The sequence below is a fragment of the Schistocerca serialis genome, unplaced genomic scaffold (assembly GCF_023864345.2).
Source record: "Schistocerca serialis cubense isolate TAMUIC-IGC-003099 unplaced genomic scaffold, iqSchSeri2.2 HiC_scaffold_1393, whole genome shotgun sequence".
Taxonomy (NCBI): Eukaryota; Metazoa; Arthropoda; class Insecta; order Orthoptera; family Acrididae; genus Schistocerca; species Schistocerca serialis.
In genome coordinates this window covers 16,572,576-16,716,754 of record NW_026047617.1, presented here as the reverse complement: position 1 = coordinate 16,716,754, position 144,179 = coordinate 16,572,576, and positions in this window count along the sequence as shown.

Sequence of the window (144,179 nt, the reverse complement as noted above, 5' to 3'; positions counted from 1 at the left end):
CGGAATGAAATAGAAAAGTCACAATGCCGACTTAAGTACAAGAGGACTGACTGTTCTTACATTCAATGAATTAAGCCCTTCCTGTGAGACCAGTTTTAGATATCGATGCTTCACTTCAGGTTTACTGTTTCCCTTGGACCTTCTTATTGACGATGAAACACAGATATTGCATGGCAACTAAATACAAAAAGCACAATGCCGACTTAAGTACAAGAAGACTGACTCTTCTTACTGTCTATGTTTTGAACCTTTACTGTGAGACCAGTTTTAGATTCCGACATTTCACTTCAGGTTTACTGTATCCCTTGGACCTTCTTATTGACGATAAAACACAGAAATTGCATCGGAATTAAATAGAAAAGGTACAATGCCGACTTAAAAATAAGAAGACTGACTCTTCTTACTGTCTATGTTTTGAACCTTTCCTGTGAGAGCAGGTTTAGATTCCCGTGCTTCACTTCAGGTTTACTGTATCCCTTAGACCTTTTTATTGACGATGAAACACAGAAATTGCATCGGAATCAAATACAAAAGGCACAATGCCGACTTAAGTACAAGAAGACTGACTCTTCTTACTGTCTATGCTTTGAACCTTTCCTGTGAGAGCAGTTTTAGTTTCCCATGCTTCACTTCAGGTTTACTGTATCCCTTGTACCTTCTTATTGACGATGAAACACAGAAATTGCATCGGAATTAAATACAAATGGCAAAATGCCGACTTAAGTACAAGAAGACTGCTTCTTCTTACTGTCTAGGTTTTGAACCTTTCCTGAGAGATCAGTTTTCGATTCCGATACTTCACTTCAGGTTTACTGTATCCCATGGACCTTCTTATTGACGATGACACACAGAAATTGCATCGGAATTAAATACAAATGGCAAAATGCCAACTTAAGTACAAGAAGACTGACTCTTCTTACTGTCTAGGTTATAAACCTTTCCTGAGAGATCAGTTTCAGATTCCGATACTTCACTTCAGGTTTACTGTATCCTTGGACCTTCTTATTGACGATGAAACACAGAAATTGCATCGGAATTAAATACAAAAGGCACAATGCCGACTTAAGTACAAGAGGACTGACTGTTCTTACATTCTATTATTTGAGCCTTTCCTGGGAGACCAGTTTTAGATATCGATGCATCACTTCAGGTTCACTGTATCCCTTGGACCTTTTTATTGACGATGAAACACAGAAATTGCATCGGAATTAAATACAAAAGGCACAATGCCGACTTAAGTACAAGAAGACTGACTCTTCTTACTGTCTATGTTTTGAACCTTTCCTGTGAGAGCAGTTTTAGATTCCCGTGCTTCACTTCAGGTTTACTGTATTCCTTGGACCTTCTTATTGACGATGAAACACAGAAATTGCATCGGAATTAAATACAAAAGTCACAATGACGACTAAAGTACAAGATGACTGTCTCTTCTTACTGTCTATGATTAGAAACTTTCCTGTGAGACCAGTTTTACATTCCGATGCTTCACTTCAGGTTTACTGTATCCCTTGGCCCGTCTTACTGACGATGAGACACAGAAATTGCATCGGAAATAAATACAAAAGGCACAATGCCAACTTAAGTACAAGAGGACTGACTCTTCTTACATTCAATGAATTGAGCCTTTCCTGTGAGACCAGTTTTAGATATTGATGCTTCACTTCAGGTTTACTGTATCCCTTGGACCTTCTTATTGACGATGAAACACAGAAATTGCATGGCAACTAAATACAAAAGGCACAATGCCGACTTAAGTACAAGAAGACTGACTCTTCTTACTGTCTATGTTCTGAACCTTTCCTGTGAGAGCAGTTTTAGATTCTTATGCTTCACTTCAGGTTTACTGTTTCCCTTGGACCTTCTTAATGACGATGAAACACAGAAATTGCATCGGAATTAAATAGAAAAGGCACGATGCCGACTTAAGTACAAGAGGACTGACTCTTCTTACATTCAATGAATTGAGCCTTTCCTGTGAGACCAGTTTTAGATACTGATGCTTCACTTCAGGTTTACTGTATCCCTTGGACCTTTTAATTGACGATGAAACACAGAAATTGCATCGGAATTAAATACAAAAGGCACAATGCCGACTTAAGTACAAGAAGATTAACTCTTCTTACTGTCTATGTTTTGAACCTTTCCTGTGAGAGCAGTTTTAGATTCCCATGCTTCACTTCAGGTGTACTGTATCCTTTGGACCTTCTTATTGACGATAAAACACAGAAACTGCATCGGAATTAAATACAAAAAGCACAATGCCGACTTAAGTACAAGAAGAGTGACTCTTCTTACTGTCTATGTTTTGAACCTTTCCTGTGAGAGCAGTTTTAGATTCCCATGCTTCACTTCAGGTGTACTGTATCCCTTGGACCTTCTTATTGACGATGAAACACAGAAATTGCATCGGAATTATATACAAAAGGCACAATGCCGACTTAAGTACAAGAGGACTGACTGTTCTACATTCTATTATTTGAGCCTTTCCTGTGAGACCAGTTTTAGATATCGATGCATCACTTCAGGTTTACTGTATTCCTTGGACCTTTTTATTGACGATGAAACACAGAAATTGCATCGGAATTAAATACAAAAGGCACAATGCCGACTTAAGTACAAGAAGACTGACTCTTCTTACTGTCTATGTTTTGAACCTTTCCTGTGAGAGCAGTTTTAGATTCCCGTGCTTCACTTCAGGTTTACTGTATCACTTGGACCTTTTTATTGACGATGAAACACAGAAATTGCGTCGGAATTAAATACAAAAGGCACATTGCCGACTTAAGTACAAGAAGGCTGACTCTTCTTACTCTCTATGTTTTGAACCTTTCCTGTGAGAGCAGTTTTAGATTCCCATGCTTCACTTCAGGTGTACTGTATCCTTTGGACCTTCTTATTGACGATAAAACACAGAAACTGCATCGGAATTAAGTACAAAAAGCACAATGCCGACTTAAGTACAAGAAGAGTGACTCTTCTTACTGTCTATGTTTTGAACCTTTCGTGTGAGACCAGTTTTAGATTCCGATGCTTCACTTCAGGTTTACTGTATCCCTTGCACTTTCTTATTGACGATGAAACACAGAAATTGCATCGGAATTAAATACTAAAGGCACAATGCCGACTTAAGTACAAGAAGACTGACTCTTATTACTGCCTAGGTTTTGAACCTTTCCTAAGAGATCAGTTTTAGATTCCGACACTTCACATCAGGTTTACTATATCTGTTGGACCTTCTTATTGACGATGAAACACAGAAATTGCATCGGAATTAAATACAAAAAGCATAATGCCGACTTATGTACAAGAGGACTGACTGTTCTAACATTATATTATTTGAGCCTTTCCTGTGAGACCAGTTTTAGATATCGATGCATCACTTTAGGTTTACTGTATCCCTTGGACCTTCTTATTGACGATGAAACACAGAAATTGCATCGGAATTAAATACAAAAGTCACAATGCCGACTAAAGTACAAGAAGACTGTCTCTTCTTACTGTCTATGATTAGAAACTTTCCTGTGAGACCAGTTTTAGATTCCGATGCTTCACTTCAGGTTTACTGTATCCCTTGGGCCGTCTTACTGTTGATGAGACACAGAAATTGCATCGGAATTAAATACAAAAGGCACAATGCCAACTTAAGTACAAGAGGAATGTCGCTCCTTACTGTCTATGTTTTGAACCTTTCCTTTGAGAGCAGTTTTAGATTCCGATGCTTCACTTCAGGTTTACTGTATCCGTTGGACCTTCATATTGACGATGATACACAGAAATTGCATCGCAATGAAATACAAAAGGCACATTGCCGACTTAAGTACAAGCAGACTGACTCTTCTCACTGTCTATGTTTCGAACCTTTCCTGTGAGACCAGTTATAGATTTTGATATTTCACTTCAGGTTTACTGTATCCCTTGGACCTTCTTAATGACGATGAAACACAGAAATTGCATCGAAATTAAACACAAAATGCACAATGCCGACCTAAGTACAAGAAGAGTGACTCTTCTTACTGCCTATGCTTTGAACCTTTCGTGTGAGACCAGGTTTAGATTCCGATGCTTCACTTCAGGTTCACTGTATCCCTTGGACCTTCTTATTGACGATGAAACACAGAAATTGCATCGGAATTTAATAGAAAAGACACGATGCCGACTTAAGTACAAGAAGACTGACTCTTCTTACTCTCTATGTTCTGAACCTTTGCTGTGAGAGCAGTTTTAGATTCCTATGCTTCACTTCAGGTTTACTGTTTCCCTTGGACCTTCTTAAAGACGATGAAACACAGAAATTGCATCGGAATTAAATAGAAAAGGCACGATGCCGACTTAAGTACAAGAGGACTGACTCTTCTTACATTCAATGAATTAAGCCCTTCCTGTGAGACCAGTTTTAGATATAGATGCTTCACTTCAGGTTTACTTCTTCCCTTGGACCTTCTTATTGACGATGAAACACAGAAATTGCATGGCAACTAAATACAAAAGGCACAATGCCGACGTAAGTACAAGAAGACTGACTCTTCTTACTGTCTATGTTTTGAACCTTTCCTGTGAGAGCAGTTTTAGATTCCCATGCTTCACTTCAGGTTTTCTGTATCCCTTGGACCTTCTTATTGACGATGAAACACAGAAATTGCATCGGAATTAAATACAAATGGCAAAATGCCGACTTAAGTACAAGAAGACTGACTCTTCTTACTGTCTAGGTTTTGAACCTTTCCTGAGAGATCAGTTGCAGATTCCGATACTTCACTTCAGGTTTACTGTATCCCTTGGACCTTCTTATTGACGATGAAACACAGAAATTGCATCGGAATTAAATACAAATGGCAAAATGCTGACTTAAGTACAAGAATACTGACTCTTCCTACTGTCTACGTTTTCAACCTTTCCTGAGAGATCAGTTTTAGATTCCGATACTTCACTTCAGGTTTACTGTATCCCTTGGACCTTCTTATTGACGATGACACACAGAAATTGCATCGGAATTATATACAAAAGGCACAATGCCGACTTAAGTACAAGAGGACTGACTGTTCCTACATTCAATTATTTGAGCCTTTCCTGTGAGACCAGTTTCAGATATCGATGCATCACTTCAGGTTTACTGTATCCCTTGGACCTTTTTATTGACGATGAAACACAGAAATTGCGTCGGAACTAAATACAAAAGGCACAATGCCGACTTAAGTACAAGAAGACTGACTCTTCTTACTGTCTATGTTTTGAACCTTTCCTGTGAGAGCAGTTTTAGATTCCTGTGCTTCACTTCAGGTTTACTGTATCCCTTGGACATTTTTATTGACGATGAAACACAGAAATTGCGTCGTAATTAAATACAAAAGGCACAATGCCGACTTAAGTACAAGAAGACTGACTCTTCTTACTGTCTATGTTTTGTACCTTTCCTGTGACAGCAGTTTTAGATTCCCGTGCTTCACTTTAAGTTTAATGTATACCTTGGACCTTTTTATTGACGATGAAACACAGAAATTGCATCGGAATTAAATACAAAAGGCACAATGCCGACTTAAGTACAAGAAGACTGACTCTTCTTACTGTCTATGTTTTGAACCTTTCCTGTGAGAGCAGTTTTAGATTCCCATGCTTCACTTCAGGTTTACTGTATCCCTTGAACCTTTTTATTGACGATGAAACACAGAAATTGCATCGGACTTAAATACAAATGGCAAAATGCCGACTTAAGTGCAAGAAGACTGACTCTTCTTACTGTCTAGGTTTTGAACCTTTCCTGAGAGATCAGTTTTAGATTCCGATACTTCACTTTAGGTTTACTGTATCCCTTGGACCTTCTTATTGACGATGAAACACAGAAATTGCATCGGAATTAAATACAAATGGCAAAATGCCGACTTAAGTACAAGAATACTGACTCTTCTTCCTGTCGAAGTTTTCAACCTTTCCTGAGAGATCAGTTTTAGATTCCGATACTTCACTTCAGGTTTACTGTATCCCTTGGACCTTCTTATTGACGATGAAACACAAAAATTGCATCGGAATTATATACAAAAGGAACAATGCCGACTTAAGTACAAGAGGACTGACTGTTCTTACATTCTATTATTTGAGCCTTTCCTGTGAGACCAGTTTTAGATATCGATGCATCACTTCAGGTTTACTGTATTCCTTGGACCTTTTTATTGACGATGAAACACAGAAATTGCATCGGAATTAAATACAAAAGGCACAATGCCGACTTAAGTACAAGAAGACTGACTCTTCTTACTGTCTATGTTTTGAACCTTTCCTGTGAGAGCAGTTTTAGATTCCCGTGCTTCACTTCAGGTTTACTGTATCACTTGGACCTTTTTATTGACGATGAAACACAGAAATTGCATCGCAATGAAATACAAAAGGCACATTGCCGACTTAAGTACAAGCAGACTGACTCTTCTCACTGTCTATGTTTCGAACCTTTCCTGTGAGACCAGTTATAGATTTTGATATTTCACTTCAGGTTTACTGTATCCCTTGGACCTTCTTAATGACGATGAAACACAGAAATTGCATCGAAATTAAACACAAAATGCACAATGCCGACCTAAGTACAAGAAGAGTGACTCTTCTTACTGCCTATGCTTTGAACCTTTCGTGTGAGACCAGGTTTAGATTCCGATGCTTCACTTCAGGTTCACTGTATCCCTTGGACCTTCTTATTGACGATGAAACACAGAAATTGCATCGGAATTTAATAGAAAAGACACGATGCCGACTTAAGTACAAGAAGACTGACTCTTCTTACTCTCTATGTTCTGAACCTTTGCTGTGAGAGCAGTTTTAGATTCCTATGCTTCACTTCAGGTTTACTGTTTCCCTTGGACCTTCTTAATGACGATGAAACACAGAAATTGCATCGGAATTAAATAGAAAAGGCACGATGCCGACTTAAGTACAAGAGGACTGACTCTTCTTACATTCAATGAATTAAGCCCTTCCTGTGAGACCAGTTTTAGATATAGATGCTTCACTTCAGGTTTACTTCTTCCCTTGGACCTTCTTATTGACGATGAAACACAGAAATTGCATGGCAACTAAATACAAAAGGCACAATGCCGACGTAAGTACAAGAAGACTGACTCTTCTTACTGTCTATGTTTTGAACCTTTCCTGTGAGAGCAGTTTTAGATTCCCATGCTTCACTTCAGGTTTTCTGTATCCCTTGGACCTTCTTATTGACGATGAAACACAGAAATTGCATCGGAATTAAATACAAATGGCAAAATGCCGACTTAAGTACAAGAAGACTGACTCTTCTTACTGTCTAGGTTTTGAACCTTTCCTGAGAGATCAGTTGCAGATTCCGATACTTCACTTCAGGTTTACTGTATCCCTTGGACCTTCTTATTGACGATGAAACACAGAAATTGCATCGGAATTAAATACAAATGGCAAAATGCTGACTTAAGTACAAGAATACTGACTCTTCCTACTGTCTACGTTTTCAACCTTTCCTGAGAGATCAGTTTTAGATTCCGATACTTCACTTCAGGTTTACTGTATCCCTTGGACCTTCTTATTGACGATGAAACACAGAAATTGCATCGGAATTATATACAAAAGGCACAATGCCGACTTAAGTACAAGAGGACTGACTGTTCCTACATTCAATTATTTGAGCCTTTCCTGTGAGACAAGTTTCAGATATCGATGCATCACTTCAGGTTTACTGTATCCCTTGGACCTTTTTATTGACGATGAAACACAGAAATTGCGTCGGAACTAAATACAAAAGAAACAATGCCGACTTAAGTACAAGAAGACTGACTCTTCTTACTGTCTATGTTTTGAACCTTTCCTGTGAGAGCAGTTTTAGATTCCTGTGCTTCACTTCAGGTTTACTGTATCCCTTGGACATTTTTATTGACGATGAAACACAGAAATTGCGTCGTAATTAAATACAAAAGGCACAATGCCGACTTAAGTACAAGAAGACTGACTCTTCTTACTGTCTATGTTTTGTACCTTTCCTGTGACAGCAGTTTTAGATTCCCGTGCTTCACTTTAAGTTTAATGTATACCTTGGACCTTTTTATTGACGATGAAACACAGAAATTGCATCGGAATTAAATACAAAAGGCACAATGCCGACTTAAGTACTAGAAGACTGACTCTTCTTACTGTCTATGTTTTGAACCTTTCCTGTGAGAGCAGTTTTAGATTCCCATGCTTCACTTCAGGTTTACTGTATCCCTTGAACCTTTTTATTGACGATGAAACACAGAAATTGCATCGGACTTAAATACAAATGGCAAAATGCCGACTTAAGTGCAAGAAGACTGACTCTTCTTACTGTCTAGGTTTTGAACCTTTCCTGAGAGATCAGTTTTAGATTCCGATACTTCACTTTAGGTTTACTGTATCCCTTGGACCTTTTTATTGACGATGAAACACAGAAATTGCGTCGGAACTAAATACAAAAGGCACAATGCCGACTTAAGTACAAGAAGACTGACTCTTCTTACTGTCTATGTTTTGAACCTTTCCTGTGAGAGCAGTTTTAGATTCCTGTGCTTCACTTCAGGTTTACTGTATCCCTTGGACATTTTTATTGACGATGAAACACAGAAATTGCGTCGTAATTAAATACAAAAGGCACAATGCCGACTTAAGTACAAGAAGACTGACTCTTCTTACTGTCTATGTTTTGTACCTTTCCTGTGACAGCAGTTTTAGATTCCCGTGCTTCACTTTAAGTTTAATGTATACCTTGGACCTTTTTATTGACGATGAAACACAGAAATTGCATCGGAATTAAATACAAAAGGCACAATGCCGACTTAAGTACTAGAAGACTGACTCTTCTTACTGTCTATGTTTTGAACCTTTCCTGTGAGAGCAGTTTTAGATTCCCATGCTTCACTTCAGGTTTACTGTATCCCTTGAACCTTTTTATTGACGATGAAACACAGAAATTGCATCGGACTTAAATACAAATGGCAAAATGCCGACTTAAGTGCAAGAAGACTGACTCTTCTTACTGTCTAGGTTTTGAACCTTTCCTGAGAGATCAGTTTTAGATTCCGATACTTCACTTTAGGTTTACTGTATCCCTTGGACCTTCTTATTGACGATGAAACACAGAAATTGCATCGGAATTAAATACAAATGGCAAAATGCCGACTTAAGTACAAGAATACTGACTCTTCTTCCTGTCGAAGTTTTCAACCTTTCCTGAGAGATCAGTTTTAGATTCCGATACTTCACTTCAGGTTTACTGTATCCCTTGGACCTTCTTATTGACGATGAAACACAAAAATTGCATCGGAATTATATACAAAAGGAACAATGCCGACTTAAGTACAAGAGGACTGACTGTTCTTACATTCTATTATTTGAGCCTTTCCTGTGAGACCAGTTTTAGATATCGATGCATCACTTCAGGTTTACTGTATTCCTTGGACCTTTTTATTGACGATGAAACACAGAAATTGCATCGGAATTAAATACAAAAGGCACAATGCCGACTTAAGTACAAGAAGACTGACTCTTCTTACTGTCTATGTTTTGAACCTTTCCTGTGAGAGCAGTTTTAGATTCCCGTGCTTCACTTCAGGTTTACTGTATCACTTGGACCTTTTTATTGACGATGAAACACAGAAATTGCATCGCAATGAAATACAAAAGGCACATTGCCGACTTAAGTACAAGCAGACTGACTCTTCTTACTCTCTATGTTTTGAACCTTTCCTGTGAGAGCAGTTTTAGATTCCCATGCTTCACTTCAGGTGTACTGTATCCTTTGGACCTTCTTATTGACGATAAAACACAGAAATTGCATCTTAATTAAATACAAAAAGCACAATGCCGACTTAAGTACAAGAAGAGTGACTCTTCTTACTGTCTATGTTTTGAACCTTTCGTGTGAGACCAGTTTTAGATTCCGATGCTTCACTTCAGGTTTACTGTATCCCTTGCACTTTCTTATTGACGATGAAACAAAGAAATTGCATCGGAATTAAATACAAAAGGCACAATGCCGACTTAAGTACAAGAAGACTGACTCTTATTACTGTCTAGGTTTTGAACCTTTCCTAAGGGATCAGTTTTAGATTCCGACACTTCACTTCAGGTTTACTGTATCCGTTGGACCTTCTTATTGACGATGAAACACAGAAATTGCATCGGAATTAAATACAAAAGGCACAATGCCGACTTATGTACAAGAGGACTGACTGTTCTAACATTATATTATTTGAGCCTTTCCTGTGAGACCAGTTTTAGATATCGATGCATCACTTTAGGTTTACTGTATCCCTTGGACCTTCTTATTGACGATGAAACACAGAAATTGCATCGGAATTAAATACAAAATTCACAATGCCGACTAAAGTACAAGAAGACTGTCTCTTCTTACTGTCTATGATTAGAAACTTTCCTGTGAGACCAGTTTTAGATTCCGATGCTTCACTTCAGGTTTACTGTATCCCTTGGGCCGTCTTACTGTTGATGAGACACAGAAATTGCATCGGAATTAAATACAAAAGGCACAATGCCAACTTAAGTACAAGAGGAATGTCGCTCCTTACTGTCTACGTTTTGAACCTTTCCTTTGAGAGCAGTTTTCGATTCCGATGCTTCACTTCAGGTTTTCTGTATCCCTTGGACCTTCATATTGACGATGAAACACAGAAATTGCATCGCAATGAAATACAAAAGGCACATTGCCGACTTAAGTACAAGCAGACTGACTCTTCTCACTGTCTATGTTTTGAAGCTTTCCTGTGAGACCAGTTTTACATTCCGATGCTTCACTTCAGGTTTACTGTATCGCTTGGACCTTCTTATTGACGATGACACACAGAAATTGCATCGGAATTAAATATAAAAGCACAATGCCGGCTTAGATACAAGAAGACTGATTCTGCTTACTCTCTATGATTTGAGCCTTTCCTGTGAGACCAGTTTCAGAATCCGATGCTTCACTTCAGGTTTACTGTATTCCTTGGACCTTCTTATTGACGATGAAACACAGAAATTGCATCGGAATTGTATACAATAGGCACAATGCCGACTTAAGTACAAGAAGACTGAATTTTCTTACTGTCTACGTTTTGAACCTTTCCTGTGAGAGCAGTTTTAGATTCCGATGCTTCACTTCAGGTTTACTGTATCCCTTGGACCTTCTTATTGACTATGAAACACAGAAATTGCATCGCAATTAATTACAATAGGCACAATGCCGACCTAAGTACAGGAAGACTGACTCTTCTTACTATCTATTTTTGAACCTTTCCTGTGAGACCACTTTTAGATTCCGATGCTTTACTCCAGGTTTACTTTATCAGTTGCACCTTCTTATTGACGATGAAACGCAGAAATTGCATCGGAATTTAAAACAAAAGGCACAATGCCGAATTAAGTACAAGAAGACTGACTCTTCTTACTGTCTATGATTTGAACCTTTCCTGTGAGAGCAGTTTTTGATTCCGATGCTTCACTTCAGGTTTACTGTATCCCTTGGACCTCATTATTGACGATGAAACACAGAAATTTCATCGGAATTAAATACAAAGGCACAATGCCGACTTACGTACAAGAGGACTGACTGTTCTTACATTCTATGAATTGAGCCTTTCCTGTGAGACCAGTTTTAGATTTCGATGCTTTAGTTCAGGTTTACTGTATCCCTTGGACCTTCTTATTGACGATGAAACACAGAAATTGCATGGGAATTAAATACAAAAGGCACAATACTGACTTAAGTACATGAAGACTGACTCTTCTTACTGTCTATGTTTTCAACCTTTCCTGTGGGACCAGTTTTAGATATCGATGCTTCACTTCAGGTTTACAGTATCCATTGGACCTTCTTATTGACGATGAAAAACAGATATTGCATCGTAATTACATACAAAAGGCACAATGCCGACTTAAGTACAAGAAGACTGACTCTTCTTACTGTCTATGTTTTGATCCTTTCCTGTGAGACCAGTTTTAGATATCGATGCATCACTTCAGGTTTACTGTATCCCTTGGACCTTTTTATTGACGATGAAACACAGAAATTGCATCGGAATTAAATACAAAAGTCAAAATGCCGACTAAAGTACAAGAAGACGCAGAGTGCTCCGAGACGGCGTGGGAGAAAAAGCTCTCAGCAGAAATCAGCGGCCGGCTCTTTCCGCGGTCGGTCGAGGACAGGGGTGTAAATCGCGCGAGCGGAGCGGCCACAAAAACGGCGCCCATTTGTTCCGACACCCGGCGGTCGGCAGGGAGATTAGGGGGTGTTACGGCGACGAGGCGGCAACCGGCCATTTCCTCTCTGTCTAGCACTTTTTCCATCCGTTCCCTCAAACTGCCATTTCAAAACTAACATTTCCACTGCCACATAAGGGCCGAAATACTGTTAATATCACAGGTAAACAAAAACCGCTAACGGCGCGGGGGTGTAGCGCGGACGGTGGGAAACCAGAAACAAAAATCCTCAACTGTTGAAGGAGACTGGTTAGATGCTTTTTTTTTTTTAACACGTAACTAGTATTGCACACTTATGGAACTACACTACTGGCCATTAAAATTGCTAAACAAAGAAGAAATGCAGATGATAAACGGATATTCATTGGACACATATATTATACTAGAGCTGACATGTGATTACATTTTCACGCAATTTGGGTGCATAGATCCTGAGAAATCAGTACCCAGAACAACTACCTCTGGCCGTAATAACGGCCTTGATACGCCTGGGCATTGAGTCAAACAGAGCTTGGATGGCGTGTACAGGTACAGCTGCCCATGCAGCTTCAACACGTTACCACAGTTCTTCAAGAGTAGTGACTGGCGTATTGTGACGAGCCAGTTGCTCGGCCACCATTGACCAGACGTTTTCAGTTGGTGAGAGATCTGGAGAATGTGCTGGCCAGGGCAGCAGTCGAACATTTTCTGTATCCAGAAAGGCCCTTACAGGACCTGCAACATGCGGTCGTGCATTATCCTGCTGAAATGTAGGGTTTCGCAGGGATCGAATGAAGGGTAGAGCCACGGGTCGTAACACATCTGAAATGTAACGTCCACTGTTCAAAGTGCCGTCAGTGCGAACAAGAGGTGACCGAGACGTCTAATCCATACCATCACGCGTGTATGGCATGACGAATACACGCTTCCAATGTGCGTTCACCGTGATGTCACCAAACACGCATGCGACCATCATGATGCTGTAAACAGAAACTGGATTCATCCGAAAAAATGACGTTTTGCCATTCGTGCACCCAGGTTCGTCGTTGAGTAAACCATCGCAGGAGCGGCGCTCCTGTCTGTGATGCAGCGTCAAGGGTAACCGCAGCCATGGTCTCCGAGCTGATAGTCCATGCTGCTGCAAACGTCGAACTTTTCGTCAGATGGTTGTCGTCTTGCAAACGTCCCCATCTGTCGACTCAGGGATCGAGACGTGGCTGCACGATCCGTTACAGCCATGCGGATAAGATGCCTGTCATCTCGACTGCTAGTGATACGAGGCCGTTGGGATCCAGCACGGCGTTCCGTATTACGCTCCTGAACCCACCGAATCCATATTCTGCTAACAGTCATTGGAACTCGACCAACGCGAACAGCAATGTCGCGACACGATAAACCGCAATCGCGATAGGCTACAATCCGACCTTTATCGATGTCGGAAACGTGACGGTACGCATTTCTTCTCCTTACGCGAGGCATCACAACAACGTTTCTCCAGGCAACGCCGGTCAGCTGCTGTTTGCGTATAAGAAATCGGTTGGAAACTTTCCTCATGTCAGCACGTTGTACGTGTCGCCACCGGCTCCAACCTTGTGTGAATGCTTAGCTTTTTTAAGCTAATCATTTGAACATCACAGTATCTTCTTCCTGTCGGTTAAATTTCCCGTCTGTAGCATGTCATCTTCGTGATGTAGCAATTTTAATACCCAGTAGTGTATTTGAAAAAATACGTAAATTACTTACAAACTACGGCGTGCAACACTTTCTTCACCATGTAAACGTCACTACAGACATTCGAATTTAGATTATGACACGTTCGATATGCCTGCCATCACTGACGATGGTGTGGCGCAGACGAATAGCGAAATTCTGCATGACCCGCTGAAGTGTCGGGACACGGATGCTCTCTATGACCTCCTGAATGGCGGTTTTCATGTCAGCAATGGTTTTGCGGTTACTGCTGTACACCTTGTCTTTAATACAATCCCACAAAAAGGAGTCACATGTGTTCTGGGTGCGCCACATCTTGTGGAAATCAGCGTCACTTCGGATAACGGGGATGAAATCATCTGCCAAAACCTTCACGTACCGTTTGGTAGTTACCGTGCCATCGAGGAATATCTGACCGGTTATACCGTGACTGGAGGCTGCACACCACACAGTCATCCGTTGACGGTGAAGAGACTTCTCGATGGCGAAATGCGGATTCTCAGTCCCCCAAATGCGCCAGTTTTCCTTATTGACGAACCCATCAAAATGAAAGAGGACTTCGTCGCTAAACTAAACCATAGGAATTCGCACCATGCCCCGCGGCCATCCGTGTAGCTTTAATGTCCCAATGCTATCCATTCACACGTTGTGACGATTTTATTTCATGCAGTTCAATAATTGTCACCCTGTACAATAAAGCAAAAAGAAATCCACATTCTGCTGCAATACCTCTTATCCATGTCAATAAAAATGAAATGCCATTCCCTGATAAGGCATCAGCTGACAGCGGCATGCCCGACTTCGCTAATTAAAAAAATGTTCGGAATACTCTGTATAAGCTCATTTGGCGAAATAAAAATTCAGAAAAGTTGCCTGGAAAATTGGGAAATTCCGAAAAAACTTGAAAGTGCTGTCTCCAACGAGAGTTTTTAAAAACTCACGGTTCTAACGATGGGTATGCGTAATTTTTTTTTTTTTTTGTTTCCTTCATTATCATCCTGGAATATTTTTCCCGGAAAAAAATTGAGCAATTACAAGAGGAAATCGGAAAATTCAGACAACTTGCTAAATTCATAATCTTTCATGCACTCTCGACCGTAACTGACGATAGCAAAGATAAATTTCGTTGATTCTTTTCCTGTCCTTATGGTCTCGGCATGGACTCGCATTCGGGTGGACGACGGTTCAAACCCGCGTCCGGGCATCCTGGTTTAGATTTTCCGTGATTTCCCTAAATCGCTTCGGGCAAATGCCGGGACGGTTCCTTTGAAAGGGCGCGGCCGCCGTCCTTCCCCGTCCTTCCCTAATACGATGGGACCGATGACCTCGCTGTCTGGTCCCCTCCCCCAAATTAACCAACCAGTCATGGAAAATGACTCATGTCGAAAAATCTGAAAGACCTGGACAAAAATCTGGAAATATGCGTCCTAACCTAAAATAAAATTACTTTTGTGTTTCTTCGCCATCAGTCCAACAGATAAGTTACATTGGTGTTTTCGTTTTCATTTTGCTGTTCTGGTTGTTATAGGTTTATTTATCTATTGTCATTTTTTACTTGTAATTCACTGTTGCTATTGGAGTTTACAATTTGTCATTTTGTCCTTTGGAAATAGTGAGTGAAGCAGTGGACGTTAAAAAATAAAGTGCCAAGTGGAGAAATCGAAACATTTCCGACATATTCTACTGTTTGAGTTTAATAGACAGTGCGCAAACGGCGTAGGCTCTGAGCACTATGGGACTTAACTTCTGAGGTCATCAGTCTCCTAGAACTTAGAACTACTTAAACCTAACTAACCTAAGGACATCACACACATTCATGCCCGAGGCAGGATTCGAACCTGCGACCGTATCGGTCGCGCGGTTCCAGACTGTAGTGCCTAGAACCGCTCGGCCACTTCGGCCGGCGACAGCACACAGTCAGATTGTGAATAAAGCCAGTCGGTTACATGTCACGAAAAACTGATTCGGTTATTAACTTCCAGTTGAATTGTAATTGTGGTCCCCGCGCGGCTCGCATTCGCAATGACAACAGACATATTACAAGGGGAGTCATTGAGTGTGTGCGACAGTAACCCTGAAAAATCCATCCTTCTCGCATGGCTAATTGTATGTAGCCCGTTCCTGTACCGGAATATCATCAGCTTTGTTTGTTCACGCGCCACACAACAAGCCAAAAAAAGTTCTGTATCGTGAAGCACTGCAATGAACGAAACGATGTCACAGCAAATCATTCAAAACAAAGCAGTTTCTTGATTTGATTGTTTTCTCGAAAATCAATCTTACAATCGAGATGTAAATAAAACACCTTGAGATTCATTGTGATTTCGAATTTAACGGAAGAAAATATGTTACTTGGTTGACATGCAGTTGTGACTTACTTGAACTGAGACCTTGAAGATTCAAAATCTTAATACATTCCACGCACATCACACATTTCCACCTCTTCAGCGTTGTAATGCGGTAAGAATTCATCTCGCGTGTAAAATTTCTCGTTGGCGCACATCCGAACGCACTCGACCTGAAATTGAGTCCCCACGGCCAAAATCGTTAACATGCAATGCCCACTCAAAAATTCGTTTTTTTCCTCGTTTCGACTTTGTTTACACATTTCCAGTAGCTTTCCACAAATTAACAATAGGCTCACAAACAAATTTATTGACATTTGCAAAGGACAAAATCTGCGCCCGGGTTCCCGGGTTCGATTCCCGGCGGGGTCAGGGATTTTCTCTGCCTCGTGATGACTGGGTGCTGTGTGCTGTCCTTAGGTTAGTTAGGTTTAAGTAGTTCTGAGTTCTAGGGGACTGATGAGCATAGCTGTTGAGTCCCATAGTGCTCAGAGCCATTTGAACCATTTTTTGAACAAAATCTGCGGTGTCAGCTAGTTGGGAATAAATACCGCTGTTACCGATTTGTTTTCGACGGCTGTCCACATTTCAAATTACGTTATCCTCTACGCACGATGTTCGGTGACTGTGGCCAACGCTTCTCGGGGTGTTCGTGTCCTACAGCAGAAAACGGTGTAAAGAAAATGATTATTTTTTCTGTCAGATAAGCTACAGTGTGTACGTTGATGTTAACACAAGAAATTCGCACGGGTCAGCGAACACAATACATTACGCGTTGTCGGACGGGTTTTCCGGTGCCTTCAGATTTTATTTTATTGCCACTGAAGGCTATAGCAATACTTTCCCGGGCATATAGCTTAGGCAGCATCACGTGCATGGTTTTTAAATGAAATGAGGTTCTTCAAAATGCTGCCATCAATGTTTTATTTCTGTTCAAGGATGCACTGCAGACAACTACCTTTACAAAAGATATCATAACAGAAAGCTACATTAGATATTAACAGATTCCTGCTTCTTTTTCCAGAAATGTTTTTCTTGCTATTGCGAGGCTGCGTTTGACATCCCCTGCACCTACCGTCAGTTATTTCGTTGCCCAAATAGAAACAATTCGTGATCTGATTTAACTCTACTACATTTCATTATCCTAGGTTTACTATTGTTGACGTTCATCTTGTAATCCCTCTTCAAAACACTATCCATTCTGTTCAACTGCTCTTCCAAGTCCTTTCTTCTCCTTGGCACAATTACATTATCTCTTCGGTAAAGGTCTAAAGCTTCTATTTCTTCTCACGGAATTTCAATTCGCTGTCTGAATTTGACCTAACTTTCCTTTACTACATTTTTCGAGTGTATCATTCGCTGTCTACACTTGACGTAACTTTCCTTTATTACCCTTTTGGTGGTGGTGTGTTGGGGCTTATGGGCGCTCAACATCGAGGTCATCAGCGCCCTGACACACATTAAAAGGAACGAATGTGGACAGACCTAAGAAAACTAAAGCACACACTCAAAGAAAGCAGGAAAAGAAGGAAAATGCTACATAAGAAAGTAAAACCTAAGGAAAGGGGAAACATAGCAACAAGAATGTCACAGGAAATTGTTATTGGCTGGCGCTTACATAAAATATGGGTGAGCTTGTCACACAGTGAGCAAATTAAAATCCTCTCCCTAAAATCTTTGTAGAAACATTTGACAGGGCACAGAACTTTAAAACTTTAACCGCATTCGTCCGAGTGTTGCCTAAAAGAGACGGCAGGTCCGCTGGAAAGTCAGCCGCGACCCGCTGGTCAGAAAATAAAACGCAATCCAATAAAACGTGGCGCACAGTGACCTGGACGCCGCAAGCACCACACATTGGAGGGTCCTCTCGCCGGAGCAGGAAGCCATGCGTCATAGGGCTGTGGCCTATTCGAAGCCGCGTGAGGAGAACCTCGTCCCGTCGATGGGGCTGAAAGGAAGTACACCACACACGCGTTGTGGGCTCGACTATACGGAGCTTATTGTCAGTCACTTCCAGCCACTCACCCTCCCACCGACGCATGACCCGTGAGCTCACCAGCGAGGTGAGTGCGTGCAGGGGGATAGCACACTGAGATACTTGTGGGGCGAGACACGCCTCCTCGGCTGCGAGATCTGCCCTTTCATTCCCAGCAATGCCGACATGCCCCGGAACCCAGCAGAAAGCAGCAACCTTCCCCAGTCGCTGTAGTCGGAGGAGGGCATCCTGGATGGTCTGGACACTTTTGTCTGCCGGATACAAACGTTGCAATGAGTGAAGGGCACTGAGTGAATCGGAACAGACAAGAAATTTAGGAGAGGAAGACTGCCTCATGTGCTCCAGTGCCCGCAAGATCGCAAACAATTCTGCAGTAAAAGTCTGAGGCAGTCGGACCTTGAGGACACGACATGGAAAAACAACTGAGCAACCAACAGAATCCCCTTGTTTCGACCCACCCGTAAAAACAGTCACATAGTCATGGCGCTCAGATAAAATGGCAGAAAATGCTGCATTAAAAACGGTGTATCACGAGCGGGAACTTAACAATTTTCACAAGAAGAATTATCGTCGCCGTCTGAAGAGTACGCCTTGCCGCTTCAATCATTTTCCTCTGTTTCTGGTTGTCTTCTTCACTGCTTGATGATTTTGTACTTAGTTACTTCCATTACATCGTCGACTATTTTCTTTCTTGGTCTCTCCTTCATTTTCTTTCCAATAATTTCTCCTTCCAATATGTGTGCTGGAAACATATTTTGTATAAATTAATGTTCAAAAAGTTTTGTTTTTATCTTTTTCATTGCTACTACGAAGTTTCTTCTTTCGTTGATCCATTTCAGAACACCATCATCGGATTTATCTTTCAGTCCGTCCGTTCCCTCCTGAGCCAATTTTCCGTCGCTTCTCGGCGCTTTATTTCCGCGGCCAGTTAGCACAGCGCGCCTCTGTAAAACTGCTCTTTCTTCCTTTCTATGGTGAACGACTTGTTCTTTTTCATCACTGAAAGCACATTTACGCGTTCTTCCCAGATTTGCATGCTGCATCTGTTGTCTTCTGTAATTACAGAGACAACGTGAAGGAATTTATCTGCTTTCCCCATTTAATTTATTTCCATTAGGGTATCGTATGTCTTCTTGTTGCTCACCATTATAATTTGGTTTTAGACTGTTAATTTTAAATTAAATCTTTTTTCATAACTGAAAAAATGTAGAAAGCATATTTTGCGCAAGTTTATTATAATTACCTATTAAGGCAATATTATTTGTGAATCGTAGGCTGTGAATGGAAATTCTATTCAGTCGTTTTCCCTCTGAAGATCCTCGTAGAATGTGAGCACCCTTTTCTTACGTCTTTTCTAATTTTGTGTCTGCATTGTTCCGCATAAGTATCAGATCTCACATTCTGATTTGTATTTGTGATTAACCCTCGCAATACAAAGGGGGGGAGGAGGCGTGGTATTTTACGCACATCTTTTGAAAAATGCTAATCTAGTCACTTCATATTTTAAAATTTTGAAAAAATGTATGTCGTTTTTAATTAACTCTTCTTCCCAATTAGATAAACATTCAAAATTTTTCAGTTAAACTTAACCCAAAAATTTAAGTCTCTGTAGCGGATGGCACATTTCACAATGCATGTCATATTCAAAATTTTCAGGTTCAGGAACCTACTTACAATGTAGTATACCTTTCAAAAGTATGTTGTGAGTACAAGTCAACAACAATCAACGAGATTTACATTTTTTTCATTTTTATTGGGTGGGCAGTGGGCATTACTGAAAGTGCCTCTTTCAAAAGTATGTTGTGAGTAGAAATCAACAACAATTAATGAACTTTAGGTTTTTTTCATTTTTATAGGGTGAGCAGTAAGCGTTATTCAAAGTGCGTTGGTACTGCTCACTGGTTACTAGAAGTATTTTAATTTTCTGGACCCTAGTAACACATCAATCCCTTCTTAAAAAGTGTTGTCAGTATAAGTCAACAATATCGGTAACGAATTTTAAAATTTTTTTTTATGGTGGGCATAAAATACCCTCCATTGGTAACGCACATTATGGAAAATGCGTTGGTAGCGCTAGAGTTAATATCGTCTGTCTTTCCAGTTCACATTTAAGCCTTCCAACATCTTGAAGAGTTTTCTCCAACTAACACCGTCAGCCGCATTTCCTAGATCAGTACGGGCTACTAAGAATCCACATTTACTTCTCACCTCTTCCCTAGCAATCCCCCGAGCGCAGTCATTCTTCCTTTGGCCACATTTCTTGGCCTAAAACCTAAAGTGGTCTTCAACAAGAGGAACAGCGAAGAGAAAATTTTAGAGAATGTGTGTCTGGGATCTCAGAGATTGATAATTTGTCTTGATGGGGCTATACCAATTTTTCTCTTGTGGAACTAAATTCGGAGGACGCTTTCAGAGCCCATAGTGAGAACATAATCAGGCAGAAATCGTTTACTGCTTAAATTTCTGTGGTCATTTTCCTTACAAAAGTTTCCTTTCAAAGTGGTACAAATGGCTCTGAGCGCTCATCAGTCGCCTAGAACTTAGAACTACTTAAACCTAACTAACCTAAGGACATCACACACATCCATGCCCGAGGCAGGATTCGAAACTGCGACCGTAGCGGTCGCGCGCTTCGAGGCTGTAGCGCCTAGAACCGCGCGGCCACCCCGGCCGGCAGTTTCCTGTCCAAGGTACGTATAGAGGCATTCCTTCACACCTCATCTGTAGGAAAACTTGTCACCAGTGTTGATGATTACCAACAAAGAAGCTACGGAGTTAGAATTGCGGCAGGAAAACCAAGTTTTAATACATTTCCACATGTTATTTTTATTTATTTAGTGATAAAAATTATCAATAAATTCGGAACACTGTTACACAAATAAAAACCATTTGCATCAGAGTGTTAACGACAGACATGTCACTATTTAGGTTCGACTTTTCGAGTGGACTTTTGGAAATACTGCTGTTTCTTAATGATATCTTTTACAAGATTCCGCAAATGTTTTAAATTTTTGAGACAAACTAAATGCAAAAATTCAGACCTTTGTAGTAAATGTGACTTTTGACAATGAACAATGCATCAAATATTTTCAGATTTGGGGTCCTACTTAGACGTCAACAGTATGTTGTCAACAACTACTAACAAATTCTGTTTTTGTTTTACTTCTTTTGGGGTAGGCATAAAGTACTCCTTCTCTTCCCCTAATCAACTGGGTAAGAGATGTTACTGAATACGTTCTACATCTACAGCTACATCTACATCCATTCTCCGCAATCCACCATACGGTGCGTGGCGGAGTGTACCTCGTACGACAACTAGCATCTTCTCTCCCTGTTCCACTCCCAAACAGAACGACGGAAAAATGACTGCCTATATGCCTGTGTACGGGCCATAATCTCTCTTATCTTATCTTTGTGGTCTTTCCGCGAAATACAAGTTGGTGGCAGTAAAATTGTACTGCAGTCAGCCTCAAATATTGGTTCACTAAATTTCCTCAGTAGCGATTCACGAAAAGAACGCCTCGTTTCCTCCAGAGATTCCCACCCGAGTTGCTGAAGCATTTTCGCAACACTCGCGTGGTGATCAAACTTACCAGTAACAAATGTAGCAGCGCGCCTCTGAATTGCTTCTATGTCCTCCCTCAATCCGAGCTGATAGGGATCCCAAACGCTCGAGCAGTACTCAAGAATAGGTCGTATTAGTGTTTTATAAGCGGTCTCCTTTACAGATGAACCACATCTTCCCAAACTTCTACCAATGAACCGAAGACGACTATCCGCCTTCCCCACAACTGTCATTACACGCTTGTCCCACTTCATATCGCTCTGCAATGTTACGCCCAAATATTTAATCGACGTGACTGTGTCAAGCGCTACACTACTAATGGAGTAATCAAACATTACGGGTTTCTTGTTCGTATTCATCTGCATTGATTTACATTTATCTAAATTTAGAGTTAGCTGCCATTCTTTACACCAATCACAAACCCTGTCCAAGTCATCTTGTATCCTCCTATACGTTGGTACAGTGAGTATTAATGTTTGAAATGTTCAAAAAAAGCAGTGGTAGACTGTAAAGGCTGAAGAATTGTATAGAATTATATAAAACTTTGAAGGAAGGACAAACCTGGGAGAGGCGCAAGAACAACCTGACGACAGCGCCCGAGACTGCTGAGCTTTTGGCTCGGGTTCGATCCTTACTACCGCCTCTCTGCTGTTCGGTGTTAAGTAAGGAAACCAAACGAAGATCTGGTGCGGCGACGGCGCCTGTGGCGCGTGCAGCAGTCTTACTGGCTAACTTCAGAGCCAGTTAACTCTGATACGGCGAAACGTATAGGGTTTTTTGTCTAAGAATTACTTCTCAGCACAACCTTCTGTGCAATACACTTACAAGCTTTTCACTCTGTTTCTGACCATGCCGTATTTCACCTTTATTTAGAACGTACTCGCAAAATTAGTCAGAGGCGACTCATAGACAGAGCTGTACTAATATACGGCCAAAGTGTAGGCACGGTTAAGATATACCAGAGCTGAAAGCGCAGGACATCTTGAAGCCACGCTAATTAAAACGGACAACGTTTGAAGAAAAGAGTACCACTTGCATGAATATCAAGAGCTCAGGTGGAAACCCAGTTCTCAGCAAAAAAGGGAAAGCAGAAAGGTGGAAGGAGTATATAGAGGGTCTATCAAGGGCCATGTACTTGAGGACAATATTATGGAAATGGAAGAGGACGTACATGAGGATGAAATGGGAGACTTGATACTGCGTGAAGAATTTGACAGAGCACTGAAAGACCTGAGTCGAAACAAGGCCCCGGGAGGAGACAACATTCCATTACAACTACTGACAGCCTTGGGAGAGCCAGTCCTGACAAAACTCTACCATCTGGTAAGCAAGATGTACGAGACAGGCGAAATATCCTTAGACTTCAAGAAGAATATAATAATTCCAATCCCAAAGAAAGCAGGTGTTGACAGACGTGAAAATTACCGAACAATCAGTTTAATAAGTCGCGGTTGCAAAATACTAACGCGAATTCTTTACAGACGAATGGAAAAACAAGTAGAAGCCGACCTCGCGGAAGATCAGTTTGGATTCCGTAGAAATATTCGAACACGTGAGGCAATACTGACCCTACGACTTATCTTAGAAGCTAGATTAAGGAAAGGCAAACCTACGTTCCTAGCATTTGTAGACTTAGAGAAAGCTTTTGACAATGTTGACTGGAATACTCTCTTTCAAATTCTGAAGGTGGCAGAGGTAAAATACAGGGAGCGAAAAGCTATTTACAATTTGTACAGAAACCATATGGCAGTTATAAGAGTCGAGGGACATGAAAGGGAAGCAGTGGTTGGGAAGGGAGTGAGACAGGGTTGTAGCCTCTCCCCGATATTATTCAATCTCTATATTGAGCAAGCAGTGAAGGAAACAAAAGAAAAATTCGCAGTAGGTATTAAAAAACATGGAGAAGAAATAAAAACTTTGAGGTTCACCGATGACATTGTAATTATGTCAGAGACATCAAAGGGCTTGGAAGAGCAGTTGAACGGAATGGATAGAGTCTTGAAAGGAGGATATAAGATGAACATCAACAAAAGCAAAACGAGGATAATGGAATGTAGTCGAATTAAATCGGGTGATGCTGAGGGAATTAGATTTGGAAATGAGACATTTAAAGTAGTAAAGGAGTTTTCCTATCTGGGGAGCAAAATAACTGATGATGGTCGAAGTAGAGAGGATATAAAATGTAGACTGGCAATGGCAAGGAAAGCATTTTTGAAGAAGAGAAATCTGTTAACATCGAATATAGGTTTAAGTGTCAGGAAGTCGTTTCTGAAAGTATTTGTATGGAGTGTAGCCATGTATATAAGTGAAACATGAACGATAAATAGTTTGGACAAGAAGAGAATAGAAGCTTTCGAAATGTGGTGCTACAGAAGAATGCTGAAGATTAGATGGGTAGATCACATAAGTAATGAGGAGGTATTGAATAGGATTGGGGAGAAGTTTGTGGCACAACTTGACTAGAAGAAGGGATCGGTTGGTAGGACATGTTCTGAGGCATCAAGGGATCACCAATTTAGTATTGGAGGGCAGCGTGGAGGGTAAAAATCGTAGAGGGAGACCAAGAGATGAGTACACTAAGCAGATTCAGAAGGATGTAGGCTGCAGTAGGTACTGGGAGAAGAAGAAGCTTGCACAGGATAGAGTAGCATGGAGGGCTGCATCAAACCAGTCTGAGGACTGAAGACCACAACAACAACAACAACAACAACAACAACGTTATGACGGAAGAATAAGACTATAACGTAAGTGATGGAATGTGGTAAAGAAGAAAGAGCCCAAGTCCGAATTCACGTAGGTATAGAGCTAGTTTGTTCTCCTCCTTTTATAGGAAGTAACATCTGCAGGTATTTTCAGCCATAATGGCTGTGTTTGTGCACCGTGACTGTGTAGGATAATTATTTATTTCAAGTTTCTGCTACCAGTCACTTTTTATTTTCTGCTTAATCTAACATAATGCAACGCGTTTCTAACATGTTCTGTTCATTTTCATGCGTTTATACATACATACATAGATACTAGATTAATCTAGAACTTTTTCCATTTTCTTTTACTGTAGCTGCTGGTGTGGCATTTAGGGGGAAGGACGGGGGCAGTGTATGGCTAGAAATCGAAGTCAGTGATGTCTTCTGCTGGTTTTCTTCCTTATGGTTGATTATGTGGATCACAGCAATATCATCATCTTGCTGCTTCACTTGCATCACTGGTGTAATGCTGGAGCTGTTGATTGACACTACACTATTGCACATTATATTTGTCACTGATTGCCAACGTAATTCACTGCACGAATTGCTTCGATTGATCTCTTTGTAATCAGTTCCCCAATCCATTTATTTGCTTTTCTTTTCTCCCAGCAATTTGCAGCACGCTTTTCTCCATTTGTCGATGAGACAGCCAAAAAATTTTGGATTGATTTTGTAGTGTTGGCAGAAGACCCAACACTGTGTTTCTAGAGGAGGCCGAAATGCACGCGTTTAATTACACGCTGACTGGCGTGAGGTCTGGAACAGGACAATATCTTGAGAACTGCAAATAAAGTACGTAGATGATGTAATACTTAACTTTAATCCACAATTGTAGAACATCTCTCTTGATGACACATGCTTCACATAATAAATATCAATTGAATACGGCGTCTTGCTAGGTCGTAGCAAATGTAGCTGAAGGCTATGTTAACTATCGTCTCGGCAAATGAGAGCGTATTTGTCAGTGTAGCGTCGCTAGCAAAGTCGGCTGTACAACTGGGGCGAGTGCTAGTAAGTCTCTCTAGACCTGCCGTGTGGTAGCGCTCGGTCTGCTATCACTGACAGTGGCGACACGCGGGTCCGACGTATACTAATGGACCGCGGCCGATTTAAAGGCTGCCACCTAGCAAGTGTGGTGTCTGGCGGTGACGCCACAGATTTCGTGTCGCGTCTCACTGTCACGAATCAAAACATGGTACCAAGTGTTTGTAAACGTTAGTTTCCTATACATCAAAAAAATTCCTTTGAATCTGTATTTAGTTCAGCAACAGCACTCAGAGTCACCGTTACTCTTTTGTCGTTCCAGTGACAGTAATAACTTGCCACAGTAATAAAGTCTAAAAGTAACTGCATTTTCAAACTTCCAAAACTGACGTGGGCTTCCGTGGATGTTCGAATATTAAGGTATACTGAAATTCGAGCCAAAGACCAATTTCTTTTGCTTTGCAACACACTAGAAATCGATTTTCATTCAACAGAACTGATATTATTTCAGCGAACGTTTTGACGTTAGTAGCTGTTATTCCTGGAACAACTGTTAAGATTACGTGTACAATTCGCCACAACTTAGAAATGTGAAACTAGGCTACCGACCAGAGAACCGAGGAAACAAAAGAAAAAATATGAACAACTTACCGAACTTGGTGCATGGCTGCAGATGTGCAATTACGGACACCAAACCACATACAAAATATTGTTAGAGTAAGCAGATCGAGATAATTCATCTACTGACTACTTTTACGTTTATCTGTGGATGGTAGATGGCTCTGAGCACTATGGGACTTAACTACTGTGGTCATCAGTCCCCTAGAACTTAGAACTACTTAAACCTAACTACCCTAAGAACGTCACACACATCCATGCCCGAGGCAGGATTCGAACCTGCGACCGTAGCAGTCGCACGGTTCCGGACTGCGCGCCTAGAACCGCTAGACCACCGCGGCCGGCTACGTTTATCTGTATACGGACAGAACTCGAGTGCTTGCTGCTTCTCTTCGAAATACACTAAAGCGCCAAAGAAACTGGTATAGGTATGCGTATTCAAATACAGAGATATGTAAACAGGCAGAGTACGGCGCTGCGGTCGGCAAACCCGATAAAAAAAAATGGTTCAAATGGCTCTGAGCACTATGCGACTCAACTTCTGAGGTCATCAGTCGCCTAGGACTTAGAACTAATTAAACCTAACTAACCTAAGGACATCACACACATCCATGCCCGAGGCAGGATTCGAACCTGCGACCGTAGCGGTCACGCGGTTCCAGACTGAAGCGCCTTTAACCGCACGGCCACACCGGCCGGCACCCGATAAAAGACAAGTGTCTGGCGAAGTTCTTAGATGGTTTACTGCTGCTGCACTGGTAGGTTATCGAGATTTAAGTGAGTTTGAAATTGGTGCTATAGACGGCGCACGAGCGATAGGACTTCTCCGAGGTAGCGATGAAGTGGAGATTTTCCCCTTCGACCATTTCACACGAGTGTACCGTGAATATCAGGAATCCGATAAAACATGAAATCTGCGACATCGCTGCGACCGGAAAAAGATCCTGCAAGAACGGGACCGACAACGACTGAAGAGAATCGTTCAACGTGACACAAGGTTTCAATGCTGGGCCATCAACAAGTGTCAGCATCCGAACCATTCAAAGAAACATAATCCATATGGGCTTTCGCAGCAGAACGCCTTCTCGTGTACCCCTGATGACTGTACGACACAAAGCTTTACGCCTCGCCTGGGCCCGTCGACAGCAACACCGGATTGTGGATGACTGGAATCATGTTGGCTGGTCGGACGAGCCTCGTTTCACATCGTGTCGAGCGTTGGGACGCGTACGGGCATGGACACGGTCTGCCGAGTCCATGGACCCTGCACAGTTCAAGATGGTGCAGGCTCTCTAACTTGTAGGTAGTGTGCAGTTGGAGTGATATGGGACCCCTGATACGTCCTGATACGATTCTGACATGTGACACGCACGTAAGCGTCCTGTCTGATCACCTGCATCCATCCCTGTCCACTGTGCGTTCCGACAGACTTCGGCAATTCCAGCAGGACAACGTGACACCCCACACGTCCAGAATTGCTACGCTATGACCCCAGGAACACTCTTCCGAGTTTAAACACTTCTGCTGGCCGCCAAACTCCCCAGACATCAATATTATTTAGTATATCTGGGATGCCTTGCAAAGTGCAGTTCAGAAGAGACCTCCACCCCATCGGACTCTCACGGATTTATGGGCAGCCCTGCAGGATTCGTGGTGTCAGTCCCCTCCAGTACTACTCCAGATATTAGTCGAGTCAATGTCACGTCGTATTGCGGCACTTCTGCGTGCTCGCGGCGGCCCTACACGATATTAGGCAGGTGTACCAGCTTCTTTGGGTCTTCAGCCTATACGGGGTGCAAGCTGCATGGACACTGACATTATCGTACAGACTTTACTTTCGTTCTTAGGTGCTGGACCCTATATGTTATCTGTAGCAGTTTTGTGTATCCGGCCCTATCCGCTATATACAGGTTGAGTCACTAACTGTTGCCACCTAAAATAGATCTGAAAAGTGTGATAGTAGCTGAGAAGTTGGTGGGACAGATGTTGCATGGGGCAACGGAGGCCATAAAATGACGTTGCTAGGTGGGGTGGCGTCAGAGATATGAAGGGCAACTGCTTTTTTTTAGGGGATGCTATAGTTTGGTAATTATTTTCTTAGCGGCTATCGAGACGAATGCAATGACGTGTAACAGTAAGGTCTTTGAAGGTCAACGAAAGTCAAAGGGGCGACGCGAACGTCCATTTACAGAAGGTGTTCGAAATGATTACCATTGGTATCAATGCAATGCTGCAATCTTCTTATCGTGGATTGGTGGTATTCCTTAACACATCGGCAATTATTGAAGCACATGCTCCGACAATTCTCTTTCGCATATCTTCAGGTGTAGTTTGAACGTCTTTATAAACAATATCTTTTACAAATCCCCAGAAGAAAAAATCCAGAGGCATCAAGTCTGGCGAACGAGCCGGCCACGACACATCTCCTCCGCGTCCAATCCAACGATTTGGGAATTGTCTCTCCAACTCATTTGTAGCCGTCAGCGAAAAATGTGGGGACACCCATCGTGTTCATACCACATTCTGTTCCCTCTTCCTAAAGGTATTCAAAAAATGGTTCAAACGGCTCTGAGCACTATGGGACTTAAGTTCTGAGGTCATCAGTCCCCTAGAACTTAGAACTACTTAAACCTAACTAACCTAAGGACATCACACACATCCATGCCCGAGGCAGGATTCGAACCTGCGACCGTCGCGGTCGCGCGGTTGCAGACTGTAGCGCCTAGAACCGCTCGGCCACCAGGGGTGGCTAAAGGTATTCCTTCCAATAACAGCCCTAATGTTTCTTGCAGGAATGTAGTGTACTTCCTACCATTAAGATTTCCTTCGATGAAATAGGGGGATTCCGTCCTTCAGAATGCCACACCATACATTTACCGACCACGGTTTATGGTATGCAATTTGCCGCAGCCAACATGGATTTTCAGCTGCCTAATAACGTATGTTACGCAAATTAACATTTACATGGTTCGTGAATGTAGCCTAGTCAGTAAATAAAATCGAATTAATAAATGTGTCATCCTTCTGAATCTGAAGATGAGCCTATCGGCAGAATTCAAAGCGACGCAAACAATCCCGTACCAGTTAATACAGTTAATACTTGGTGGAGACTGATACGGTAAAGATGATATTTATGGCGATGCAGAACAGTACGCCGCCTCATTCCATTGCGATTTGACGCGAACTAACGCAAGGATCTCGAACCACATTGGCAAGAGTACCAATTTCCGTTTCCTCGTTAGTAACTTTCTTTTGTCGGATATGTTTCCGATGCATTACAGATACAGTTGTTCTCAATCTATCATACACATATTTAAATATCGACGTGTAGAGTGAATACGTTGAGGATATCTTTCAGCGTATAAGTCTCCAGCTCTCACTTAATGCCGTTGGCATTCTCCGTAAATGAGAAGCATATCGACTTGTTCTTAGAAGGAATACATCATTCCCATTCGCTTGATTCGACGATACTAGACTTACCGTTCCTATTAGTGTTGTCTTACGAAACCGTCGAATGGTGTTTACATGTCAATGGCACGTTAGATGGATAAGCCGTATTCGACGAATATTTACTATTTACACGATACACGCGTGTCAGAGCGTGTGCTTCGATAAGTGCCGAAGTGGTAAGGAATACCACTCAATGCATGAGAAGAAGATCGCAGCACTGCACTGATACCAATGGTCATCACTTCGAACACCTTCTGTAAATGGACGTTCATGCCACCTTTGTGACCTTCGTTGACCTTCAAAGACCTTACTGTTACACATCATTGGATTCGTCTCGATAGCCGCTATCAGACAATAAGTAGCAAGCTATAGCATCCCATTAAAAAAAAAAAAAAACAACGTAGTTGACCTTCATATCTCTGACGCGACCTCGCCTAGCAACAAAGAACGAACGTCATATTATGGCCCCCGTTGTCCCATGCAAAATTTCTCGCACAAACTTTTCAGCTACTGTCATACTTTCGGATTTATTCTTGGTGGCAACAGTTAGTGACTCACCCTGTATATATAAATGATGACAGCTTTTTATGACGTATGGGGATCCACGACTACAGAAGAGCAATGTGAGGACGAAAGTTTAGAATACTGAAAAGCGATAACCGCTATATTGTGCTAGTAAGAACTTACTCCTCCTACCTTACTTTGTTCCGGCCACCTGGTTTACTTGCACGAGGACTGTGAGCGGTTGACATACCTGGAACGAAAAAAGAAAATTAACATTTAAGACGAGAGCACTCCTGATTCTCTCTCTCTCTCTCTCGTGGATTGCTGGCAATCTGCTTCCTTAGGTTAACAATTTCAGTTTTAAAAGTTTGCTTGGCCCTATTGTATTTTTCCTTGAAAACCTGCATAGCAGTACCTTTATAAAGCTGGTTTAGATGATGTACTTGCTGCCTGAGCCTAATCAGATTTGGTGGGAGTTTTAGTCTAGGATTACTTCCATTCTGACAGTGTTTAACTACCTTCTGGATTTCTCTGGCTGGACAACTATATTCATAATGATGCAGTAGGGTTGAGTAGAATTCATTCCATTTCTCATCCGATCCTTTTACCTGATACACAGAATCCCATTTCTCATTCGCTGGTTTGTCTTTAAGAGCATCAATATTTGACGTATTCAGCATTCGTTTCTGAAGCATAATTTTTGTTATTTTAGGCACAACTGAATTTATGTATTCTGTCACCTGACAGAAGTGGTCAGAATAAAGAAAATCTAAGTTACTGTAATTTACCTTATCTATAACATCTTTGTTGATTACAGCATAATCTATTCTAGTGGAACTCTATTCTAGTGGAACTCTGGTGTCAGTGAAATGGTACAGTACCGCGCGACATTGAAAATAGGTACAACATACTTCATTATTTTTGTCAGAACAACACATTTTTTTTGTAAAATAACTCAATTTCAATTAATACAGCGAAGCCGGATACCAGTGTGGGAAAGAATGACAATTTATTTATTTAATTGATCACATGTGCACTCCCACAAAGTAAATCCCTACATCCAGTTTGGTGAGATCTGTGAAATGAATGAATGTATGGTCGTCTGCTAACCGCAGATAGTGAATGTGAATATATGATCATCTTTGAGACGATCCTGTGGCCACCTTTGGTGGGACCAAGGAGATGAAATTTACCTGAGCTTTGAGCGCCTGAAATGTGGCTGACCAATACGGTAGCATGGTCTTCCCCCACCTCGAGTTAGGTGCGAGATGACCTGGAGAACGACCATGTTTCAGCACTCTGCCGCTGGATCTTGTGCTGTTAAGACCTGTTTTAGCTGTGCTCCGTAACGACAAAAGAGTGGAGACATGGAATGCATGTGGAATATTTAAGAATAGTTTGAAATAATAATTTCTCTATTTCAGGAACTTTTGTGGGGAGAATTAAATGTCAGGCAGGTAATATTAATGGGATTGTAGTAATCTTCGGAAGTGACCAACGGTCACAATGAAACCAAGTGTAGCAATAAGTTGAAACACTTCCGTGTGCTTAAGTTAAGCTGAATTACTAGCGTGTTTACAATAAGTTGAAATATTTAAGAAATAGCGTGTGTACCATAAGTTGAAATATTTAAGAAATGGCGTGTGTAGGACTTGAAATTAGAGACGAGTACTTCCACGTGGTGAGTACTGTGTGAGTCTCAATCTGTGTATGAGACAAAAGATAAAGAGAAGTACTCGTCCATGGTATCAGTTGAGGACTTGCGTGTGTGATGAATACGTTGTTAATATTACTTCGCGTGATATGATTCCGTGTGACGCTAGATTCAAACTCTGAGAGAGAAGCAAGGTGAGTCGGCCGTCTATCCAGCAACGCCACTTGGCTTGCATTGCACAGGAAGGCGTGCATATATCTCCAGAGTTCATAGTAGGAAAGTAGAATTACGAAGTGGGGCAGTGTCGTGTGAAACTGGGATAAATATTAATTGAAGTGGGAAAGCTGAAAGTGATAGTGTTGTGACTATTTAGTGTTTTATATTTCTTATTGCAGTGTGATGTATGTCATGTAATTTGGGTATGTGTGGTTTGCATGGGAGAGTAGCAAGGTAGTTCCAAAAGATTAGTGGGTTATGCTTGTTCCTTCTGTACTGCTCGGTCTGGAGGATAGTTTCGTGATGATGATTGAGAGAGTCGAAGTGTGAGAAATAATAAAAGACCCACCATCCTATCCAGAAAGTGCACTGTAGCGTTAAAAGTGTTTACGAGACCATAATATAGAGATTCACCATTGTAAAGTCATGCCCACTGGGCGGAATTTCTCATGTTTTATTGTTGTAGGTTATAGAATTTGTGTGTTTAGGTTAGAGAATTTATCGGAATAAATCAGATAGTGAAAAGAAAAAGATTGGTGGACTTTTCCTTCGAATTGTATGTTGTCATGATGTCCCGAATTTATAATGTGTGCGCCACTCATATTCAGTGCGGTGGCCACGTGTTGACAAAAGCCGTTAAATAAAAAAAGAAAGAAAATGTGGTATTGCCAGTGCGTAGTGTACAGTCATAGTTCTGTAAATCACTGATAGTCAGATGCGTGTTTCCGTTGCGTATTAATCATATAGGAGGATAACTTGTAACTTAAGTGTGAGTACGAGAGTTCATGTTACTCGATAAATAAGAATGAGTCCACTCGCTTGGCAGACCACTCATCTTGCAGGCCTGACTGCTTGATGCCACAGTATGAGCAAGGCATGTGGGTGCCTCTCAGCAGACTTCACTATAGTTACAAGATTGTATGAGGTCAGTACATCACTGAGCTTCAAGTTTACTATACTGTTTGAGTTTCCATCCATACTAAAGTCACCTAATACAGTTAGGTCATTAGAACCGGCTTGAGCAACAATACTACTAAGTTTATCCATAAACAGCATTACACCAGAATTTGGTGGCGTACATAATCCAATCACTTTATGCTTTATTAACTTAAGATGACTACTGTGGAGTACAATATCTGTCATTTCAATTGATCCTTCTTTGGTGTGATGTTCAAGAAAGGAAATTTTTTTTGCTTCTATATCATTATTAACATAAACTGCCACACCACCACTTTTAAGGTTTGCCCACAATAACTATTTGCTAGTATGTAGCCTTCTAATCTATAATATATTATTTCACTGCATTTTAGCCCATGTTCCGTTATTACTAGCACATGTGGCAAGTGTTCCTCTATGAATATTTGTAGTATGTCTAGTTTGTTTCTGAGATATTGCACATTTAAGTGCATTAACTTTAAAGGTGTTACCCTTCTTGTTTATTTACCATCTTGCACGAATCAAAATTGTTTGAGTTACACTTCTTACGACATTTTGCATATACTGGTTTTTTAGAACTGTCCTGCAATGACTGATCACTTATTTCACAGCCTGGCTTTTCTTTGCGTGAACGGGACTCAGTCATATCCGAAATACATCCCTGAAAACTATTATTATGGTCCTTTATTCTAAGAAAGTCTCGTGGTTGTAGCCCGGAGCAATTGGAGCTTTCTCCACACTGTCTTTCTCGCACAGTTTGCTTATGTGGGAAACTAGCTTGGCCTTCCATTTCCTGTTTAAGTGGGATCCGTGTTTCATGTGTTCATCACGACACATCTTACTTAAGTATATCAAATGTATATGGCTAAATTTATCACACAGTTTCTTTAGCTCGGAATTGTAGTGTCGAATCTCTTTGATTCTACACGACCACAGTGGTAAATCATGTCGCACTGGCACGTTTGTGATGACAATGTTCGTTTGAAATGGTTTTGGTAATGGGCCTATGTTACGGAAACACCGCAGGGATGTCTAGCTTTCGTTTTTGTATTCGTCGTTGCCGCCGCCTACTTTCACAACGTGAGCGTCTTTGTTCAATTGACTTGTTTCTGTTGTAATATTCTCCACCACTGCATTTAACATTGCACCAGGCTTGATCACGACGAAAACTGAATGCTTTGAACGTATACTTTCGTGAAAACTTTCGGATAGATCTTTTCCGTGACTGTCGGCATACAGAAGGAGCCCTTTGGTGCATCTTAAGGTTGGCATGTTCTTTTTTGGTTCTTTAGAGGGAGTTTTGTGATTACTTTGTGGTTCGTTTATGTCTGTTGTGTCACCACAATCCGCTACCAGTGCTGAGAGTTTGTTTGATAACGGTATCACTGGGGCTGTACTTACATGTAGTAGTGGGATGACCATTAACAACGGCGTTCTCTTGAGTTAGGCGATAATTCCTATCCACTGCTTTATATTTCGTTTCCAGCTCTTGATACTTCCTCAGAAGTTGTTGATATTTTGCATTGATTGACAGTAAATCATCTGTTAACACGCTCATTATTTTTTCTTTTGTCTTTAGCGTGTTCGTGTTATTATTACATAACATGTAAGTCTTTGTTTTCTCATGTCACCATGTATATCTGTGCATTCTTCTATTTCCTTATTACTTCTCAGCCCATAAATTTCTCTGTTAGTAATTTTGGGGCCTAATATTTTCCTAATAATCTTTCTTCCTTTCATTCTTTTGAAATTCTTCAATATCCCTCTTTCTATTTAAAATTAAAGTTTCTGCTCCATAAAGACATTCGGGTTTACCAAGTTTGTTTCTGCGTCGATCCTCGGCAGCGAGCGTAGAAATACTTGTTTTCTAAATAAAACCACCTTTACTGCTGCCACTTAATTTATTTTTCCCAGACAAGTTTCGCCTTTTTCTTGTTCTAAGGCATCGTCAGTGGGGTCTATACAGTGTTGTTATTTCTAGATTATCAAACAGTTCACATCGCGATTTTTTATGTTACAAAGTAATTACTTACGATTTGCCGTCATCTGCGTCGGTAATAAAGTGGTAGTGCGACCTCCAGAGCAGATGAGAGGAAACGCAGATTACAGCAAATCGAAAGTCATTACTTTTTAACATAAAAAATCGTGACGTGAACTGTTTGATAATCTGAAAATAACAAAACTGTATCATTGAAGATCCCAGTAATGATGCCTTGGAACAAGAAAAAGGCGAAACGCGTCTGGGAAAAATAAATTAAGTGGCAGCAGGAAAAGGCGGTTTTATTTACAAAAAATGTACATTCAGGTTTGATTAAAGTGCCGCAATGACTACGTTTACTGAATGTAGAAAGTGACTTTTTATTATAAATATTTTGCGTTAATCTGGACGCATCTATATTTTTTTTTATTTTTATTTTTTTTTTTATTTTTTTTTTTTTTTTTTTTTTTTTTTTTTTTTTTTTTTTTTTTACAGCGATCTTCCTTTGCAGATTTTTCCAGGCCGCTTTCTTGTATGATTTCCCCCAAAGTGTATTTAAACTGAGAAGCCTTTTTTTATTTTTCCATATTTTGTGTTAAAAAACTTTGGTGCTTGTTTGTTGCATTTCATATACTACGCTACCTTCTTTACTATACTCTTTCAGTTCTTTGCGCGTATCGTGGAGGTTTTATCTGGCCATGCTAAATGGTAATGACACGGCATGCGAAAGTTACTTTAAATCTTTGGGTTTTGCATATCAACATTTCACAAGGCGAGTCGGAAAAAAAAGAAAGAAAGAAAATGGTCCAAATGGCTCTGAGCACCATGGGACTTAACATCTTAGGTCATCAGTCCCCTAGAACTTAGAACTACTTAAACCTAACTAACCTAAGGACATGACACACATCCATGCCCGAGGCAGGATTCGAACCTCCGACCGTAGCAGTCCCGCGGTTCCGGACTGCAACGCCTAGAACCGCACGGCCACCGCGGCCGGCCACAGAAAGAAAAAAACGAAAAGAGAGATAGTTATCAAGAGGGATCTGCATGTGTTTGACAAATCCCTTACCTCGAAAATTTCTCTCCTTCAAACCTCCTCTGTGTTACCACAGATGAGGTGTCACTGATCTCGTTTGTACTAAGACTGCAGTGCACGCGATGTGCCTAGTCGCTTCCACCGTCCTGAGTGGAATACATAACTTCTGTAAGTAGGCTGTTTAGGTTTTTTTATTTGTAACGCCACCTCTGTATGAAAATCACTGGCTGTGCTGTGTGCTGTCTGTGGCTGCTTTGCATTGTTGTAATACTCGCCATTGTAGTGTTAGGCAGCTGGCTGTGAACAGCGCGTAGCGTTGCGCAGTTGGAGGTGAGCCGCCAGCAGTGGTGGATGTGGGGAGAGAGATGGCGGAGTTTTGTAATTTGTCATGAACTGCTATATATATTATGACTATTAAGGTAAATACAGTGTTTGTTCTCTATTAATATCTTTCATTTGCTAACTATCCCTATCAGTAGTTAGTGCCTTCCGTAGTTTGAATCTTTTATTTAGCTGGCAGTAGTGGCGCTCGCTGTATTGCAGTAGTTCGAGTAATGAAGATTTTTGTGAGGTAAGTGATTTCTGGAAGGTATGGTTTAATGTTAGTCAGGGCCATTCTTTTGTAGGGATTTTTGAAAGTCAGAATGCGTTCCGCTAAAAATATTCTGTGTCAGGTTAAGCACAGCCCTGTATAATTGTTCAAAGGGGACGTTTCGTATGTCGACCCTTAGCCGAGGATACCTCACTGGAATCTTCTGATTTTTTTCTTGTAGTTTGTGTAATTAGTGTAGATTTTGTTTATTGCTAGCGCGTAATTGCAGAGAGAATCTCCTTTGTAGTTGCAGTCTTTCATTGTTGTACAGTAAAACAGTTGTGGCATGCATGTAGATTTGCACCAAGTATTTCCCTGCTGCGCTTGCAATTAACTAGATATTATTTTCAGTGCTATGTTAATGTGTTCTCTTATTTTTGCTCTTCAAATTGTGTATTTCTGTGTTGTCGTGTGAAATATTGTGACGATAATGGCGTGTGAAAAACGTAATACTAGGCTTCAAAGTAAACTGAGAAATGACAGTGAAGACGAAAGCAGTGTGTTAGCGCCGCAGAGTAATGAATTAACTAATGTTCAAAGTAGTAATTTGGTAATTGTGCAAAGGAAATGGAGCGGGCTGTAAATAATGGTGTAGGCAGTGAAACAATTAGTGAACAGGGAAGCGTTATCGATCGATCGGTCGGCAACAGCTCGCCTCAGGATTCCGAAATGACAGGACACAATCTTGCAAATACTGTAGATTCAGGTTTTGCGTCCTCACCGTTTTCTCAAATAAATCAAGACACATTTTCTGCTTTACAAAATGCGAATATTGCCGGTTCAAATGCGCTGCCGAATAGCACTGAGGAATATGTTTCAGACACCAGTGCACTGTTATTACAGTTAATGCAACAAATGGGACAAAGGCTACAAAAGTTAGACACAACGCTTGAACAAAATCAGAAACAAATGGGACAAAATGTTCAAAAGTTAGACACAATGGAACAAAATCTTCAAAAGTTAGACGCAATGGAACAAAATCTTCAAAAGTTAGACACACTGGAACAAAATCAGAGACAAACACAGCAACAGCTTCAAAAGTTAGACTCATTGGAACAAACTCTTGAACAAACGCTTGAAGATTTAACTACTGAGTTACATAACATTGAATCGAAATGTCAAAAAGTCTGTAATAACGTAAAAACTCAAATTTGTGAGCATTTTCAACCTATTTTTTCGCGGCATGAAAATGCATTACAGAATCACGAAGCAGCCATAAAAGAACTGAAAATTATTGTTCATGAAAATCATGAGACCTTGCAAGCTAAAATTGACTCAGTTGCGTCTACCGATTCGGTTACGGAACTTGCAAAAACTCAGGAAAACTTAAAGGACACAGTAGAAATACACATGGAGAAAATTAGTGCTTTATCAGAGAAAGTAGTTGAACTTTCGGATCAGCTAAATAATTTATCTACGAAGGTAGATGATAATCTGAATGACACAAAACCTGTAGTCTTTAATGACACAGAAGAGTGCGAACAAATTAGGAAATTCAAACAAAATCAGAATCAAATTAATACGCAACACCAAAGAGAAATCCGCGAAGTACAAGATCAGCTGACACAGGTAGTACAAGAATTACGTATTTCAGAGGACACTCGCGCCCCAATACGGGAAGAGGGACATAGAAATACGGAACAGCCACAAAATAATAACACAGCGCATTTCGGAAATTATGAAAGAAATTGGCAAGGTGCACCGAATTTTGAAATGGAACCGCCGAAACGACGTAACAATGACCGATATGCGACTCGCCGACATGATGACTTTGACTATAAGCCGTTCATTACTACACGTAAATTCAAAACATTTAAGAATTCTGGCAACGACATTCATCCACAAGCATGGCTCCATCAATTCTCTCATTGTTTTCCTCCCAACTGGTCTTTAGAACACAGATTAGAATTTATGTGTGGCTATTTAGAGAATGAACCAGCTGTAAGAATGCGATCGGTCATTCACGATTGTCACAGTGAAGGAGAATTTTACCATGCCTTCCTCTCAGCATATTGGTCTCAAGCTACACAAGACCGAGTAAAACATAGCATCATGATGATGAAACACTTTGAACAATCTGAATTTTCCCGTCTTGTGAAATATTTTGAAGACATGTTGCACAAGAATCAGTACCTGTCAAACCCATACAGCCCCTCAGAACTCATCCGCATTTGCTTACTCAAATTGCCTGAACATTTACGACATATTATTTTAGCAGGACGTTGCAAAGACGACATTGAAGCTTTTCAGGGACTGATACAAGAATTAGAAATTGACACAGACAGTCGCGGGATGCGAAAACAGGAAAACAGTCACTACAGGTCACATCCGTCACAATTCTGTGACGACAGAAACAATAACTGGACACGACAGGTCTATTCTTACAACGCAAATCGTGACCAAAATAGACACCACCCGTACGACAACCGTTGGCAGAGTAGTAATAATTACAGGGAAAGATCACCTCTCCGTGGTAATGACTATCACAGAGACAATCAGAGAAACAGACAATATGGGAACCAAAATAATTATTATCAAGGGAGACAGAATAACTTTAGACGCAACGGTCCAGCGCGCAGTTACGATTCAGGGAGAAATTCTCCACCACGTTACGGACAAGGAAGAAACTACGGAACCTACCGACAGGACGACAGACGATATACTCATAACGACAGACCTGAATTGCATCAGAACTGGCGGGATTCAAACAGAGCAGGGCACTTTCGACAACGTGAATTTGTAGAAGCTAGGTCTCCTAATCCCAATAACGAAACGCGCCAACAAAGGGACAGACAATGACTCGCACCGCAGGCAGCCGCTTGCGCCGGCTGGCTCAGAGAAAAATGACATAGACGCTAACCTTAAGAAAAATTCCAGTATTGTTTAACGACGTATACCGCATGATAATTGCGTTGAAGCTGAAACTCTGCGTACTAGGAAGAGTAAAGGTTTACACCACATTTCACATGTAAAACCATTTATTGAGAGATAATCTGCTTTTTAACTTTGTCTTTGCCATAAAACTTTTCACTTCACATTTCTAGTATCCTTTGTCAGACTTAAGAAACTGTTAACATGCAACAATGTTTGAAGTTAAATATCCAGTCAAGAACCAAGAGAACTTCTTTAAACAGAAATTACGAATGCATTGTTATAGTGAACAGACGACGCAATGTTGTTATTTGTACATTCTTGCTCGTTAGTTGCATGATTACGTAACGACTATCAGGCTTACATACTTCGAACATGTACAGGTACTGCTAATGAGATTTTAATGCAACATTTTGGTTTACTTGAAAATACATTATGGATTCAAAGTGCTTTCTGAGAGATACCAGATAACACAGTGGTTAGTTTATGTGACAGCTACACGATTTTATCACGACGCTACTAAAGAGTGACAATTTACAATGTTGTTTTTGCGGTGTATCTGTTTTATATCTGCACAGTTTTCTGTTTTATTCTGGAAAGTAAAACATGTTTTAGTAGTAACTTTTGTGGTATAGCTACAATGAGACAGCCTTTTCCGTAGCACAACAATACATTACAGCACAGTATTTTCTTCATCACGGCAATAAGCGTAATAACTAAGATATCTATATGGAAAGCATTTCACTTTTGTTTATGATGAGGTAAGTACATTGGCTTCTGCAGAACTTAGCTTTCGGAGGACAATAACTACGACACTTCCACAGAGATTATCTGACAGCAAGACGCACATTTAGCGCTACAGGACACGCATTTGAGAGATTTTGTACTTAAGCCATTTATTTTTCAAGATTTTTGAATTACAAAGAAAGTTTTCCGTGATATATTTCATTCCATTGCTGTAATCTGTAACACCTGAGGGTATAATTACATTAATCCTCAGGGGGGTACACGCTTACTTTGTGTATCATGTGTTTGGCAAGCACGAGGAGCCCTAGCTAATATGGTATTTGCTTATACAACTTTACACATCGGTACCATATTTCTCTAACACAGAATTACACAGCTATCTGATCATTTAACTGAGAGATAAACATTTCTTTTTGCTACATCAGTGACACATGTTTACACAATTACACAGTTGGGTAACTTCACACTTATGAAATTGTATTTTGTCTGTACTTTGTGAACTGCTCATATTTTTTCGGAACCATTGTGATACTACGAGAGCTTTGAATGATGTATTTGGTATGAGATCATGATTTTTAAAGTACGTTTGAGGTAGATGACATTATTGAAATGAGCAGAGAATATTTTTTAGGGTTTGAAATTATTGCAGAAAGCTACGACGTATTTGAGATTTGACTGAGGTGTTATGATGTTATTATTACGACGACGATGTGTATTATGTTGTTGAGGAATGTTTATTATGCTACGTATTTCTCATGATGAAATATTGAAGAAGTGTCGATGAATATGTATATGTATAATGAGGTAAGGAATAATGAGTAGTGTTTAGGGACTCTGATTTGTGGAAAAGGTTGTTGGAAACCAAGAATCGTACTTTAAGAGTTATGAAATGTGAGTAAATACGTGAATGTATCACAATGCTGTTTATTTCTATTCTGTTGTAAAGCCTGTACTACAAATGTTATCTGTATTGTTATGTTCTTTAATGATGTATTTTGTACCTTTGTAATTGTATTCTTATGTTATAAAATTGTACTTGACACCAGTTCATTATATTATTAACATGTAAGTTACATTTCACTGCCCACGTTTCTGTTGGTCATAATATATGCACAGTATGTGAGAAGTTGGGACTGTTAGTGTTTGCACGTGTGTTAATAATACAGCAAGGGACTGGATAACAGCATTGCTGGTTCTAAGGACAATTCCAAAAACTTTGTGAGTGCACAAGTGGTGGTTATGGACTTGCTATATTCTCCGCAAGACTCTTCGATGGTGAATGTGCACCTGCACAATCGCAACAGATGGCTGCTGGCCATCTCTACAAGGATTACAGTGGGTCTGCACCTCTGGTGGCCCACCAATACCATTATCTCTACAAGGACTACAGTGGGTCTGCATCTATGATGACCCACCAATGCCATTATTTCTACAGGGACTACAGTGGGTCTGCATCTTTGATGACCCACCAATACCATTATTTCTACAAGGACTGCAGTGGGTCTGCACCTCTGGTGGCCCACCAATACCACAATCTCTACCAGGACTCCAGTGGGTCTGCTCTGTGATGACCTACCTACCAATATTCTTCAAAACTTCGAATGACTCTGCTGTGGGTTTGCTCCATTGTGGCCCATTACCTGTATGCATGTCGAGAGTCAGCACTGTCTTTCCGTTGGAAGGACAACACTACTTCTTCAAGATTGCATGGAAATCCACTACTTGCGTTCCGTGTGCATTTTCTTCTACTGCTCAGACTTTGAGAAAAACACTACTATTTTACCGTGATGAACGATCAGGACTGTCTTTATAGACTGTGAGAAAATTTGAGCTTTTGACCAACATAGTATCAATAAGTGTGTGCATTTGATTTCTTTGTTATTGTAATTATTAAAAAAATTTTCAAATCTGTATTGGCCACTGCCCAATCCAATTTGTAAAATTTTTTGTGGGGAGCATGGGGGCTATGTAAGTAGGCTGTTTAGGTTTTTTTATTGGTAACGCCACCTCTGTATGAAAATCACTGGCTGTGCTGTGTGCAGTCTGTGGCTGCTTTGCATTGTTGTAATACTCGCCATTGTAGTGTTAGGCAGCTGGCTGTGAACAGCGCATAGCGTTGCGCAGTTGGAGGTGAGCCGCCAGCAGTGGTGGATGTGGGGAGAGAGATGGCGGAGTTTTGTAATTTGTCATGAACTGCTATATATATTATGACTATTAAGGTAAATACAGTGTTTGTTCTCTATTAATATCTTTCATTTGCTAACTATCCCTATCAGTAGTTAGTGCCTTCCGTAGTTTGAATCTTTTATTTAGCTGGCAGTAGTGGCGCTCGCTGTATTGCAGTAGCTCGAGTAATGAAGATTTTTGTGAGGTAAGTGATTTCTGGAAGGTATAGTTTAATGTTAGTCAGGGCCATTCTTTTGTAGGGATTTTTGAAAGTCAGATTGCGTTGCGCTAAAAATATTGTGTGTCAGGTTAAGCACAGTCCTGTATAATTGTTCAAAGGGACGTTTCACTTCTAATAATTGTTCACGAACCTGCAGCCTTCTATAGTTACCCCTCTCGCAGAAGAAAGCACGTAGTTCGGGAATCCGTTGATCTTGAGGCTGTAAGAAACTCTTAGCGAGGAACTGATATTGCATGAATAACAAAATTTTTAATCAGTTTGTTTACACGGGATGCGACTTGCTTTGTATTAGCAGAATAGGAGAAGTTGCACAATAGATTTTTAAAAAAAGGTTCAAATGTCTCTGAGCACTATGGGACTTAATTTCTGAGGTCATCAGTCCCCTAGAACGTAGAACAACGTAAACCTAACTAACCTAAGAACATCACACACATGCATGTCCGAGGCAGGATTTGAACCTGCGACCGTAGCGGTCGCGCGGTTCCAGACTGTAGCGCCCAGAACCGCTCGGCCACTTCGGCCGGCAATAGCTTCCACTTTACGATTTACACATAATTTCCATTCTTCAACAAAATAATTGACTGCGTATTTGCGTAATTACTATCAAATCGTTCTCAGTTTCACATCCAAATAATCAGAGATTGCTGATTAAGTTGTTAACGAATACCGACCAAGGAGGACGACGGTTCAATCCCGCGTCCGGCCATCCTGATCTAGGTTTTCCGTGTTTTCCCTAAATCGCTCCAGGCAAATGTCGGGATGGTTCCTTTCAAAGGGCACGGCCGACTTCCTTCCCCGTCCTTCCCTAATTCGAATAGACCGATGACCTCGCTGTGTGGTCTCCTTCCCCCAACCAACTGACCAAGGCAGACAAGAGGTCTTTTCTACGAGACTGTCGGACCAGCTCTGATCTCATAGCCAAATCACTTCGCCCGCTATCCAAGTTAGTGCTTCGACTGACTTTTCGTTCCGTTATTGTTTATTATTCTGCTGGTAATTAACACTTTTGAAGTAACAGAATTATAGCCTGCTTTTGAGAGTTGCTTTTGTATGAAATGCAAGAGAAGTTTATCATTCTGGCCCGCAGCAACCAGAAGGGAAAAGGAACCACAATTTAGGCGGTCTTCCTCACGACACACGTGCCGAATAAACCGTCTGTCGCCGGTACCTCAGAGGACACTACGTCACTTCCCACTTCTGCCCTCTCAACGGCTCTAAGAAGAGCGTCTTGCAGCTGAGTACGACGGCTGTGAAGCCACAAGTACTACGAGCGACTCTCACTCCACACTGCCGCTCGCCACCCATACCGTCCCGCATACGGATGCAGCCAGGTTTCGTCATCTGTAGCGATCCGTGGCGGAAAGACGTCTCCATTGACCTGAGACTGCTCTAACACTTGAGATGAAATGGCGTTGCTTCGAATCTCGTCGTGTGCTGCAAGCATTCCTGGAACCCTTGTTGCGTTGATATCCAAAAACCTATGTCATTCAAAGGACACTGCAAAGCCACAGAAAACAATAAATGAAGATTGGTGCGTCGGAGACGGCTTCGAAATAAAAACAGAAATGATGGCGCTAAGAAATGGAGGAAGAGCACCAGCATCAGCCGATATCTTCGTACGCGAGAGAAAACTGAAAATCGTACCAAGACTTCGAATGCGTAGGGAACCCGACTCAGACAAGTGCGAAATGTTCCACAAAACATGTAACAGAGAAAGCAGTGCGAGCACTAATGGCTGTCCATGAAGTAGAGAACACAGTACATTCTTCAGCTTAGAGGTAGCAATGGCACTATTCAGAGCCAAAACCCCGACAGTACTGACGTATGGCGTGGAAATCGTCGGACCACATCTCACAGTGTAATATCTAACTATACTAGAAAGAGTAAGGGTCACCTATATAAAAAGACGAGACCTTTGTGTACAAAACTTCCCAAAATAACACGATCCAGAGTCGTATACCAGCTGGCGAGGGAATCCTTCCTCATTTGAGACCTACACCTACACTACAGAGATACTGCACAATCCGCTGTACGGCGTTTGGTGGAGGTTACCCTGTACCGCTACTAATCGTTTTCTTTCCTGTTCCACTCGGGAACAGAGCGACGGAAAAACGGCTGTCTATATGTCTCCGTAAGAACTCCATCTTCTCGTATCTTATCTTCGTGCTCCTTACGCGCAATGAACACTGTGTCTTCAAAAGTATCCGGACACCTGGCTGAAAATATCTTACAAGTTCGTGGCGCCTCCATCGGTATGCTGCAATTCAGTATGGTGTTGGCCCACCCTTAGCCTTGATCACAACTTCCACTCTCGCAGGCATGCGTTCAGTCAGGTGCAAGGCCAGGACTCTCTGCATGACAGTCCATTACAGGGATGTTATTGTCGTGTAACCACTCCACCACAGGCCGTGCATTATAAACAGGTGCTCGATCGTGTTGAAAGATGCAATCGCAATCCCCAACTTGTTCTTCAACAGCGGGAAGCGAGAACGTGGTTAAAATATCAGTGTAGCCTTGTGCTGTGATAGTGCCACGCGAAACAACAAGGCCTGCAAGCCCCCTCCATTAAAAACACGACCACACCATAACACCACCGCCTCCGAATTTTACTGTTGGCACTACACACGCTGGCACATGACGTTCACCGGACATTTGACATACCCACACCGTGCCATCTGATCGTCACATGGTCCAATTTTTACAATCCTTACACCAAGCGAGGCGTCGTTTGGCATTTACAGGCGTGATGTGTGGTTTGTGAGCAGCCGCTCGACCGTGAAATCCGTGTTTTCTCACCTTCCGCCTGACTTTCACAGTAGTTGCAGTGGATTCTGATGCATTTTTGCCGCGCTGAGCGGTCTAGGGCGCTGCAGTCATGGACTGTGCGGCTCGTCCCGGGGGAGGTTCGAGTCCTCCCTCTGGCATGGTGTGTGTGTTTGTCCTTAGGATAATTTAGGTTAAGTAGTGTGTAAGCTTAGGGGCTGAGGACCTTAGCAGTTAAGTCCCATAAGATTTGACACAGATTTGAACATTTTTCATGCAGTTTGGATTTCCTGTGTGATGGTCTGAATAGATGTCTGCCTATTACACATTACGACCCTTTTCGACTGACGGCTGACTCTGTCAGTCAACAGACGAGGTCAGCATGTACGCCTCTGTGCTGTACGCGTCCCTTCACGTTTCCATTTCACTATCACATCGGAAACAGTGGTTCAAATGGCTCTGAGCACTATGCGACGTAACTCCTGAGGTCATCAGTCCCGTAGAACTTAGAACTACTTAAACCTAACCAACCTAAGGACATCACACACATCCATGCCCGAGGCAGGATTCGAACCTGCGACCGTAGCGGTCGCGCGGTTCCAAACTGTAGCGCCTAGAACCACTCAGCCACAACGGCCGGCGGAAACAGTGGACCTAGGGATATTTAGGAGTGTGGAAATCTCGCGTACAGGCGTATGACACAAGTGACACCCAGTCACCTGACCACGTTCTCCTGTCTTACCATGTGTAATAACTTCTGACGTGTCTGATATCGAGTACCTGGCAGTAGGTGGCAGCACGATGCACCTAATATTAAAATCGTATGGTTTTGGGCGTGTCCGGATACGTTTGATCACATAGTGTGTGTTGGACGCAGTAGAATGGTTTCGCAGTCAGAATTAAATGCTGGTTCTCTAAATTTTCTCAATAGCATTTTTCGAAAATAACGTCACCTTCGTTGCACGGATTCCCATACGAGTTTCCAAAATATCTGCGTTAACACTTACTTGTTGTTCGAAGCTACCGATGGTAACAAATCTAGCAGCTCGCATCTGAACTGCTTCGACGTCTTCCTTCAATCCCACCTGGTACGGATCCCAGACAGTCACGCAGTACTCAAAAATACGTCGCACCTGCGTTCTATATACGGTCCCCTTTCCATGTGAACTACTCATTCCTTGAGTTCTCCCATTAAACCGAAGTCGCCTTCCCTAGCACAGTTCTCATTCTCGTTCCACTTCATACCGCTCTGCAACGTTATTCTAGATATTCAAACAACTAAACTGTGTCAAGCGGGACACTTGTAAGGCTGCGCTCACACTGCCGGCCGGGCCGGGCCGGGCTGACGCGTACTGGCTCGGCTCGTGCCTAGCCAGCTCAGGCCGACGAGTAGTGCATTCACATTGCGCGCCGCGCCGAGCCGGGACGGCGAAATGGGGGAAAATCCACTACTCCGATTTTCATGTTTTAAAAATTCTTAGCGGTATATAAGACTTCGCCACATCGTTTTATGAACTTATTTTTTCCTTAAAAGCGTTACTTACGTCGTGAAAAAAGAAAAAGTCTACTTTTCGTTTCGCGTGATTTCTTAGTTTCGTAACGCTTCCCAACCGATTTTGAAGAAAGTATGTGGCTAAAGAATCTGATTTTTGAACACGTGGTAGTGCAACATCTTAGCTTCGTACTGAATCATTTATCTTTCCATATTTCTTAACAGTCATTGTGAAATGATGCTATTTGTCAACGTTGTGCACTTGATTTACAAATCTTGTAGTGAAAAAGTTATGTAGCGGGTAGCTTACTGTTAGATCCGTTTTAGACCATACATTGTTGGGAATGAAATGTAGCTAAAAGTACCAAAAAGTTTTTGAAATGATGATGATACTGATATCTGTCTCTGGTCTCAAGTAATGCGAGCTATTCAGTGGCGTCAGTGCCGCGTCCGCAAGCCACGGAGTTCGGGCGGTTACAGCTTGGTTTAGTGTAGTCATATAATGCAGCACAGAAAAAATCTAATTACTAGTGATCAGCGCAGAGCTAGTGCCGGTCCCTCTTATTATTTTAATGGTCTCATTCTCTAGATAAATCCAAATGTATAAGAATTTTTCCCTCGGCTACTGGACAATTCATCTGCTATGCTTTTATAATTGGCCACACGTTGCATCACAAAAGACAAACAATTATTTGTCATCAACATCCGACAATTAGTATGATGTACATTTCGTATTTCGAACTAAAAGATAACTGAAGCGCAATTCTGTAGTCTCGTTGTCTACTTTGACAGAAAAAATAATGGAGAGTTAATGAAACTACTGTAGATCGGCACAGATGTGCGTTTCATTGTTCTTCATTGTTTTTTTTTTTTTTTTCTTCTTTGGCGGGCTGCGCTGCACTGTCAAGGTAATCCCCACTCTTTGGCTAAATGGCTGGCGGGAGGCCAAATAAATAAATTTAAAAAGATCTCCGCCCTTCGACAGCTGACAAGCAAGTCAGTAGAAAACGCAGCTGCAGTCAACAGTTGCTCGCCTTTAGCTAGTCTGTGCTGTCGTGTAGAACAATGTCTTCACTCTTTTATTGGTATTGTTTTGACTCTGCAGTAACTCATCGAGTTTTGAAGTACAGAAGAACTAGGAGGTTATGCATTCATCCTATGAATAGCGACAGACATTTAGGAGAGTTTTTTTCTTTATATGAAGAACTTAAAAACTATCCTGAAAAATTTTATTCAAATTACAGAATGAATCATAATACATTTCAGTATGTGCTGCAGAACATTCAAGACAAAATTTCTAAACAGAACACAAATTTTCGCAGAAGTATAACAGCAGAAGAAAAATTGTGTATAACGATAAGGTAAGATTCGTTAGTAGACACTTTTTGGTTTGCAGTAGAACTTTGTACAGCATTCGCTACCTCCAGTTAATTGTAGTCATGCTTTTGTATTTTAAATTTCACAAACGCTAACCTCTGAGGGGAAGAGAGTTTATGGGACTCCTGAGAATCATTAGGAAGTAATTAGCTTCGTCATTTTGGGTAATGTCTTGCTGTGCCTTCAACGAAGAATCGCAGAAATACTCCTTCAGAATTTTCCAACTTTTTTCTTCTTTTTTCTTCATGATGCAGCGCTTGGCAGTGGTGATGGTTCATCATGTGGTGCCACTGATGACCTCACAGAATTCTTTTCATTACCTTGTAAGATAGACAGATTGATAGGCGAAGAGTTTTGAGATAATGCCCTTTGACTCAGTGGTTTTATCTCCACTGATAAGGAACTGCCACAGCATGACTTTACAATGCATTATCATCTGGTAGGGATACATTTCCGTCCCTCAGTGACACTCATATCTGTCTCCGTTTACAAGTAAATGCGAACTATTCAGTGGCGGCAATGCCGCGATTGCTGGCAAGCTATTGTTGTAAATGCATGTAAATACGGTAGATTAAATAAATGAAATAAAAATAATTTCGCATGTATCATCATAATAAACGTAATTTTTCCTCACTGATTGTGAAATGTGAGGTAACATCTTAAAATAAAAGACGTGTGCAGTCACACTTGTGAAGAAAGCAGGAGGGAGACGTGTGATGTGTGTACTGCAGAAGCTGTAGTGCTGCTCCACAGGCTCGCGCCTGCGGTCGGCTCGCGCCGGCAATATTAAACACTCGGAATGTCGTCGGCTCGGCTCCGGGAGGCTCACGCCGTGTCGGCGCGGCCCGGCCGCCAGTGTGAACACCGCAATTCAGAACCATGTGTTTGATATCGAAGCCATCCGCCAGTCGTTATGTCCCAAGAAGAGGAGAGCAACACAGGATTTACCTGACGGCATTGCCTGCATTCGTCAGAGGAGAAAGGGTGTGTTGAACTTCTTTATTTGTTGTATGGCATCGGGGTATGCGGGATCATAAAAAGAAAATCATAGGGACGGAGCTGCAAGCAGCGTCCGCTTGGTGCACTCCCGAGTCTCAGCGGTCGAGGAGTGCAACAGGCCGCTGATAGCGGTCACGAACATCTTGAGGTGCGCCAACGTCTCGAATGAGGGGATTGGCAGAGATGCGCGACCGTCGGTAAAAACGGCTGGCATTCTGCTGGATGCGGGGCATCACTTCCAGTTCATCAGCTGCATGGTGGAGGTATTGATGCGGAAACTGCGGGTGTACATGGAAGACCCGCCGGAGTATCTTATTCTGTTGCGCCTGAAGACGCTGAATATGCGTGGGAGCCGCATTGCCACAGGCCTCACACGCATAGTCCACAATTGGTCGTATAAATAAGCGGAAGATGAGGAGGCCATTCCGGATGGAGAGGTCAGACCCTTCATTAAGGAACGGGTACAGCGCACCCATCCGCTGGTGGACTTTGGCACGGATGGCGTCGATGTGTGGCTTCCACAGTAGGCGATCGTCCATGATAACGCCCAGGTACCGGACGGTCTTCTGCCAGGGGAGGGCGGTCCCATAGAGTCGAAGTGGCGGGGCCGGCATCGTCGTCTTCCTCGTAAAGACGATGGCCTGCGTCTTCAGGGGGTTGAACCGGATGCGCCAGCGAGCTGCCCAGATCTCGAGGTCGTCGCATGCCTGCTGCAACCGGGAATGCATGGCGGCATGCCACCGGCTCCTGGTGTAGAGCATCGTATCGTCGGCGTAGACGGCTTTCTCCACTCGGGGCGACGTCGGAAGGTCCGAGGTAAATATAGTATAAAGGACGGGGCCCAGGACGGAGCCCTGCGGCACCCCGGCGACGATAGGTCTGGCAGTGGAGAGAGCCGCGTCAACGCGGACAGCGAAAGTACGGTGCTGCAGGTACGACGCAATGAGGCGCACGTACGCTCGGGGAATGCCAAGGTGGTCCATCTCCCAGAGAAGTCCAGCATGCCAAACACTGTCAAAGGCCTTCGTGACATCTAGAAGAACCGCTCCACAGTACTCCCGGTTGTTGAAGGCGCGAGTGATGTATTCCACAACACGTACAATCTGCTGGGTCGTGGAGTGGCCGCTGCGGAATCCAAACTGTTCCGGGGGGAGGATTTCCCGAATATCCAGGATGGTCCGGAGTCGCTGAAGAAGAAGCCGCTCAAACAGCTTGCTGATGTGCGGAAGCAAACTGATAGGCCGGTAGGATTTTGGGTCCTTCCGATCCTTGCCCGGCTTAGGAACAGCAATAACGATGGAGTGCTTCCACGCTGCAGGGTAGGTGCGAGTCTGCAGAACCCAATTGAAGATGGCAGTGAGATGAACCACAGCCAGGAGCGGCAGGTTCTTCAGGACCCGGCCGGTAACGTCGTCAACACCTGGAGCCTTGGACGCCGGGAGAGCCTTGATGCTTGCACGGACTTCGGCCACTGAAATAGGTGGTATGTCGTCACGGTCCTCCTCCCCGTCCCCGTGGAGGATGGTCTGCACTGCTGCGTCAACCTGGTCGACGTGTAGCTGGTCCACATCTTCTTGAAGGGGGGTAAAATTCTCCTGAAAGATGTCCGCAAGGAGATTCGCCTTATCCTCATGTAGATAGGCCGTCCCAGTCGGTGTTGCAAGAGGGGGCATCCGTGTCCTGCGCTTCGTAAAAAAGCGGACCGCATTCCAGTGCATGGGGTCAGGGGTGAACGCCTGCAGTTTCTCAGCCCAGCGTCGATTCTTATGCTGGACAATTGCGGCCTTGATGTCACGGCGCAGGCTGTTGATGTGGCGCTTCAGCTGTGGGTCCCTGGTCACACGCCATTCCTTGCAGAGGCGATTACGTGTGCGGATGTCCTGGAGGATTTCCGCTGGGAGAGCGGAAGATGCGACTGTGCTGGTGCGCGGGCGGGGCGTCGCTCCCACCAGAGCTGCTGTGAGTGTATCAGCAAACTGGGCTGCAGAGGCCTCGTGAACGACGACGCCATCCACCTGTCGCTGCAGGGCTGCAGTAACTCGACGCTGAAAGCACGGCCAGTCCGTGCGGTTGAGATTGAGGCGGCCCGTACTCTGCACCGGGGCGACGTCCAGTTGAAAGAGAACTGGCAGGTGGTCGGAGTTCAGGGCGTGGAGAACGTCAGCAGTCAGGAACTGATTAAGTCCCCGAGTAATAGCGATGTCAAGTACGTCAGGCCTCCCTCTGCTTGGATAACACGTTGGCTCCACGGGACCACAGACATACGCGTTCACCTCTTCAGTGGCCTGCAGTAGAAGGCGCCCATTACGATTGGTGACCAATGAATTCCAGGCGGCATGTTTGCAATTGAGGTCACCTGCGATGAAATATTTGCCTGGAGTCCGTAGAAGGAGACGGGCATCATCGATGAGGAGCTGGCGGCGAGGGCTCCGGTAGACAGCCATAAACGTGACCGGTCCAGTGGCTGTTTCAACCTGGACAGCAGTGACTTCTATAGACCCGATGGCAGGCGGTTGAATTTCACAATGCGGGATGGAGGAGCGGATGAAGATCGCCGTGCCACCCCCCTGCGTCGGTCTGTCGGTCCGAAAGCATCGGTAATTTGCGATGTTGGAGCGGATGCCTGGTTTGAGAAACGTCTCATTCACCAGGCATATGTCCACGTCATGTTCAAACAAGAACTGCCGGAGCTCCTCAAGGTCGTAGGTGAGGTTGGCGGCGTTATAAGCCACGATGCGGAAATCATCCAAGCGGCGGCGTCTAGGCATGCTGGGCTACTGAAATGTCTGCAGTAGGAGCCTGAAGGCTGCGTGAGATCGTCGCCTCCACCGTGGCGGCGATGGTTGCAGGCAGGTTGACGATGGCATTGGTCAACTCGGTCACCATCGTGGTCAGATGCTGCAACAGCTGGAAAACGTCGTGGAGCCCAACAGTAGGCACCGCAGTGGGTGAAGGAGAAGCTGGCTGGCGGTCCTGGCGCGGAAGAGGCGGCGGGACGCTTGGCACCTCGGCAGCTGCAGTAGCCCGTGGGTGGGAGACGCCCTTCAGTGCATCGGCCACTGTGACACCGGGCTGGATCCTTGCGGACCGGCGTTCCATGAGGGAGGGCCACGTACGGTTGTCATTGGCCGGCCGTGTGGGCGGCGGTTGGCGCCGCCGGCGGGTATCAGCACGTCGGGAAGGCGGGACGGGAGGAAGACCCCGATGCCGACGGCTAGCCTCCTTATGCTTCGCGCAGGAACGAAAATTGGCAGGATGACTGCCTCCACACAGGCCACAGACGGGCGGCTCATCCTTGCTTCGTGGACAAAGGCGGCTGTCGTGGCCAGCACCACACTTGACGCACATAGGCGGCATAGTGCAGTGACGGGCCACGTGGTTGAACCCTTGGCACCGGAAGCATTGGACCGGGCCACGGGACTTCCGCAGACGTTCCACGGTGACGGAGAGGTCGTAAATCCTGGTTAGCTGGAATATTTCCCGATGCCGAGGAGTGTCCTGCAGGACAACGACGCGGTGGCCAGTAAGCTGATTGGTCCCGGGAATACGATGGTAATCCACCACCGTCGCGACGAAGCCGAGGTCCTCCAGTTCTTCCTTCAGGTCGTCATGGGTGAGAGACGCCGGAATGTGCTTCAACAGCGCCTTCAGAGTCGGCGGACGGACCGCTGGATAGGTGTACATGGGGATACCCTCTCGCCCAACCATATCCATTACAGTCACATAATCCTCAGTACAGGAGAGGCTGAGTTTGAGGTTATCACCCCCCGTCTGCTTGGCAGTAAATGACTGCTTACAACGTTCCTTTAACCACGTGTGTAGTTGCTTGTAGGAATTCTTAAACTGCAACACAATGGGCGGCACCTTCCGCTGCAGCTGAGGCTGGGACGGTTGCTGCTGCGCCCCCTGCTGTTGCTGTTGCTGCTGGGGCGGTGGAACGCCGTCCGCGCCGTCTTGGATGACGTCGTAGCGGTTAGACGTTGGCACCGCGTCCGTGTCAGGCCGCCGCTGCGGCTGCTTCGAAACCTTCTTCTTTGGTGGCTTCCGGAAACCGTCATCTGCCCCGGTGGCGGCGTCGCCGGTGCGCTTACGACTATGCTGCTGGTGGCCGTCGTCATCTTCGCCTGAAGAATCAGGAGTGCAATCCATACCGAGATCCAAAGTCCTTGCACAGGTCGTCAACAGATCGTTCTCACGGAGGCGTTGCCGGGTCATCATAGGTGGGGGGCCGGATGAGGCCGCCGACGAAGTATTCTCCGCCGGACGGCGATCCGCCACACCCTCAGCCGGAGTAGCGTCCGTAGACATAACGAGCTCTCGCGCGACACGTCCGCTCTCGTCGGAAGACTAACTCCGAATGGCGTGTGATATCGAAGCGGGCGGCGGCCCGGCCAGGCTCGGCTCGGCCCGGCCGGCAGTGTGAACGCAGCCTTATACTGTATCCGAACATTGCAGGTTTGATCCTCATGCATAGGGCTGGTGTTGTCAGGCTGTCAGTGTGGCAGGGGGACGATTATGCGAGGGGTCGATCACTTGCAGGTACAGAAGCGAGGGGGCGGGTTTTTACACAAAAGGGGCAGGGCAGCAGCCAAGATGGCTTACGTTGGCGCGGGGGGGGGGGGGGGGAGGGGGGAGAGGGGAAAGAGGGAGGAGGGGTGGACGACTTGGGTCACCAGCTGTTGCGGTCAGGGCGAGTGGCGGCTGGGCTCTTCCCCCCGCCCTGAACACAACTCAACTGAACCGTGGCCGCTCGTGCGAAATACTGAGGTTTGCGATCTCATCTCTGACCCGGCGCTTTCAGTCACTAAACGCACCCCGTGGCGGACTCGGCGTCTGCCGGTTTGACACAGTGCTGGCGATTAAAACTTGCAACACCTGGTGCAGCGCGTACCGTGATTTTCCGCCTTCCAGCAGCAACGAAATAATAAGCAGAGATTCAAAGAGTAAGCTCAGTCCTATGTGACGCAAAGTCGCAAGTACATCTGCCTCGCTTCTTACGTTTTATTTTGAGACTAGTTCATCCACATCTACTCTGCGCTCATCTTGCGTTGTCTGGCGGAGGGTACTTTGTGCGCCACTGTCGTTTCCCTAGGTTCCTTTCAGAGTATGCTGATACAATAGTTCCACACTTCAGAACCGTATAGAACCGCTCGCTCGACGAAAGATCCGTGTCCAAAGAGTGGAGAGTAGGACAGGTCACACCAATATTCAAGAAATGCAGCACGAGTGATCCACTAACTCACAGGCCCATATCATTAACATCGATATGCAGCATGATTTGGGACATACAGTGAGTTCGGATATTACGGATTACCTGGAACAAAACCGTCTATTGACACACAGTCAACAAGGACGTAGAAAACATCGTTCTGGTGAAACACAACTAGCTCTTTGAAACTTCCTGGCAGATTAAAACTGTGTGCCGGACCGAGACTCGAACTCGGGACCTTTGCCTTTCGCGGGCAAGTGCTCTACCAACTAAGCTACCCAAGCACGACTCACGAGCTGTCCTCACAACTTTAATTCCGCCAGTACCTCGTCTCCTACAGTCCAAACTTCACAAAGCTCTCCTGCTGTGAGGACGGCGCGTGAGTCGTGCTTGGGTAGCTCGGTTGGTAGAGCACTTGCCCGCGAAAGGGAAAGGTCCCGAGTTCGAGCCTCGTTCCGGCACACAGTTTTAATCTGCCAGGAAGTTTCATATCAGCGCACACTCCGCTGCAGAGTGAAAATTTCATTATAACTAGCTCTTTACTGACACGAAGTGTTGAGTGCCGGTGACAAAGGATTTCAGACTGATTCCGTATTTCTAGATTTCCAGAAGGTTTTTGACAGTGTACCACACAAGTGGCTTGTAGTCAAATTGCGTGCTTACGCAATATCGTCTCAGTTATGTGACGGGATTCAGGATTTGCTGTCAGACACGTCACAGTTCGTAGTAATTGACGGAAAGTCATCGACTAAAATAGAAGTGATTTCTGGCGCTCCTCAAGGTAATGTTATAGACCCTTTGCTGTTCGTTATCAATATAAACGATTTGGGAGACAATCTGAGCAGCCGTCTCCCATTGTTTGCAGATGACGCTGTCGTTTATGGACTAATAATGTCATCAGAACATCAAAACAAATTGCAAAATGATATAGAAAAGATATCTGTATGGTGCGCAAATTGGCAGTTGACCCTAAATAACGATAAGTGTGACGTCGTCCACATGAGTGCTGAAAGGAATCCGTTAAACTTCGGTTACGCGATAAATCAGTCAAATCTAAAGGCTGTAAATTCAACTAAAAAACTAGGAATGACAATTACGAACAACTTAAATTGGAAAGAACACATAGGAAATGTTGTGGGGAAGGCTAACCAAAGACTGCGTTTTATTGGCAGGACACTTAGGAAATGTAACAGATCTACTAAGAAGACTCCCTACACTACCCTTGTCCGCCCTCTTTTAGAATACTGCTGCAAGGTATGGGATCCTTACCATATACGATTGACGCAGTACATCGAAAATGTTTTTTATTATCGCGAAATAGGGGACAGACTGTGTCTGAAATGGTACAGGATTTGGGGTGGACATCATTAAAACAAAGGCGTTTTTTGTTGCGGCGGAATATTCTCGCGAAGTTTCAATCGCCAATTTTCTCCTCCGAATGCGAAAATATCTTGCTGACGCCGACCTACATAGGGAGAAACGATCGCCATAATGAAATAAGGGAAATCAGAGCTCGCATGGAAAGAGACACGCGCTATACAAGACTGGAATAACAGAGAATTGCGAAGGTGGTTCTACGAACGCCTTTCCAGGCATTCAAATGCGATTTGCAGAGTATCCGTGTGGATGCAGATGTAGACCTGTTCCAATTAGCGAATGGTTCGCAGGCAGGAGTATTGCGTGTAATCCTTCTTGTGAGCGCCATCTATCTAACTTATTTCTCTCTCTTCACGAGATACCCATAGCAGGTTGCAAAATATTGTCGTTTCCTATGTAATGGGGCGGGAAATTAAAGCGTCACCCATCTACAAGGATCAGCTCAGTTTGCAGGTAAATGTAAGTTTAATTTAGTGTTTTGTTTATGTATTTGAAATATTTTGTTGTGTTTGTAAAATATTTAAAGTTTTGTATTTTTGTTTTGTGTGTTGTAGCCTCTGCCCGATGTTATTCAGTCTGTATATTGAGCAGTAAAGGAAACAAAAGAAAAATTCGGAGTAGGTATTAAAATCCATGGAGAAGAAATAAAAACTTTGAGGTTCGCCGATAACATTGTTATTCTGTCATAGACAGCAAAGGACTTGGAAGAGCAGTTGAACGGAATGGATAGTGTCTTGAAAGGAGGATATAAGATGAACATCAACAAAAGCAAAAGGAGAATAATGGAATGTAATCGAATTAAGTCGGGTGATGCTGAGGGAATCAGATTAGCAAATGAGACACTTAAAGTAGTAAAGGAGTTTTGCTATTTGGGGAGCAAAATAAATGATGATGGTCGAAGTAGAGAGGATATAAAATGTAGACTGGCAATGGCAAGGAAAGCATTTCTGAAAAAGAGAAACTTGTTAATATCTAGTATAGATTTAAGTGTCAGGAAGCCGTTTCTGAAAGTATTTGTACGGAGTGTAGCCATATATGGAAGTGAAATATGGACGATAAATAGTTTAGACAAGAAGAGAATAGAAGCTTTCGAAATGTGATGCTACAGAAGAATACTGAAGATTAGATGGGTAGATCATATAACTAATGAGGAGGTATTGAATAGGATTGGAGAGAATTTTGTGGCACAACTTGACCAGAAGAAGGGATCGGTTGGTAGGACATGTTCTGAGGCATCAAGGGATCACCGAATTAGTATTGGAGGGCAGCGTGGAGGGTAAAAATCGTAGAGGGAGACCAAGAGATGAATACACTAAGCAGATTCAGAAGGATGTAGGCTGCAGTAAGTACTGGGAGATGATAGGATAGAGTAGCATGGAGAGCTGCATGAAACCAGTCTCAGGACTGAAGACGACAACAACAACAACAATGTTCCATGTTTGGAGACAGCAGCGCAACTGGCGGGAACAGCATCTTCACTGCTGGAACCAGAAAGAAAATTATTGGCCACTAAGCGTCATGGGTCAACGGCCAAAGAGCAGCAGAAGATCCTGTGACCGGGTTGTTGCGTCGAACCTCCAACATTCAAATAAATAAAAATTTGTAATTTTCCATTGTAATGACGTCACAGAATGTTTAGTGGGTGTTGTATTTTGTTCAGTTGTGTTTTGTCGAGTCTGATGTTCACATCTGTATGTCGCATATACGGAGACAATAAAACAGTGTGTGCTCTAAAGCTTAAATGCGTGTTCGAGAATTATTTATGAAGAGTTATATAGAGGAAGAATTACTACTGAATTTTTCCAATATATTAATTTTCAGAAGAGTTTGATTTCGATTTTTGAATCTTAAACGTTTTACAGTCTGATTTTTATTACGGGAAAAATAAGACAACTTGCAAGAATATAATTTCCAAGAAGAAACAAACGACATCTAAATTAGAAAAGTTTGCGCAAACCAGTTGGACTGAGTGACGTCATTTTGCACAAGCGACTCAACTAAATGTGTTTTAATTAGAGTTTCGTTCAAGAATCTTTTATAGAGAACTTTAAAAGAATTAAAATATTTTTTTTGCAGTGTTTTGAAAACGACGTAGGTGACGAAGTCTGCACATGGTCATATTTCACACTAAAACTATTGAGTCTAACGCGTCGTTCACTACACCTGGCGCAGAATGGAGGGAAGTCGGGGGCGTCTGAGGTCGGTCTAAAACTGCCGAGCGGTAGGAGCAAAGGCGGAGGAAGGAATTCCCAGGGAAGGCAGGGTGATGGCTGGGGTCAGCGCCAAACAACACTCGCACAGCACAGCTACGGGAGACGCGGATTCTGGGACTCGAGAGGGCGCTTGCAGCAGAGTCCAGGGGTCTGGTGAACACTGTTTATTAGCGAGCAGAGTAACTACCCCACTGAAGGGTACACTAGAAACAGCGGAGGAGGCAGCTGGATGTGCGGCGCGGCACGTTACTTTTTACCGTCCTGCCAGTGTCCAGCAATGTTCATTTGTCTGGTTAAAAGTTGTAGTAGGGAATACTAGACCACTATTGTCCGGTAAACGGGATGTGGCTAGTACTGAAATAAAAGTTTTAACTTGGCAATGTAAATTTTCAGGTGTATTTTTTCGATAAAGATCACAGTTAATGCGGCCAAGTCCGTACTAAGTGTCTACACAATGTAACGCTCCCACGCACGCCACAATCACACACGTAGCCAGTTTAAGGTATTCACACCCGTTACCGAAGTTAATAGAGTTCACCGGATCGTTTAGTTATGAAAATGCTCGCTCGAATGTTGTGCACCCTGTTCTACACGTAATACCTATTCCAGTCTTAGATCGCACAACACGCCACGCGGTTTTAACTTACAGTCAAAAGCAATAATTTTGATATTCCGTCCGAAATTCCACACGTCTTCCACTATACCGTTCAGTTAAATAACCTTTTTACTACTTCGCCAACTCGTAATTAGCATTTTTCCGCGATTTTACAGTACTTTTGTCGGAGCTGCTTTCAATGAAATGTTACTAGTTCGAACCCTCAGCCCCAACTTGCTAGGTCACACCAAAGTCTTTGTTCCCAGCATAGATTGGCGCGACTCTGCAATTTTCTGATTGGCTGAAACACAAACAGCAAATCAGGCTGCCGTATTATCCCGCGCTAACCCGCGATTTACTTCAATGACCAATCATAGTAAAACATTTCTTTCTATGGCAATTGCTAAATAAATAAATTTAGAAAAGTATCAAATATAAAATTACTCCTTCCGAAATTACCGATTAATTTGTGTTCTACTCACGATTTATTAGTACCATAAACTGACTGCACATTTAATTATAGTAAATCCCCTGTATAGTTTTTAACTGGTACTTCGTGAATAAACAAAACAATTTTCATTTACTTCTGTTCTTCTTCACTCATACAACACTCACACTGCTAATTACTACACATATAAAACAACTATAATTATGCAAATACATTAAATATTAGTCAAACATTATTGCTTTGACTACGACTGATAGCACTGTCCGTCAACTGCTGACCTCTGCCGGCTACTAGTACAACTACGTGCAGCTCTGTAACTCAGGTCCATGTCAGCTGGTGACATCTGTCGATGAGTCGTGCCTATAACGATATCGTCCTAACAAGTGACAGGAGCGATGCGAAGGCGCGACGCCTCAGGTGCACGACACGTATCAGTGTATCAGTCCACAGGGCGTGGTCGCTAACAGAAGCAGCGAACACCGGCAGCACGGTAAGCGCAAATTCGAGAGCAGCACTCCGAGTGAGGAAAACAGACACGTCGGAGCTCACCGAGGCTGGCCACGGAGTCGGCGCCCCAGCGGTCTGACTCTCACCACAACTCCACCTCTGAATACAAAAACCGTGTTTTCTTTTTTTTAAAAAAAAAAATAAAAAGAATCGGGGCGGCGCACTATTTCTCCCTTCCTATACTCGACCCAGTAACCCACCGGCACCTAACCAGCTTCGGCCAATCCGGGGAATCATTGTGCACATCCGAGGCTCCTCTGGCCAACCACATCTAGATTCCTCTCCTTCTCCTACTTGTTTGGTGCGGATGCTTCTGGATTTTACCAAGTTTGGAAGCAACGGCGTGAGAGGTGGCATGAGCTCCCTCTCTTATTTCTATCTTACTCTGAGTAGTTCGATTTTCCTCTCTAATTGCATGCAGTGTAAAGTCGCTATTCCTTCACACGCGGACTTCCCACGCAGCGTCTCTCGTCACCCGGGTTGTCCGGTGACAGGCAGGTTATGCCGACGGGTGTGAGGGAGTCGAGTGGATGCTGTCCAGATGCCGACATTGTCATAATAGCGGCGGCGACACGCCCACAGGGGCCTGACGGAGCGGCTGGGGTTAGAGATTCTGTTACTTCGCAGAAACGTAGTGAAAACACATTCTGGCGGGCTACCAGTGAGGCGTGGGGATGTCTTGTGTTCCCAGGCAGTCTTCGCGGGCAAATTCCCGCGTTTTCTCCAAAATCGTAACTGTGATTGGCTTGCTCAGGGCATAGCTCCGTGACGTAGCAAAATCGGCGCAGATATTGGCGCCAAGAATCCACTGGTGGAGTGGTAGTGCTTCGGCAATAGAGTGGAATTTTCCGCCGGTTTTCGTGTTGCTGATTGGAACGTTTAACCACGGCCACTGTCGTGGGGGCGGGAATGTTCTGTGTTCGGTTTGTACGGGTGCTCTTGTGAGAGTCGGCTCTCGCCTTTCGGTCGGTGTAGGTTACAAGACTGAGCTCTCGCTGCTCTGGACAGGCTGCCTTCCGTTGGCTGTCTAATATACTTTTATTTGATTGTAACTGTTTTTATGGAGTTGCTCAAGTTTCGACTTCAACGTAACTTGCCGAGTACAGTTGGCAATTGACCGTTCTGCGTACAAGCGGCCTATGTTGTCTGTCTTGAGCAGTTTTGGCCAAAGTTGACTATCGGAGCTACTGTGTGACTTGCCTTCTCAAAATCAATCACTGTACCGTCAGTGATTGTGTGGCGAGCCCTTTTCGTCTCCCTCAAAGGTGCATTTGTATTGCTAGTAATTCTTTAGTCTGGAACAACCAGACCAGGATAATTTGTTTCGGGCTATACTCGCGACATTATCATCACCACGACGGGACGTCGAAGCAACCAGCCATCGCTTCCGGTACGCCAGATTGTGTCCTTGCAGTTACGAAGACAGTTTGCTAATGTATGCCCGCAGCACCTGAAGTTAAGGGAATTTTGCTTTTCTAACTTTGTTCTGTCTTGGGTGTTCATTGTCTGAGTTCTCACTACTGTTGTTATGTTGTTGTGGTCTTAGTCCTGAGACTGGTTTGATGCAACTCTCCATACTACTCTATCCTGTGCAACCTTCATCATCTCCCAGTACCTACTGCAACCTACATCCTTCTCAATCTGCTTAGTGAATTCATCTCTTGGTCTCCCTCTACGATTTTTACCTTCCACGCTGCAATCCAATACTACATTGGTGATCCCTTGATGGCTCAGAACGTGTCCTACCAACCGATCCCTTCTTCTAGTCAAGTTGTGCTAAACTCTTCTCCCCAATTCTATTCAATACCTCCTCATTAGTTAGTCTACTCATCTAATCTTCAGCATTCTTCTGTAGCAACACATTTCGAAAGCTTCTACTCTCTTCTTGTCCAAACTAGTTATCGTCCATATTTCACTTACATACAAATACTTTCAGAAACGACTTCCTGACACTTACATCTACCATTGATGTTAACAAATTTCTCTTCTTCAGAAACGCTTTCATTGCCATTGCCAGTCTACATTTTATATCCTCTCCACTTCGACCATCATCAGTTATTTTGCTCCCCAAGTAGCAAAACTCCTTTACTACTTTGTCTCATTTCCCAATCTAATTCCCTCAGCATCACCCGACTTAATTCGACTACATTCCATTATCCTCGTTTTGCTTTTGTTGATGTTCATCTTATATCCTCCTTTCAAGACACCATCCATTCCGTTCAACTGCTCTTCTAAGTCCTTTGCTGTCTCTGACAGAATTACAATGTTATCGGCGAACCTCAAAGTTTTTATTCTTCTCCATGGATTTTAATACCTACTCTGAATTTTTCTTTTGTTTCCTTTACTGCTTGCTCAATATACAGATTGAGTAATATCGGGGACAGGCTACAACACTGTCTCACTCCCTTCCCAACCACTGCTTCCCTTTCATGTACCTCGACTCTTGTAACTGCCATCTGCTTTCTGTACAAATTGTAAATAGCCTTTCGCTCCCTGTGTTTTACCTGCCACCTTCAGAATTTGAGAGAGAGTATGCCAGTCAACATTGTCAAAAGCTTTCTGTAAGTCTACAAATGGTAGAAACGTAGGTTTGCCTTTCCTTAATCTAGCTTCTAAGATAAGCCTTTGGGTCAGTATTGCCTCACGTGTTCCAATATTTCTACGGAATCGAAACTGATGTTCCCCCAGATCGGCTACTACCAGTTTTTCGATTCGTCTGTAAAGAATTCGTGCTAGTATTGTTCGGTAATTTTCACATCTGTCAACATCTGCTTCCTTTGGGATTGGAATTATTATATTCTTCTTGAAGTCACTACTGTAGTAGCAATTAATGTTGAGTTGGCTGGGAGTTTCTCTTGAGATTTTCGTTGCAAGGATTTGGCTCCACATACCACTTGGTCATAAATGTCACAATCTAGTTTATGGACAACCTCACCTTCACAGCATTTATTTGAGTATCCAATTTGATGTAAATGTTTCATGTGTTTTGTTTATTATTTTGAATTTAGTCATAATAAATCAAATTGTTATTTTGGACAGAATTTTCTTTCTGTTAATCAGTAGAGCAACCCATTCATTTCTCACTTCGCTAATGAAACTTTCCTTTATCTAATTAATTTCTATCCAATTAAATTACTGCAGGTGCCAAACTCTTTTCTACTCCACTTGTAGGGTTGATTACAGTCAGTTCGCGTTTCTTCTTAATCCATGTGCAACAGCAAAAGTCGGATTTAGAAAAGGGGGGCTTAGAGCATCATTTCCATACGAATATTCTAGAAGAATTTAGTGTTAATGTGGTGTGCGTACTGTAAGACCCTTGGTACAGACACCATCAGATTATTTGACTTGTCGCTCTAACGAAGTAGGCGAGTGTCAGCAATATGTCTCGTGGTCTTATCGTGGAGTGTTTATCTTCTGCCGTTAGCCCAGACGATAGAAATGCCTCTTGCATGCTTAGAGTAGCACATATTGACGTTGACCAATTTTAAACAGAACTTGATTAATTTTCACACACATTTATTAAAATAACAACAAGCATAAAAATTACTTAACTTGGTTCTAGATGCTATTTACAATTGACAATCTGAAGTTCCTTTGGTCTTGGTACGTTAATCTTATTCTCACATATCTCTGATACTTGACAAAGTGTCTATACATTTATATTCATGGCTATGTACAGGAATATGGTAATCTTATTAGGCGCAGACTGAAACTTGACTATAGACTATTGCAGACTAATGCAGCCTAATGCAGACTGACTAGTCGGAGGTCTGTACACTCGTTATAATACCTCGCGCGTTCAGATATCACTGCGCGAGTGTGATCCGTGAACAGAAAAGGTTCTACGTTAGCAGCAATCTCATTGGCTGCGAGACATATTAATACGCAGATCGGAGGAAGCAGAATTTGGTCCGTCTCTAAGGCAGCGCCATCTCGTAGTGCGGAGACGGACGAGCGCTGCGCCTGCACTGTTGTGTTTAGCGGGGCGCGCTCTAGTGGGAAAGTTGTGTACGCGCTGACTATGCGGAACTATGTACACAACAGTTAAATACACTGCTAGCCCCGGCACCTCGCAAGCGTTCAGCTGAAAGCTGCCACAGCGTCTTACGTCACGGGTCCCCAGCCTCCATCGTGCTGGAGCAGCACTCTGGCCTGTGTAAACTGACTGACGCTGCACTCCTCGGCTCTCTGACTCTGCTGAGGCGTGCCTTTTCGGGGCCATCTTCTACTGGGACGCTTTACAACAGTGTCTACGCGATGGACGGACTTTCCAGTTAATTCTCTGGAGTGGAACTTTTCCCCTGCCCAGAGCGTCTGTAATTTGCGGGTTTCTAGTGTTTGTCCTTACAAGGCAACCTCCCCATTGCACCGCCCTCAGATTTAGTTATAAGTTGGCACAGTGGATAGGCCTTGAAAAACCAAACACAGATCAATCGAGAAAACAGAAAGAAGTTGTGTGGAACTATGAAAAAAATAAGCAAAATATGCAAACTCAGTAGTCCATGCGCAACATAGGCAACATCAAGGACAGTATGAGCTCAGGACCGCCGTGGTCCCCTGGTTAGCGTGAGCAGCTGCGGAACGAGAGAGGTCCTCGGTTCAAGTCCTTCCTTGAGTGAAAAGTTTACTATCTTTATTTTCTCAAAGTTATGATCTGTCCTTTCGTTCGATGACGTCTCTGTTCACTGTAATAAGTTTAGTGTATGTGTTTTGCGACCGCACCGCAAAACCGTGCGATTAGTAGACGAAAGGACGTGCCTCTCCAATGGGAACCGAAAACATTTGATCGGAAGCTCATAGGTCAACCGATTCCTGAACAGGAAAACACGTCTAATATATTCTATACGACACTGGTGACGGCATGTGCGTCACATGACAGGAATATGTTGTCGACCCACCTAACTTGTACATTTGGCGAATGGGCAAAAAGATTCTACCTTCCCCGATTTAGGTTTTCTTGCGGATGAGATAATCACTCCCAAAAAAGTGATGAAAACATAAGAGTGTGTCACATAAACTGCAACAAATGAATGCAAAAGTTTCACAGTCGCACAGTTTTCCCTGTGCTCTGTCAAAACATATGTTTTTAATGTTTTCAAATTTTTCCTCGTGTAGACCGTCAAATCTTGCATATGTCCAAGCAAATCTGAACATGTCCTGCAATTTTGGAGAGCGAAGTTGATTATGTGTGAGTGCCTGAACTTTGAAAATTGTCTGAAGATAAAAAAAAACAAAACTTTTCAGTCGAGGGAAGCCTTGAACCAAGGACGTCTCGTTCCGCAGCTGCTCACGCTACCCACGGGACCACGGCGCTCCTGAGTAACATTATCCTTGATGTTGCCTATCGTTCACATCAAGGATACTCAGTTTGTATATTTTGCTTATTTTTTTCGTAGTTCCACACAACTTGTTCCTGTTTTCTCGATTGATCTATGTTCAGTGTTTAACGGCCTATCCACCGTGCCAACTTGTAACTAAATCTGGGGGGGATGCGATGGGGAGGTTCCCTTGTTAGCTCCGGTGACGTAGGCGCCACCGCTTGCGCCCGCCGTCTCCTTTCCCACCTTGCAGCGCCTCTGACGACTCCCAACAGCCTTAAGCGTAACACCGTACGAGTCATTAAGTCAGTGTTTGACAATATTTGCTGACTCTTGTAGGAATCTACAGTCCAGAAACTTTAAATGTAAACCACATCGTCCCCTCTTCAAGTCAACTTGTGACGAACCTCGCTGCTCTTCTTTTCAATCTTCTCTCTCTCTTCTGTTACTTTTATCTTGTACGGATCGCGGACTGACGAGCAATATTCAAGTATTGGTCCAACGAGAGTTTTGCAAGCAATTTCCTTTGTGGGTGGATTACAGCGCAATTCGGAGAATGTTCAGGAAGCAAAGACAGTTGCACTCGCGGTACAAGAAAGATCGGGTGAACGAGGACAGGAAAGAGATTCGTCCTGCTGTAAAAAGAGCGATGCGCGAAGCATTCAACCACTACCACCGTCATACCGTAGCAAAAGATCTTGCTGAAAACCCAAGGACATTCTGGTCTTACGTAAACTCGGTAAGCGGGTCGAAGGCTTCCATCCAGTCACTCACTTATCAGTCTGGCCTGGAGACGGAAGACAGCAAAACGAAAGCTGAACTTTTAAATTTAGCATTTGGGAAATCTTTCGCGCAGGAGGATCGTACAAACATACCGCCGTACAGATTCCCGTATGGAGGACATAGTGATAGACATCCCTGGGGTTGTGAAGCAGCTCAATGGGTTGAAAATAAACAAATCGCCAGGACCTGATGGGATTCCAATTCGGTTTTACAGAGAGTACTCTACTGCACTGGCTCCTTACTTAGCGTGTATTTATCGCGAATCTCTTACCCAACGTAAAGTCCCGAGCGACTGGAAAAAAGCGCAGGTGACGCCTGTATATAAGAAGGGTAGAAGGACGGATCCTCAAAATTACAGACCAATATCCTTAACATCGGTTTATTACAGGATTCTCGAACATATTCTCAGTTCGAATATAAAGAATTTCCTTGAGACAGAGAAGTTGCTGTCCATGCATCAGCACGGCTTTAGAAAGCATCGCTCCTGCGAAACGCAATTCGCCCTTTTTTTCACATGATATCTTGCGAACCATGCACGAAGCGTATCAGACGCATGCCATATTCCTTGACTTCCGGAAAGCGTTTGACTAGGTGCCCCACTGCAGCTAAGGGACCAGCATATTGGATTGGTTCCCAAATATGTGAGTGGCTCGAAGACTTCTTAAGTAACAAAACCCAGTAAGTTGTCCTGGATGGTGAGTGTTCATCGCAGGTGAGGGTATCATCTGGAGTGCCCCAGGGAAGTGTGGTAGGTCCACTGTTGTTTTCTATCTACATAAATGACCTTTTGGATAGGGTGGATAGCAATGTGCGGCTGTTTGCTGATGATGCTGTGGTGTACGGGAAGGCGTCGTCGTTGAGTGACTGTAGGAGGATGCGAGATGACTTGGACAGGATTTGTGATTGGTGTAAAGAATGTCAGCTAACTCTAAATACAGATAAATGTAAATTAATGCAGATGAATAGGAAAAAGAATCCTGTAATGTTTGAATACTCCAATAGTAGTGTAGCGCTTGGCACAGTCACGTCGATTAAATATTTGGGCGTAACACTGCAGAGCGATATGAAGTGGGACAAGCATGTAATGGCAGTTGTGGGGAAGGCGGATAGTCGTCTTCGGTTCATTGATAGAAGTTTGGGAAGATGTGGTTCATCTGTAAAGGAGACCGGTTATAAAACACTAATACGACCTATTCTTGATTACTGCTCGACCGTTTGGGATCCCTATCAGGTCGGATTGAGGGAGGACATAGAAGCAATTCAGAGGCTGGCTGCTAGGTTTGTTACTGGTGGGTTTGATCATCGCGCGAGTGTTACGGAAATGCTTCAGGAACTCGGGTGGGAGTCTCTGGAGGAAACGAGGGGTTCTTTTCGTGAATCGCTACTGAGGAAATTTAGAGAACCAGCATTTGAGGCTGACTGCAGTACAATTTTACTGCCGCAACTTACATTTCGCGGAAAGGCCACAAAGATAAGACAAGAGAGATTGGGGCTCGTACAGAGGCATATAGGCAGTCATTTTTCCCTCGTTCTGTTTGGGAGTGGAACAGGGAGAGAAGATTCTAGTTGTGGTACGAGGTACCCTCCGCCACGCACCGTATGGTGGATTGCGGAGTGTGTATATAGATGTAGAGGTAGGGTACACTTCTTGAGGACTCTTCCAATGAACGCTAATGACCTCAGCAGTTGAGCGCCCTTAAACCCTACCAAAAAAATCTTCCAATGAATCTGTGTCTGGCATCTGTCTTATACTCGCTACCTCTTGGATCATTTGTATTTACGCTAAAACGTAATGGGTCTCTCTGAGTAAGCTTAGTAAGGCTTTTGTTTTATACAGAACATTGAAACTTTTGTAATATTTTGGATGTCACGCATAAAAGTAAAGGTTCAATAGCATCTGAGTAACAGAGGGATACATCTCTGCCAAAGAGGTTGCGCTGTTAGTGGAACCTCTGCTTGTCAGTGGAGACGGGAGTCGAGCTGTATGTTGTCATGGAGTTACACTTTTACGCCGTGCTGTGTGTCGAAAATAATTTTCTTGTGTAATTTTTCATTTATGGAGAGATGATTCAAATGGCTCTGAGCACTATGCGACGTAACATCTGAGGTCATCAGTCCACTAGAACTTAGAACTACTTAAACCTAACTAAACAAAGGACATCACACACATCCATGCCCGAGGCAGGATTCGAACCTGCGACAGTAGCGGTCGGGCGGGTCCAGACTGAAGCGCCTAGAACCGCTCGGCTACCGTGGCCGGCTATGCAGAGACGTTTTGTAAATTCATTTAGAACACTATAATAGCGCATGTGCCGAGATATCCAGATGTAGTAATTAATTTGGTCACGCGTTTACAACTGGAGAATTTTACTGTAACGTAACACTGTCTGATGCACTGTATTTTTTTTTTTTTTTCAAAGGTGAATAGCATACATGTTTGTAAGGGAGCAAAGAGAATTTGTTCAGGTTTTGCCAGTATTAACATAAAGTAAATTTTTAATATTTGAAGTGTTAAAATTTTTTTTGTCTTAGCGATGTAAAGCTCTGTTAATATAGTTACTTTGTTGTTTTTTCATCAATCAGCGTTCGTCTTCTATTTCAAGTTTCACATATACAATTTTGGTTTTCCGAGGTCCTCAGTAACAGAACTTAAATTGACAAAGATCGTTTCACTAATGAGATTTATTAGCACTGAAGTTATGTGGGTATCTCTGTAGTTTAAAGCACTCATTGCACATCTCTTTATTAATAGCTTGGACTTTTTTTTTTTTTAACTAACATAGCAGCAGCAACCGCAGTAGTTTGGAGAGGGCAGCAGCAGAGCATTCATTCATTGTCCAAACATGTAGGCCATTTATTATTTACGAGTGATATTTCAACAGTGACATACTTTTCACAGAGGGCACTTTTGGTAGTTAATATTTCATATTTTTCTCGCTATCACATTCTTTGTATTATTGCTAACACGGCAGTTTTCTTAAATTTGACAGAACAGACTGTACTTTAGCCACGAGCGATTCAGTAGACAGTTTTATGTTGTACTTCTGACTAACTTTTCCATTCCTGATCACTTTTCAAGAATGACGAGACGTTAGTTACGAACTTAAATACAAGCTTAACTGTTTCTCTAATCACGCGTTCAGCATCACATTATCACACAGACAAAATACCAGTAAATGTAACTGTACATTACCATACAACAAAAACTAACTAGCTACTTTCGAACTGAAGAACAGAGGACTTGATGTAATCGCACAAAAACTCATAAAAGAAATTCTGACAGACACAAAAGCAAGTGTGAGATTCAGAGGAGCACTGTCATAAAAATTTAAGATCAAGACTGCTGTTAAACAGGGAGATGGATTGTCAGCATTGTTGTTCAATATAGCACTGGACGAAGTGATCAGGCAGTGGAGAGCAATAAACGAGGAAATGGGAATACCAAAGACCCATGTGGGGGACAAATAGGACAACAGGGCTCAAGTGGACTGCCTAGCCTTTGCAGATGACATAGCAATAGTAAGTGAGACTGAAGAAGACACAAATGGACAACTTAAGTAAGGTAGCCAGAAAGATGGGACTAAGGGTCGCCTATAACAAGACAAAGACACTAAACACCACTGCAGACTGGGAAACACCGGAAGGCACTGTGCAAATGGTGGACAAATTTAAATACCTGGGAGAATTTATAACAGGAAGGAACAGGAGCAAGGAGGGAATAACAGAGAGGATAAAGAAGGTAAGGTCGGCCTTCTGCATGACGAGAGAGATATAGAATAAAGAGAATATATCCACAGAGGCAAAGATACGCCACTACAAGGCAATGGTATTATATGCTGCTGAGACGATGACACTAGGAAGAAATGGGGCAGAACTAGAGAAAGAAGAGAGAAAAATACTAAGAAAAATACCAGGTCCCAAAAGAGGTGGAGAGAGGTGGATGCGAAGACCTAGGGAACAATATCCGGGAAAATCAGACTCAAAAGGGCAAGGTTTGCTGGACATGTAGTTAGGATGAGTATGGACAGAATGACGAAGAGAGTGTGGAAAACAACAGGGAGAACAAGGGGAAAGACAGGAACCAAGTGGATTGTTGAACTTCGGAAGGACTGGTTGAAATTGGGGATCGAGGTCGAAGGAAAGGAAAATTGGAGGAACAAATATACACCGACCAATATGCCGAAGATCAATGACAGAGAGGAATACAGGGAAAGATTAGAGCGTTACCAGTGGATCCGACAGAAGAAACGGAAACTGAAGATCTTGGAAGAAGAGCGGGAGAGAAGAAGAGAAAGAATGAAGAGGTTCTGGGAGAAGAAGTGGAAAATGCAGTCCACAAAGGGGCTACCCGCGGTCCTACAGAGACCGTAACGCAAGAAGAAGAAAACTGGAGCTAGTTTTACGTCTTAAATCTCTCAATTCAGAATGACATTTGTGGTATGTTTGCTATAAACTTTTTAATCCAGTCACACAGTTGGGTCTCATAGTTCGCACACTCGTATGATGCCCATTAGAGTGCAGTGTGGGACTGTATCTAACAGTAGTCAGGGACCACGTGGTGTAAGTGCGTGCCTTCATCTGCTGCTTTCCGTGTCTTGTGGGCGAACACAGCGCCAAACAGTTTTCAGCAAAAAAAAAAAAAAAAAAAAAAAAACGCATCACTTGTCTGTATTGCTTCAACTTACCATCGATTTTTATGTGCTAGGAGAATGAAGAGATTATGTTGTTTGTATGGTTTTCTTAAATTTTCGTGTTGAAATGTTGTAGATACGTGACACCCGATGGTCGAGAAAAACTGCGTCGTGTTAAGTCAGCGGGTTTGCAACGCCCAGCAGTCTGCTGAACAGCGGCGTGCGGCCTAAGATGACAACGACGGAACAGCTGACCACTGGAAACGTTGTTAAAGACAGAATTGGCGCAATATGTTTGTTCGCAGACAAAGGTTCTTGATTTGTCCTTTTACAATTTCAGTAGTACTATCGGGGAATCGTTCGAGTTACGAGCCTCTAGAGCAGGGATCGGCAAGTAGATTTCAGTGGGGTCCGGATTCGGTGTAAAATTTTTTATGGAGGTCCAGTAAAAAACTAATAATTAAAAGGTACTGTATTTTATTTTGTTTTCGAGTGGAGTTAGTTTCCAAAAAAAGGGGAAAACAAGTAGTTCTCAGTTAATGTTGTAATACACTACTGGCCATTAAAATTTCTACACCAAGAAGGAATGCAGATGATAAACGGGTATTCATTGGACAAATATATTATACTAGAACTGACAGGTGATTACATATTCACGCAATTCTGGTGCATAGATCCTGAGAAATCAGTACCCAGAACAACCGCCTCTAGCCGTAACAACGGCCTTGATACGCCTGGGCATTGAGTGAAACAGAGCTTGGATGGCGTCTACAGGTACAGCTGCCCATGCAGCTTCAACACGATACCACACTTCATCAAGAGTAGTGACTGACGTATTGTGACGAGCCAGTTGCTCGGCCACCATTGATCAGACGTTTTCAGTTAGATCTGGAGAATGTGCTGGCCAGGGCAGCAGTCGAACATTTTCTGTATCCAGAAAGGCCCGTACAGGACCTGCTACATGCGGTCGTGCATTATCCTGCTGAAATGTAGGGTTTCACAGGGATCGAATGAAGGGTAGAGCCACGGGTCGTAACACATGTAACGTCCACTGTTCAGAGTGCCGTCAATGCGAACAAGAGGTGACCAAGACGTGTAACCAATGACACCCCATACCATCACGCCGGGAGATACGCCAGTATGGCGATGACGAATACACGCTTCCAATGTGCGTTCACCGCGATGTCACCAATCACGGATGCGACCATCACGATGCTGTAAACAGAACCTGGATTCACCCGAAAAAATGACGTTTTGCCATTCGTGCAACTAGGTTCGTCGTCGAGTACACCATCGCAGGCGCTCCTGTCTGTGATGCAGCGTCAAGGGTAACCGCAGCCATCGTCTCCGAACTGATAGTCCATGCTGCTGCAAACGTCGTCGAACTGTTCGTGCAGATGGTTGTCGTCTTGCAAACGTCCCCATCCGTCGACTCAGGGATCGAGAAGTGGCTGCACGATCCGTTACAGCCATGCGGATAAGATGCCTGTCATCTCGACTGCTAGTGATACGAAGCCGTTGGGATCCAGCACGGCGTTCCGTATTACCCTCCTGAAACCACCGATTCCATATTCTGCTAACAGTCACTGGATCTCGACCAACGCGAACAGGAATGTCGCGATACGATAAACCGCAATAGCGATAGGCTACAATCCGACCTTTATCAAAGTCGGAAAGGTGATGGTACGCATTTCTCCTCCTTACACGCGGCATCACAACAACGTTTCACCAGGCAACGCCGGTCAACTGCTGTTCGTGTATGAGCTCATGTCAGCACGTTGTAGGTGTCGCCACTGGCGCCAACTTTGTGTGAATGCTCTGAAAAACTAATCATTTTCATATCACAGCATCTTCTTCCTGTCGGTTAAGTTTCGCGTCTGTAGAAAGTCATCTTCGTGGTCTGGCAATTTTAATGGGCAGTAGTGTATATTCAATGTGAGAAATTACATCGACGGTGTTGAGCCAGTTTTTTAAAGTTCAGTGTTCGAGGGGTACAGCAAATGCAAAGTATGTCTTCGAGGTGGGCGTCCGTCAAACTTGACCGATATGTGTTCTCCGAAAAATTCATTTTCGAGAACGTCGATTCGCATATATATATATATATATATATATATATATATATATATATATATATATATATATATATATATATATCGAACCAAACATAATGGCAGATTGATGCTTACCCCAAAATGATTCAGTGGATACAGTTTTATACATTTGCAAAGAAATATCTTCTTGCAAGTCGATTATCTCCACTCGAAGCGAAGACTCTGAAACGCTGAACAACTCAGCAGCCACATCAGTCCATTCTGCCGATGCATTGACTTCATAAGGAAATTTTAGGAATGGAGACTGCTTTCCAGTTTCTGCAAAGTCTTGAAATCTTGTAGCAAATTCGTCCCTTAGATCGGAGAGAAATCTTACAAACGTGCAATGTTTTCTTCAGGGTTCTCTTTTTTTATACTCAAGAATTGTTGGGAAATGAATAAATTCGTGCCTCGCAATATCTTTTTTCAAAAATATCCAGCTTACGACGAAAAGCAGACTCGCTTTGTATCAGATCACATATTAATATCCCATTCCCTTGTAACTCTGTGTTGAGCGCATTTAAATATTTCAGAATATCCTTCAGAAAAGTCACATGTAGCATATTGCGCTCGTTTCTTATGCTTCTTTGCTAACTGAGTATCCAAGATTTGCAAGAAGGAGGTTACATCTTCCTCTATTGGCCAGAAACGTTCAAAAACTTGACCTTTACATAACCAACGAACATTGTTGTATTGCAATAAGTCAGAATACGCTGCATCACATCCGAAAGAAACTTCTCAAACTTTCGGCATCGGAGAAGAATGAGATCTCATAAAATTAATGAACTGCACCAAGCTGTTCATTACTTCTTTCAGTGTAGCACTGAGTTTTCCACAAAGGGCAGTCTTATGAATCATACACTGATACGATATTAGACCCGGATTCATATCCCTGATTTTCTTTACTGTACCTTTTTCTTTGTCAATCACCGCTGGGGCGACGTCAGTTGAAAGCGACACTATTTTATCATAACAAATGTAGGAATTATTAATAAATTCGTCAATAGCTTTGAATAAATCTTCTCCTCGAGTGTTACCTTTCAGAGGCAATATTGCGAGCAATTCTTCCCTGAATATCTTATTTTCAATGTCGAATAATCTCACGAAAATAGATATTTGTTCATCATCAACAATGTCACATGATTCGTCAAGTGCAATGGCGAAGAATGGTGTATTTTCCAAAAGTTCAAGCAGAATGCTTTTAATATCAGTAGCTAAAATATCCGTTCTTCTTGTATTACTTCTTGCCGACATTGGAATACTTTGAATTACAGCGACAACATCCTTTTTTTCTTCAAAAAGTTCCGAGGCTACTTCCAACATGCATTCTTTCATTATTTCAGAATTTGAAAATGGTTTTTGGTGTTTACTAAGTGTACACACACGTAACGCTGCTTCTGCCGATTTTTCTTGCTCACTCATGCAATTCAAATTTTATCGTGATAAGTTTACAAAGCAGTTATACATATCATATTTATACATTATCTCTTAGCATTATATTACCTGGAGTTTTTCTTTGCGAGCCTCACTGCCAAGAGGAAAGTTTTTGTGGAATTGCTGATGAGTTGTTTCACAGTGTCGCTTTAAATAGCCGCTTTTAATAACAGCGACAGTTTCATTACATATTAAGCAAACTGGAACCACTTGAGGCCTATCAGGTAGCGTAAACCATTCGGTCATATAAAATCTCCTATTTTCAGTGTTCACTTTTCGCCTTTTTAGGACCCATTATCAATGTAGGTATGTATGTACGAAAAGGTTTTTCACACGACAAATTGTAAAACAAATGAATAATTGCTGTGCGGCCCGCGTGCGATTGACGAAACGCAGTGCAGACCGACCGCCCACTGCGCTCTCTCTGACTAAAACGGCAGGTCCGCACTTGTTTAACAGCGGCGCGTGGTGGGAGGCGCAACTCGCCGAAAAAATGGAAATGTGGTGTGGCTATGGCCTCCCGTCGGGCAGACCAGTCGCCTGGTGCAGGTCTTTCGATTTGACGCCACTTCGGCGACCTGCACGTCGATGGGGATGAAATGATGATGATTAGGACAACACAACACCCAGTCCGAGAAAAATAGAACGAAATGTATCAACTCGCCTAAATGATTTGCTAATCTACTCGACTAAGTTTTTGTTGTTCAGACACGTTTAGTTACTGAATTACTCAGAACTCGATTAAATTTCTAGCCTAATGCGAACGAGGCTCCGGGATACTTGGACGTCGGACTGTGTTTAAGAATATTCGGCGGTCCGAGGTTCGACCTCCCGCGGTCGGCCTGTTGCCGATCTCTGCTCTAGAGAGATTATCTCGAGCATGGTGAGTTCGGCTCAGACGATACATGGCGCAGTCTGCAATTGGGATAGAACTCAAAAGTGTTCGGAGCAGTTCTAAGTCGTTTAGAATGTTGTTGTTGTTGTTGTTGTTGTCTTCAGTCCTGAGACTGGTTTGATGCAGCTCTCCATGCTACTCTATCCTGTGCAAGCTTCTGCATCTCCCAGTACCTACTGCAGCCTACATCCTTCTGAATCTGGTTAGTGTATTCATCTCTTGGACTCCCTCTACGATTTTTACCCTCCACGCTGTCCTCCAGTGCTAAATTTGTGATTCCTTGATGCCTCAGAACATGTCCTACCAACCAGTCTCTTCTTCTTGTCAAGTTGTGCCCAATTCTATTCAATACCTCCTCGTTTAGGAAGGTACCTTGAAATGATTACCGGCTTATGCAGGGAATGATTACTTAGCCGATTTCTGGTAGTGTGTAGACTCACCAGGTACAGAAAAAGCTCCGATTCATTAAAGCGTGGGATCAGTTTCTCCTGGGTGCTTTGTGCCGTTTAATAGCCATGCGATGGTAGGTGAACCGTGTTTCAATATTTTTGTGAGATTTTCCGTTGGATGGTGTATGTGAAGAGACGCGTTCACGCGAAGTCGTTTAGTTGTTTTGTGGTTAGGGATTAAAGCACGCACTAAGGGATAGTAGCGTTTCGTAGTATTACTGTGGCTGTATAGGTGTACGCAAGCACTAAGGGCCGGACACTTGTCGATATTTGGCTAGGATTTATTGTGCGAGTTCGGCGTGAGCGTCGCAGTATACCAAATTCAGGAAATCTCGTTGGGTGCACTGAATGTGTAGTCTATGTTAAAGAGAACGGTCGTTCTACGCAATAGTTATTTATTGAGGAACAATCGGAAGTTTATTGAGAACGTGATCCTTTTCCCTTATACCTCAAATGACAAATCAAGAACGATATAAAAGAGAACACGCTAATTGTCTCTGAAAGAGATCGTCGAATGCTGTGGTTTGGAATTTTAAATATTAGTGGGTCGAGGAAGTCAACGCCTGCAGTTGTTGACCTTCGTGCGGTTATTCGAGTCCACCTATGTGCGTATTGCAGTGCTGATAGAGCTTGCTCATACGGTATATCTCCTACGATTGAGACATGGTGCAAAGTTGGCGTTAGTGGTATCTAAAGGGTGACGCAGTACGCCGGGTTTTACACGATCGTCGTTTCCCGAACCCACGTCGAATCCTAGAGACGAGATTTTCCATCTCCAGACATATCACAACACGAGTAGTGGGACAAAGCGGATGTCACCCCACTCTCCATTGTTGCAAAATGACCTCATACAAGATGGCGGCATATAGACTTGGCAACAGCGCATGACGTCATCCAAGATTGCGGCTTTTGGCGGGAAAGTAGGCCAATTGTGCTATGTCCACTAACCTAACCTCCAGAAAAAATGGCGGGAATTTTGAATTTTGGCGGGAAAATAGACCAATTGGGCTATGTCCACTAACCTAACCTAACCCTCCAGAAGGAAAAATGGCGGGAAGTTTGAATTCCAACAGGATAATGGTGGGCTTCTCATTATTATTTATTATCATTTATTATTACTTATGTTCATTTATTATTATTATTCATTATTATTGATTATCATTTATTACCATTCATTACCATTCATTATCATTTATTATCATTTCTTATTATTTATTATTATTGGCCTACCTCTACTAGATCCCTCCAAATTCAAATTCCAAAACGATAATGGCTGCAAAACCATACTTGTCTTTATTATTATTCATTATCATTCATCATTTATTATTATAATTATAATTATTATTATTATTATTACTATTATTGCCTTCATTGGACCACTCTAGTCAAAAATACAAAGTTTTAAATGAGTTGTTACACAGGGATACAACTTGGCTCAACAATAACCTAATATGATATTTAGGTAATATAATTATTAGAGTCTATTCTTATATGAAAGGTGTTTTGCTCTTCTGTCTGCCCAATATTTCTTCATTCATTCAGATATTTTCTTTCTTTCTTCATCTGAGATCACTCTTCCTGTACTCCTTTTACTGATTTTCATTTGTAGTCTAGTTTGTGGGTCTTGCAGTATTCTGGTTTTCTCTGTCTTGTTTTTTAGGTCATCTACTGTAGTTTGGAGTTCTTTTATATCTTCCTTAATTTCTGTGATCCATTTAATGTCGCTCTTGCTATTCCACAATTTTTGTATTATTTTTTCACTAATTCTGTTTTCTGGAGTTCTGATCAGATGTCCAAAGAATGAGAGGCGTTTCTTCCTGATTGTGCTGATGACTGGTTCTATTTTCTTATATACTGTTTCATTTGATGCTATTCTCCAATGTCCATTTATTTTATACTGTTTATTTATACATGTCCTAATTATTCTTCTTTCTATTTTTAGTACTCTGTCATTTTCTGCTGTATTAGTTGTTTTGAAGATAGTTTCAGCTGCATACGTTATTTCTGGTTGTGTAACTGTTTTATAGTGTTTTAATTTTGCATCTATAGATAGGCTTTTTTTTGTTGTATGTAGTTTTGGTAATGTAGTTTGCGTAGTTCAGTTTTTTTATTCTATTCTGCCATGATGGCTTCTCATTTAGACTGTATGTTATTATTTCGCCTAAATATTTAAATTTATCAACAATTTTGATTTCCTGTTCTCCTATTGTAATTTTGTTTGCAAGTGGTGGATCAGTTAGAATATCATTTGAAAAAACGGAGATTATGCTAAGGTCTACTTTCTCTGCTATTTCTTGTAGTGATTTCACTTGTTGCCTGGCTTCTTGAACGGTGTTGGCTAGGAGAGCAAGATCATCAGCGAATGCCAAGCAGTTTAAGCTAATATCATCTTTTGCACTTCCAATCCTTATCATCTTTGGATTATTATCATTTATTATTATTTATTATCATTGGCCTACCTCCACTACCGTAGAAAATCCCTCCATGTTCACATTCACACGCCATAATCTCTGGAAAACCGTACTTCTATTTATTATTATTAATATTTGCTATTATTTATTAGCATTTATTAACATTTATTATCGTTTATTATTATTATTATTATTTATTCAAGATGGTCGAGTTTTGTGGCAAGAAAGCAATTCCGTTACATCCATGACAAAAAATCTTTCACAAATTCCAATTCAAACGCGATAATGTGTCACACCCACGAAAAAAAAAAAAAAAAAAGAAACCAATTGGGCTATATGCACTAGCCTAAGTCCACCTCATCGTAAGAAGTTTGAATTTTTCGCTGTCACTTATTGTTTCACTCGTATGCTTGAAAATCGCGTCAAATAATAATAAAGTGCACTTTTACTAATGTAAGTCACCTCCTGTGAATTCGTGGGAAAAGGACTTTATTTCAAACAGTACCGTCAGCACTTGTTCTCCAACGGAGTTAGTGCACATCCTAGCGATCGCAGCCCAGCCGCCACGAGGCCCCCAGTCCGGCTGAATTAGTTCACATGGTCGCCGCCGGACCGCGCGAGCGGTCGCCTCACGTGACGGCCGCCTGATGCGTCCGCGGCCGCTCACGCCACAGACTACTGCCGCCGGCTCGCTTCGCAGGCCCGCGATGTAAACATGTTTTCGTGGACAGTGGAGTCCGCCCCCACCGACCAGTTGGCGCCAAAGCTGTTCGCTGGACAGGTCGGAACCTGCCGACTTCGTAACGGTAGGTCGGTTCATCCGGCACCTGGTTGACAAAGAATGCCCTGCCGCACATTTGGCGCCAAAGTTTGCTCGAGAGTGGAATCCGCCATGACGTCGCAACAGGTGGTCCAGCACGTGTGCTCGCCACGACGTCCCTTGCTAAATTAAAATGGCTCTGAGCACTATGCGATTTAACTTCTGAGGTCATCAGTCGCCTAGAACTTAGAACTACTTAAACCTAACTAACCTAAGGACATCACACACATCCACGCCCGAGGCAGGATTCGAACCTGCGACCGTAGCAGCAGCACGGTTCCAGACTGTAGCGCCTAGAACCACACGGCCACTCCGGCCGGCTCGCTACGTTAATTGATCAACTGACTCTCATTATTCTGTACACACCTAATCCAAGATCGTCGCGAAAACACACGCCCGGACACATGAGCCATCGCGCGCGCCTAGCTTACTCCTCCGCAAGTGAATGTAACAAAGTTCGCATGACTACTTAATTAAATTGATCAATTAATTAACCTCTCTGATGCAGAAAAAAGTGCCATGTCCACCTAGACTTGGAATCAATTTTCGCCAGAGCGAAACACACCTGGACTTGGACTGAAATACTTAAAGCCCCAACCGACCACCACGTCCCCTTGTAAGTAGGTTGTTTAGGTTTTTATGTTGGTAACGCCACGTAGCGCTGTGTATGAAAATCACTCGCTATGCTGTGTGCAGTCTGTGGCTGGGTGGCATTGTTGTAATATTCACCATTGTAGTGTTGGGCAGTTGGCTGTTAACAGCGCGTAGCGTTGCGCAGTTTGAGGTGAGCCGCCAGCAGTGGTGGATGTGGGGAGAGAGATGGCGGAGTTTTGGGAGCGGATGATCTGGACGTGTGTCCATCAGAAACAGTACATTTGTAAGAATGGATGTCATGAACTGCTATAGATATTATGACTTTTGAACACTATTAAGGTAAATACATTGTTTGTTCTCTATCAAAATCTTTCATTTGCTATGTCTATCAGTAGTTAGTGCCTTCAGTAGTTTGAATCTTTTATTTAGCTGGCAGCATTGGCGCTCGCTGTATTGCAGTAGTTCGAGTAATGAAGATTTTTGTGAGGTAAGTGATTTGTGAAACGTATAGGTTAATGTTCGTCAGGGCCATTCTTTTGTAGGGATTTTTGAAATACAGATTGCGGTGCGCTAAAAAATATTGTGTGTCAGTTTAAGCACAGTCATGTATAATTTTTCTAAGGGGACCTTTCACCCTTACCGACCCATGTTCGTTGGCTAACATGTGCTAATGTGTACTGCCGTTTACTAACGTGCACTAACCTACATAAACGTATATCGCATTTTGTCTATGCAAATAAGCCAAGTTTGAATTCAGATGGTCAGTTTGTGTTTCGCTGCCAACACAAGAAAATTGTGGCAGACGAAGCCACTAACCTAAGTAACCTGTGATGATTCAAAATCGTCGGCTTTGCCTCTCTCACACACCACGAGCGCGAGACCGCCCACGTCACAGCCTGGACCTTTATACTCGCGTCGGACATACTCCTCCGTAATTATTCTAGCTAAACTATGGCCCGAATACTGTTGTTCAATCCACACGGTCTATGACATGACCAGAGCACACCCCCAGTACATAAGCCGAGGACATCGCCCGCCCCACCTGTAGTTAACCGCTGAGAGACGAAGATATACTGCAATCACATCCCTCGCGCTCTCGTATCTACTTGCCTCGGCAATTCGATCTAACAACATTTTATTTAGGCATCGAATATATCTATCACTCTCAAACAACAAACACTCCCCCTGACGGACCTGGTGTCATGTTGCACAGTCGGCAGACACGCAAACAGCTCCTAATTTCAGTGCACAATATCAAACTGCTCCTAAATAATGCAGTACACATAACTGTAAACATCATCAGTACTCGTAATCCGTCCAAATAACGCATAGCAAAATAACTCAACAGACGCCCGCATTGAACCTGTCCCACACCAAGTCACACGTCCGACAGCTCTCAATTCACTCAAAGGTCTCTGTTCAACCCCTCAAACATGACTTGATCACAGCCGCATTCGCACCTAACATCTGAGAAATTCATATCACCTACACGCCGAACATGACTATCCAAGCCAGGCCGCGCGCGTCCTCTGTCTGACACCTTCTTAACTCAGTGCGGTCCAACACACATGTTAAGGCCGCATTCCATTGCTTGCCGGCTTATTTGCGGCACATCTCCACCTTCACGTCTGTTGTCAGAATAGCCGAGAGCGAGTTCACACACACACACACACACACACACACACACACACACACACACACACACACACACGGTCATCCCCTCTACTCATCCCATACCATAACCAATACTAACTTAAATTGTTTAGCCGAGCGGTCTAAGGCGCTGCAGTGACGGACTGTGCGGCTGGTGCCGGCGGAGGTTCGAGTCCTCCCTCGGGCATGGGTGTGTGTGTTTGTCCTTAGGATAATTTAGGTTAAGTAGTATGTAAGCTTAGGGACTGATGACCTTAGCAGTTAAGCCCCATAAGATTTCACACACATTTGACCATTTTTTTTAACAATTTAATAAGTACAGGGTAGCAGGGTATGGACTGAGTGAAAACCAAGGAAAGACAGAAGTTATGGAGAGTGACAGCTACGAAACTAGCGATAAACTTAATATACAGACTGGCAACCACGCAACAGACGGTATGAAGGCAAATACGTCTGACGGGCGTAGCAACGACGTAATAAGAAGCAGACTAGTGGAGGCAAAGACGGCTTACCGAGCGAAAAGAAGCCTGTAGGTGTCAAACAAAGGGCATAATTTGAGGACGAAATTTCTGAAGAAGTATATTTGGACCACGACGGTGTGTGGCGATGATTGATGGGCAGCGGGAATACCGAAAGTGAGGAGAATCGAAGCATTTGAGAAGTGGTGCTACAGAAGAATGTTGAAAATTGGGTGGACAGATAAGGTAAGAAAGGAGGAGGTTCTGCGCAGAATCGGCGAGGAAAGAACTGTGTGGAAACACTGTCAAGGAGAAGGTGCAAGATCATAGGACATCAGGGGATAACGTTGAGGGAGCTACAGAGAGTAAAAACTCTACGGCAAGACAGAGACTGGAATACACTGAAGAGCCAAAGAAACTGGCACACCTGTGTAATATCGTGCAGGCCCCCGGGAGGACCGAAGTGTCATTGAGCCGACTGATGTCTGAAGTAGTGCTGGAGGTATCTGACACCATGAATCCTGCAGGGCTGTCCACAAATCCGTAAGAGGGGGTGGGGAGCTCTTCTGAACAGCACGCTGCAAGGCATCCCAGATATGCTCAATAATGTTGTCTGGGGAGTTTGGTGCCCAGCGGAAGTGTTTAAATTCAGAAGAGTGTTCTTGGAGCCACTCTGTAAGTGGCTGTCACATTGTCCTGCTGGAATTGCCCGAGTCCGCGGGATGCACAATGGACACGGATGGATGCAGGTAATCAGACAGGATGTTTACGTATGTGTCACCTGTCAGAGTCGTATCCCAACGTATCAGGGGTCCCATATCACTCCAACTGCACACGCCCCTCACCATTACAGAGCCTCCACTAACTTGAACAGTCCCCTGCTGACATGCCGGGTCCATAGATTCATGAGGTTGTCTGCAAACCCGTACACGTCCATCCGCTCCATACAATTTGGAACGAGACTCGTCCGACCGGGCAACATGTTTCCAGTCATCAACAGTCCAATGTCGGTGATGACGGGGTCAGGCGAAGAGTAAAGCCTTGTGTCGTGCAGTCACCGAGGGTACAAGAGTCGGCCTTCGGCTCCGAAAACCCCTATCGATGGTTTCGTTGAATGTTTCGCACACTGACACTTGCTGATGGCCCAGCATTTAAATCTGCAGCAATTTGCGGAAGGGTCGCACTTCTGTCACGATGAATGATTCTCTTCAGTCGTCGTCGGTCCCCTTCTTGTAGGATCTTTTTTCCGGTCGTAGCGATGTCGGAGATTTGGTGTTTTAGCGGATTCCAGATATTCGCGGTACGCTTCTGAAATGGTCTACGCGTAAATACCAACGCCATCGCTATGCTGTCTCACATCGCTCCTGCGCCGACTATAACACAAAGTTCAAACTCACTTAAATCTTGATAACCTGCCTTTGTAGCAGAAGTAACCGAAATAACAAGTGCGCTATACACTCGTTGTCTTATGCAGGGTGTTACAAAAAGGTACGGCCAAACTTTCAGGAAACATTCCTCACACACAAAGAAAGAAAAGATGTTATGTGGACATGTGTCCGGAAACGCTTACTTTCCATGTTAGAGCTCATTTTATTACTTCTCTTCAAATCACATTAATCATGGAATGGAAACACACAGCAACAGAACGTACCAGCGTGACTCCAAACACTTTGTTACAGGAAATGTTCAAAATGTCCTCCGTTAGCGAGGATACATGCATCCACACTCCATCGCATGGAATCCCTGATACGCTGATGCAGCACTCGAGAATGGCGTATTGTATCACAGCCGTCCACAATATGAGCACGAAGAGTCTCTACATTTGGTACCGGGGTTGCGTAGACAAGAGCTTTCAAATGCCCCCATAAATGAAAGTCAAGAGGGTTGAGGTCAGGAGAGCGTGGAGGCCACGGAATTGGTCCGCCTCTACCAATCCATCGGTCACCGAATCTGCTGTTAAGAAACGTACGAACACTTCGACTGAAATGTGCAGGACCTCCATCGTGCACGAACCACATGTTGTGTCGTATTTGTAAAGGCACGTGTTCTAGCACAACAGGTGGAGTATCCCGTATGTAATCGTGATAACGTGCTCCATTGAGCGTAGATGGAAGAACATGGGGCCCAATCGAGACATCACCAACAATGCCTGCCCGAACGTTCACAGAAAATCTGTGTTGATGACGTGTTTGCACAATTGCGTGCGGATTCTCGTCAGCCCACACATGCTGATTGTGAAAATTTACAATTTGATCACGTTGTAATGAAGCCTCATTCGTAAAGAGGACATTTGCACTGAAATGAGGATTGACACATTGTCGGATGAACCATTCGCAGAAGTGTACTCGTGGGGGCCATTCAGCTGCTGATAGTGCCTGCACACGCTGTACACGGTACGGAAACAACTTGTTCTCCCGAAGCACTCTCCATACAGTGACGTGGTCAACTTTACCCTGTACAGCAGCAACTTCTCTGACGCTGACATTAAAGTTCTCGTCAACTGCACGAAGAATTGCCTCGTCCATTGCAGGTGTCCTCGTCATTCTAAGTCTTCCCCAGTCGCGAGTCATAGGCTGCAATGTTCGGTGCTCCGTAAGACGCCGATCAATTGCTTCGAACGTCTTCCTGTCGGGACACCTTCGTTCTGGAATTCTGCCTCGATACAAACGTACCGCGCCACGGCTATTGCCCCGTGCTAATCCATACATTAAATGGGCATCTGCATTTGTAAACATTGCACTGACTGGAAAACCACGTTCGTGATGAACACTAACCTGTTGATGCTACGTACTGATGTGCTTGATGCTAGTACTGTAGAGCAATGAGTCACATGTCAACACAAGCACCGAAGTCAACATTACCTTCCTTCAATTGGGCAAACTGGCGGTGAATCGAGGAAGTACAGTACATACTGACGAAACTAAAATGAGCTCTAACATGGAAATTAAGCGTTTCCGGACACATGTCCACATAACATCTTTTCTTTATTTCTGTGTGAGGAATGTTTCCTGAAAGTTTGGCCGTATCTTTTTGTAACAGCCTGTATAAGCATTGCCGATCGCTGCGCCGTGTTCTGCCTATTTACATATCTCTGTATTCCAATACTCGTGCCTATACCAATTTCTTTGATGCTTCCTTGTACATCCGGGAAATAATTCAGGTCTTACGTTGCAAAGTTGCACTCGGGGATGAAGATCTTGGCACCGCATGGGAGTGAGTGCTGGGCCACATGAAGCTAGTCAGCAGACTGACGATTCAGAAATAAAAACAGAAGTACAATTATTAATTCTTATTGGGTGAGTCCCTACGTGCCAGAAGGTATTTATCTAATGAGCAACAGCCCCGCTCACCCACAAGGCAGGCACGTTTTATGGTCGACAAACACGCTCGGCGGTAACGAGACCGCCGGGCGGTGTCCTGTGACGACGGCGCGATCTGCCGGCCGGCGGCCGAACCAGCGGCCAATTAGAAGGCGGCGTCGTAAAACCCAACCCTGCACCCCGCTACAATCCACTGGTCGCCGTATTTGGGCGGCGCCTGTTCTCACACACCTGCCGTAAAGAAAAAGAACCTAAAGAAAGCGGGCGACTCAGGGGCGCTGAGACCAAATGAAGCAATCACCGGCGCAGTCGACGTCTGCCACCATCTGCTGCAGGGGTAGTCGCGGAGGCTGGGGGACGGCGCCACTGCCTCTCCACGTATTCACCCCACAGAGCCACACACTTTTCCCAACGACGGATGACACACAGGAGACCTTGGTTGTACAATCCTGCATCCTGGATGTTGAGGAACGTGTCCCCCCCCCCCCCCCCCCCCCCCCCGGAGAAATTCGCCTGATCTTATTTCTGGAAAGGCCTGTCACGGAATAACAGACTGTCTGAAAACTAGCGACGAATATCAATGGCCTATAGAACCGGGTTTCAAATTGTAAGACAGATGAACTGTAGACTAAAACTGAAGAAACCGCGAAAAGGTGGGAATTTAAGGAGATGGGACCTGGAGAAATTGAAAGAAACAGAGGTTGTAGAGAGTTTCAGGGAGAGCATTAGGGAACGATTGACAGGAATAGGAGAAAAAATACAGTAGAAGAAGAATGGGTAGCTTTGAGGGATGAAGTAGTGAAGGAAGCAGAGGATCAACTAGGTAAAAAGACGAGGGCTAACAAATCCATGGGTAACAGAAGATATAATGAATTTAATTCATGACACGAGAAAATATAAAAATGCAGTAAATTAAGCAGGCAAAAAGGAATACAAACGTCTCAAAAATATCGACAGGAAGTGCAAAATGGCTAAGCAGGGATGGCTAGAGGAAAAATGTAAGGATGTAGAGGCTTATCTTACAAGGGTAAGATAGATGCTGCCTACAGGAAAATTAAAGAGATCGTTGGAGAAAAGGGAACCACTTGTCTCAGTATCAAGAGCTCAGATGGAAACCCAGTTCTAAGCAAAGAAGGGGAAGGAGTATATAGAGGGTCTATACAAGGGCGATGCACTTGAGGACAATATTATGGAAATGGAAGAGGATGTAGATGAAGATGAAATGGTAGATACGATACCGCGTGAAGAGTTTGACAGAGCACTGAAAGACCTGAGTCGAAACAAGGCCCCGGGAGTAGACAATATTCCATTAGAACTACTGACGGCCTTGGGAGAGCCAGTCCTGACAAAACTCTACCATCTGGTGAGCAAGATGTACGAGACAGGCGAAATACCCTCAGACTTCAAGAAGAGTATTGTTATATTGCTAGAGAAGGCCGAAATGCACGCTATAAGTTCACGCAGGATGGCCTGAGGTCTGAAACAGGATACGTAATGAATGCTATAAAGAAAAGTACGTAGCTTCTGGAATACTTAACTTTAATCCATCATTTGTATACATCGTTCTTGATGAGACATGCTTCATACGATAACTATCACTTGCTATGGCGCCTTGCTAGGTCGTAGCCATTGACTTAGCTGAAGGCTATTCTAACTATCTTCTCTGCAAATAAACGAGGCTTCGTCAGTGTTGCATCGCTAGCTACGTCGTCCGTACAACTGGGGTGAGTGCTTGTAAGTCTCTCTAGACCTGCCGTGTGGTGGCGCTCGGTCTGCGATCACTGACAGTGGCGACACGCGGGTCCGACATGTACTAATGGACCGCGGCCGATTTAAAGCTACCAAATAGCAAGTGTGGTGTCTGGCGGTGACACCACAAGTATAATAATTCCAATCCCAAAGAAAGCAGGTGCTGACAGGTGTGAAAATTACCGACTATCAGTTTAATAAGCCACGGTTGCAAAATACTAACGCGAATTCGTTACAGACGAATGGAAAAACTAGTAGAAGCCGACCTCGCGTAAGATCAGTTTGGACTCCGTAAAAATCTTGGAACACGTGAGGCAATACTGACTCTACGACTTATCTTAGAAAATAGATCGAGGAAAGGCAAACCTACGTTACTAGAATTTGTAGAGAAAGCTTTTGACAATGTTGACTGGAATACTCTCTTTCAAATTCTGAAGGTAGCAGGGGTAAAATACAAGGAACGAAAGGCTATTTACAATTTTTACAGAAACCAGATGGCAGTTATAACAGCCGAGGGACATGAAAGGGAAGCAGTGGTTGGGAAGGGAGTGAGACAGGGTTGTAGCCTATCCCCTATGTTATTCAATCTGTATATTGAGCAAGCAGAAAAAGGAAACAAAAATTCGAAGTAGGTATGGAGAAGAAATAAAAACTTTGAGGTTCGCCGATGACATTGTAATTCTGTCAGAGACAGCAAACGACTTGGAAGAACAGTTGAACGGAATGGACAGTGTCTTGAAAGGAGGGTATAAGATGAACATCAACAAAATCAAAACAAGGATAATGGAATGTAGTCGAATTAAGTCGGGTGATGCTGAAGGAATTAGATTAGGAAATGAGACACTTAAAGTAGTAAAGGAATTTTGCTATTTGGGGAACATAATAACTGATGATGGTCGAAGTAAAGAGGATATAAAATGTAGACTGGCAATTGCAAGGAAAACGTTTCTGAAGAAGAGAAATTTGTTAACACCGAGTATAGTTTTAAGTGCAAGGAAGTCACTTCTGGCCGGCCCCGGTGGTCTCGCAGTTCTAGGCGCGCAGTCCGGAACCGTGCGGCTGCTACGGTCGCAGGTTCGAATCCTGCCTCGGGCATGGATGTGTGTGATGTCCTTAGGTTAGTTAGGTTTAAGTAGTTCTAAGTTCTAGGGGACTGATGACCACAGCAGTTGAGTCCCATAGTGCTCAGAGCCATTTGAACCATTTTGAAGTCGTTTCTGGAAGTATTTGCACGGAGTGTACCCATGTATGGAAGTGAAACATGGACAATAAATAGTTTGGACAAAAAGCTTCAGAAACGTGGTGCTACAGAAGAATGCTGAAGATTAGATGGGTAGATCACATAATTAATGTGGTGGTACTGAAGAGAATTGGGTAGAAGAGAAATTTGTGGCACACCTTGACTAGAAGAAGGGATCGGTTAGTAGAAAATGTTCTGAGGCATCAAGGGATCACCAATTTAGTGTTGGAGGGCAGCGTGGAAGGTAAAAATCGAAGAGGGAGACCAAGAGATGAATACACGAAACTGATTTAGAAGGATGTAGGCTGCAGTAGGTACTGGGAGCTGAAGAAGCTTGCACAGGATAGAGTAATATGGCGAGTTGCATCAAACCAGTCCCTGGACTGAAGACCAGATTAACAGAAATAGAACATACAAAATATATTGAAAATGTAATGATATTTTTGTTTGTTTTTGTTTTTTGCAAACGCTTACTGGAAAAGTTGCGCATGTCACAGCAATATTCAAGAAAGGTAGTTGGAGTCATCCACTAAATTACAGGCCCATATCATTAACATCAACATGCAGGAGGATTTTGGAACATATAGCGTGTTCGAACATAATGAATTACGTCGAACAAAACAGTCTATTGACACACAGTCAACACGGATTTAGAAAACAGCGTTCTTGTGAAACACAACTAGCTCTTTATTCACATCAAGTGTTGAGTGCTATTGGTAAGGGATTTCAAATTAATTCCGTATTTCTTGGCTTCTGGTAGGCTTTTTAGACTGTACCGCACCAGCGACTTGTAGTGAAATTGCGTGCTTATGGAATATCGTCTCGGTTATGTGGCTGGATTCGTGACTTCCTGTCAAAGAATTCACAGTTCGCAATTATTGACGGAAAGTCATCGAGAATAACAGAAGTGATTTCTGGCGTTCACCAAGGTAGTGTTATAGGCCTTTTGCTGCTCCTCACCTATATAAACGATTTGGGAGACAATCTGAGCAGCCGTTTAGATTGTTTGCAGATGGCTCAAATGGTTCAAATGCCTCTGAGCACTATGGGACTCAACTGCTGAGGTCATTAGTCCCCTAGAACTTAGAACTACTTAAACCTAACTAACCTAAGGACATCACACACATCCATGCCCGAGGCAGGATTCGAACCTGCGACCGTAGCGGTCTCGCGGTTCCAGACTGCAGCGCCAGAACCGCGCGGCCACTTCGGCCGGCTGTTTGCAGATGACGCTGTCGTTTATCGACTTGTAAAGTCATCACAAGATAAAAAAAATTGGAATACTATTCAGAAAAGATATGTGTATGGTGCGAACGCTGGCAGTTGATCCTAAATAGGGAAAAATGTGCGGTCATCCACATGAGTGCTAAAAGGAATGGATTAAACTTGGGTTACACGAGAAATATGTCAATTCTAAAGGCCGTAAATTAAACTAAATACCTCGATATTACAATTACGAATAGTTTAAATCGTAACGAACACATAGAAAATGTTGTGGGGAAGTCTAACCAAAGACTGCGTTTTACTGATAGGACACTTGGAAAATGTAACAGATCTAAGGAGACTACGGTTGTCCGTCCTCTTTTAGAATACTGCTACTCATTGTGGGATCCTTACCAGATAGGATTGACGGAGTACATCGAAAAAGTTCAAAGAAAGGCAGCACGTTTTGAATTATTTCGAAATATGGGAGAGAGTGCCACTGAAACGATACAGGATTTGGGTTGGACATGATGAAAGCAAAGGCGTTTTTCGTTGCGGCCGAATCTTCTCACGAAATTTCAATCACCAACTTTCTCCTCCGAATGCGAAAATAGTTTTCTAACGCCGACGTATATAGGGAGAAACGATCACCATGATAAAATAAGGGAAATCAGAGCTCGTACGGAAAGATATAGGTGTTCCTTCTTTCCGCGCGCTGTACGATATTACAGTAATAGAGAACTGTGAGGGTGGTTCAATAAACCAGCTGCCAGGCACTAAAATGTGATCTGCAGAGTATCCGTGTAGATGTAGATGTAGATGTAGATACGTGTGAATGATTATATCCTCCATATGACTACCCAAGACCGCGCAGCAACGGACAATGCGTTCATTCAAGTTCTCGATGACGCGTTCACAAAGATCTCGTGGGATGCCGTTAACAACACTTTCAGTTCCACCCCTCAGTTGGTGTTGTGTTTGCGATTTCTTCATTTACGCTTCTGATTTCACAAATGACCATAAAAAGGGCAGATCATGCTTAAGATCGCATGATCCGGCAGGCCATTCCTGGTCACCACACAGCGAAATAATTTTTTGAAGAAACTTTTCATTCAGCAGAGCAATCGTTTCAGGGGATGTGTGGCACGTCGCACAATCTTGTTGAAACAAAAAATCGTCATTTTCACCAATAAGGGGGAAAAACCGGCCAGAAACCGTGTTGCGGTAACGGACGCCGTCCACAGTGACGGCAGCTCCCTCATCAGTTTCAAAAAAATTCGAGCCGATCACTCGTCCAGCCCAGAACCCACACCACACAGCCGTGCGTCGTAGACGCATTTCGTCTTCCAGAGTCATTCTCGGATTTTCGTCACCCCACATTCTGCAGTTCTGCTTACTGGCGTACCCGCTGAGGTGGAAAGCGCTCCTCATCTGAGAAAATTACTCATTTTGCGAAGTTCTCAGCTTGTCGAGCCGAGACCCACCGAGAAAATCGATATCTTTTTCCGTGATCTGCAGGCTACAAGTCTTGTGGAAGTTGAATCTTGTACGCATGCATTTTCAGACCTTTAGAAAGATTTCGTGCAGTGAACTTTGTGATAAATTCAGTTGTTGAGCTCGTCGGCGAACCGATTGTCAGGGGCTTATGGTCACATCGTCACGCACGACGTCTCAACGTCTGAAACAGAACCCGTGGTCTCAGGATTCCGGGTCAGCTTCGGAACTGATGACGTTGGGTTTGGAGCAGCCCGAGTGTCAGACGCAGTTCAAGAACGGCTGCCCAGGGACTTTCACTGTTCCTGTAGTAACTTTTTATCACTTGGACACGTTGCTCAGTTGTCATCTGCTCCGCGACGAAAATAAACGTCAAACAACAGTGCTCAGCGCACAAAAGCTATCGGGCTACTAATGGGAAGGATCGCACATAACGAACACGAAAAAACGAAGGCTGCCAACAGTCCATATGACAAAATGGGGTAAGATTCAATTCGCCCTTCCCTTGGTGTGCAAAAGTTATATTGGTGTGCAAAAGGTAAGGACGAAATTAACTTTCACTTCAGGTGTCACAGCCAAGTAACATAAGTCTACGAAATCTGGACCGTACATAGAAGGAAGTGTAGCTTAGTACAGAAGTTACTGGAGGTAGGGCGTCAAAAATAAATAAAAAATACCGGTTTTTCAGAAACATGCCTATTTTGTAGCACACATTTTCTTAAATAGTTTACTGTATGAAACATAGATATTTGAGAGATTGCCAGGCACGTTATTTAGTCTTAAGTGTACCAACAGGCAGCGCCACACCCCTTTTCACAGCATTCTTCTGTGATACGTAAGTGTATTTCGCTATGTAGAATTCGAATGTTTACATCAGAGATTGTCATACGTGAAAAAATGGCTCTGAGCACTATGGGACTTAACATCTGTGGTCATCAGTCCCCTAGAACTTAGAACTAATTAAACCTAACTAACCTAAGGACATCACACACATCCGTGCCCGAGGCAGGATTCGAACCTGCGACCGTGGCGGTCACGCGGTTCCAGACTGAAGTGCCTAGAACCGCACGGCCACACCGGCCGGCTGTCATACGTGAAACGAAGGACTATTGATATTGATACTTTCTTTGAAGCAATTTGATCATGGCGGTACCCAAAAGCCAAATGAAAATTTTAACCAATTTGTATAGAAAAGAGTGCCAAGAACCATTTTTGTGCGAAGAAGTGCACTTGCTAATGGTGTTTATGGTGTATTTTCATGTTTTAATTTTGGTGTGCAAAGCAGGAAATATGTTTTAGAGAAAATGGGAATCAAGCCCGCAGTGAACTGCATCAAAGCTTTGTATGCGATGGACAGAGAGCGCGTAGTGAAAGCACATACATAAATCATTTCTGGAGGTGATAGAATCAAGAAGAGTGCATAATAGGAATGTGGAAAGGAAGAGAACTGATTTAGAAAATGAAAGAGAACCTACTTACCGTGCTGGAAAGTTCTAAAAGAAAGCAAATACAAGCAGAAACTTTAACGGCCATTTTTCGCAAAACACAAATTTCTGTACTTGGATACATTGTTGTTGTTGTGGTCTTCAGTCCTGAGACTGGTTTGATGCAGCTCTCCATGCTACTCTATCCTGTGCAAGCTTCTTCATCTCCCAGTACCTACGGCAACCTACATCCTTCTGAATCTGCTTGGTGTATTCATGTCTTGGTCTCCCCCTAAGACTTTTACCCTCCACGCTGCCCTCCAATACTAAATTGGTGATCCCTTCATGCCTCAGAACATGTCCTACCAACCGATCCCTTCTTCTAGTCAAGTTGTGCCACAAACTCCTGTCCTATTCGGTACATGTAACATCCAAGATAAATATCCTATTTTTTTCAAACTCGGTATGGTTATTAAACAGAAGCTCCTTAATGTAAAACTCTAGAATTTTCAAATCTATTAAAAACTGTGGTATAAATTGAGATAATTAACGATAAATATTGAGTTTTTTCTCAACATGAAGTGTAAAATGTAACAGCTCATTCATTTGTTCCGAAGTTAAGTAAATTCTAAAATTTTATACAAGTGAAGGTATGGTTAGTATACTGTGCCAAATTCGTCGAAGAATTTCTCTTACTTATGAAGAAAAGCGTACCTGTAGCAACAAATGCAGCAAATACTAAGTGAAAAAGTGATGAAATTTCACATGCAAACAAGATTTATTTCGTTACGTTTTTGAACTCCCACTGCTATGAGTGTAAATCCTGAATCCTTCCTGGTCGTGCTGACAAAGTTTACTAAATTAATTTGTAAAAATGTAGACCGTGGAAATTAAAATGTCCTGTTGTGCCTCTCCTGCTCTAGGTCGGCCCGTTTGACGTCTCAGCTCCCTTAAGTGAAAGAAACTCACAACGACACAGAAGAGACGCTTTTATTCGAAGAGAATAATTGCACTGAAGTCGCCACTATTCACGACAGTGCCCTGGAGACTACAGAGGGCCGGACGTGGTTCTTAATGCAGTGAGCGATCACCACGAACGTCACTGGAACGAGCCCTACATGCCGGACATGGCTTAAGGCGTGTTCCCCAGTGCGTTACGTATTGTCACCTGGCGCCATACGAGGGTCTATTTAGCACTGTCGAGTACGATTATTCTGGTGTCCCACGTTTTACGGTGTGGAGAAGCATAACGTTCACCACGGTACACTCGCTGGTCAACGTTATCGCCACACTGTAAGACGTCGGTGTCTCCTGACCTTCACTGCTTACATATTCCGCCCTCACAAACATATTCCGCACATCAAGAAGCTTCATTCGAACCCAAACTCGCTAAGATAAAGTCAGTGTTGTATGAATTCATGTAAACGATATGCAAATAAGAAGTGCACACCGAGATTCAAATACTCGAGGCTGTCGTACACACACACACGTTCAAGACACGACAGTCACACTGGCTTTTAGTTCAGGAGAGGCGGACCGCACGCCAGGAGGCCGGTCCCTTCAGAGGACGAGTCAACCTATCTACGTCGGCCGGCGACCGCCCGTAGAGCAGACAGCGTTTGCCAGAGCGAAAGGGGAGAACGACCCCGTGGTCGGCTTAAAAGCAAATTCCGCTACATTGTGTGAGAGCGTCCAGCCTAAACATTCTTTACAGACATAGCACGCAGTTTCAGAGGTTTTCACAGGGAGACAGCAAACGCCAAACGCCCAAGCTACAGATATCCAGATTGGTCGCCTTAAACAAAACATCATTCTCGCGTTTTAGAAGAGCAATGCTGATTGGCAGACAATATTCCTGATGCCTTGAGCTGAGGAGTAATGGAAGAGACCGACCCCTTCACGTCTGGCGTGGAGAGGAGCCGTTCCGTTGTCTCCCTCGGAGCAACACTTAACGAGAGCGTGTGCGCTCGTATGTGTACTCAAAGAGCGAGGAACAAGTGTCTCCTCAGTACTTCACTGGGACAGCACCTCTGTCGAGAGCGAATCGGAGTGCGACTCTATATCGAGTCCTTGCGATTAAGTGTCGTTCAATGTGTCGGCCGCCACACTTAATGTGCGGTGTGAACGGACAGAGTTATAGTTAAACGCCTGCGAGCGAATTTTGACTGGCATCGTGGTGGACTGATTATCTGACCAGTGTATCGCGCCAATAGTTAGACTAGGGGCGAACAGGAATCCTCGACTTCATCGAGGCACAGCGAGAGTTTGATTGGCGAAGGTCAGTCCAGATAGAACGAGAGTTATCTTATTTGTCAGCAGCGAGTGGCTTATGGTATTGTGCGCTACAGCTATAGCGAGGCCCATATTTCCTCCACAACAGTACACTTCACTGCATTTCACATGCGACACCCTCGACCGTACCTAGCAACATTCTAACGGATAATTATTCGAGTTCAGTAGGCGCAGCTCTCAGCCATTCTGCCAAGTCAATAGCCATCTTAAACTTTGTATACAAATTTCATTAGCGAATCCTATCTTTAAAAGGTAACTTCACATTCCGAAAAGAACCCGGAAATAACTTGTTCAGTTCGTAACTAAAAGTGCGATTGTGATTTCTCAGAATTTGTGCAAAAAAAATAATAATTTTCGTTAGTTTCATGTTTTTTATTACACTAACCATCACTACTCCAGTACCCAAGTATCCCACTAGTTACGTAAGAAATTTTGTGAATTGTTGTGTCATTTCCTTACAGCGGGCGACTCCAGAAGATATTTACTGCTGAAAGTTTTTCAGGCGTTTCTCTTTAGAACGTTAGGAGCGTTGTCTGACTTCTGTAGTAGTGTGCGGGTGGAAATTGCATCTTGCAGGAGCCACAGGGTAAAGGGTACATTTCAGATTAATAAGTTGCACAGAATGACAGAATAGCACCCACACGTCACTCACAACACTACACTCCTTCGTAACGTGTGTCCTTCCAGGATGACAATGCGTGACCGTATCAAACAGAGAATGTGCAGGAGGTCTTGGAACGATATTCTTGTGATGGAGTGTCCTGCCCGTTTCACGACTCTAATCCCATCCAGCACATGTAGCAATCTTTGGGGAGTCGTACACAGGTACCAACGGCCATGCTGGAGGAATGGATCGCCCTGCCACCTGACATCCTCAACAACCTGGTGCCCAGGATGGCAGCACGCTGCAGACGTGTGTGTATTGCCGTCTGTGGCGACGACCGCGTCCCGGCTTTTGTAGTATCCACGCGACCAGCGACAATCACGGTGACTTCTTCAGTTACCTCCTCAACTGCACTGTGACACCATACCAAAGATACTTTCGTACTTGCGTTTTGCACACTGGCGTACTTTTTTCAAACAAGAAAAGAGGAAGAAATCAGTGAGTGACACGTCAGAAGGATATGGCGAAGAAGCGATAAACCTGAATGTCCTGTGCAGAACCGTATGGCGTGGTGTCCCGCAGTAAAAACACACACACACTGACAGGCAATATACTCCTGTCATGGTTTGCAACTTACGGCCATAATTGTGTTTGAATCACCCGCTGGCAGTGACAAAATTAACAGTCTGCTTCATCATGTCCAATGCTGGTTGGGTCACGACATTTTTCGGCAGTTATCTGGTTCTGTTACAGGACAGATTTCCAGTAAACAATCTCACAACATATGCAAATCACTAATTAAACTCCCATTTGATCTGAGTACTTACACTGAAGCGCCAAAGAAACTGGTATCGCTATACGAATTCAATATTTAAACGGCGCTGCGGTCGGCAACAAGTGCCTGGCACAGCTGTTATATCGGTTACTGCTGCTACGATGGCAGATTATCAAGATTTAAGCGAATTTGAACGTGTTGTTATAGTCGGTGCACGAACGTTGGGACACACCTTCTCCGAGGTAGCGATGAAGTGGGGATTTGGTATGTCACTAGTGTACCGTGAATACCACGAATACGGTAAAACATCGAAACTCCGACATCGCTGCGGCCGGGAAAAGATCCTGAAAGTACGGGACCACCGACGACTGAAAAGAACCGTTCAACGTGACAGAAGTGCGACCCCTCGCAAACTGCGGCAGACTTCAAAGCTGCGCTATCAACAAGTGGCAGCATGTCAACCATTCGACGAAACATCATTGATACGCGCCTTAGGAGCTGAAGACCCACTTGTAACCTTGCTGATTGGACGACACAAATCTTTACGCCTCGCCTAGGCCCGTCAACACCGACATTGGGCTGTTGATGACTGGAAACATGTTGCCTGGTCGGACGAGTCTCGTTTAAAATTTTTATCTAGAAGATGGAAGTGTACGGGTATCGAGACAATCTCATGAATCCGTGGATGTACGGATATGGAGACAACCTCATGAATCCAAGGACCGTACACGTCAGCATGGGACTGTTCAAGCTCTGTAATGGTGTTGGGGCGTGTGCAGCTGGAGTGATATGGGAACAGGTGACACGTACGTAAGCATCCTATCTGATCACATGCATCCATTCGTGTCCATTGTGCATTCCGACGGACTCGTGCAATTCCAGCAGGACAATGCGACACCCCACACGTCCAGAATTGCTACAGAGTGGCACCAGAAACCCTCTTCTGAGTTTGAACACTTCCGCTGACCACCAAACTCCCCACACATGAACATTATTGAGCATATCTGGGACGCCTTGCGACATGGTGTTCAGAAGAGATCTCCACTGCCTCGTGGTCTTACGGATTTATTCACACCTCTGCAGGATTCGTGGTGTCAGTTCCCTCCAGCACTACTTCAGACACCAGTCGAGTGCATGCCACGTCGGGTTGCGGCACTTCTGTGTGCTCGCGGAGGTACTGAAGTATCAGTGTCTTTGGCTCTTCAGTGTAACGAGTGTTTTGGTCCTCTGTCTGCCCAATACTTCTTCATTCTTTCAGAAATTTCCTGTCGCTCTTCCTCTCACATCTTTTTTCCTGTAGCCCTTTTATTGATCTTCGTTTCTAGCGTGGTTTGTGTGTCTTGCATTATTCTGGTTTTCTATGTTTTGTTTTTTAAGTCGTCTACAGTAATTTGCACTTTTCTTATATGTTCGTTAATTTCTGTTATCCATTTAATGTTGTTCTCACTATTCCACAATTTTTCTATCACCCTCACTAATTCTGGTATTCTCTTCAGATGTTCCTTATCGTGCTCATTATTGGTTCCATTGTAATGAATACTGTTTCATTTGCAGCTAATCTCCAACATCCATTTACATGATATTGTTTATTTATGCATTGCTAATTATACTTTTTCCTGTCTTTGGTATTTCGTCAATTTTTGCTGCAATAGTTGTTTTGAAAATGGTTTCAGCTGCGTAAGTTATTTTTCGTTGTGTTTTATAATGTTTTAATTTTGCATCTATGGATACGTTTCTTCGTTGTAACTGTTCTTGGACATATATTTTGCTTTGTTCTGCTTTTTATCCTACTTTGTCACGCTGACTTCTCATTTAGATTGTAAGTTGTGATTTTACCTAAATATTTAACATCAATTTTGATTTCTTGTTCTCCAATTGTAATTTTGTTTGCAAGTAGTGAGTCAGTTCGCACAGTCTCTGTTTTTTCAAATGATATTCTGAGACCATTTTTCTTTGCTATTTCTTGTAGTGATTTAACTTGATGCCTGGTTCTTGAACATTGTTGCCTAGGAGAGCAACATCATCAGCAAGCAGTTCATAATTATATCATTTTAGCACTTCCAATTCTTATGTTCTTTGGGTTATTCTTGCACCATTTTCTCATTATGTATTAGAGTGCACAGTTGAACAGTAATGCTGATAGACAGTCGTCTTGCCTTAAGCCTACTTTTATGAGGAATTGTTCTGAAAATTCTCCTCTAAATTTAACTTTAGATTAGAGTAAGCCCTATTAATTTAATTAGTTTTGCAGAGAGTCCTAGATTCCTTAAATTTTTTTGCTATGTAGGTCTATAGGGGCAGTCATATGCCTTCTTAAAATCTACGAATGTTATTGCCAGACGTTTGTTCTGTTTCCCGTAGTATGCCATAATCAATCTTAGACTGATGATCCACTCTGCACAGCTTATCCATGGTCTGTAACCTCCCTGCCAGTGTCCTAGCTCCGGCTCTAGTTGTTCCTCGACGCTTTCATAGGGGATCTTGAATAAAATCTTGTATGTGCAGTCTAGGAGAGAGATTCCTCTGTGGTTGTCTGGACTGCTCTTTGTCCCTTCTTGTGCAGTGGGTGTATGATGGCCGCAGTCCAATCTTCAGGGAGTTCTTCTGTTATCCAAATTTTTGTTAGACCCGTGTGTAAAGAGGTCTTGAGAGTTTCACTCGAATATTTCCACATTTCAACAAAAACTTGATCTCCACCACATACCTCATAATTGTTTAGTCCTTTGAGGACTCTTTCTACTTCTTGGAAAGTCGGGGGTGGGAGGGGGTTAATTTGTTAGGTTCGGTTTTAATAGGGTTATTTACGTCAACTTGTAATTCTTTCGGTTCTTCACGATTAAAAAGGTAATTAAACGCTTTTGCATGTTTTCGGAATTTTCTTTGTTACTGTGTGCCATTCTTACATCTTCATCTTTTAGCATTAGCGTCGGGGGCTCATACTGTTGTCATTGTGTCACAAAGATCTTATAGTAGTTCCTCGAACTGGTTTTGTGGCACTTATGTTCTATAGTGTTTATTATGTCATTATAGAATCCTCTCTTAATTCTGCTAATGTTTAATGTGAATTTTTTCGTGTGATTGTCTTCTGTTTTGTGAGTCTGAAACTCTAACTATGCTTGTGCCTTTCTTTATGGAATTTGTCACATTCCAGACCCCACCACGCATGTTTTCTTCGTGGCTTCAAGGCAGCTAGAATCTCGGCTTATTTCTTGTGACTTGGTACCAGTTCTTTTAGATTATCTGTCACTTTAATGATCTGTGATATTTGTTAGTATATGTCATTTTTAATTGGCTGGTGTTGGGTCATACCTCATTGTTTTATCACCTTTTTCATTCTTTTTATTTAATGGAATGAACTGAATTTTAATTGTAACTCAGTAGTGGTCTGAGCCTGTGTCTCTTCTCAATACTTTTAACGTTGTGTATCACGTTACGAAAACAGACGTGACTTGGCTGCCACTCCCTCTACCTCCATCCTGGGTATTTCCAGGTTTTAAGTTTATTTGGCTGCCTCTCGAAGTATGTTGATTTAGATAAAAGGTCGTGTTCTCTGTGAAGTTCTACAACTCTTCGACCATTTTCCAGTTGTACACTATATGATCAAAAGTATCCGGCCACCCACAAAAACATACGTTTTTCATATTAGGTGCATTGTGCTGCCACCTACTGCTAGGTACTCCACATCAGCGACCTCAACAGTCATCAGACATCGTGAGAGAGCAGAATGGGGCTCTCTGCAGATCTCACGGACTTGGAACGTGGTCAGGTGACTGGGTGTCACTTGTGTCATACGTCTGTAGGCGAGATTTCCACACTCTTAAACATCCCTAGATCCACTGTTTCCGATGTGACAGTGAAGTGGAAACCTGAAGGGACACGTATAGCACAAAAGCGTACGGGCTGACCTCGTCTGTTGACTCACAGAGACCGCCGGCAGTTGAAGAGGGTCGTAATGTGTGATAGGCAGTCATCTATCCAGACGATCACACAGGAAATTCAAACGGTATCAGGATCCACTGCAAGTACTGTGACAGTTGGGCAGGAGGTGAGAAAACTTGTATTTCACGGTCGAGAGGCTGCTCATAAGCCACACATCACGCTGGTAAATGCCAAACGACGTCTCGCTGGTGTAAGGAACGTAAACATTGGACGATTGAACAGCGGAAAAACGTTGTGTGGAGTGATGAATCGCGGTACACAATGTGGCGATCCGATGGCAGGGTGTGGGTATGGCGAATACCCGGTGGACATCATCTGTCAGCGTGTGTAAAATCCGGAGGCGGTGGTGCTATGTTTTGGTCGTGTTTTTCATGGAGGGGCTTGTTGTTTTGCGTGGCACTATCACAGCTCAGGCCTACATTGATGTTTTAAGCACCTTCTTGCTTCCTATTGTTGAAGAGCAATTCGAGGATGGGCTGCCATTCCCGAAGAAACCATCCAGCACCTGACTGAAGTGTGCCTGCGAGAGTGGAAGCTGTCATCAAGGCTAAGGGTGGGCCAACACCATACTGAATTCCAGCATTACCGATGGAGGGCGCCACGATCTTGTAAGTCATTTTCAGCCAAGTGTCCGGATACTTTTGATCACATAGTGTATGTTTATATTTCCTTTCTTTTCCCAGCTGGGCGTTGAAGTCTCCCAATAATATTTGTACACAGCTTTCATTTATTCCACAGTTTGTTGGAGAAGGTCCCAAGATTTATCTCTCTCTTCCTTCGTGTGTGTTTGAATTTCTTTTTTTCATTTGTAACGGCATGAGGTATGCTCATTGTTTTAAAAGTCAGAGTTGCCGCTCTTGGCGATATTGCTTGGAAATGAGATACTGAATCTATTTTTTTATGTTTACTATAAATCCTACACCATATTGGGGACATTGCTTCTGTCCTGGTTTCCCATAAGAATTCCATATCCCTGTGATTCGAGCGTGTCCTCCATCGTGTTTCCAGTTCCTTAGAGCCCCGCTATTAAAGCTCTGTGAAAATTTTGATTTTCCGATCTTAAGTAGCGACTTTTTGTTGTGTGTTGCTATGTAATTTATTTGCTTATGTTGAATCTTCTTCTTGTGTGTGAGTGATTGCACTGCTGTCTCTTTATAAACGATTTGATCATGTTAATTTGCCACTTGTTCAGTAATCATTTTTATTGCAATAAATCGAAGTCATTATAACCCTTGTTTCTTTCACGAGTCATAAGTTTCCCCGTTCACAATTTCGGACGCTACATTTGCTTGTTTATCGGTATCTCGCTTAATCTGACTGCATTTTGAACCTTGTCCTCCAGCACATGGGCCCGGAACACGTCCTCTGCTGCCTCTTGTCACATTCGGAATGTCGTGCGACAAGTTGGACTGTTATTGGTTATCAAGTAACATAATTAAAAAAACAATACACTCGATCGCTAAACCATTAACTCTTATTTTTAGTAAATATGTAGAATTTGGAGTTTTTCCAGATGCACTTAACGTATCAAAAGTTTTTAAAAAAGGGGACAAACATCTTCCCCAAAGCTACAGACTAGTCTCCATTGTTCCAATATTCTCAAAGATATCTGAGGCGCTGATACACACACAAATCAGCAGCTTCTTTGAAAAACACAATACCCTATGTAGCAATCAATTTGGTTTTCCCAAAGGGAAAAATACAACAGGAGCCGTCTTGTAAATCATTGACCAAACCTTAACAGCTTTTGAAAACAATAACGTCGTGTCACTGGTATTATGTAACCTAAGCAAAGCTTTCGATTGCATTCCAGCTGACGCACTACTGGGGAAACTTGATTTTTATGGGGTGAGAGAGAGCACTTTAGCTGTGATAAATTCTTATTTAAGTAACCGAAAACAATTCGTTTCAGCCAGAAATGTAAATTCTTGCGTAATGGAAATAAGCACAGGTGTACGACGAGGATCTATCCTTGGACCCTTCTTCTTCATTGTAGCTATTAATGATTTACCTAAAAACATAGCCCACCCCGTCGTGTGTTATGCTGACGATACAACACTACTTACCACACATCAGAACATTTCAAACCTGAATAAACTACCAAAAGAAACACTTGATAAGGCCCTGGACTGATTTGCAGCCAATAAGCTCCTGTGCAATCCTGATAAAGCCCAACAACTTTTAATGGGAACATCAAATGAAGTAGGTAATAAGTCGGTAAACCTCTTAGGTATTCACATTGACTCTAAACTCTATTGGGAGGAACATGTCAATCACGTATGTGAAAAAATATGTCGGGTGGCATACCTTATCTTGTAACTAAGGGAGGTACTAAGCTTAGAGTACCTTAGGGTGACATACCGGGTGATCAAAAAGTCAGCACAAATTTGAAAACTGAATAAATCACGGAATAATGTAGATAGAGAGGTACAAATTGACACACATGCTTGGAATGACATGGGGTTTTATTAGAACCAAAAAAAAAATACAAAAGTTCAAAAAATTTCCGACAGACGGCGCTTCATCTGATCAGAATAGCAATAATTAGCATAACAAAGTAAGACAAAGCAAAGATGATGTTCTTTATAGGAAATGCTCAATATGCCCACCATCATTCCTCAACAATAGCTGTAGTCGAGGAATAACGTTGTGAACAGCACTGTAAAGCATGTCGGCAGTTATGGTGAGGCATTGGCGTCGGATGTTGTCTTTCAGCATCCCCAGAGATGTCGGTCGATCACGATACACTTGCGACTTCAGGTAACCCCCAAAGCCAATAATCGCACGGACCGAGGTCTGGGGACCTGGGAGGCCAAGCGTGACGAAAGTGGCGGCTGAGCACACGATCATCACCAAACGACGCGCGCAAGAGATCTTTCACGCGTCTAGCAACAAGGGGTGGAGCCCCATCCTGCATAAACATCGTACGTTCCAGCAGGAGTTTATCAGCCAGGCTGGGGATGATGCGATTCTGTAACATATCGGCGTACCTCTCATCCGTCACGGTAGCGGTTACAAAACCAGAATCACGCATTTCCTCGAAGAAAAAAGGCCCGATAACGGTAGATGTGGTAAATCCAACCGATACCGTGACTTTCTCGTCGTGCAATGGTGTTTCCACGACAGTTATAGGGTTTTCGGTAGCCTAAATCCTGCGGTTGTGGGCGTTGACAGACCCTCGGAGCGTGAAATGAGCTTCGTCGGTCCGCAACACGTTACTCAACCAATCGTCATCTTCCGCCATCTTTTGAAACGCCCACACCACAAATGCCCTCCGCTCCACTAAATCGCCAGATAATAGTTCATGATGGCGATGGATTTTGTACGAATAGCATCGGAGGGTACGCCTCAGTGCCAACCAAACAGTAGTGAATGGAATGCCGGTGCGACGTGCGACTGCACGAGCGCTGACTTCCCCATGCGTAGACGAACCCGCTACAGTCTCCATTTCTTCCCGAACTGTCTCAACAGCATTACGCCTTGTGCTCGGTCGGCCACTAAGGGGTCTATTGTCTAAACAATCCGTGGCTTCGAACTTCCAAATCATTCTCGCCACAGCTGCGTTTGCCAACGGACCTTTGCCCGTTCGAATCCCCTTCCTATGGCGATAGGATCGTAACGCTGAACTAGCACATTCCCCATTCTGATAATACAGCTTCACTAAAAGCGCCTTTTCAGGTACAGTAGAACCCCTCTAATCCGTTACCTTCGGGACCGGGACCACGGTCGGAACGAAAAAAAGGTCGGATTATCCGAAAAATCTAATATTTATTGGAAAAATATAAAAAGACATTTAGTACAAAAATTAAACGATTTAAGAACTAAAAGACGTCTACACTAATATAAAAATGTGTTTCTTACACAGTGTTAAACAATATATTAACTAAAAAACGTCTACACACACTATACCATACTTAATAACGTATAAACGATGTATACCGTAAACTAAGAAATGTTTATAGCACTGTACATAAAAAAGAAATTTTTTACAAAGAAATAAACTACTGTATGTATAAACTAAGAAATGATTATACTGTATGCATTGTTTTAACAGCAAAAACGAAAACAAATTACTTGGGAAAAAAGTCAGTGCTACATTTTTGTTTAGCAGGTGTTATTCTAGATTGAGCTGCAGTGTCCCTCTATTTCTTTATCCACAAAACATCCATTGGAGTTGAAGCTGGATTCTGCTCGATGTATTGAAGGGCGATGTCAAAAGCGATTTTTGTGGTGTCACCGCCAGACACCACACTTGCTAGGTGGTAGCCTTTAAATCGGCCGCGGTCCGCTAGTATACGTCGGACCCGCGTGTCGCCACTATCAGTGATTGCAGACCGAGCGCCGCCACACGGCAGGTCTAGAGAGACTTCCTAGCACTCGCCCCAGTTGTACAGCCGACTTTGCTAGCGATGGTTCACTGACAAATTACGCTCTCATTTGCCGAGACGATCGTTAGCATAGCCTTCAGCTAAGTCATTTGCTACGACCTAGCAAGGCGCCATTATCAATTGCTATTTATCTTGCGATGCATGTACCGTCAGACCGATGTTCACCAATTATGGATTAAAGTTAAGTATTCCAACAGCTACGTACTTTATTTGCTACACTCAAATCCTTTAACTGTTCCAGACCTCACGCCAGCCTGCGTGAGCTTAAACGCGTGCCTTTCGGCTTCACCTCCTAGTGGCTTGGCTGTCTTGCCAAGTTACAACATTTTTTGCATCGTTGTGTGAAATCCCGGCGGGGGGTTCGTATTCGCCTTCCGAGTCCTCATTCACAGTTTTCTGGCTAACAACGGCAACAACCTGGTCGTCACTGAGCTCTCCATGAGTGCCACGGTCTTTGTCACACTCACTGAGCCACACTTCATTGGCAGGGGCGTTCGGCTCCAGAGTTTGTAGATCTTTAACGATTTCCAGTGCAGCGTCGTTTTGCTCATCTTCAGCATGGTCATTTTCAGTCATAACTTGTGGCCAAAGCCACGATTTCAGCAGTGTATCAGGTTTCAGCTCATTCCATGCTGCAGCAATTGTGTAGATAGCATCTTTGATGTTCAGAAATTTCATTGCCTCAAATAAGTTATGACCTCCTTCAGATTTTTCCAAGAATGAGCTGATGTACTTTCTGCGATATCGCCTTTTTAACCATTCGATGGAGCCCTGATCCATTGGTTGGATGAGTGGGATCACATTAAGAGGCAGAAAGAGAGCTTTTATGTCCCCTTTCACCAAATCTTCCTCAGATGGATGTGATGGTGCGTTATTCAACAGCAGTAGACCCCGAACAGGCAGATTTTTTTGCTTCAAGTCTTTTTCGACCGATGGAACAAATTCGCCGAAAAACCATTATTTAAAAAGGTTGCAGTCCATGCAAGTAGATTTTTGATTGCGGTAACGAACTGGCAAGGAAGATACGTTTATATTTTTGAATGTCCTTGACTTCTTAGATTTGCCAATGACGGACAAGGGAAGCTTGTGGGTACCATCTGCGTTGCTTCAGGGAATGACTGTTATTCTATCTTTTATAAGTTTCGTTCCTACCACGAATTCATTTGAAGCTGCGAGCGTTTTTGTTGGCAACATTTTACAGTTCAGCCCTCTCTCGTCAATGTTATACACTTGGCAGGGTAACAGTTCATTTTCTTCTATAATTTCTTGAAACTTAACAGAAAACTCCTTAGCAGCTGCGGCATCGACAGATTGTTTTTCACCGGAAATAGAAATAGATCGAACAACATGACGAGTTTTCCAACTATCAATCCAGCCTTCACTGGCAGCAAATTTACTTTCGGCTTCCAGTTTTTTGTGCAAAACTATCGCTTTTTCTTTGAGAACTGGCCCAGATATTGGAGTTCCTTTCCTTCTTTCTTGACAAAACCGCATCCACAGTGCCTTATCAAGCAGTTAAAGTTTAAGCTTTTTTAATGTTTTGCGATTCTTCAGAGTGTTTTCAGCATCAATCGTAACTGTATAGGATTCAATGTCTTTCCGATTCTTCCTCCAATCCTTAATTGTCGAAACACCTACATTCAGTTCCTCTGAAATTTTTTTGAGCGATTCTCCTTCTTCCAGTCTTTGTAGCACTGCTAATTTTTCATTTAGTGAAAGAGTTACGTGTTTACGTTTGAATCCAGACATGTTGAAAAACAGACAACTGTACATACAATGAATCTACAATAATAAGTACTGTAGAGAACACGGAATAAAGCAAACAATGACGTTTTGTAATCTTAACAAAGGATAAAACTGCACAATGACGTACAGTATAACAATATGCACAGCGATAACACCGCAACAATGGCCCGCCTGGCGTCCAGTCAGTGACAAGTCGGCACGGGCTCGCCAGCCTGAGCATGGTCGGAGTAACCGGAGTGACGGACCATCCAAGGTCGGATTACAGGGGTTCTGCTGTAACGTCAACATGCTGCGACTGCTGGCGCATCTCATTCTCTCTCTCATAACAACTCCTTTTGTACACGATTGTCATGCGCAGTCACCGACGTTTTGCTGTCCAGCGCCATCTGTCGGACATTTTGTGAACTTTGTTTGTTTTTTTTTTTTTTGTTCTAATAAAACCCCATGTCATTCCAAGCATGTGTGTCAATTTTTACCTCTCTATCTACGTTATTCCCTGGTTTGTTAAGTTTTCAAATTTATACAGACTTTTTGATCACCCGGTACTGCGGGCTATTCCAGTCACATATTTCACATGGTCTGATTATATGGGGGCACTAACCTCACATGAAGAACATTTTGAGATTACAAAAAAAAGCCTTACGCATAATACGTAAAAGAGGTCATAGACCCAGAATACTCACAATTATAAGTTTATACATCTATGTGTCTGTACTCAATATTAAAAATAATGTTTCAGAATTTACGGCCAGAGGGGAAATACATGAACACAACACCAGGGCTAAGGGTAATTTAGACATACCGCGCCACAGGTTAGCAAGAACAGGAAATTCCCACGAAGTAAACCCACTCAAAATGTTGAATAAACTGCCAATTCATGTTCGGTCTATCGATATAATTTTTTTTTAATTAAATGATACAGCTGCCTGTCAGATCATCCAGTCTATGACATTAAAGAAGTGTTTGAGATGACTGAGGAGGAAATTAGCATTTAAAAGTTGTCTGTAGTTAAACATATTATTGTGTGCTGTGGTTAATCGTGTGTAATTACATAGTGTATATAATAAACAATACAATAGTTTTATTATATTAGATTAGAGTATAGCTTATTGCATTAACTTTTAGAAGCTATCCTGGTGTAATTTGGTACACTGTCATGCTTGAAATGTATTCTATAATGTGCAGACACTTGTTTATATTATTATTCTGTGTGTACTAGTACATCCTGTATGCAGAAGCTATTATCATTGTAAAATGATCTATGGTGAATAAAATTCTTGATTCACACGTACAGAATTGCTACAGAGGGACTCCAGGAGCAGTCTTCTAAGTTTTAACACTTCCGCTGCCCACCAAACTCCCTATACATTAACGTTACGTAGCATATCTGGGATGCGTTGTAACGTGCTGTTCGGAAGAGATCTCCACTGCCTCGTACTCTTACGGATCTGTGGACAGGCCTGCAGGATTCATGGTGTCAGTTCCCTCCAGCGCTACGTCAGACATTAGTCGAGACCACGCCACTTTGTGTTGCGGAGCTTCTGCGTGCTCGCGGGGGCCCTACACGATATCAGGCTGGTTATGTCCACTATGACTATCCGGGCTGTTATGCCGTGGTCGGTTGATGAATTTTGTCTCAATTCCCAACGTTTCGTCTCCGACTGCGAGAGACATCTTCAAGGGGATCCGTAGCTCGATGGAAGGTCGAACACACCCGCTGGCTCGCTACTGACTGCCGCTAAATTCCGTGTCCGCGCCGCGGCATGACGTCACCCGTTTTGAAAACGTCAGTGCAATTGGCCGCTGTCCGCTGCCGTCGATCGCCGTTGCAATCACCCAGTAGTGGACGAGTGGTACACATCTTCTTTAACACCGGCATCCATATACCGTTTAATTTCACGTCCTCCTCCTTTTGGCTGAAATTATTTGGGTGTTTAGCGATTTCGATTGCCTCCCTGTAGAGCCTTTCGTAATATCCGCTTGTGGCCGCTATTACTTGCGTCTCCTCGAAACGATTATGGTGGTTCCCTGGCTGGAAAGCATGCTCCGCAACAGCTGATCGTTCCGTTTCTCCTCTTCTACGATTTCCCTTGTGCTCTTCCAAACGTTTAGAAACAGTTCTTTTAGTGGTTCCCGCATAAACATCACCACAGCTGTATGGGATCCTATACACTCCAGCTTTTTCCAATCGTTTGCGAGCGTCCTTGACAGGCTTAAGGTATTCCTGTATCTTGCTGGTGGGCGCTTGTAAATTACGGTAAATTCCGCTTCGTCGAGATCCTCCCTATTCTTTCCGTTACATTTTTTAACAAACGGCAGGAAAACCTTAGATTTTGCAGTAGCCTGTGTGTCAGTATGATTTCTGCGTGGCTGCCTCAACGCACGTTTTATTTCGACGGACGAATATCCGTTCTTCATTAGTGCATTGTGGAGATGTCCCATCTCAGCGTCGAGCAACTCAGGTTCACAAATATTTCTAGCTCTGTCCGCTAACGTCTTGATAACACCCCGCTCCTTTTGTGGGTGGTGGTTCGAACCCCGGTGCAAATAACGGTCCGTCTGCGTGGGTTTGCGGTATACTGAGTGGCCCAAACTGCCATTTTCGTTTCTAAAAAATAGAAAGAATAGATAGGATCTTGACGAAGCGGAATATTACCCTAGTTTACAAGCCGACGAGGAAGGTACAGGAATACGTCAAGCCTGCCAAGGACGCACGCAAACCATTGGAAAAAGCTGGAGTGTATGGGATCCCATGCAGCTGTGGTGATGTTTACGTGGGTACCACTAAAAGAACTGTTTCTAAACGTTTGGAAGAGCACAAGGGAAATCGTAGAAGAGGAGAAACGGAACGATCAGCTGTTGTGGAGCATGCTTTCCAGCCAGGGAACCACCATAATCGTTTCGAGGAGACGCAAGTAATAGCGGCCACAAGCGGATATTACGAAAGGCTCTACAGGGAGGCAATCGAAATCGCTAAACACCCAAATAATTTCAGCCGAAAGGAGGAGGACGTGAAATTAAACGGTATATGGATGCCGGTGTTAAAGAAGATGTGTACCACTCGTCCACTACTGGGTGATGGCAACGGCGATCGACGGCAGCGGACAGCGGCCAATTGCACTGACGTTTTCAAAACACGTGACGTCACGCCGCGGCGTGGGAGCGCGCGGACACGGAATTTAGCGGCAGTCAGTAGCGAGCCAGCGGGTGTGTTGGACCTTCCATCGAGCTACGGATCCCCTTGAAGATGTCTCCCGCAGTCGGAGACGAAACGTTGGGAATTGAGACAAAATTCATCAACCGACCACGGCATAAGAGCCCGGATAATCATAATGGACATGATATTTTGGGCCGTGAAAGTCAACATTTTAGTATCAATAGGCAGGTTCACCAGTTTCGCAGGTTGTTATTCATTTCCTGGGGCCGTACAAGGCTGCAGACAGCCTGGTGCGGCAGACGTCTGTGCGAGGAGTTTGCTGGCGAGTGCTCGGCACGTTTTGTCCATAAGGCAGGCGGCCGGCGATAAGGCAGGGCAGAGGAGGGGCCGACTCGTGCTGGCCGCGACGATGGGAGAGACTCGAGGCGAGGCGGCGAGGGAGAGACGCGGGGAGGGCGCGGCGGGGCAGATCCACAGCAGGCCACTGGAGCCTGGTGCAGTCCTCTCGCAGAGGCCAGCGCGCATCTCCGCTGACGGCCTCTGCTGTACTCCGGTAGGAGTCGCACCTGCGCCGCGGACTCTTCGACAGCCAACGAGCCGCCGGCAGCCCCGTGCGCGCTCTGCCGCCACCGCACACCCTACGCACCGCAGACTGCGCGTGCCGTCGTTTTACTGAAATCACCATCTAAGTCGCGTGACTAGGGCCACGAAGCCCGGTGTGTCTTGACGCACTTAAAGTGCACAATTCATGATATTCTTGTTACAGGTTAAATGTTATGCTTTTTACTAGAGTGCGCGTCATTTACGACGGCGGCCGAGTTTAGGTTCGTTCTGCGCATCTGTCGTCACAAAAAAACAGTCAGTCAACGAACAGAGAACGACGTTGCCAGAGCTCGACTGCAGTGCAGAACACGGACGAGTGTCTTCAGTTTTAGAAACATTCAGTCATAAATAAAGTAATTGACTAAAAGCAATGTCTTGATAGCAGACTTCCTTTTATAGAAAGTTTGGAAAAAGCATTCTTTATACCAATTGCTTCATATTCTATTACTTAATTAAACCAAACAAGCAATAAGCCTCCTAATCAAGGCGATAGCAAGGAAATTCATTCTCACTAACCGCTGTTCCGCAATAAAGAACACCGGTAATTGTTTATTTCCTATTGTACTTCGACGAAACGCGAGTAATTCACAGTCATACCAACAGTGTTTGTCGGTATTTTGCGTCCTAGTTTAAAGTCCTTCAGGAAATCCATCGAATAACGAGCCGCGTTAGCATAATGGTTATAGTATTTGGCTGCTAAGTGAAAGATTCCGAGTTGAAACCTTGTTCGGCGCATAAATTTTCTTTATTTAAAAACAATATCGAAGTGTCTTACTTCATGAATTTTATTCGTTTCAATGTAATTTTTTGTAATTTCTAGTGGCAACTAAAATCGACCATACGGAAAGTATACGCTATGGGCTTTTACCTCCTCAAAATTTCGTGCAATGATTTACTACATTTAATGCTGCACAATAACTGCGTTGAACATCGAAACAAAATTAAGTCATTTATGGGGGGGAAGGTATCAGTCAAGAAAAAGTGTAAAAATCAAATTTTTGGGCCAAATAGTTTTTGTGAAATCGAATGATAAGAGTGTCAAAGCAGTCGGAACACGATGTGTCTGCACAGGCGAGCAGTGCAGTGATGACAAAATCGCGCACAGAGCGGAACGCGGGGAGCACGTCTCTGTAGCAGCGAAAGGGTTAATGCGGCCGTGGTGGCTTTACTTCATGAACTGCGCGCTCCCCCTTAAACGTTTAAGTTTGCTTGGCGCGTGCAAGTGGCAACGCAGCAATCTCCCGCGTCTGGGCGGGCATGCGCGAAGCGCCGAGATAAAAGAATCGAACTATAGTACTGTGAGAGAAATTACAACGTGCCGTATGTGAAATTAAGGATTTATCTGTTTTTGACCATGAAGCCGATTTCTGTCTTATGCCAGGCTGAAGGGGCCATACAGCTTGAAGCAGCTGTGAGAGTCTGGTCACAAATGCGGAACAGCGGAGAAAAGTTTGATTTCAGAAGGACGTTTGTGAACACTACTATTGATATTACCTTAATGGTGTTGTGTAACTTCTTTGTCTGTTTTTACTTAATGTGATTTCTGTATTCTACGGTCTTTGATGTAAATGTTTTGTTGATTATTGATTATTTGCAATAATACGATATTTATATGATAATATGATAGTTATGATAATTTACGTAATTGTAATTAATCTATGAATGTAATATCGAAACCGATGAGCTACAAAAGAACTAAAATGTCATATTTTAGTGGTTCACGTATAGGGAAAGTAGGTTTATAATCATGTAAAACTTGGAGGGAAGTCCCTCCACAAAAGAACTTGCTAGACAGGCATAAAAAAGGTGGACGAGCGGTCGAACTGCAAGGCTCCTGTGTAGGAGCACGCAGAGGGTGCGCATCTTGTGATCTGAAAGAGGCGAGAACAATAGTGTAGCTTCGGATGCGGAAGTAATGCGGCTCATCATTCATGGCATACGTTTGTTAGCTCTGTACTGTGAAAATCCGACGCTAAGAAGAGAATAGAATTTTCAGAGCCTGCTACACAGGAAGAGGCGTGGATAGTTCTGCCGCCCTTTTTTCAACAGATCAGGCCCTCGACGCCGCCCCCACCTTCATCTCACGTAAGCAGGTGAGTACTGCGTAACTGCACACGTCACTTGTGTGGTTTCGTTTTAAGTAATGATTTTGTGTTCTGTTAACTTTGTGTTGAGCCACCGTATTTGATCCTTATTCATTTACGTACACAGGGTGTTATCCCAAGTGCTACCCCGAGTCCGAGTATCCTGTTTTACTGAACTGAAAAGCAATTATTTTTCCTCGACAAAAGGCAATAGTCTTTGTGGAATTGTAAAGTGCATAATTGTTTAGTGAGCGTAAGTTCCGAAATTCTCCACGTAGTTTTCATGAATGGACATTTAAGGAACTCAGTTCAAAGATTCTTTTAATTGAAATACGATTGTTTACGGTTTCATGTGTAATGTAGTTAATAGTGCTTCCCATCTTGTGTTGTAACTAAAGAGTTGTTCAGCCACGATCTGAATCTACCGATAAACCAGGCTGGCTGTTGAGCCAAATTTAAATGTCATGTCGTAACAGTTATCAAAAACAAGCAACTGGCGACAATTATTAGAACTATACTAGATCCAGATGCCACATATTTCATTTGAGCTAAATACTTAAATTATGTAAGGTTGTGAATACTCCTTGAGAATGCAAATAATATTCAGTACAAAAGATACTATTAAGTCATAACTATTCCAATAGTGATAACTTCCTTTAATTAAACTAAAAAAACCCTTGTCCTTGTCAATAGTGTCCCATCGTTAATAATCATTTACCTGTGATTATCGTCATTTCCCTACAGTAATGTACAGATAGTGAGTGTTGTTCACAGCCAGTTGTTGCCTAAACGCATTAATCCTTCTCCAGTATAGTTCAAGTCAATTGACTGGAACGCTACTTACAAAATTGTGCTACTGTCCTGTATATTATCAGCAAAATCGAAGTAAAGTCAATCCAGATACACTACTGCCCATTAAAATTGCTACACCAAGAAGAAATGCAGATGCTAAACGGCTATTCATTGGACAAATATATTATACTAGAACTGACATGTGATTACATTTTCACGCAATTTGGGTGCATAAATCCTGAGAAATCAGTACCCAGAACAACCACCTCTGGCCGTAATAACGGCCTCGATACGCCTGGGCATTGAGTCAAACAGAGCTCGGATGGCGTGTACAGGTACAGCTGCCCATGCAGCTTCAACACGATACCACAGTTCATCAAGAGTAGTGACTGGCGTATTGTGACGAGCCAGTTGCTCGGCCACCATTGACCAGACGTTTTCAGTTGGTGAGAGATCTGGAGAATGTGCTGGCCAGGCCAGCAGTCGAACATTTTCTGTATCCAGAAAGGCCCGTACAGGACCTGCAACATGCGGTCGTGCATTATCCTGCTGAAATGTAGGGTTTCGAAGGCATCGAATGAAGGGTAGAGCCACAGGCCGTAACACATCTGAAATGTAACGTCCACTGTTCAGAGTGCCGTCAATGCGAACAAGAGGTGACCGAGACGTGTAACCAATGGCATCCCATACCATCACGCCGCGTGATACGCCACTATGGCGATGACGAATACACGCTTCCAATGTGCGTTGACCGCGATGTCGCCAAACACGGATGAGACCATCATGATGCTGTAAAAAGAAGCTGGATTCATCCAAAACATGACGTTTTGCCACTCGTGCACCCAGGTTCGTCGTTGAGTACACCATCGCAGGCGCTCCTGTCTGTGATGCAGCGTCAAGGGTAACCGCAGCCATGGTCCCCGAGCTGATAGTCCATTTTGCTGCAAACGTCGTCGAACTGTTCGTGCAGATGGTTGTTGTCTTGCAAACGTCCCCACGGATCGGGACGTGGCTGCACGATCCGTTACAGCCATGCGGATAAGATGCCTGTCATCTCGACTGCTAGTGATACGAGGCCGTTGGGATCCAGCATGGCATTCTGTATTACCCTCCTGAACCCACCGATTCAATATTCTGCTAACAGTCATTGGATCTAGACCACAGCGAGCAGCAATGTCGCGATGCGATAAACCGCAATCGCGATAGGCTACAATCCGACCTTTATCAAATTCCGAAACGTGATGGTACACATTTCTCCTCCTTACACGAGGCATCACAACAACGTTTCACCAGGCAACGCCGGTCAACTGCTGTTTGTGTGTGAGAAATCGGTTGGAAACTTTCCTCGTGTGAACACCTTGTGTGAATGCTCTGAAAAGCTAATCATTTGCATATCACAGCATCTTCTTCCTGTCGATTAAATTTCGCGTCTGTAGCACGTCATCTTCGTGGGGTAGCAATTTTAATGGCCAGTAGTGTAGTTAACTTTCTTTATAAATCATGCTAGTATTGGCGTAAAACCTTGCCTAATTAGGTCGGCCACAGTATCTTTTTACGTAATAACAGCTTGCTTGATTAATGATAGCACCTTAATTCGATTCCACTTCGTTTTGCTATTGATTGCTCTCAATGACAATCTTTCCAGAATGGAAAAATAGTCCGATACCTTTCCATTGCGCAAGTCACTGGTCACAAAAGTCGTTTCACAGGAATAACATTATCGGTATACTGCAAATTCAGCCGGCAGTGTTACACGCTAATCACACTTGGTAACCCGTATGTCGAACCGACGCAGTAACTCCAAGGCAAAGATCGTGGCGTCTAAGGATGGTTCACCAGTTAACTACGGTAACAGTTGCGCTTTTGCTTCTGCCAGGAGGTTGAAAGAAAGGTGTACGTCGAAAACTGAATGGAGGTATTTGCACAGAAAGGTAAGTGGCTTGGAGACAACCAGCAGCTACTAACTCTAATATTTTAAGGATTCGGACTTTCACGTACAAAAGAGCTACAAACGTTTGATTGCTTTACAAATGAGTTAATCGGTACGCATGCGAAAGCGTGTGCTACGTAATACGTATATGTTCCAAAACCCCGCACATAAAAACGGGATTCTTCTGGGGCTCATGCGTCTGGTTCTATTGGTGTTACAAAGGTGGAGTGAAGTGTTTTGATAACCCTTGCGCCGGGTGTCATTTGTGTACCCAACAGGAGGGTCGCAACTGCAACTGTCGAAGTGAGAACACTGCGCACTTACTGCGGCTCAGGCAAATGGAGCAAAGCGGTTGTGATCCATGGCGCGGGAGGCACCATTTAGTTCATTTACGGTTCCTGAGAAATACCGAAAACGTGTTTTTTGGGTTCCGAAGCCGAGCCACCAATTAAAAAACAGCTATGCACAACAAATAACTGTAATTTGTACTATATTTTCCTAAGATATCGAACTCTTACAACGTGGAAAGTTCTCTCGATATGTTTAGCTGTTTCAGGGATGCAGAGGTTGAAAGTTGCCCTACTTGCACACGAAAGATATGCACGTAATATCCTGTGTGAGGCGAAAACGTAGTTTAGAAAGTGACGGAGAAATATGCTGCGGAGTGTCTCCATCATGATCAGAAGGACTCTGGGAGCCCTGTGTTGTAGTGGTGAAGGCCATGCAAAATTTTTGTTCACATAAAATTCGGTCTGAGGTGTAAAATCAGTTTTGCATTATTTCAATTTCACGTCAGTAAACTATCAAACTTTTACTGGCCGGTATAGTTCTTTTCACATAAGTGACATGCTCTGCTGTAGCAGGGGAAAGAAGGGAATGATAGGAAAAATTCTCCGACCGAAAGATAAAAAAGGCTAATATGCTCTTCTTTTAATAGACCGTATGGAAAAATTGGGGCACCAACTGCCTCATTCTGCGTTCCTCAGAACATATAAAAATTATCCCAAAAATTTTGGCGTGAAAACATATTTGCAAATTTTTTTGGTGAGAGATAAGGAGGCAGGCCGTTGTGGCCGAGAGGTTCTAGGCACTTCAGTCTGGAACCGTGCTGCTGCTACGGTCGCAGGTTAGAATCCTGCCTTGGGCACGGATGTGTGTGATGTTAGGTTTAAGTAGTTCTAACTCTTGGGGACTGATCACCTCAGATGTTAAGTCCCATTGTGCTCAGAACCATTTGAACCAATTTAGAGATAAGGAGACAGTGGTTATGGAAAAGAGACGGAAACGTAATAAATCCTGTAAGACAGTAGACAGTGGTCGTGGTACAGAGAGAGTGAAGGAGAAAATGACAGGAATAACGGGGGGACGAATAAAGAGAATGAGAAAGTGGAGACAGTTGAGAGCCAGTGATAATGGGAGACTGTGACAGTGACAACAAGCAAGAGATAGCGACAGCGAGAAGAGATGAGACAGCAGCAGCAAGAGAGAGGGACAGCAGCAGTAGGACAGAACTAAGGGGTCAGTGGCTGTGATACAGGAGACAAGAGCTGGAGAGACACAAAGAGTGAGTGAGGAAGGCCAGCTGGGAGAGGATGGGTGCGAACGACCTGCAGAGGTGCACCAGCAGGTGTGAGCGAGTTGCAGTTACGGCAGCTTGTGGAAGTGGGGGGTAAGTTGCATGTTTGCATGGGAAAATTTTTAAAGATGCTAAGGAAGGCAGAATGATAGAGAAATGATTTGAAATTACGTGTAAAGATTGTCAGAATTCGGTGAGTCACACAATGGGTGAATATAGCCTGGGTACTTCGTGTGCAATGAGTTAGCTGACTCGAGCCGTAGAAACGGTTTCCTGTCTAGTATTTCTCATATCGAGAACGTATAATTACACCTCTTTATGAATAGTTTATTATTGCAGATCAAATTTTTAAATTCGTTCATTAACTATACTGAAAAATTAAAATCTTTGTTGTTCCTCAAGTGGTAAGGCTGGCAAGCTGCAACTGCGAGCGAATGAGACGTGACGATTTCTTGTCTTTACTTATACAGTGTTGTCAGAAACAGTCTGCAAAGCTTGTAAGGGCGTTGCAGAGTGGGCTGTGTTGAAAAATAATTGTTAAGAAAATAATTCGATACGTTCCGCCGTTTCAGAATTAATTGGGACTGAAGTTAAGCAATGAGGTTGTTGCGCGCGCAAATTCAAGCGGCCCGACAGAGACGGTGTCGCTAAACCTGTTCTTCGTTCGTTTTCCAACAACGGAACAAGAGATCGATACAAAGATCTGACATCGATCGGTGGTGAGGATCGAACCAAACGCGGTCAGTCTCGTGTGCTGCCATCTATGAGAATAACGACACTAATTGTTGTCTGGCGCTCAGCGGCCTGGCCAGTGCTAAGCGGTGCAAAGTATGGAATTTTTTTTCTTAATAGCTATTCCTCCGTCCAATCAACTCTGCAGCACCTTTACAAGCTTTTCGTACAGTTCCTGAGGGTGTTTTTGTTCTGTCATTGCAACTACAAAAATGCGTGCTTTAGTTTCACCAGACGTAACTTCTACGTCTGCATCCCTGAAACGGATAAACATAACGAGCAAACTTTCAATGTTTTTACAGTTCGGTATCTTAGGCAAATATCGTAAAAATTACAGTTATTTGCTGTGCATAGTTGTTTTTTAATTGGTGGCTCGGCTTTGGTACCCAAAAAAACACGTTTTTCGGTTTTTCGCTTTGTTGAGGTGGTCTGTAATTAAATTATTTACATTTTCATTTGCTTTTAGACCGAAAAGCAGTTCGTTAAGGACACGTTGATTTGTACTTACGGTGATTTGCGCTTGATTTCTCGCTTACATCGGGAAATGCCGTCTGCTAGCACATGGTTGTTTTCCTGCGTTAGACACACGATCTTGGTCTAATATTTATTTGTACTGCAGCACTGTGCATTTTTTATGTTTTCCGCAGCACCTTTTTCTGCACACCACTGTGTTATGTTTGTTTATGTCCCTTTAAAAGTACCTTCACACCGAAAATAACTAGCCGGTCTCTGTGGCCGAGCGGTTCTAGGTGCTTCAGTCCGGAACCGCGCGACTGCTACGGTCGCAGGTTCGACTCCTGCCTCGGGCATGGATGTGTGTGTTGTCCTTAGGCTAGTTAGGTTTAAGTAGTTCTAAGTTCTAGGGGAATGATGACCTAAGGTGTTAAGTCCCATAGTTCTCAGAGCCATTTGAACCGAAAATAACTCCAACAAACAAAAACATACAATTGTTGTAAATTTGGCAAATTTGCAACTGTTGCGAGTTTCGCAAACTTAGAACTGTTGACAACTGCTGATAACAGTTTCAAACTCTTGCAAACACATGTTCGGCGTTTTTATTTTTTGTTACAGAAGAGCAGTGAAATCGATTCTGAGTGTGAAGATTTGCCATTTGTTATGGTGGGAGATGATGCTTTTGATCTTTCAGAGAACATGACGAAAGTATACGCAGGATGGCAAGAGAAAGGCAGAGAATATTTCGTTACCGAATATCTCTCGCGAGAAAGATTGGGGAGAACTTTTTTTGGAATATTGCAAGCAGTTTTTCGGTGTCTTAGAACAACTATGCGCTTCAGTCCTGAAAAAGCAACGTGAATATGCCTTCTGCAACTGTCTCTCTGCACAGTTTTCCTGAAAGAAATAAAGAAAGTGCCACAGTTTACTCACCACATGGCAGTTTTGATGTTTAAGATCCAGAAACATGCAGCGTTTCGGATGGTAGTTGGACGATATCTCCGCAAAATAAATGTCTTCAGAGGAGGGGAAGCAACGCGGGAAGATGGTGGTAAAGTGAAATGGCGAGAGAAATAAGAATAAATAAATATCGTGTGAAAAGACAAATGTAATTAAATTCTTCCGAACAAAAAGCTTTAGTTATTAACAACGTAAGCCATTAATTGGCAACTATTTTGTATCAGATGTTGACAAAATGACATGACAAGAGAAATAAATAAATTTCCGGTGAAAACACAGTTGTAATTATAAAATTTGCGACCAAAAGTCTTATAGCTTTAGTTACGCTAGTGAATAACATATTACTAACGATTGTAAATATTTTTCTCCCTGTCTAGTTCACGCATTCCTAATACTTCAGATGGTCGTAAAATATCCATTTCGGAGCGTAGATCTCAGCTGTGCCAGGCCCACTTTTAGTTCTGACCATTTTACAATGCTCACGATTGCACTGTGTTTTTATATTTCTCCATTTCCTTTCACACTCCACAAGTGGTACACCAATTTTATCCGTAACTTCTTTCAACAAACGTTTCCTTTTATATCTCTATTTTTTTGCGGAATCAGAAGGATCCTGCAGAGGTTTCCTCATTTCAGTTTCTAACCAAAACTGGCATGTCGGATCTGTTGACGACTCGCGAGTTGCCATTGTCGAAAGAAACACAGCGGACGAAGGACGAAAAACAGCAGACGACACGGCAAATGCGCATGCGCAATTCACACAACTCTGCCGTGGGTTTGATCACTGACAAACTACGACAAAACTTCCCTCAACTAGTTGGTCAGATTCGCGACTTCAAACAACAGTTGAAAACTTAGTCAAACTACGAGTTGAAAACAGTTGCTAACATAGTTTGTTAGAGTTGGTTTTCAGTGTGAAGGCACCGTAAGCATGTGTTGCGGTTTGTGTTTTGTAGTGTTGCCAACATAACCTTTCCACTACTTTGTCTTTGACCTACAACCTTTAAATTAAAAAGTATTAGTATTGTATGTGTAAAGAAAGAGTAGTGGAAGTACAAAAACAAACACGATACAGAGGTGTGCTTAAAAGTATGTTGCGAAAAGCATAACAAATGCGTAGTGCGGCAGAACAACTAAATATTAGATCAGAATTATCAGTGTCTACCGCAGGAAAACAACACTGTGCTAGCAGACGGTATGTCCCGATGTAAGCGAGAAATCAAGCGAAAATCGTCGTAAGTACAAATCAACATATCCTTAACGTACTGCTTTTCGGTCTAAAAGCAAACGAAAATGTAAATAACTTAATTAGAGACCACTGATAATGCTCTACCTCAATAAAGCGAAACGCGTCTGGTGAAAAAAGTCACGCATTTTTATAGTTGCAACCACAGAACAAAAATACCCTCAAGAATTGCAAAGCAACTACAGACACTATGGCAATACAAAAGAAGAATTTTCATACAGTTTCTGACCAACCTGTAGACCACATTATTTTTTTGCACCAAGCCACCGGAGAATATGGATCTGTGCTACCTAAATACCCGGAGAACATCCCCGAAGACATTCCGAAAATTTGTTGTGAGATGGGCCGGCCGTGGTGGCCGGGCGGTTCTAGGCGCTACAGTCTGGAACCGCGCGATCGCTAGCGTCGCAGCTTCGAATCCTGCCTCGGGCATGGATGTGTTTGAGGTCCTTAGGTTAGTTGGGTATAAGTAGTTCTAAGTTCTAGGGGAGTGGAGTGATGACTTCAGAAGTTAAGACCCATAGTGCTCAGAGCCATTTTTTGTTGTTGTGAGATGTGGAGTTCTGCTGCCGGTGTGTGACTATAGAATGAGAGGACAGTCCGGAGTAAAAAAAAAAAAAGAGAGAGAGAGAGAGAGCTCATGTGTGCGCTGGCGCATGTTTCGATGACTTCTTGTCTTCGCTCAGCTATCCTTTTTCCCGGACCTGTTCAGTGGCATCGGAGGAAAAAGTTTATTCCTTAAAGAGAGCCTCGCGTCGCGGCAACAACTTGCAGCTGTGTTGTGGTTGTCGCGGGCGCCTTGGTGAGCTAATGTACGACAGCAAATGGAGCGCGACGTTGTAATCGCCGCAAAAATCCGGCGGCGAACGTCGCAAATGGGCACCCTAGTTGCGCGGCCTGCCGCCAGGAGCGCCACGAGGCGGGTCGCCGCAGGAGGCGCGCGGCGGAGGGGGCTTATCTCGCTTTTGTCCGGACGCGCCATAAATCAAGCGCTGTCCGTCCCAGCGCGGCAGGGAAGCGTGCTTTCGTCCCGGGCGCAACTGGCGAGCGCGTCTTCGTGTGGGACTCTCCAAAAACACGCATCACGCGAAACCCGTGGCGCGTTCTTCTCATGACGCGGCCTCGAAGCCGAGGTTGTGACAGTTCCATGGAGTGGGTCTCGCACGGAGAGGGAATGTGTTGACGTCTGCACGGGGCCCAGCACACTGCGGCTGGTGGACAGGGTGCTCCAGAAGTTAGGACAGTCGGCCGCTACCTGCGACGTAATCTGGGGAGCGCCAAGGCCAGTCTCCCGCGCCAAGTTCTCTGTCCCCGCACCAGCTGGTAGGGTGCGCGGCTTTCTCCCAGAGTTCAGTACTGCAGTTGACCTCTGACTGGCGAGTAGTGTTTTCTGTTTCAGTGCCGAAATAATGGAGTCCGCCGAGACCACGAAATGGAAGTCTTGACTTATAATGGCCGTCGCTACATACTACGCTATACAGACAGACAAGAAGCGGTTTATTGGCGCTGTGTAAACATGAATAAACGCAAAGGAATACTGTCCACACACAAAAAAAAACGCAGTTGATCCTTATTGACATACAGCAGTCATTGTCCAAGTCCTCGAACAGATACGACTTTTCTCCTGCTAGTAGGAAGTAGTTATGTTCTCAATTTTCCAATGTGCAAGGCTGGCGCCTGCCTAACAGTCTCGGCAAAAGCAGGACGCCGTTTAACCTGTCGTTTGCTACTCTGTCACAAAAGCTGACTGAACTAACTCCTAAACATTCTGCCAGTGTGGCCTGTGGCGAAAGTCGTGGGCTGTTACTTCGTAACGTAGGGTGACCAAACATCCCGGAAAACCGGCATTGTCCCGGTTTTCATCCCTGTGTTTCGGTGCCCCGAAAATTTGTTTCGGGACGCTCAAAAGTCTCGGAATTCAGTTTTTAAATGCATTTCGTGGAACTTTCTCAAATTTTTCGGATTTCGCTGTATTAAAGGAAATACAACACACGAAATTAACATATTTTAGCTTATTTGTCTAAAACCTCCATTGTCCCATACTAGTAACCACAGTATCAGTATTGATACACTCAGGCAATAATTTACTTTGAGCGGTACTTTGGCCAACAAGTAGTAAGTTGTACTATTGTAACAGAGCTATGAAACCGTCCGATTGTCGCGCCACTTACTCACACACTCATTGTCAGAACAGTGTAGTAGTTGATGTTTTGTCAGACAAACTGCAATAGTTTTTTCTCATATTAGTGGTATTGTTGCTGCAGTACTGTGAAACGCAATGCCGAAACGTGCCTGCAAGATCAGTGACTGTTATTCCAAGAAATTGAATTTCATTAAGAAAGGTCGTTTTCATTACGAAGCAGAGTGTTCCGTATGTAACTGTTTTATTAGTATAAGTCATGGTGGACGTTCCGACATAGTTGATCACATCAGGTCAAAGAAACACACTAACAGATACAGTGCACCGAGCTGCAGTAATATCTTGTGAAACATCAGTCAAGTGAAGAGACGAAAGTTCGAGCAGCCGAGCTTACACTAGCCTACCACACGGTAAAACATGACCAAACTTATAGATCTAGTGATTGTACTAATGAGCTTAACAGCATTATGTTTGATGAGTCTTCCATTGCAAAAAAGTTTAGTTCAGCAAGAACTAAAGTGTCAGCCTTAGTGAAAGGAGTTATTGCTCCCCAGAGTGTAAAGGAAAGCCTTGAATACATCGAAAAGTCTTCTTTCTACGGGATATCCACTGATGCCAGCAATCATAAGGCCACTAAAATATTTCCGTTTGTTGTTCAGTTTTTCGATATTAATCAGGGAATTCAGACCAAACTTTTGAAGGTGAGTTCCCTACCTAATGAAACGTATGACGAAGTTTCAAGATTTTGTATGAATACTATCTAAATTTTTGATCTTGAGAAAAAGAAATGTGTGGCATTTTGTGGCGACAACTCCAACACAAACTTTGGTGGTTTAAAAAGGCAAGGCAAATGCAACGTATTTACCAAATTAAAGGGAACATTGCATGAAAACATTGAAGGCATAGGGTGCCCTGCACATGTTTTGCACAATGGCGTGCAGACATCTGCTGACAGTTTAAGCTGTGATGTTGAAACTAACGTCATGAAGGTATACTCACACTTTTACAAATATACTGTTAGAACAGAGAGGCTTAAGGAGTTCTGAGATTATGTGGGAACTGAATATATGAATGTAACGTGTCACTCGAAAACTCGCTGGTTATAACTGTTTCCAGCGGTTGAAAGAGTAATCCGCCTCTTTGAACCGTTAAAAGATTTTTTCCTAAATGAAGACAAAGCTCCCAAAATATTGGTTCAGTTTTTCAGTAACCCTTTAAGTGAAGCCTACTTATGGTTCATTCACAGTCAGCTCAGCACTTTGCAGCATGGGATAAAGGAAATTGAGGGAAGCATGAAATGTGTAATAGAGGTAAATGATGAAACTTCCTGGCAGATTAAAACTGTGTGCCCGACCGAGACTCGAACTCGGGACCTTTGCCTTTCGCGGGCAAGTGCTCTACCATCTGAGCTACCGAAGCACGACTCACGCCCGGTACTCACAGCTTTACTTCTGCCAGTATCTCGTCTCCTACCTTCCAAATCTGCCAGGAAGTTTCATATCAGCGCACACTCCGCTGCAGAGTGAAAATCTCGTTCTGGAAACATCCCCCAGGCTGTGGCTAAGCCATGTCTCCGCAATATCCCTTCTTCCAGGAGTGCTAGTCCTGCAAGGTTCGCAGGAGAGCTTCTGCAAAGTTTGGAAGGTAGTAGACGAGATACTGGCAGAAGTAAAGCTGTGAGGATGGGGCATGAGTAGTGCTTGGGTAGCTCAGTTGGTAGAGCACTTGCCCGCGAAAGGCAAAGGTCCCGAGTTCGAGTCTCGGTCGGGCACACAGTTTTAATCTGCCAGGAAGTTTCATATCAGCGCACACTCCGCTGCAGAGTGAAAATCTCATTCTGAGGTAAATGATGTTTTGAAAAATACTCTGAAAACTGTTACTAAGAGGAGAGAACAGCAGTTCGTTTCCTTTAATGTTAAATCTGTCCTTAAGTGCAGAACTATCAGAAGCAGCGGGAATGAGCTTTAGAGAAGAAGTTAACAAGTTTTATGGCACTTGTGTAGAATATCTCAGCAAGTGGAGCGCCTCATATTTCCCTCATCGCCGGTGTTTGATTCGATGTTACTGAAGAGAGTGCCAAAATAGGAACGTGTTGAAGAGACAGTTTCTTATTTGAAGAGTAAAGAGATTGAAATCGATGATTGCATTCTCTTTGATCAGTTCGGCATACTGACAAATTTTGTTGAAGAAAATTTTCACAAGTGGAATGATGAAAAAAAAAACACCATTGGAATGTCATGAGAAGTGGGTGAGTTTTTTTAAAAGCTGTGACTGTCTTCAGCATTACTCTGAGTTGTTAATAATTGCAAGATATTTATTTGCAATCCCAGCCCATAATGCCAATGTGGAAAGAATATTTTCGTTCATGAATATCCAGTGGACTGATGAAAGAAACAGAAAGGAGGTGGACTCTCTTGAAGCAATCCTTAGATCCTGTACAACTACAAAATGGATTGTGCCGAGTTTTATCACTGTGTCTCAAAGAACAAAGACATGATCAAGAAGGCTAGAGGCAGCGAAAAATACCCTTTTCTCCAAGGACAGTCAATTCCATCTACAAGTGCTCAGTAATACTAAAGTTCATGTTAATATTAATTGATTAAAAGTTGAATAGCTGTAAAATTTTGTAGAATCGTAATACATTTCTTTATTACTGTATACGTTTATTAAATGTCATTAAATATACAGATAATCTAGATTATATCAATCTTTTGTATCCTCTTATTAGTTATAATAATCGGGTTAACAAAATGTATCAACAAAACATTAATATTTAAAATTAAGAAACCTGGGTACATGTGGAATGAGGTGTCCATTGGCATCCGGGTGAATGTGTCCCGGTTTTCACCGAAAATAATTTGGTCACCCTATCGTAATACCGTCGTGCTGTGCTGGCGCTATCTGATGGTATAGTTCAGGTAAGTGGGAACTTTCCTAGCGCCTTCACACACAGGATGGCATATTGTCTTAACCTCTTTCTTTTTATTAGGACCACCTCTCATTCCTGACGTCTATGACGGATGAGTATTGTACTCAGTTGCTTCTGAGTAAGTTTTGACGCAGTATATGTTTCAATTTATTCATTCCCGTAGTCGTACAAGGTATGACCGTGCCCCTCCCTCTGTTTCCTATTAATGGATTATTTTCTAGTTTTCAAGACAATGTGATGCCCAAAAAGGGCAATCCAGACTGTCTTGCAATTTGAAATTACTACGAATTCACCACTCGTGGACTTTATCTACAGCCTTTCTCGACGAGATGTGAAACAGGGATACGAAAGGAAACCATCACACAGGTTAATCGTAGCAGGTAGCAGACTTTGCTTTGTTGGTAGAACACTTGTAAACTGCATTCAGGGGAGACTGCTTACAAAACACTAGTGTGATCCATCCTCGAATACTGCTGAAGTGCGGGGAACCCGTACCAAACAGGTCGTCATTTTCTCTTTTTCAGTTTCATACAAACAACCCAGAATGAATATCTATTCATGACTGTCTGAAAAGTTAGGTCATTTCATATATATTCACCCAAAAATAAAACACTGCGTTACCTCTCATAACCATAATTTTCTTCACCATCTACACAAAACGTTAGCCGAAAAGTACAACAGAATCAGCGCTGTCTTGAGCTAATGTCTTCATCAACACAAAGAACCCATAGCTTACAATATGGCTCCAAGAACGACCTACGTCATGCTGATGTCAATAAATATCGGACAGTGTAAGATTTATTAATTTTATTGCAGCGGTACGAGTTACGAGATGGCACAATAGCGGGTGCCGCAGATGGAATGGTCAGCATTCAGGGATATGACACGAACCATCACTCGAAACAAAAAAGTTTGCTAAACATGGCACTCGAGCTTACGCTTACGAGCACTTTATCGTTCTTCTGCGAGGACGGCCGGTGTGGCCGAATGGTTCTAGGCGCTTCAGTATGGAACCGCGCGACCGCTACGGTCGCAGGTTCGAATCCTACCTCGGGCATGGATGTCTGTGATGTCATTGGGTTAGTTAGGTTTAAGTAGTTGTAAGTTCTAGGGGACTGATGACCTCAGATTTTAAGTCCCATAGTGCTCAGAGCCCTTTGAACCATTTTTTTCTACTGTGAGCTCGTTCCTTCCCCATATTTTGACAAGTAGTGCTATCGACCAAAAAGAAAAACAAATTGTCTAATAAAAATGGCTCTGAACTACTTATCTTATGACCTACGAGTACATGTTTATCTTGCCTACAATGAAGCACATCTCTTCTAATCGAAAACTCATCATAGCTCTTCAGTCCAGAGACTGGTTTGATGCAGCTCTCCATGCTGCTCTATCCCGTCCAAGCTTCTTCATATCCCAGTACCTACAGCAACCTACATCCTTCTGAATCTGCTTACTGTATTCATCTCTTGGTCTCCCTGTACGATTTTTACCCTCCACGCTGTCCTCCAGTACTAAACTGGCGATGCCTTGATGTCTCAGAATGTGCCCCACCAACTGATCCCGTCTTCTAGTCAAGTTGTTCCACAAATTCCTCTTCTCTCCAATTCTATTCAGTACCTCCTCATTAGTTACGTGATCTACCCATCTAATCTTCACCATTATTCTGTAGCACCACATTTCGAAAGCTTCTGTTCTCTTGTTGTCTACATGGGTTATCGTCCATGTCTCACTTAAAAAAAAAAAAAGCTCCAAATGGTTCATTGCACTATGGGACTCAACATCTGGGGTTATCTGTCCCCTAGGCTTAGAACTACTTAAAGCTAACTAACCTAAGGATATCAAACACTGCCGGCCGCGGTGGCCGTGCGGTTCTATGCGCCTTAGTCCGGAACCGCGTGACCGCTACGGTGGCAGGTTCGAATCCTGCCTCGGGCATGGATGTGTCTGATGTCCTTATGTTAGTTAGGTTTAAGTAGTTCTAAGTTCTAGGGGACTGATGACCTCAGATGTTAAGTCCCATTGTGCTCAGAGCCACATCAAACACATCCATTCCCGACGCAGGATCGAACCTGCGACTGTAGGAGCAGCGCGGTTCCGGACTGAAGCGCCTAGAACCGCTCGTCCACAGCGGCCGGCTGTCTCACTTCCATACATGCATACGCTCCATACAAATACACACACCAAAAAAAGTTTCGCATCACCCTGGTTCCCACACCACCTTAAGATAGACGTAGCCGGTGAATATTGTACGACAGACACAGTCCTTGTGACTGTTCAGAGATGTCACTAAACCCGCCTAAAGATGTAAACAACCATATGAGCAGCGACTATAAACGGAGGCAGTCCGACAGCCGATAAGTCCCAGTCATCCCACCAAGAAGGAGGTACACGGCTCGTGTTGTCCGTAGTTCAACATTTTTTTGAAGTGAGACATGGACGGTCAGTACCGCGGTTCGATCGCTCCCGCATTGTTACTATGTGCCAGGAAGGGCTCTGAGCAAGTTAAGTGTCCAGGCGTCTCGCAGTGAACCAAAGCGATGTTGTTCGGACATGGAGGAGACAGAGAGAGACAGGAACTGTCGATGATGCCTCGCTCAGGCCGTTCGAGGGCTGCTGCTGCAATGGATGACCGCTACCTACCGATTATGGCTCGGAGGAATCCCGACTGCAACACCACCGTGTTGAATAATTCTTTTCTTGCTGCCACAGGACGTCGTGTTACGACAAAAACTGTACGCAATAGTCTGCACGATGCGCAACTTCACTCCCGACGTCCATGGCGCGGTCCATCTTTGCAACCACGACACCTTGCAGCTCATTACACATGGGCCCAACAACATGCCGAATGGACCGCTCAGAATTGGCATTACGTTCTCTTTACCGGTGAGTGTCACATATGCCCTCAACCAGACAATCGTCGGAGACGTGTTTGGAGGCAACCTGGTCGGGCAGAACGCGTTAGACACACTGTCCAGCGAGTGCAGCAAGGTGGAGGTTCCCTGCTGTTTTGAGGTGGCATTACGTGGGACAGACGTAGGCCGCTGGTGGTCACGGAAGGCGCCGTAACGGCTGTGCAGTACGTGAATGCCATCCTCCGACCGACAGTGCAACCATATCGACAGCATATTGGCGAGGCATTCGTCTTCGTGGACGACAATTCGCGCCCCTTCGTGCACATCTTCTGAATGACTTCCTTCAGGATAACGGCATCGCTCGACTAGAGTGGCCAGCATGTTCTGCAGACATGAATCCTATCCAACATGCCTGGGATAGATTGAAGAGCGCTGTTTATGGACGTCGTGACTCTGAGGGATGTACGCCGAATCGCCGTTGATGAGTGGGACAATCTGAACCAACAGTGTCTTCATGAACTTGTGGATAGTATGCCACGACGAATACAGGCCTGCATCAGTGCAAGAGGACGTGCTGCTGGGTATTAGAGGTACCAGTGTGTACAGCAATCTGGACCTCCACCTCTGAAGGTCTCGCTGTATGGTGGTACAACATGCAACGTGTCGTTTCATGAGCAATAAAAAACGTGGCAATGATGTTTATGTTGATCTCTATTCCAATTTTCTGTGCAGATTCCGGAACTCTCTGAACTGATGTTAGCAAATTTCTCTTCTGCAGGAACGGTTTCCTTCTCATAGCCAGTCTACATTTTATATCCGCTCCACTTCGACCATCATCAGTTATTTCGCATTTTGCTCTCCAAATAGCAAACTCATCTACTACTTTAAGTGCCTCATTTCGTAATGCAATTCCTTCAGTATCACCTGATTTAATTCGACTATATGCCAGTATCCTCGTTTTGCTTTTGTTGATGTTCATCTCATATCCTCCTTTCAAGACACTGTCCAGAGACCAGACAGCGAGGTCATCCGTCTCATCGGATTAGGGAAGGATGGGGAAGGAAGTCGGCCGTGCCCTTTCAAAGGAACCGTCCCGGCATTTGCCTGGAGCGATTTAGGGAAATCACGGAAAACCTAAATCAGGATGACCGGACGCGGGATTGAACCGTCGTCGTCCCGAATGCGAGTCCAGTGTCTAACCACTGTCTCACTGCCTTTTCAATCACTGCTTCCCTTTCAAGCCCCTCGAGTCATATAACTGCCATCTGGTTTCTGTACAAATTGTAAATAGCCTTTCACTGTGCATAAGGTGGAATTACACGAATATCCACCGCGAACGGTGCTGGTCTAGCGCAACAGCCACCTACCGGTAGAACGGGTGAATCTACGAAAATTCGCAGACATGTTATGGGCGCGTCATAATAGACAGCATTTCAAATCTGTTTGAGTAATATGCATATAACGTCTCACGGTGATTTTCGATTTGTATGGTAATGCCCCAGTATCCGTAAGTTGATGTTAGATTTGATTGCATCTCTTGCTTCATTTCAGCATGCCAGAAAAGAGAAACAGGCAGTGATAGGCGAGAAAGTCCGTGCAGTTTCGCACTGTACGACAGACAAGGACTACAAAACTGAGCACCGCATGTATATACATATTCCAAACTCGGAAAAATAGCACAAGTGCACTTTTAAGTATTGGTCCTTTAAAGTGTTGCATATTGGAGTGTATGCATCCAAGACAAATTCTGAAATGGTGGACTGTGCTACTCTGTGGCTAAAAGCCCGACTCGTAACAGATTCGCCAGTCGCCAGAAAACGCTATGTTACAACCAGTCTGCAACGTAACAGGACATTTACCGGTATTTTATTCGTGATGTAGGCTGGTATGGCCACAAAACATATGATTTATTACTGCGAGAGAGCCTCCGTCATGACTGTGTGAGACTTGCTAATTCCATCTTCCATGATAGACAGCAGCTTCTCGAAACAGGCCACCTCCATCCTCACGAAGGTCTGAAATTTTTGCGGACCTTCGAGCCTCAGTTCTTTCATCAGCAGTGAATATAGTCCCCCGCCTTCGACCCTTCTTTTCATCCAAGGTCGAACTCAACAACGTCTGGCTTTTCGTCTTCGTCGCCGTTCTGCCCTAATCCCATTATTTACTGTCACTGGCAGGGCAACAGCTACGAAAACGAGTGGGTCTTCCGTGTGCAAAATGCTGTATAAATACATACAGCTGTGTAACCACGTGTCGTAATATAAAACTAACTGTTGAGACTGTAATTCATAACTGTAGAAACCCACATAAGAGAATAACAATTACTTAATACATAATGATAAAACTACAAGTCGTTATTCAATAGGTCCCTTGAGCTCACATAAGTAATATGAACGAATGACGTACCAGTATATTACACGGCCCCCCTTGTGTTTCGCGCGGTAGAACGAACGACTTCACAAGAGATCAGACAGTCCCATTTGCGTTTTGCTCGTTATTACCGTCTGCTGCGCATGTGCGCAGGGATATCGCGTTGGTATATCACGCGTGGATGGTGCAATAGGTTTACATGAAGCAGCCTGTAGTCACAGGAAAGTTGGAAAGCTGTGGGAAGGTCTTATGGGACCAAACTGCAGGGGTCATCGGTCCCTAAGGCTAAACACTACTTGTTGTTGTTGTTGTTCTTGTTCTTGTTGTGGTCTTCAGTCCTGAGACTGGTTGATGCAGCTCTCCATGCTACTCTATCCTGTGCAAGCTTCAACATCTCCCAGTACTTACTGCAACCTACATCCTTCTGAATCTGCTTAGTGTCTTCATCTCTTGGTCTCCCTCTACGATTTTTACCCTCCACGCTGCCCTCAAATGCTAAATTCGTGATCCCTTGATGCCTCAGAACATGTCCTACCAACCGGTCGCTGCTTCCTGTCAAGTTGTGCCACAAACTCCTCTTCTCCCCAATTCTATTTAATACTTCCTCATTAGTTATGTAATCTACCCATCTAATCTACAGCATTCTTCTGTAGCACCACATTTCGAAGCTTCCATTCTCTTCTTGTCCAAACTGCTTGTCATCCATGTTTCACTTCCATACATGGCTACACGCCATACAAATACTTTCAGAAACGACTTTCTGACACGTAAATCTATACTCGATATTAGCTAATTTCTCTTCTTTAGAAACGCTTTCCTCGCCATTGCCGGTCTACATTTTATATCCTCTCTACTTCGACCATCGTCACTTAATTTGCTCCGCCAATAGCAAAACTCCTTTACTACTTTAAGTGTCTCATTTCATAATCTAATGCCCTCAGCATCACCCTACTTAGTTCGACTACATTCCATTATCATCGTTTTGCTTTTGTTGATGTTCATCTTATATCGGCCTTTCAAGACATTGTCCATTCCGTTCAGCTGCTCTTCCAAGTCGTTTGCTGTCTCTGACAGGATTACAATGTCATCGGCGAACCTCAAAGTTTTTATTTCTTCCCCATGGATTTTAATACCTACTCCGAATTTTTCTTTTGTTTCCTTTACTACTTGCTCAATATACAGATTGAACAACATCGGGGATAGGTTACAACTCTGTCTCACTCCCTTCCCAATCACTGCTCCCCTTTCATACCCCTCGACTCTTATAACTGCCATCTGGTTTCTGTACAAATTGTAAATAGCCTTTCGCTCCCTGTATTTTATCCCTGCCATCTTGGATATTTGGAAGAGAGTATTCCAGTCAACTTTGTCAAAAGGTTTCTGTAAGTCTACAAATGCTAGAAGCATAGGTTTGCCTTTTCTTAATCTAGTTTCTAAAGTAAGTCGTAGGGACAGTATTGCCTCACGTGTTCACATATTTCTACAGAATCCAAACTGATCTTCCCCGAGGTCGGCTTCTACCAGTTTTTCCATTCTCTGTAAAGAATTCGCGTTAGTATTTTCCAGGCGTGACTTATTAAACTGATAGTTCGGTAATTTGCACATCTGTCAACGCCTGCTTTCTTTGGGATTGCAATTATTATATTTTTCTTGAAGTCTGAGGGTATTTCGCCTGTCTCATACATCTTGCTCACCAGATGGTAGAGTTTTGTCAGGACTGGCCCTCCCAAGGCCGTCAGTAGTTCTAATGGAATGTTGTCTACTCCCGGGGCCTTGTTTCGACTCAGGTCTTTCAGTGCTCTGTCAAACTCTTCACGCAGTATGTCCCATTTCGTCTTCTACGTCATCTTCCATTTCCATAATATTGTCCTCAAGAAATCGCCCCTGTATAGACCCTCTATATACTCCTTCCACCTTTCTGCTTTCCCTTCTTTGCTTAGAACTGCGTTTCCATCTAAGCTGTTGATATTCATACAAGTGGTTCTCGTTTCTGTAAAGGTCTCGTTAATTTTCATGTAGGCAGTATCTATCTTACCCCTAGTGAGATAAGCCTCTACATCCTTACATTTCCCCTCTAGCCACTTCTTAATCTAACTTAAACTAACTTACGCTGTGGACAACACACATACCCATGTGCGAGGGAACACTGTAACCTCCGACGTGGGTGTTTAGATTAGATTACATTAGATTAATACCCGTGGTCTAGGGGTAGCGTCTTTGATTCAAAATCAAAACATCTTCGTTCCCGGGTTCGATCCACGCCACTGCCTAAACTTTGATAAATAATCAGCATTGGCGGCCGAAGACTTCCGGCATAAGCAGTCAGCCTCATTCTGCCAACGGCCTTGTCAAAGAGGGCGGAGGAGCGGATAGAGGTTCAGGGCACTCTCTTGTCCTAGGGGTGGGAAATTGCCCCTAAAGGCAGAAGAATCAGCAATGATCAACGACATGAGGATGCAGAAGGCAATGGAAAGCACTGCATTAAAGACACGTAACGTGTATCCACAGGACATGTGACCTGTAATCGAAGAAGTGTCATGATGATCTCTCCATTGGCAAAAGATTCCGGAATAGTCCCCCATTCGGATCTCCGGGAGGGGACTGCCAAGGGGCAGGTTACCGTGAGAAAAAGATTCAATAATCAACGAAAGGATAACGTTCTAGGAGTCGGGGCGTGGAATGTCAGAAGCTTGAACGTGGTAGGGAAACTAGAAAATCTGAAAAGGGAAATGCAAAGGCTCAATCTAGATATAGTAGGGGTCAGTGAAGTGAAGTGGAAGGAAGACAAGGATTTCTGGTCAGATGAGTATCGGACAATATCAACAGCAGCAGAAAATGTTATAACAGGTGTAGGATTCGTTATGAATAGGAAGGTAGGGCAGAGGGTGTGTTACTGTGAACAGTTCAGTGACCGGGTTGTTCTAATCAGAATCGACAGCAGACCAACACCGACAACGATAGTTCAGGTATACATGCCGACGTCGCAAGCTGAAGATGAACAGATTGAGAAAGTGTATGAGGATATTGAAAGGGTAATGCAGTATGTAAAGGGGGACGAAAATCTAATAGTCATGGGCGACTGGAATGCAGTGGTAGGGGAAGGAGTAGAAGAAAAGGTTACAGGAGAATATGGGCTTGGGACAAGGAATGAAAGAGGAGAAAGACTAATTGAGTTCTGTAACAAGTTTCAGCTAGTAATAGCGAATACCCTGTTCAAGAATCACAAGAGGAGGTGGTATACTTGGAAAAGACCGGGAGATACGGGAAAATTTCAATTAGATAACATCATGGTCAGACAGAGATTCCGAAATCAGATACTGGATTGTAAGGCGTACCCAGGGGCAGATATAGACTCAGATCACAATATAGTAGTGATGAAGAGTAGGCTGAAGTTCAAGACATTAGTCAGGAAAAATCAATACGCAAAGTAGTGGGATACGGAAGTACTAAGGAATGACGAGATACGTTTGAAGTTCTCTAACGCTATAGATACAGCAATAAGGAATAGCGCAGTAGGCAGTACAGTTGAAGAGGAATGGACATCTCTAAAAAGGGCCATCACAGAAGTTGGGAAGGAAAACATAGGTACAAAGAAGGTAGCTGCGAAGAAACCATGGGTAACAGAAGAAATACTTCAGTTGATGATGAAAGGAGAAAGTACAAACATGTTCCGGGAAAATCAGGAATACAGAAATACAAGTCGCTGAGGAATGAAATAAATAGGAAGTGCAGGGAAGCTAAGACGAAATGGTTGCAGGAAAATTGTGAAGACATCGAAAAAGATATGATTGTCGGAAGGACAGACTCAGCATATAGGAAAGTCAAAACAACCTTTGGTGACATTAAAAGCAACAGTGGTAACATTAAGAGTGCAACGGGAATTCCACTGTTAAATGCAGAGGAGAGAGCAGATAGGTGGAAAGAATACATTGAAAGCCTCTATGACGGTGAAGATTTGTCTGATGTGATAGAAGAAGAAACAGGAGTCGATTTAGAAGAGATAGGGGATCCAGTATTACAATCGGAATTTAAAAGAGCTTTGGAGGACGTACGGTCAAATAAGGCAGAAGGGATAGATAACATTCCATCAGAATTTCTAAAATCATTGGGGGAAGTGGCAACAAAACGACTATTCACGTTGGTGTGTAGAATATATGAGTCTGGCGATATACCATCTGACTTTCGGAAAAGCATCATCCACATAATTCCGAAGACGGCAAGAGCTGACAAGTGCGAGAATTATCGCACAATCAGCTTAACAGCTCATGCATCGAAGCTGCTTACAAGAATAATATACAGAAGAATGGAAAAGAAAATTGAGAATGCGCTAGGTGACGATCAGTTTGGCTTTAGGAAAAGTAAAGGGACGAGAGAGGCAATTCTGACGTTACGGCTAATAAGGGAAGCAAGGCTAAAGAAAAATCAAGGCACTTTCATAGGATTTGTCGACCTGGAAAAAGCGTTCGACAATATAAAGTGGTGCAAGCTGTTCGAGATTCTGAAAAAAGTAGGGGTAAGCTATAGGGAGAGACGGGTCATGTACAATATGTACAACAACCAAGAGGGAATAATAAGAGTGGAAGATCAAGAACGAAGTGCTCGTATCAGCGAGAAACTTAACATCAGGATTGATGGTCACGAAGTCAATGAAGTTAAGGAATTCTGCTACCTAGGCAGTAAAATAACCAATCAAAAGCAGACTCGCTATGGCAATAAAGGCATTTCTGGCCAAGAGAAGTCTACTGATATCAAATACCGGCCTTAATTTGAGGAAGAAATTTCTGAGGATGTACGTCGGGAGTACAGCATTGTATGGTAGTGAAACATGGGCTGTGGGAAAACCGGGACAGAAGAGAATCGAAGCATTTGAGATGTGGTGCTATAGACGAATGTTGAAAATTAGGTGGACTGATAAGGTAAGGAATGAGGAGGTTCTACGGAGAGGAAAGGAATATGTGGAAAACACCGATAAGGAGAAGGGACAGGATGATAGGACATCTGCTAAGACATGAGGGAACGACTTCCATGGTACTAGAGGGAGCTGTAGAGGGCAAAAACTGTAGAGGAAGACAGAGATTGGAATACGTCAAGCAAATAATTGAGGACGTAGGTTGCAAGTGCTACTCTGAGATGAAGAGGTTAGCACAGGAAAGGAATTCGTGGCGGGCCGCATCAAACCAGTCAGTAGACTGATGACAAAAAAAAAAAAAAAGTTTAATACTAGTTCCATGGATCATGAATACGATATTTCGTAATGATGTGGAACGTGTCAAATTTTCGAATACATGACATAATTAAGTTAATTTAACAACATAATTAAGTTAATATAACAACTGTTTTATTTTTTGTTTTTTTTATAAATTTTTTATAATTTTTTTGTATGGTTTTTTTCTCTTTTTCTTAACTTATATCTAAAAATTCCTCTATGGAATAGAAGGAGTAGTCATTCAGAAATTCTTTTAATTTCTTCGTAAATACTTGTCGGTTAGACTTTTGATACTATTTGGTAAGTGACCAAAGACTTTAGTGGCAGTATAATTGACTCCTTTCTGTGCGAAAGTTAGATTTAATCTTGAATAGTGAAGATCATCCTTTCTCCTAGTATTGTAGTTATGCACACTGCTATTACTTTTGAATTGGGTTTGGTCGTTAACAACGAATTTCATAAGAGAGTATATATACAGAGAAGCTACTGTGAATATCACTAGATCATTAAATAAATGTCTGCAGGATGATGTTGGGTGGACTCCAAGTATTATTCTGATTACACGCTTTTGTGCAATAAATGCTTTATTCCTCAGTGATGAATTACTTCAAAATACGATGCCATATGCAAGCAATGAGTGAAAATAGGCGTAGTAAGCTAATTTACGAAGATGTTTATCACCAAAATTTGCAATGACCCTTATTGCATAAGTAGCTGAACTCAAACGTTACAGCAGACAATGAATGTGTTTCTTCCAATTTAATCTCTCATCAAAGGACATACCTAAAAATTTTGAATACTCTGCCTTAGCTATATGCTTCTGATTAAGGTCTATATTTATTAATGGCGTCATACCATTTACTGTACGGAACTGTATGTACTGTGTCTTATCAGAATTCAGTGAGAGTCCGTTTACAAGGAACCACTTAGTAATTTTCTGAAAGACATTATTGACAATTTCATCAGTTGATTGTTGTTTGTCAGGTCACAGAAAAGCACGCCCGGGGCACTGGTGCACAGGGGTACGGTTTACGTTCTTCGTGTAGTTGGGGCTTAAGAGGGCAGGCAGTTGCTGCTGCAGGTTGAACGGAGGCGGTGCCTCGAGAGGGCAGTGGAGGAGCCTGCCGTCTAGAAATAATTTCCGGACATGTGTCACGGCCGACGGCGCAGCTGTTTGTGTAACTCTACACCGGCTGTGCGTGCGTGTGCGTGTGCGTGTGCGTGTCAGAGGGAGGGAGGACTCGCGAGTGCAGCGCACACAAAGCCGCCAGCCCGGGCCGCACAATGACCACCAGGCGCTGCTGCGGTGTTTCGGGCTTCCCGAAGAGAAACTGCGGCGGAGCGGGCGGCTGTCGCCTGTGGGATTCACAGCGGCGAATGCGGCCGGGCCGGCGCTCTGCTGGAGGCCGCGCGCACCTGCTGGGATCAGGGAGCGGGGCCGCGCTCTGCCATTCAGAGAGGGCAGCGCAGCCGTGGTGTTTCGCAGAGACACCGACCACGAGTTTACCGCAAGGAGCTTAGTTACCGACGGAAAGACGAAATCTGGACCCCTACCCGGGCTCTGAACCCCGCCCCTCCCCGACCACCGCCTCGGCCTGATCGCTGGCCAGCGTCGGCGCGAACTGAACGCACACTAGACGCCACCTCGACGGCTACCACCACGTGCAGCACACGAAGCGTAGTCCACACACTGGGGCTATTGATAATACCGGGTGATCCAAAAGTCAGTATAAATTTGAAAACTGAACTAATCACGGAATAATGTAGATAGAGAGGTACAAATTGACACACGTGCATGGAATGACATGGGGTTTTATTAGAACAAAAAAAAAAAAAAAAAAAAAGTTCACTGGATTCGTGATTTCCTGTCAGGAAGGTCGCAGTTCGTAGTAACAGACGGCAAATCGTCGAGTAAAACTGAAGTGATATCAGGTGTTCCCCAGGGAAGCGTCCTGGGACCTCTGCTGTTCCTGATCTATATAAATGACCTGGGTGACAATCTGAGAAGTTATCTTAGGTTGTTCGCAGATGATGCTGTAATTTACCGTCTAGTAAGCTCATCCGAAGACGAGTATCAGTTGCGAAGCGATTTAGAAAAGATTGCTATATGGTATGGCAGGTGGCAGTTGACGCTAAATAACGAAAAGTGTGAGGTGATCCACACGAGTTCCAAAAGAAATCCGTTGGAATTCGATTACTCGATAAATAGTACAATTCTCGAGGCTGTCAATTCAACTAAGTACCTGGGCGTTAAAATTACGAACAACTTCCGTTGGAAAGACCACATCGATAATATTGTGTGGAAGGCGAGCCAAAGGTTGCGTTTCATTGGCAGGACACTTAGAAGATGCGAAGTCTACTAAAGAGACAGCTTACACACTCGTTCGTCTCTGTTAGAATATTGCTGCGCGGTGTGGGATCCTTACCAGGTGGGATTGACGGAGGACATCGAAATGGTGCAAAGAAGGGCAGCTCGTTTTGTATTATCACGTAATAGGGGAGGGAGTATGGCAGATACGATACGCGAGTTGGGATGGAACTCATTAAAGCAAAGACGTTTCTCGTCGCGGCGAGATCTATTTACGAAATTTCAGTCACCAACTTTCTCTTCCGAATGGACAATATTTTGTTGAGCCCAACCTACATAGGTAGGAATGATCATCAAAATAAAATAAGAGAAATCAGAGCTCGAACAGAAAGGTTTAGGTGTTCGCTTTTCCCGCGCGCTGTTCGGGAGTGGAATGGTAGAGAGATAGTTTGATTGTGGTTCGACGAACCCTCTGCCAAGCACTTAAATGTGAATTGCGGAGTAATCATGTAGATGTAGAGGTAGATGTAGAAAACGTCCGACAGATGTCACTTCATTTGATCAGAATAGCAATTTTTAGCATAACAAAGTAAGACAAAGCAAAGATGATGTTCTTTACAGGAAATGCTCAATATGTTTACCATCATTCCTCAAAAATAGCTATAGTCGAGGAATAATGTTGTGAACAGCTCTGTAAAGCATGTTCGGAGTTATGGTGAGGCATTGACGTCGGATGTCGTCTTTCAGCATTCCTAGAGATGTCGGTCGATCACGACACACTTGCGACTTCAGGTAACCCCAAAGCCAATAATCGCACGGACTGAGGTCTGGGGACCTGGGAGGGCAAGCATGACGAAAGTGGCGGCTGAGCACACGATCTTCAAAAAATGGTTCAAATGGCTCTGAGCACTATGCGACATAACTTCTGAGGTCATCAGTCGCCTATAACTTAAAACTAATTAAACCTAACTAACCTAAGGACATCACACACATCCATGCCCGAGGCAGGATTCGAACCTGCGACCGTAGCTGTCCCGCGGACACGATCATTACCAAACGACGCGCGGAAGAGATCTTTCACGCGTCTAGCAATACTTTATTTTTTTTTTCCTTAATAAAACCCCATGTTATTCCAAGCATGTGTGTCAATTTTTACCTATCTATCTACATTATACCGTGGTTTATTAAGATTTCAAATTTATAGTGACTTTTTGATCACCCGGTATATCGATATATATATATATATATCGGCGATAATTTCTTCCCTCGACATATCGATATCAAAATGGCAAAATCCAGTGCCGATTTCTTTATTTTATATTATATTTTTCTCACAACTTTCTTTGACTGTGTCTAGCAACTATACGTGGCACAAAAGAAGTTGTCCCATTATACTGGAGGCAGTGGAGAGGTCGGGGGGAGGGAATAGCGATGTGAGTCCAATAACAAGACATGTGAAGAAGTACCACACCAGCGGCGTTAAAAAAGTTGTCGACGTCGGTATTCTTCAAAACCAGTTGCCGAAAATGATGAACAAAAATCTGAGTGACAAGACTTGTGGTGGGCGGAGACTTGTGGGAGGAAATGCTGACGTAATCGGCGCTCGGCGTACCAGCACAAACTGCAACGTTCAGCTTCAGCACGCAGTTCTGACACTGCAACTGCTAGCTAGCTCCCTCGCACTTGCAGAAATGAGGAAACAGGGAAGTCGACACGAGGTCTTCCGGACAAATCCGACGAGTGACAAAGCAGAACGGCGGATCCACATTTTACTGCGCTACTTACATGTACTTACCATTGTTAGCAAAGCGCATCGTTTTGCTGTAAGGGCACAAGCAGCGTGCTAACTTGTTGATGTACAGAATATCTCATATCGTGTAGCACGCAAAATCCGCGCAACACGTCGTGAGATTCGACTAATGTTTGAAGTAGTGCTGGAGGGAACTGACACCATGAATCCTGCAGGCCTGTCCAAAAAACCATGAGAGTACGACGGGGTGGAGGTCTCTTCTGAACAGTATATTGCAAGGTATCGCAGATATGTTCAATAATGTTCGTGTCTAAGAAGTGTGGTGGCCAGCGTAACTGTTTAAACTCAGAAGACTGTTCCTGCAGTCACTCTGTACCAATTCAGGACGTGTGGGGTGTCGCATTGTCCTGCTGGAAATGCCCAAGTACGTCTGAATGCACAATGGACACGAATGGACGCAGGTGATCAGACAGGGTGCTGACGTACTTGTCACCTGTCAGAGTCGTATCTCGACGTATTGCGTGGCCCGTCCCGCCAGAAGTTCGAGTCTTCCCTCGGGCACGGGTCTGTGGGTACTTCTTAACATAAGTTAGTTTCAGTAGTGTGTAAGTCTAGGGACCCATGACCTCAGCAGTTTGATCCCTTAGGAATTCATACGAATGCCGGACATTTGCCACGCCGGACATTTGCCATACTTGCCCCTTCGCCAGGTAGCTTGAGTAGCGATCCCTCAGGTAAGGGACGCCCTTCTCCGTACTTCTTCTGTCTGCTTTCAAACCGCCGCCTCCACATCTTACTCGATACAACCAGTACGTAAGGGACCTTCTTCTTCGACATCTTGGCGAAATACAGAGCTCCTTCTCCGAAATCGAAATATTTATAACTTTTAGGAAACGAAAGCAATACCGACGATTATGTCAGTATGTAACTAGTTCTCCCTGTACGGTAGCTTCCTTTCACGCTTACTGATTGCGACAGAAACAGTCCATCGCCATGGGTGCAACAAGAAAGGAACGATGTAAAGAGAATTCGAATGTACTCTAATCATTTCTTTTTGATCACTGCATTTGTGCCTACTTTAACTACTGCAACTGCATGCCCAAAAGACAACAAGGAAAGAAGGAATGGGTATGTGAATGTTTGAAAAGAAGAACGACATACTCCATATTAATTTACTCTCTAAAATCCGATATCCTTTGTGATAAAACATTAGTTAATAAAGTGTAGCGGGACAATGTTCAAAACATGACTGAAACACGTTCACTAAATAGAGGTAAGAACATCTATGATTGACATGTCATCTAAATGCGACGTACAGTTTTAACATGTTAGAAATAAAGAAATGAAGTAATACAGAATCCTATGCTTGTAACGTACGTTGTTCTTCTACATTGTCTAGCTGTGGTATTTACAGGGTCACAGAGAAAGCATCCTAGGTTTTGGAGGGAAAACCCGTAATTGTAATGATCTCCACAACAACAGAAACAAGAAGCACAACTTAAGGAAAAATAATGTAATGTGTGTTCCAGCTCACAAGTGACATTGAAGCAGGTAGTTCCTGTGACTTAGTATGGGCAGAGGTTATATTCGACAACCGGAATAAATTAATAACTGGCCCCTTTTACCGACCCCCTGTCTCAGATGAAACAGTTGCTGAACAGTTCCAAGAAAACTTGAGTTTCATCACAAATAGGTACCCTACTCATACAATTATAGTTGGCAGTGACTTGAATCTACCTTCTGTATGTTGACAAAAATACATTTTCAGACCCTACTGTAGACAGAAAACAACTTCCGTAATTGTTCTAAATGCTTTCTTAAAAATTATTTTGAACAATTAGTTCACGACGCCATTCAAATAGTAAATGGTTACGAAAACACACTTGACCTCTTGGCCACAAATAATCCTGAGCATCACGACGGATACAGGGATTAGTGAACACACAATCGTAGCGAGGCTGAATTCCGTAACAGAGAAATTCACCAAAACTAAACGCGAAATATATCTATTTATAAAAGCAACTGAAAATTCGGTTGAATCCTTTCAAACTATGTAAGTGAAGACCATATGTGGCTTAAGTTCAAAGAAATAGTATCAACAGCACTCGAGAGATTCATAACAAAACAGACGGAACTGATCCTCCATGGTACACAAAACAAGACAGAAAACTGCTGCAGGAGCACCGAAAAAGGCACGTATAGTTTAGACGAACGCAAAATCTGCAAGATAGGCGAAGTTTTACTACTGGGACTCGAAATTTGATGCGGATTTCAATGCGAGATGCATTTAATAGTTTCCACAACGAAACTCTCTCTAGAAACGTTGCGGAAAACCCATAGAGATACTGGTCCTATGTTAAGTAAATCAGCGGAAAGGCTCAGTAAGCATTGAGGAGGAGGGGGAGGGGGAGACAAGGGACCCAACCCTTCGGAGCAGGTAAAACCGTGGCAAATGTCCGGCGTGGCAAATGTCCGGCGTGACAAATGTCTGCACCCCATCCGTACACAACATCAACAGTCCAATGTCGGTGAGGCGTAAAGCTTTGTGTCGTGCAGTCATCAAGGGTAGACGTGTGAGCCTTCGGCTCCGAAAGCCCATATCGATGACGTTTCGTTGAACGGTTCGCACACTGACACTTGTTGGTGGTCCAGCATTGAAATCTGCAGAAATTTGCGGAAGGGTTGCGTTTCTGTCGTGTTCAACGTTTCTCTTCAGTCGTCGTCGGTCCCGTTCTTGCAGGATTTTTTTCTGACCGCAGCGATGTCGAAGGTTTGATGTTTTACCTGATTCCTGATGTTCAAGTTACATTCATCAAATCGTCGTACGGAAAAATCCCCACTTCGCTACCTCTGAGATGCTGTGTCCCATCGCTCGTGCGGCGACTATAACACCACGTTCAAAATAACTCAAATCTTGATAACCTGCCGTTGTAATAGCAGTAAACGATCTAATAACTGCGCCAGACACTTGTTGTCTTATATAGGCGTTGCCGACCGCAGAGCCGTATTCTGCCTGTTTACGGATCTATCTATTTTATGCGCATGCCTATACCAGTTTCTTTGGCGCTTCAGCGTAAATCATTTGTCAAATATACAGCTCTAAGACTGGAAGGTTATTTACAAAGTGCAGCCGATATTTTTATTGCCATGTATGTCGATATTTTGCTTCGATATAGTGGTACATCCTTGCTATTTTTCAATAGTTCGAGTGTTGATAGCAATTTCTTTTAAATATCGATACATCGGATTGGCAATATTTTTAAAAATATCATCAGCCCTATTTCACAGAGACATACTTCGTTGCGAAACTAGGTTTCGAAGCTGTGCAGCTAACTGCCGCACATAAGCCTCCTGCAGTCGCGAAAGTGGTTGCCCGAACTATTCAATGTCGGGGCATAGCATTTTTTTCACGCAACGAAACCATCTGTCGGGTGTGTTTTTAGGTTAAGTGACGTGTTTCAGTACACGCGACATGGAGTGCGGCGACTTAGGAAATTTTCAACAGGTACGCTGTGCACAGGCGCCGCAAGGACGTGAAGGATAATCTGCACGACAAAGGTGTGCGACGAAGTACTGCGCTTTAGACAATTATTCGTGATACGAACATCGTACAACTGACGATGTTACTGACTGAAATACGTCTGTAGGAAATAATAAGTCATCAAAAACTAATGAAGATCCCTTTCTGCACTGATCGAAATTCTCAATTTTCAACTTATTTTTTATTTATTACTAGATGTCGTGACGATAAGTTCCCCAAGTTACAACTACGACATTGCAATTACGAAGCGTCTGATGCGAGTTGTCTGTCTCGCCAACATGTTGAAGCTCTTCAATAGCAGCTCCGTGAAGAGCAAGTGTGGGAATTACATTCAAACAAACTCGCACGAGATACTTCTAGAAGGCAGTGCGATATACTCTCTGGTTTTACAGATCATTTGTGATTCTGTTCTGTATCTTACAAGCAATAACCAGTAGCAGTTCTTGCGCCGGCAGCAGTGGCCAAGCGGTTCTAGGCGCTTCAGTCTGGAACCGCACGACCGCTAGGTCGCAACTGGTTTGATTCCTGCCTCGGGCATGGATGTGTGTGATGTGCTTAGGTTAGTTGGGTTTGGAGTAGTTCTAAGTTCTAGGGGACTGATGACCGCAGATGTTAAGTCTCATAGTGCTCAGAGCCATTTGAACCATTTTGAGTAGTTCCTGTTCTGCATCATTTTCATGTTCTACAATTGTCAGCCTCCCCCCCCCCCCCCCCCTGAACCATGGACCTTGCCGTTGGTGGGGAGGCTTGCGTGCCTCAACGATACAGATAGCCGTACCGTAGTTGCAACCACAACGGAGGGGTATCTGTTAAGAGGCCAGACAAACATGTGGTTCCTGAAGAGAGGCAGCAGCCTTTTCAGTAGCTGCAGGGGCAACAGTCTGGATGATTGACTGATCTAACCTTGTAACACTAACCAAAATGGCCTTGCTGCGCTGGTACTGCGAACGACTGAAAGCAACGGGAAACTACGGCCGTAATTTTTCCCGAGGGCATGCAGCTCTACTGTATGATTAAATGATGATGGCGTCCTCTTGGGTAAAATATTCCGGAGGTAAAATAGTCCCCCATTCGGATCTCCGGTCGGGGAATACTCAAGAGGACGTCGTTATCAGGAGAAAAAAAAACTAGCGTTCTACGGATCGGAGCGTGGAATGTCAGATGCCTTAATCGGGCAAGTAGGTTAGAAAATTTAAAAAGGGAAATGGATAGGTTAAAGTTACATACAGTGGGAATTAGTGAAGTTCGGTGCCAGGAGGAACGAGACTTTTGGTCAGGTGAATACAGGGTTATAAATACAAAATCAAATAGGGTTAATGCAGGAGTAGGTTTAATAATGAATAAAAAAATAGGAGTACGGGTAACCTACTACAAACAGCATAGTGAACGCATTATTGTGGCCAAGATAGACACGAAGCCCACGCCTACTACACTAGTACAAGTTTATATGCACACTAGCTCTGCGGATGATGAAGAAATTGATGAAATGTATGATGAGATAAAAGAAATTATTCACGTAGTGAAGGGAGACGAAAATTTAATAGTTATGGGTGACTGGAATTCGAGAGTAGGAAAAGGGAGAGGAGGAAACATAGTAGGTGAATATGGATTGGGGCTAAGAAATGAAAGAGGTAGTCGCCAGGTAGAATTCTGCGCTGAGCATAACTTAATCATAGCTAATACTTGGTTCAAGAATCATGAAAGAAGTTTGTATACATGGAAGAACCCTGGAGATACTGAAAGGTATCAGATAGATTATATAATGGTAAGACAGAGATTTAGGAACCAGGTTTTAAATTGTAAGACATTTCCAGGGGCAGATGTGGACTCTGACCACAATCTATTGGTTATGAACTGTAGATTAAAACTGAAGAAACTGCAAAAAGGTGGGAATTTAAGAAGATGGGACCTGGATAAACTGACTAAACCAGAGGTTCTACAGAGTTTCAGGGACAGCATAAAGGAACAATTGACAGGAATGGGGGAAAGAAATACAGTAGAAGAAAAATGGGTAGCTTTGAGGAATGAAATAGTGAAGGCAGCAGAGATCAAATACTTAAAAAAAAAAGAGGGCTAGTAGAAACCCTTGGGTAACAGAAAAATGTCGAATTTAATTGATGAAAGGAGAAAATATAAAAATGCAGTAAATGAAGCAGGCAAAAAGGAATACAAACGTCTCAAAAATGAGATCGACAGGAAGTGCAAAATGGCTAAGCAGGGATGGCTAGAGGACAAATGCAAGGATGTATCGGCATATCTAACTAGGGGTAAGATAGATACTGCCTACAGGAAAACTAAATAAACCTTTG